Genomic DNA, 141,479 nt, shown 5'->3' with positions numbered 1-141,479 from the left:
GGGGTAAGCACGGAGCAACAAGAGGAATTAATGGGGATCCTAAAAATGCGTACGGTTGATCGGCATAGCAAATATTTGGGTATCCCGACGATTGTTGGGAGATCGAAGAAAGCCATTTTTGGGGCACTACTTGACAGGATTTGGAAAAAGCTGCAGGGGTGGAAAGAGAAGTTGCTTTCGAGGGTCGGGAAAGAGATATTGTTGAAGTCTGTTATTCAGGCAATCCCAACATATTTAATGGGAGTGTATAAATTTCCATCATCAGTAATTCAGAGTATTCGATCGGCTATGGCAAAGTTTTTTTGGGGATCGGGTGCCCGGAGGAAGATCCATTGGAAATCATGGGACGTGATGTGTACGCCAAAATGTGTAGGGGGTATGGGGTTTAAAGACTTGGAGGTGTTCAACATTGCTTTGCTTGGCAAACAAGCTTGGCGACTTGTGTGGAAGGACGAATCCCTCCTTGGTCGAGTAATGAGTGCGAAGTACTACCCTAATAGCTCCTTTTTGGACTCTTATTTGGGAGTGTCTCGTAGTTTTTCATGGAGGAGAATCTGGAGTGCAAAGGCTCTATTGAAGGAAGGACTAATATGGCGAATTGGCAATGGGTCTACGGTAAACATTTGGAAGGATCCTTGGGTCGCGGATGAAAATGGAATGTATATTACAAGTGCGGCAGTGGAGGGTCTAAATAATGTGAATGAACTGGTGGATTTCTCGAAAATGGAGTGGGGGGAGGATTTAATCTCTTCGGTGTTCAATGAAAGGGATACAAAGTGTATCCTTTCGATTCCCTTAGGTGCGCAGACTTCGAAGGATGTGATTACATGGGCCTTCTCGAATGACGTTATGTACTCTACCAAAACATCTTATATGTTAGGAAAAGGGTGCAATTTTGATCTGCTCCATAAAGCTTGGGCAGAATTATGGGGGTTAGAGGCATCACCGAAAGTTAGCCATTTTCTATGGAGGATGTGTTCGCCATCTTTGAGTGTAGGCGAGTGCAGGAGTTATGGTCGGATATGGGCTGCACTGGTGCCAAGTCGCAAAATGCAGAAACGATGTGTGAGCTGCTAGTGAGATGGGGGCTGGCAAAGGGCAAGACTAAGCAGAAGGCTGCAATCCTAGCTTGGGTAATCTGGAAGGAAAGGAATGATAGGGTTTTTGCGGGCACTACTACTCCTAACGAGGTTCTGCTCGCAAGAGTAAGGAAAGCTATGGAAGAGCATGCACGATCTCTACAGCAAGAAAATCTATGCTGTTGCGCCAAGTAAACCGAAGCAGAGCAGTAACAAATGGATTCCACCTCCTGCTGGGATTATTAAACTCAACTCGAATGCATCTTTGTGCGATGAGGGCTGGGTTGGCTTGGGTGTGGTAGCTCGGGATCACGATGGGAAGGTCTTATTTGCTGCAGCTCGTAGGATAAGAGCATGGTGGCCTCCGGAAATTGCAGAAGGGAAAACACTCCTATTAGCAGTGAGACTTGCTAGACGCTATGGCTGCGACAATGTCATTTTAGAATCGGATAGCCAAGTTCTTATCAATCGCCTCTCGAAAGCCTCAGTTTATTTATCTGATTTTGATGTAGTTTTAGAGGATATCTTGTTGTTTAGTAGTGCTTTTTTGTCTTTCACTTGGTCTCATGTCAAAAAAGATGGCAACATTGTAGCCCATCACCTTGCTAGGCTAATGCCATTTGGGACTGAACAGGTTTGGGTGAATCATTGCCTTGAAATGATCTCCCTGTATGTACTCTCGGACACTTTGTCCTCTGATTAATGCATTAGCTCGGCTTTCCCTCAAAAAAAAAAAAATGTACGTACCTAGTCTTAGGATTGAAGAGATAAATCTGATTAAGTCTTAAGAAGTCTTAACATAATTAAAATTAAAATAAATAATTAAATTTAATATAAAATCTGATGTGGAAATTAATTAAAATCTTAAGACTAGACAGGGCTAATCTTGCTCTAACATATTTTAAATTCATCAACCAATTAGACTTACCGAGTTCTAATAATGTAATATTACCTCAATAATTTTTTTTATTTTATTTTATTTTTTTTTGTATTTTTATTTTTATTTTTATAATTCTAATCAACTATATTTATAATTAACTAATTATACTTCAGAAAATATTATAACTTATGATGTCCTGAAAGTTGTATATGTTAAATCACATCGTGTGATTATAAATTTATAAGAGTCTATTTTGTTCACCTTATTTAACTAAGTTTAATAAGTTCGGATTAGTGTAGTTTAAGAAAAATAGGTTCTAATAAAAAGCTGCTCAAGTATAATTTACAACTAATACGTATTATAAGCTTTAATAAAGTCTAACAAATTCAAATAAATCACATCATATTACAAGTATAGATATTTTTACTTAGAAATATGTGTGAAAAAGTCAAATACTTAGACAAACATTATGATATTAAGAATTTTATATAAATCACTTCAGATAATATTCAAAATAAAGCGTGTACGTGATTGATTTAGTCAAAATGTTGCAACTAAAACAAAAAAAGTCAATGAAGTACTACTCATACATATATTTTGCAATCAAATTTAAATAGCATGAGTAAACTAGTTTTTTTTTAGTGTTTAGTGAGCCACAATGGCAGGTGAGAGAATCCTTAAATCAAAATAGAAGTTTTAACCATTTGAATTATCTTTCACTCGCATGATTATACGAAGGAGAATGTGAGAGGATATATTATTTACGACATCCGAGTATCAACGGGAATTGTACGAAGGAGATGATAAGAAGCTCTCGAAAAGGCATCAACTTTGAGACAAAGACATTTTTCTAGAGTAAATATTTATTGAGTGCAATGTGAGCAAATACTTTGCGTACACCAATTAGTTAGAGAAAAGGACATGATATGTTGTTAGTTTATCAAATGGTTGACTTAATTATTTGTTCATCCTTATATATATATATTTTTTTCTCTTTTTATCAAGTTGCTTTGCTTGAAGCAAATATAATTGCCTCCAAAAAAAAAAAGTAATATTGGATAAAGAATTAAAAAGAAAAGTCAACACTATAGTTAAAATTTACAACCGAGATTAGTGGATCGAAGGAAGCAAGATAAATATATAGGGAAACATGCATAGGAGGATGATATGTACTCCATCAGTGTATCTGATTCTTAAATTTTATCATAGTGAAAAATTGTTGATATGTTCTTTTTAATTTTTTTAATCGAGGAAAATAGATAATTGGTATGTTTGATAGACTCAAGTTTTATAATTTAAGTGTGTTAATTATTATATTTGATACTACTCATATTAATTAATCTATAAATGATGATTTAATAATATGAGCTTTAATATGATTAGATTTTTTTTTTAATTGAGCATGCAAAATTGTAGGTGAATAAATCATATTTAGTCCACCTTGTTTTTGCCAGAGTAAAGAATAAATTTAGAGTAGAAAAAATAAATTCATATCAGATCTAAAAAAAATAATAAAATTGATATACTTTATTGTTTTTATTTGTGGTTTTTTAACACTAAATATCTTTATTATGAAAAATTACATTTTAATAAGATACAAATTATTATGAATCTAACCAGAACATCTAGATATATTTATTCTATATAAATTATTGTATACATAAGGTTAAAATTTGATCAGATCAGATCAGACAAATTCATATCGGATTATATAAGCAAACTTAAAGTTCTCATGTCAAGCAAGTAGAAGAGCTAGTTTTGAAAAGAAACCTATAAAGAAGCAAACTGTATGGTTGAAAGAACAACAAGTGGCACATGCATGAAGATGCTTTATGCCTAAAAATTTAAAATAATGAAAAGACATATCTAGTTTAGATCAAGAATTCTTATTTATATAATTAATGTAGCAATGAAGAAAAATAAATCATACATAAATTAACTTTTTATAGAGTACATAATTTAAATTACGCTACTTGTACGTACGAGTCTACCACTCATTTTAGACGTCTAAACTAATACAAAAGCTTGTGACATATCACACATACAAACTATACAAGTGCCATATTAATCAAATGATCTTAATGATGTGTTACGTGTTGAAGCTAATATTTTTGAAAACGACCTTTTGCGTTTGTCTTTAGTATAGTATAAGCTTGTTATCATTGATAATGACGTTTAGCATATGGTAGAGTAGAATAATTAACCTAGTATTTTTAAAAGGATATTAAAAGAAAATTATGAAAAAGGAAAAAAAGGCAAAGAAAGCAAAAACAAAAATGGACAACTTGATTGATAGTGGCAGCCATTATAGAATTAAATAAAACCTTTAAAATTAATTAAAATTATTTATTTATTTTTAATTTAAATGGAGTACAAAGAATTGAAAGGAAGACTATTTTTTTACTCGTGCACCTTATCCCATGGTATAACTTTCCCTTGTTTGGCTAAAATTAAGCATGCATGTCGCTGTCAACTTTGTCAGGTTATATTGAACGATAAATTGAAGATTTAATGAGAATAGAAATTACTCATTATGAATTGTAGATAATGATATAATCATTTTCTCGTATAACTGAGTTTATCATTGAAATCGTGAGAAAATGGTAAATTGAAGTTGTATGAGAAAATTTCAGATTTCTTGTGACTTTGCGTTGTTGGTTTGCTCTAGTCCATTAATTCTTTGTTTTTTTATTTTTTATTTTTTTTTTTTTTTTTGGTGTTCCACCCGGTTCACCCTTTGGGCTAATTTGAATTCGGGGATCAGTTCTGGGTGGTTAGGTTCCAGTCCCCTCCCGATTGTTGTTGCGGGGGATCGAACACGAGTCCTCCCTACCAAGTGTAGTCCCAATCACCACTACACCAACAACCAATTGGTTCCATTAATTCTTTGTTTTTTTTGTTTTTTGTTTTTTTTTTTTTTTTTAGAAATTATAGATTCGTTTTTTCACTTTTTGTGATTTTCATTTCAATATTTTGACTTTTCATCTTTATTACTCCTCAGTACAACTTTATGTAATTTTAGCTTCCACCATTATGAATTTTATTTATTTTAAAGAGGGGCTCAATAATAATGATAGAAATTAGTGATACTTGAAAGTGTGATTTCTATCTTCAAATTTTAATTTTTAAATAGTGTTTATCAAATTTAGTAACACATGAATTATACTCTGTATGGGTGCATTGTGTGGGGCTATGTGATGAATCCAAATCATCTTCCATATTTTGTATGCTAAGTAGCTAACCTAGACTTTTTTCTCAAGTTTTCTAGAGTTTAGATTCGATTATCATATTTTTATCAATACTGTATGTGGGAAAACAAATAAACATGTAAACACAAAAGAAGCTCTCTAGGGAGTAAGAGATTGATGACAATCCAAAATCATTCTATATGAAATGTTATCTCGCTTGTATGCTTGTGTACGGTTTTAGATTTTTATTGATATCGTGTCATCACATGCATTTCATTTCTAGGGCCTTGAAAAGAGATAACAACTAAATATTAAATCAAAGAAAAAATAACATTTATCATAACGTATGTGTATTTAATGCAGCCTGTGAGCTTATGATTGCATACATAAAAATAAAAAAGGAAAAATGATAAATTACTTTAAAAATGGTCGAATTAACATAATTATTCATAACGTACGTTATACTACTTGTTTCATCTACTACATATATGTTTTTATCCATGTATGGTGAGCAATTGAGCATGGTATGAGAGGAAGGAGGTTCACAAGAGAAATAGAGGTAAATCTATTGAAATCGTGAAATTGGTCATGTATCACCAATAAATTGAGATGGGTCCAAATGGTTGCCGACAATCATAGTTCAAAGAAAACAACCGTGATAATGAGACTCAAGCCCTTTTGTCCTTATACTATAAAATGTTTGGGCTTACAAATTTTTGACATAAGGTTTTTGTCTCTAATTTTGAAATCACAAACTCCTAAATAAGGAGAGTACAACGTAAATTTTGTTTGTGATTATTAAATTTTGACACAAGGTTTTCCCTACAAAAGATTTACACATTATACACCACTCAAGTATTTTAATACTTACATACAAGCTATAGAGTGAAAACAATTTAACTTAATGACTTGATTAGTGGTGGTACTCAAGAGCTAGATGTCACCCATGTTAGCGGGGCTGGTCAAGCAGGAGACCCGTTCTAATGACTCCTGATTTGGTAGGTGGTGGGATAAAATTCATACCCGCTATAGATGATAGGACGGGGATGGATTTATCTATGCCTTGCCCTACCCCACTTCATACCTATCCTTATCCACATCCATATATTTTTGAAAATTATATATATATTAATTAAACTAAAGTAGTAGGGAGTAATAAATAAAATACTTTGTAATAGACTTATCATACAATAAAAGGAAAAATAATGTGTAATATTAAGGGCATGTTCTCATACGTTGAAATTCGGTTCAGTTCAGCTCATGTGTAATAATATTACTAATGATATAAAGCCAATTTTCATTCTTTTAAGCTGTTATTACAACGACGATAATAATAATAATAATAATAATAATCAATAAATAATAATAACAATAATAATAATCAATAAATAATAACAATAATAATAATAATCAATAAATAATTATAATAATAATAATCAATAAGTAGTAGTAGTAGTAGTAGTAGTAGTAGTAGTAGTAGTAGTAGTAGTAGTAGTAGTAGTAGTAGTAGTAGTAGTAGTAGTAGTAGCAGTAGCAGTAGCAGTAGCAGTAGCAGTAGCAGTAGCAGCAGCAGCAGCAGCAGCAGCAGGAGCAGCAGCAGCAGCAGCAGCAGCAGCAGCAGCAGCAGCAGCAGTAGCAGTAGCAGTAGCAGCAGCAGTAGCAGTAGTAGTAGAGTTCAGCTCAGCTCAGTTCAGTTCAGCTCAATTCAGTTCAGTTCAGTTCAGCTCAATTCAGTTCAGTTCAGTTCAGCTCAATTCAGTTCAGTTCAGTTCAGTTAAGCTCAATTCAGTTCAGTTCAGTTCAGTTCAGCTGAGTTCGGTCAATGAGAACAAGCCCTAATACTTATTAGGTGATTTTTTTATTGCAATTTATATTATATTTTTTGTAGTATTGTTGCAGTTCGGAGGTGTGAATTAGGTGGGTGAGGATATCTAAGTCGGAGGTGGGGCAGGGATGAGTTTGGAATTGTACTTGCCGAGGTGGGGATGAATTTGGAATTGTATTCATTGGGGCGGGAATGGGATGATTTTTGGACCCACCATGCGGATGAGAATAGGGATGAGGAGAGATTGTTATATACACCTGAGTGCGTGCATGGTGCACCCAAGGGTATTTGTTTGCTCATTAGATGATAAAATGAGCAATAATCATCGAAATGAGCAAACAATACCCATGGGTACTTCTAGGGGATGAGAATGTTAGGGTGGGGAAGAGAAGGTCAACATCCGCCTCGTTTCATTGACATCCCTAGCCGAGTTCAAATTCCATTTATCATTGTGACTCTAAAAAAAATAAGGAAAAGAAGTAATGGAAGGGTGTAGGTAGACTTGCCTAAACAAGCCATTCAATTAAAAGTCCAATACAATCCATCCTCGAAGTTCATATAAGCCCAAATCATAGTTGTTAAATGAATGTAGTCTAAAATCGTCCGTGGGTCACACAGGTCAAAAGCCTACAAGTCAAAGGCCCAAATGTTTATGGCCCATCCGCCCAAAACAGTCAAAATGTAATTTCAAGAAAAAAAACTCAGACCTGGAATTAAAAGATGATTTCACAAAAGATGAAGTTGAGATAAAAAAAAAAAAAAGTTACATATAAAAGTTTGTATATATTAAATAGATTAAAATCTCGTACAATGCACGGTTGATAATTATTTTTGACAATTAAATATTTAAAAATATTTCATTTGGGTATCTATGAAATATGATTGTCAAATTGGAAAGAAAATATCATAAGTATAAATAATTTACTTATTGATTTTGCAAGAAAAAAAAAGCGTAAAAGGCGGAAAAAAAATTTCACAAGGTAATGACAATTGTCATGGAATGATTTGCTTTTAGGCCCCGTTCTTTAGAGTTGCCCTGCTATAAAATAATACTTAATATTGAATTATTATAATAATAAATAATATTTAATAGTAATAATAAATAATTAATTTTAAAAAAAAATAATAATAAATAATTAATATTTAATAATAATATTATTATTAAAAATTAATATTTAATAATAATATTAATTATATAAATAATAATTAATATTTAATAATAATAATAGTAATAATAATGATAATAACAGTAATAATAATAATGATAATAACAGTAATAATAATAATTATAATAATTGTAATAATTGATTTTTTATAATAAAAATTAATATTTAAAGATAATAACTAATATTTAAAGATAATACTATTTATTAATTTTAATAATAAGGAGGTTGTTGCGTTGCTGAAGCGGATTCAGAGGTTCTCGACGACGCAAGACATAGGGGCTCGTGTTGCAGCTCATATATTCACTATGGTAGGCTTTGCTATTGCTAGAGGAGTGGGGGCCCAGATTGTATCTCGGCTTCCCACTAATTTATTGTAGGTTGTATGACTTTTGTTTTTGAGATATAATAATAATAATAATAATAATAATAATAATAATAATAATAATAATATAATATTAATAATAATAATCAATATAATAATAATAATTAATATTTTATAATAAAATTTAATGATTATAATAATAATGCGATAATAATAATAATAATAATAATAATAATAATAATAATAATAATAATAATAATAATAATCTGCTCTACTCTACCCATAAACTAAATAAAACAGGCCCTTAGTATATGTTAATAGATAGATAAATTGGAAAAGAACTAACACCTTTTAAAATTGAAGTAAAATATTTAATATTCCTTCATAATAATAGCTAGCTAGGAGATATAGTTATGTCGGCGGGCATATTAAACATGTCAAACAATAACTTGAAATTTTATAATCCAACTAGATTAAAAAATTAATCCTCTCTTCGCATGCTTAAACATCAATATCGCGAAAAGATTCTGTCCATTAGTCTATTGTATTCTATAAAAATGAAATATACTAGTATAATAAACTAATTATAAAATTTGATACGATCAACTTAAAATGGATCTGTGATGTCTGAAACTATATTTTTATCACTTATGGTTACAAAGCACGCCATTAATATTTTTGATCGTATAATCTCTTATCTTATCGCGATTAATGTTAAACTATTATTTATTGTATTATTTATAATATATAGGTTCTTCTCCTACGTACCAATGCAATATAATATACATAATCATTTGATATGATTTTAATTAGTGGTCTATATGTGTTAAATTGTGTAAAACCTCAAAGCTTGAATTACAATGATGATGGCCATAACCAATAAATAATACATCGTTTTCCTAACCCGATAGAATTAGGAAATAATCAAAAGATCCCAAAAAGATATTATGCTAGGCACAAAATATATACTAGGCATAAATTATGGAAACTAAATATATCCTAATAATTCCCAAAATATATCCTCCAATACCCCCCTCAAGTTGGAGCATGGGGATTGTAAATGCCCAAATTGGAAAGAAGATGATCAAACTGAGACTTCCCAAGCGCCTTAGTGAAAATATCTGCAAGTTGCTCCTTAGTGGAAACATAAGAAGGGGCAATTAAGCCCTCTGTAATAGCATCACGAACAATGTGACAATTAATCTCAATGTTTTCGATTTCTTCAACGAAAAATTGAATATGAGAGTGAAGTATCGAGTAAGAAATAAGAAATGGGAGGGAAAAGGGGAGGGAAGGTATTATGTGGGGCCCACATGACGTCATAAGGTGGTTGAGAGTCAACGAGTCCTTTTGGTCTTTTAAAAAAAAGTTGGTAGTAATTTTTTAAAAAATTAATAGTAGGTGGCAATTGTTAAAATGGAAACAGTTCTAGGTGGTAATTGTCAAAATTTTCATTATATTATATTATAATGATGTGTATACCTCATATGATTTTCAGAATTAAACTTACTCTTAAGTGCTATAATAATTTATTGTGTACTATAAATGTTTGGATCTACCCTATCTTCTTGACCAAATAACACCAACAAATGAAATAAAATAACCCTTCATACTCAATCTTTGATCTTATTATTTGTCCTAGGGAACAATGGAGTCTCTACAATATAATGCTTGTGTATCATCACATAGCTTCGCGTCTTGCACGAAAGATGACCACGACTATGGTGAAATCGGAATCGTCGAAACTCCCCATCTTATTAGTTTTGAGGTTGCTTCTAAGAGACTCAAAAGTAGCAGCTGGAATTTTTCCATATCGGATGCTTTACGTTCTCCAGCGGTGAAGGATGATAATGTTCCTAAAGAGAACGAAAGTCGTGGGTGTAACAAGAGGACTACTAGATCAATGGATTCAAGATCTAAATTGAATCTTCAATACCATGTTATTGCAGAGCGACGCAGAAGAGACATACTTAGTCAAAGATTAATTGCTCTCTCTGCCCTCATTCCTTGTCTTAAAAAGGTAACAAATTTGACCTCATCTATCTAAAGTAGAATGACTAGAATCACCCTACTTTATCGTTTCTTTTAGGCATATTTGCTACTTGAAACTCATAACTTTGATCATTAATAAATCTTTTGCTATTCATTTACGAAAATTGTTATTTTGAAAATAGACACCGAGAAATATCCAACTATAGTATTGACATATCATATATATCAATATATATTAATGAATGCCAGCTAGTTTTAGATTGTTTTTAATTTGTTAATTAATTTATAGATAAACAAAGTATCGGTGCTTGAAGAAGCAGTAAAATATGTGGAACACCTCCAAGAACGCGTTAAAAAGCTAGAAGAGAAAGTGAAACAGCAAAATGTTGAATCAAAGGTGTTTCGGATGAAAACAATCGAATCTCGGAAGATCCTTTTATCTTGAGGGAACTTGGTCTCGGTCCGAACGACGCAGGAGCCGAGGGTTTCCTGCACAACAAATACACGTAAACTAGCCTCGGGGGGGACGCCGAGGAAGGCCCCTCCGATGCTTAAGTCAGTATATTAGAGAGAGAAAGCTGTGCAAGAGTTTAGTTGCTTGAGGCTTTATTGTCTTACCAAGAATTGACCAAATTGTTGGCTTTTATACCTTGGCTAATGAAGGAGGCGGATTGGGCCCGGAAGTCAGTTGGGCTGGGCCAAGCTGATTGGGCCGTTGACTGACCTTGACATGGCTTTGAGGATGTTGATTTTTGACTTTAGCACATTTGGAGAGTTGAACCTTAACCTTGGGCTTTTAATTGGATCATTCAGTGACCAGGCCCAATTGGACTAAATTGGACCCAAACAACTTGCCCCCCAGACCCGATTTGGAAGGATGACGGGTCGGGTTTGATTTAATCAGAAAAGGAGGGAAGTGAATGATTTGTTAATCCAAAAATGTGAATTTAAACCGTAATTAACCCATGATTAATGAGATAACAACAGTTAATGTGGATAATTGCGGAAGTTGGACGGGTAGTGGGCGATTTAACTGCAAGGTCGTGTGTTTAACGGTTACTTAGTGGGGTGCTTGAGAGAAATTGAAACGCAGACTCCTTGAATTCCCATTTCTGGAGATATAAATAGAGGCGCGTCTTCTCTCCCCACTCATTCATCAACACAAACCCAGAATTCTCAAGAACGCTCAAGAGCCCGCATCAAAACTTCGCAAATTCCCCGAGCATTAAGCTTAGAAGCTGAGACTTGTCACTACCAATTCGTAAATCGGCGACTTTTGCTTCAGATCAAGGTAAATTCCTTTGATTTTATTTCATTTTTCTTCGACTTTGCACTCTTTCCCCTTTTTCGACTTTTTCCTTCGAAATTCGTCAATGGTGAGGGGAGTTAGAGGTGGAGCCCGTGCTCCAAGAAGAGCAAGGCTAATCCCCGATCCCAGGGACAGGATTGGGACCTGGAATGGACGAAGGACAGAGTCTGACCCTGCTGAAGGGGTTAGGGCGACTCCCATTTCTTCGGCTCCTCCTCAGAGGGCTGAGGGGGTGAGCGCTTCAGGACGGGATGATGAAGTTCCCGCTGTCCTTTGGGATATCCTCCCAGGGTTTTCAGAGTGGGAGGATGCCGAAGTAGCTTCGGCCATGATAAAGAACCGCCCCTACTCATGGTGGGTGGAGAATGCTGATCAGTACCGGTTTGCCGAGCAAATTGAGTTGCATTACGGCATCCTTGAAGCCGATGGGTATTGGTGCCGAATGCCCACGGCCTCCGATAGAATCCACCGTCCACCCCCGGGGTATGTGGGGGTGTACACAAGACAACTCCAGTACGGGCTGAGGTTCCCTTTGGACGTATTCGTCCGAGACTTGCTGATCCATTACAACATTTCCCTGTGCCAGCTGACCCCCACCAGCATCCGAAGGGTAATGACGTACTTATGGGTCTGCAAATTCTTCAGGTACGTGCCGAACCTGCATTGCTTCAAAAGGCTCCATCGGCTAGTGCCAAACATTCAAAGTGGGCACGGATGCCATGGCTCTGGGTGGTATCGGATTGAGTCTCGGCCCCCGTTCCTAACCATGTGGCCGAACGACTCTTCAGACAAGGACTGGAGAGGTCAATGGATTTGGGTTAGGGCACCCACGGAGCCGAGCCACCCTTACGTTTTCAGCGCTCCCCGGTATCTTGCCGAGCCGGATCCTGATATGGGAAGTTTAGGTCCTCCCGAAGATAGCGGGCCAGACCCGAACCTTAATCAGCAGAACATCTTCGGCAAGCTGCCGAACCGGGGAGGCAGCGGCCGAATGCAGCATATCCCGGAGACTTGGCTCCCCGATACGCACTATGTTTTCCAAGAGAATATGCTGGCAGCTGTCGGCCTCAGCCGAAAGTTTAGGGATGGTAATCTTCTTCGGCTGGGGCCGAGGCCTTTTAATTATCTCTTTTCTTCTTTCATTTTGCTTTCTTGTGATGTGCCGAACTAACTGAATTGACTTCTCCCCTTTTCTTTTTCAGAACGGGACGAGACCAACGTCGGCATTGATTACGCTCGCCTTGGCGTCAACCGAGAACGAGTCGTAACTGATCGGGCTCCCCCTATCACTGAACCAAGGCGCCGAGAGGTTCACCTAGACTCTTCCCACTTCCAAATTGAGGCTGTTGCTCTGTATCAGAGGCAGAAGCCTTGGTGGAAGAAGAGAGATCCCTTGTTTCAGCTGCTGGAAGAAGAAGCTGAAGCTGCCCGTACAGCCGAAGAGGTTGCACGGGTTATTGAAGCTTGTGAAGGTGGAGAAGGGTCCTCCAGAGTTGCTGAAGAAGCTGCGGCTAGGGCAGCTGAAGAAGACGAGGCTTTGCTGAAGACCTCGGTGAGCCTTTAGACTTAACTTTGTCTTTCTTCTTCTTTTTTTTTTTACTCACATTCTTCCCCCTGCCTGCCCTTTACAGTCTGAAGAGAGCAGCAGACACAGGGAAGGGAAAGCCCCTGTTCGTCCCGAAGACCAAGTACAAGAAGAGTCTTCAGACTCGGGTATGGACGAGCAGCCGCTTCAGAAGAGGCGCCGAAGAATGGCCATCATCGGCCCGCATGACTTTCAGCGGAGGCCGATGACCATCGGCGTTGAAATAAGGGAACCCGAGGAAGGCAATGGATCGCCGAGGGTTCCCCGGCCACCGCCTCAATCACCCCCAAGGGCCTCTCCGCCACCCCCCAAGATGGAGGTGGATCAGAGAACTCCCAAACCTAAGGGAGAGGTTCTGGAAGAAGCTCGAGAGAGTGCCGCCGAGGACAAGGATGGAGACGCCGTGATGCCCAGTGCTGAGGGTTTCACGGCGGACATTGCCAGAGAGGTTGGGGCCTTCGTCCTCACACCTGAAGAAGAAGAGGTCACAATAATTGACTCTTCTGAGAAGGAGGAGGACGTTGAGCCACCCAAAGCTAAAGAGGCTCCATCGTCATCCTTCCCTTCCTTCCAGACGCTGCAGTCTGGAGAAATGGGTTTCTCGGCCCCCCGAATTCCAGTCCCAGACCACATCTGGGACCTTATATGGGGTCAGAACCGAGAAGGTGCTGCAGCCTACTTCGGCGATTTTGCTGGCCTGTCCGAAGTAGATAGGGCAAGGATTTGGTCGCTGAAGGCCACTGCTGGGATGGGCGAATCCAGCAGATCAGTTCCTGACCCTGCCAGGTCCAACCAACTGCTGATGATGCAGGTAATTCTCCTTGCCTTGATTTCTTTCTGAACTCAACCTTTCAGCTATTATTTTTTACTTTTTTAACTTGTGCCCCTGTTTTCAGTTCGTGCACAATCAAACTCTCACTGTAGAGCTGATAGATTCCCTACAAGATAGGGTGGACGCTGCCGAGCACGATCAAAGGGTAGCCGAGGAAGAGCTAAAGCTTGCTAAGCTGAAGCAGGCAGCAGCTGAAGAGAAGCAGCAGAAGGCTGAGGAGTACGAGAAAAAGGCTGCTGAAGCCCTCCAGACCTTCTGCGACGCTATGGAGAAGGAAGTTTTTCCCCCACTGATGGAAGGGGAAAAATTCCTCCAAGAGCACCTGGGGGTGGACATCTCCAAGTTCAAGGCTGCTATCGAGAGCCGAATCCAAGAAGGAGCTGCTGCACAGGCTGAAGTGCAGCATCAGCTAGAATCTCTTGAAGCCAGCAGAATGGCTGCTGAAGAGATGCTCCAAGCTAGGGATGTCCAACTCTCAAGGGCTGCTGCTGCTGCTGAAGCTCAAAGAGCTAAGCTACAAGAGGCTGAGGATCAGCTCACTGCCAAGAAGGAAGAAATGGTCCAAGTTCAGGCCGAGGCTTCCCAGGTTCAGCAAGAGTTTACCGAGCTGAAAGGCTCCTCCTCCAAGCTCGTCGATGAGCTGAAGAGATCCGAGGAAGACTTGGAGGAGACGAAGAAGAAGTTGGCCGATGCTGAGGCTCTACTCAAAGTCCGTATCTATACCCAAGAAGAGTATGAAATGGGTTTTAGAAACGGGTTCAGAGTGTGCCGAAGGGTCTGCCTTCATGCTGAGCCGAAGCTGGACTGGTCCAAATGTGCTGAATGGGTCCAAGATCCCGAAGACCCTCACATGAAGTATGCCACTCCAATCGAAGCTGAAATCCTTAAGGCTGAGGAAGCCGAGGAAGAAGCTGAGAGGATGGAGTTGGAGGCTGAGCAGAGGGAAAGGGAGGCTCGGCAGAGTGCAAAGCCTGCTTCTTCTGCTGCTGGAGCTGAGACCACCATTGGGCCCAATGAAGCTGATCAGTCTGATCCTCAGGCTGAAGCATAGGAACTCGGGCAGTCGTCTTCAGAATCTTGCGGTTCATCATGCGCTCAACTTTAGACTTGCCGCTTTCTGAATTTTTGCCTTTTGTTTTTTTTTGCTTCAGCTTGCCTTATCGTACAACAGCTTATTATATTTTTATTTTGCCTGTACGTATTTCGGCAGCTGTTACTTTCCGCTTGTGGGCGGCTGCCGACTATTTTTGTAATTCAACATTTTTATTTCAAAGAAGTTCACTTTCTCAGCTTTCTTGTGTATTTTTTTTTCTTCGCTTTACCAGTCTTCGCACTTTACTGCTTTCTTTGAATGATCTTTCAAATATTTGCTAAGTGCAGAACTTCGGCTAGCGAGAATCATTTCTGCTGAGACTTCTTTTTGCCGTTTGTACTCGGATGTTTTCAACTTGTGAAAAAACTGACATAAGTATCAAACTTCGGCTGAGCTGAAGGGTATTAGATCAGTTGTGCCATTTCTCTATTTCCCTCTGCCCCCCCAGAAATCTGAAGATGAGGTCTTCTGAATTCTGGAATGGCTGATAATTTTTCTCGGCTAAGCCGAGGATCTTTGAACACTTTGCTTTATTTTCTACATCTGTTTTTAAAGTACTGATTTCCCACCTGAGAGTTTTCACTCTAGAGATGGTACTCTTGTGACACTTTCTTCAATTCATCCAAGGGAACAACTATCCGAAACACCATGCCGGGGCAGCAGTTTATCTGAAGTACGAGGCATCATCATGCAATACTTCAGAGTTGCAACTACCACCCGGAACTGATTCATCCGAAGTACAAGGCATCACTATGCAATACTTCGGGGCTTTATCAGTTCCTATTTTTTAGGCTATGTTTCGGATAAGTCTATGGCCTTTTTGCCCAAAGGAACAGATTCTCCGAAGTACAAGGCATCACTATGCAATACTTCGGGCTTGTATCTTTTTTTGGCAGGTTTTACGGCTTGCCGAGGTACAAGGCATCATTATGCAATACCCCGGACAGCGCCGAATGAAACCTTGAATTTTTGAAAAACCGTAGAAAGCATAAAGACTTAAAGAATACACGCAATCTGAATGAATACTGGCTCGATGGCCTTTTTATAAACAAAATCAGTGTACTTACATAGATTGTACTATCCGAAGGATTTACACATAGTATTTTTTGAGCACATCGGCATTCCAATGGTTTTTCAGCTCGGTGCCATCCATTTGTTTGAGTCTGAAGGTACCGGGCTGAAGCTCTTGATAAATTTCATAAGGTCCCTCCCAAGATGCTGAGAGTTTGCCATGAATGCGACTTTTTTGAACAGCTGCAGCATTCCTCAAAACTAAATCCCCAACTCTGAGAGGTCGTTGATAGACTCTTCGGTTGTAGGACTTGCTCATTCTGAGCTTGTGTGCAGCCATCCTTTCTCGGGCTAGATCTCTAATCTCGTCAAGGAAGTCGAGGGACTCTTTCATGAGCTGCTCATTTTCCTCGGCTGAGAAGAGATTCACTCGTAGGCTTTCTGAGCCCACTTCCACTGGAAGCACTGCTTCGGATCCATACACCAGCTGAAAAGGTGAATGCCCCGTTGCCTCCTTCTCGGTTGTCCGGAGTGACCAGAGGGTTCCCGGAAGTTCCTCTACCCACTTGGACTTTTGATCCTCTACTCTTTTTCTGAGAGCGTTAAGGATCTGTTTATTTGCGGCTTCGGCTTGGCCATTACTCTGAGGGTGGCAAACCGCGGAGTAAGCCAATTTTATCCCGAATTGATCAGTGTATCGGCGCAAGGGCAGGTTGTCAAACTGTCTGCCGTGGTCGAACACAAAAACTTTTGGGATGCCGAACCGAGTTATTATGTTCTGCCAGATGAACTGTCTGACAGTTTGCTCAGATATGCTTGAAGCAGCTTCCGCTTCGATCCATTTGCTGAAATAGTCGATTCCGACTATCAGCCACTTTCTTTTGTATGGGGCCTCGGGAAAGGGTCCCAGAATATCCAACCCCCATTGTGCAAATGGAAGAGGATTAAGAATTGGCTGGAGATCTAGGCATGGCCGATGGATTACCGGTGCAAATTTTTGGCATTTCTCGCATTTTCTGACCATGTTCTTTGCATCCGAGATCATTGTAGGCCAAAAATACCCTGCCCTGAGAGCTTTGTGGGCTAAGGTTCTCCCTCCTATGTGGTTTCCGCAGATGCCGAGGTGAATCTCTCGGAGAATATAGTCGGCATCCGTTGGACCCACGCATTTCAACAATGGAGCGGAGAAGGATTTTCTGAGGAGTTGGCCGCCGAAGACGAGGAATCGTGAACTGATCCGCTTTATCTTGGAGGCCGAATTCCTATCCTCGGGGAGCTCGTCCCTGAGTTTATAAGCCAGGATGTCATCCATCCAGCTCGGCTCGAGTGCAGCGCAGCAGATTGATATTGCTTCGGCTACACTCTTTTCTCGGCGCACCTCCACATAGACAGAACGGCTTAACTCAGTCAGAGTTGAGCTTGCAAGTTTGGAGAGTGCGTCCGCTTGAGCATTTTGACCCCTTGGGATCAGCTCTACTTCGAAAGATCTCAGCTTCGCAATTGTCGATTTGATCCTTGTGAGGTAAGCTGCCATTGAAGGCTCTTTAGCCTCATACTCCCCCCGGATCTGATTGGCGACCAGCTGAGAATCTGTCTTGAGGTAGACATGCTCGGCTTCCAACGATATGCACAGGTCTAAGCCAGCAATGGCTGCTTCATATTCGGCCTCGTTGTTAGAGGCTTTGAATGAAAATTTTAGTGCATACTCGAAGGTTTTGCCTTCGGGAGAGGTGATGACGACCCCTGCCCCCGAACCGTTCACGGTGGAGGACCCATCCGTGAAGACGGTCCAGATTTTCCTCCTTGCATCCAGAGTCTCCTGATAGGAGCACTCGGCCAAGAAGTCTGCCAAGGCTTGCGCCTTGATGGCTGTTCTCGGCTGATAACCGATACTGAACTCGGTGAGCTCGAAAGCCCACTTTGCTAGTCTACCGGATTTTTCAACCTTGCCGAGGACTTTCTCTAACGGCTGATCAGTTAGAACCGCTATTTGATGAGAATCAAAATAGGGTCGCAACTTCCGAGCAGCCACCACCACTGCATAAGCCACTTTTTCTAACAATGGGTAGCGCGTCTCGGCATCCGTCAGGGTGTGGCTGACGAAATAGATCGGCTGTTGAACTTTTTCTTCTTCCCTTAGCAGCACCGCGCTTACCGTGGCTGGACTGACCGCAACGTATAAGTATAGGATGTCTCCTACGACTGGCCTTGCCAGTGTTGGGAGTTGAGCCAGGTGTTCACGGAGCTGCTGAAAGGCTGACTTTTGTTCGTCTCCCCATTCAATGCCTTTTGAATTTTGGAGCTTCAGCGCCTTGAAGAAAGGGAGCCCTTTGTCTGAGGCTCGTGAGATGAACCTGGACAAGGCAGCCATTCTCCCGGCTAGACGCTGAATATCCCTTTTTGTCTTCGGCTCGGGGAGGTCTAAAGCAGCTTGTACTTTGGCGGGGTTTGCATCAATCCCCCTCTTGCTGACCATGAAGCCGAGGAACTTGCCTGACTTCACGCCGAAGACACATTTCTTCGGATTCAGCTTCATTTTGTATTTTCTGAGGGTGGCGAAGGTTTCGGCTAGGTCCGTGACATGATCTTTTTCTTTTATGCTTTTGACGATTGAGTCGTCAACATAAACCTCCATGTTTCGGCCTTTTTGCTCGGCGAAAACCTGATCAACCAACCTCTGATATGTTGCCCCCGCATTTTTCAATCCGAAGGGCATCATTCTGTAATTGTACAACCCGGAACTTGTTATGAACGCTGTTTTAGCTCGGTCCTCGGGGTGCATGAAGATCTGATGGTATCCCGAGAATGCGTCCATGAAACTGAGCAGAGCATGCCCGCTTGTCGAGTCGACCAGTTGGTCGATCCTCGGCAGCGGATAGGAGTCCTTGGGACATGCCCTATTCAGGTCCGTGAAGTCAACGCACATCCTCCAGTTACCATTTGCCTTCTGAACCATTACAACATTGGCCAGCCACTCCGGATACTGACAGGGTTCAATGAACCCAGCATCTAGGAGCTTATCGACCTCAGCTGCGATGTTCTGGTTCTTTTCGGCGGAGTAGTTCCGCTTTTTCTGCTTAATGGGTCGACTGGAGGGGTCGACATTAAGCCTATGGGAGACGAAGTCCGGATCAATCCCGGGCATTTCTGCGGCTGAGAAGGCGAACACGTCTCCACTGGCCCGTAGGAGTTGGACGAGTGCCGCACGGGTGTTTGGCTCCAGTGACGACCCGATGCTAACACATCTGTTCGGATCTCCTACGGTCAGTTCTATTGACTCGGTCAGGTCATCCGTCTCCATGCTCTTAGAGTTGGATTCCTCGAATTCCGGCCTGCTATCAATATTAGCAGACTTTCCTGACCGCGGCTGGCCATCAGAGTCGTTCGGCTCTGAGGCGGAGTCAGCCTTTTGGCCCCCATCAGATTTCTCGTTGTCTGGGGCTTCATTAGCCGAAACGTCTGAGCCTCTCGGCTTTTTGGCGTTTCGGTCCCGGTGCTTTTCCTCCCCATCGCCACGGTCGCCTCGGCGAGACGTGGATGGCTTGAGGTGATTGCATCGGCGGGCTTCTTTTTGACTGCCCTTTATTTTCTCGGAGCGTCCCTCGTCTGAAACGTATATCATGATTTGATGATACGTGGAGACGACTCCTTGAATGCCGTGAATGAGGGGTCTCCCCATGATCACGTTGTATGCAGATGGAGCATCTACGACCAAAAATTCGGCCATGATATTCCTAGCTGCTCGGCCTTCGCCGATGGTGACAGGAAGTGTAATCTTCCCGTCAGGATACGAGGAAGAGCCGTTGAATCCAGACACCGGGTAGGGTGCGGGGGCCAGGTGCTCGGCTCCCATCCTCAGCTGGTCGAACGCTCCTCGGAAGAGGATGTTCGCCCCGCTACCGCCGTCGACGAGGGTCCGCCAGACGTTGCGGTTGGCGATGCCCAGAATGATTACTAGTGGGTCATCGTGGGGGTATACCACCCCCTCACAGTCTTCGGCTGTGAACAGGATGTTCGGCGCCGGTGACTGGGACTGCCGAAGCTCAGCCTGATGAATCTGATGGGTTAGACCCCTCAGTTGGCGTTTGGCTGTGCCTCGCGAGATTCCCCCGGAAATAACCAGGATGTCGAGGGACTCCTTGCCCTGAGGTCCCTTATCCTTCTTCCGAGCGAAGTTGAGGTCCTGCCGAGAATCTTTTTCAGCTTTTTTCTCCTCGCGCCTGTCCGCGAGGTATTGGCTCAGGTACCCCTTGCGGACCAGATCCTCAATCTGGTCCTTCAGCTGGACGCAGTCCTCGGTGCGATGTCCGGGTGAGTCATGGAACTCGCACCACTGGTCCTTTCCCCTCGTCTGATGCCAGGGAGGCAACGGACGAGGTTTTTTGAATCTCCCCTCGTCCTTCGTCGTGCTGAAAATCTTAGCACGGGGAAGGGAGAGTGGAGTGTATGAATCGTACCTTCCCGTGTAGGGAAAGTGTCTTTCCTTCTTCGGCTCGGCAGCAGAGGACGGTTCTGAGGCCTTAGCCTTCCCTTTCCTCTGCGCCGAGACTTCGGGCTGCTGCCCTTTCGGCTTGTCAATTCTCGGACGAGACTGAGACCTGGATCTGTTCCACTCCTCGGCTCGGATGAACCTATCCGATGCTTCCAAGGCTTCCTCCAGGGTCTGCGGGGGATGCATGACCATGAAGTCCAGGAACTTTCCAGCTTGGAGGCCGTTCCGTAGCGCGAACACGGCCAGGCCTTGATCCAGGCTTGTGATTCCGGATGACTCGTTGCTGAAGCGAGTCAGATAGTCGCGGAGGCTCTCGTCCTCCGCCTGCTGCAGACTCATTAGCTCTGCAGTGGTCTTCTCTCGGCGGTTGGCCGTAGAGAATTTGCTCTTGAACTTGTTGGAGAGGTCGTTCCAACCGGTTATGGAGCCTTCCTTGAGCCCTTTGGTGATCCAGGATTGGGCAACACCTTTGAGGGTCGTAGGAAAGTATTTACACCAGGTAGCCTCAGACCTCGGGTTCAGATACATGTGCCCCTCGTAAGAGGCAATGTGATCCTTAGGATCTGAGGTACCATCGTAAGTAATATGTGCCGGGATTTTGACCGTTGGCACATGCTCTTCCAGAATCCACTTCTGGAAGGGCGAGTTCGATGGAACCATGACCGCCTTCCCCTTGTACCCGGCCTCAGGGACCTCGCTCCCTCCTCTCTCAGAGGTGGAAGTGGTTTTCGTCCCCGGCTGAGACAAGGTTGGGTGGGGTCCGGTATCCTCTGGGAAGGTGAGGCGGCTATGCACACTCACCTCCCTCGAACCCAAGCGTTCGTGAACGCTTTGGCGGGCGAATTCCGGGTCCTTGTAGGGCCCCATGGAATTCTGAGCTTCAGAGTGGTCAGAGGGTTGAGGGTTCCTCCTCCTCTCCTTACTGGAGTTTCGGGTGTCCCCTCGCCACCTCTGGCCGAGTTGTCTATGTGGTGGAACTTGTCCACCATCATCCTGACCGATCCTCCTTTTCAGGTTTCTCGGCTGGTGATCATCAGGCATCTGGATTGGAGCCCCTTGAGCTTTAAGGAACTCCATGCAGATGGCCACTGCTCTGGCCACTTCCTCGGTGGAGGGTCCGGAGGGAGGAGTCTCCCGCGGATGTGACCTGGATTGCACGCTATGGCGCGGCGGGGAGTTCCTCGCACCTGAGCCACTCGGTCTCGGGGATGGCCCCGGCTGCCGAGTGTGGTGCGAGGTGTTCTCCTCCTGGAGGCTAGGACCTCTTGAGGCTTCCCTTTCCGGAGAAATGGGGGCCTCCGATTCGGAAGAGGCTTGCTCCGGGGAGGGATAAACCGGCTGGCGTTCCCTCACCGTGATCTGGCCTCCTCCCTTCTTAGCCTTCTTGGAACTCTTTCCACTCTTAGTCATGGCGACTGCCGGAGTGTTTGATGACTGACGCGAAATTTAGTAGCGCTCCCCACAGACGGCGCCAAATTGTTTCGGATGAAAACAATTTAATCTCGGAAGATCCTTTTATCTTGAGGGAACTTGGTCTCGGTCCGAACGACGCAGGAGCCGAGGGTTTCCTGCACAACAAATACACGTAAACTAGCCTCGGGGGGGACGCCGAGGAAGGCCCCTCCGATGCTTAAGTCAGTATATTAGAGAGAGAAAGCTGTGCAAGAGTTTAGTTGCTTGAGGCTTTTTTGTCTTACCAAGAATTGGCCAAATTGTTGGCTTTTATACCTTGGCTAATGAAGGAGGCGGATTGGGCCCGAAAGTCAGTTGGGCTGGGCCAAGCTGATTGGGCCGTTGACTGACCTTGACATGGCTTTGAGGATGTTTGATTTTTGACTTTAGCACATTTGGAGAGTTGAACCTTAACCTTGGGCTTTTAATTGGATCATTCAGTGACCAGGCCCAATTGGACTAAATTGGACCCAAACAACATGCTTAGAGACATGATCAAGGGCCGGAATAAGTCCATCTTCCACTTTTTCCCATGTTTTATTTACCAAAAATTGATTAAACTTAGGGTTACTAAGGAAAGACTGAGCCATCTTTCGATGGTATTGCCATACCTCAAAATCCGAGGTTGAGATCGAATCTCCAAGGACGTTCGAGCTTCTCACGAAACTCGGCCCCCTTGGGATAATTCCCAAAGTTCTTGCTCGTTATATGGTGAACATTGGCAGGATCGACGGTGGCTAGTACGTGCATGTTGGTGAACCAAAGGCCTTCAAAATGGAAAGTCATATGAGATTTTTCCATGACATCAATGAAAAGATAATGAATATTGTTTATATGTTTAAAGACTGGTGGAAGCATTCCAAAAAAAGGACAATTAGTTGGGAGCCCTTTTTGGTCATAAAAGAAGTAACAAATAAAAGAAAATAAGGAATAAGATGATCATGAAAAATTCAAAATAATACATTATTGTAGGCTAATTTAAAATGAATTAATGATGAGAAATATTATTATGAAACTTAGCTTATAGTGTTATTAGCAAGTAAGTATGATTTATGTCTTTAATATGGTTTATAAATATAATAAGTCCATTTATATAGAAAGAATTTTGAGAAAGCACTTAATTATATGAATTGATAGCTTTCATGTTCACCTAACTTAACCTAAGCTAGTAGCATATTACATAATTAATTAACTATGATATGGGTTTATCTTAATCCTGACAAACAGCAATGTACTATGTTTAAACAGTTCACATGTCAAATTAATGTAGATATGAATGCAATCCCTACACCGCTATATGGTTCAACCTTATCAAGAATTTATATAGCTTCGAATTTTATTTATCCTTAGCTTAGCAATGTATATTTTTGACCAATAGTATATATTTTTAATTGTCATTAATTAAAAGTATTAATATTTTTAAAATATGAATGGAGATGAATCTCGTTTATTTCATGTTTTGCTCACCAATAGAAATCAAATCATATTACACCAAGCAAGGTTTGGCTTGTTGAGCTTATATCCTACATATAGAGGTATGTGTCTCAAACATTATAGAGTAATTGGAAGTGTATGTACGATCATGGAGTTACACGTTCTCCCTATTTCCAAATGTTTGGCTTGTGATTATCAAAAACTAAAAAGCTATAAGGTTTGAGCTTTGATCAAGGTCCTTCCTAGTCCCTCATCTCCATCAGTTTTTTAATGTGAAACATGCTAAACTAGCTTTCATAACATGATAGTAATATACTACGTATTATGAAACTAGGGTTTATTAAATTATATAATTAATTAAATATTGGAAGACTATTCAGTAGCTACAAAGAAGAAATGCCAAATGTCGATCCAATGTCTTGTGGCCTGACTGCGAGATGGGCTTTAGTTATTAGTGATATGATATGATCTTAGAATTTTTTTTTTCCCTCTCTTTGTGCACATTGAGCAAGATTACTTTTCTACTTAAGATAATGAAATTGATGATGTAGTAATACGCTTTCAAAACTTGAAGACTCGTCAAGTTTAATTGTTATATTCCATCCTGTCCAAAAAAGAAAAAAAGTTTAATTGTTATATTTCTTTTTACATGTATGAGTACACTTGAATTATATTAGTTATATATCCTTATACGCCCTCCGTGTTTTAATAAGTGTTACAGCTTGACTAAATACGCAGGCTGAGACACAACTTTGACCATTAATTTATCTAATCATATATTAGTAAAATTATAGGAAAATTGATATTATAAAAGTATACATTATAACGAATCTAATGATGTATTATACAATAACATTTGTTTTTTATATATTAGTGAATTAATCAAGTCAAAACCACTATGTGAATAGTGAAAAAAGTCAAACTGTAACACTTATTAAAACACGAAGGGAGTAATTGGTATTTTGGATCATGCTATTTGATGTGAAAAATCTATCTAGTGATTCTGAACCTATCATAAAAGATCTAAAAAAAAATAACGGGGTCATTGTTTAAAGCCTTGAATAGGGGTGATATTTGATGTATTTTGGAATAATATAGGTTTGACAAATACAATTGTTAAGTAATTTTGAATCTTGATATTAAGAACATTATTTTACAATTGTTATGCGGCACGTAAATGTGTCTTAATTTTGTTTTTTTTTTTTAAGATTTAAAGCCTTGATCGATAAAAGGGTTCCAGAAGGTACAGCCGGTGCCCTACCATTGGTAAAAATCCTGGCTCCGCCACTGTTTTAATTGTCCTTGGTTTGTCTAAAAATATCATTTAAAACATTCTTTTTATTGGAAAAAACCTTTTAAATTTTTTTTGGCAATCTAAAACCTGATTCTAAATTTTTTTTGTTGAAGACAACCAAAAACTCTAATTATCCTCTAATTTTTCCTAATTACCCTTTAACTCTCAATTAATTAATTATATTAATTAAAAAAAACATAAAACACCCTAACCTCCACCCCACCCACCCCCTCCCCTACAGCAGCCGCAGTGGCCAGAATAGGGGCGCCGCTCCTACCACTTGCCGTCAACCTCCCCCTTCCCTTACCCCGCGCCGGCGCCGATGCCGCCCCTACCCCGGGTTCGCCGGTAAATTTCACCCTCCAAAAGAAATCACACAAACAAATCACAAATTTTGCCGGCAAGTTATCAAAACAAATCGCACAAACTTCGGACCCTTTGAATCTCAATTTCGGTTCTAGAATCCCAGATGACGAATCCCTATTTCCTGAAATGGGTCGCCGTTGATTGGTGGCGGTGTCGGTGGCCACTCTATTGGGTGGAATTTATGGGTTAAGGTTTAGGAGGGTAATCGCGGCGAGTGTTTCCTAAATATACAAAATTTCCTAAAAAAATTATTTACAAAAATATATTACCTCCGTTTCATATTATTTGCAACGATTATACTTTTCAGTCACATTTTATATCAAATCGTTGCAAATAATATGAAACGGATGTAGTATTAAACTTGGCACAATTATTTTGGTATAGACGATGCAAATCTGTATATTAGTTTCTGAATGCAACTTCTGAGATGGATGGCGAACAAGTTTCAAAACTTTGAAGTGGTGATTGGTTAGTCTTTTGTACGTGTGAAGCCACCGCGTTGGTGGTTTGGTCAAATGGTCAGTTCACCAGTTTTGGCTAGTGAGTGGAGAGAAATACAGAGGCTAAGGTTTGGGATCTTGGACTTTAATTTCACCATCGGCTTAAATTTTTGGTTAAGTTGATATTTTAACAGGTTATCAGAACTATGTCAATTCTCCTTATAAACAGATTATCCTAAACTTTCTTTATACTTTTTTAATTTAAAAAAAAAAAAAAAAAAAAAAAAAAAAAAAAAAGGTAAGCATAACATATATGGACCTCTCGAAGCCTTCCATGCCGGATACGCAAATATAAGCCATGACAAATCTAGTGCCTTTGAGGGTCTGCAATTACTTTGTATGGAAAATATCGAATGTAGTCACCTTTTAAAGGTTTGCTTTCATGGAGATATATAATCTCTGGTTAGTTTCGTTCATATATCAGTTAAATGTACTCATCGATCGTGCTTGGCCTTTTGAGGATAGCCATAAATTTCAATAAATTTGTAAAACCATAATTTGGAAATTTGTTAAAGGAAAAAAACTTGATTTATGGTGACTATTTTATTGTAGAGACTAGAGGTAACCTACTCTGTATTATTTTATTATAGAAATATATGACCTCTAGTATTTTCGTTATTAATTAGTGTCATATGGAACGATTTTACATGAAACTAAATTGTTTTCGGATTTTAATGAACATGTTTGAACAATTTGAAAACATAATAAGGGTTTTTCTTTTTATGATTTCTTGTGTATTGGTATAATAATGAGTTTTTGGTTTTCTAATTCGTTTGTAAGAATGAATCATAGAGATGACACGCAAAATCAGATTTCACAATGAAGATGGGAATGCGGATGTTGATCTCTTCATCGCAATTCCTCTAATTTAAACCTTCACCCTTTGTACCTTATAGTAAGAATAGTGCGAGGCAGTCTATAAAACCTGCCTCACTAATCAACATTGTCCATAGTTCAATTTTTAAATTTATACTTAGATTTTAATTATAATGACACTACTATCTCTTTTTCAAATCTAATATATATAAATAAAGTAGGCATTTTTGGAGAGCATTCGGCAAGCCACGTAAGAAAAGGTATTGTTTCGACCAATAAGAAGAAAGATTTGTATTTTATTTTTGAATTAAAAAATTATGTCGCCACCTAGACAAAAGTAACGAATTAGATTTGATATATCTAAAATTTTAATGCCACGTAGATTATAATCCACGAATTAAATTATTTTAATGAAAAAAATAAAGTAAAAATATAGGAAAATATAAATTTATTAATTCAATACTACGAGTATAATCCAAAAAAAAATATACTAAGAAATATTTAAATGATAAACGCTTATAATAAAATTTGATACCTATCATTACAAGATAAATTTTGATAGTATTTATGATAAGAAATACAAATTGTTCGTTAATTATAATTAAATTAAAATTTGTAAATTAACACATCATATGACACAAACAAAATTTCGTATCAATAAAAAACCCCATCAAGCGAATTTTGTGTTAGATTTTGGTCATCAATGGCCGGGTAATTTTTAGATTAATTTTTGAAATCCTATGTTTAAATTAGTATTTCTAATTATTACTTACATTGTATTAATTTGGGATACTCAACGATTATAGGTTTATGTTTTATTTACTAAATGTTTTTTTACATGCAGATCTAACACATCATACGACACAAATAAAATTTTGTATCAATAAAAAACCCCATCAAGCGAATTTTGTGTTAGTAATTTTGTGTTAGTTTTAGGTTATCAATGTCCGGGTAATTTTTAAAATTTATGTTTAAATTTATATTTGTAATTATTAGTTACATTGTATTTATTTAGGATACTTAAAGATTATTTGTTTATGTAATGACATATGATTAGATGTTGTATACTTAATATATGGATGACTTTGGTTATTTTGGAGATGATGAAAAAATTCCAATGCATAGATTTTATTTTATATCGCAGCAATTTTTCATTTATTGGTCAGTTTGGCTAACATTGCACGGTTCAATTTATCCATTGATGTAGTAGGTTGGTTGTGGACGAAGTTGGTGATTCTATCGAAATAAAAGATATGGTTAAACAATGAATAATAATTTAGGATTTAAATTATTAAAAATTTATCATTTCACATTAAAGATTTCATATAACGGAAAAAATATCATATTTACAATTTATTTATATTTAATAAATTCATTATAAATTATAGTAAAAAAAAAATTATTAAACTTTTGTAATTTTGTCTGAAATTATTGAATACAATAAATTAAATAATTAAAAATCTTAGATGAAAAAACCGTGCATCGCACGGGCTTCCATCTAGTTCCTAATTAATAGCTGCATGTCCATGTAAGTTACATCTTTAGACAGTACAGTTGACACATAACACAAAAGTTGAAGATAATTATTTCAAACATGTCACAAATCACAATTCATTTAATTAATTATTTTCTTCATTGTTTGTTTTCACTGAAGCTGACAGACATCGACACGGCATGTGCCATTGCACAAACAAGCTAGGCCATCATCAAGGAGCTTCAAAAAAGTGATTTTAGGGACCTCCAAAATTTCTTAAAAAAATAAACACCAAACCTCATAAATATTTTGTCTCCAAATTTTTGTTTTAAGCCTTTTAAATAGACATTTCACATTCTTGTCAAAAAACAAATAAAAATAAAATAAAATAAAATAAAATAAAAGAAAGAAAGAAAAAAATTAGACATTTCACATTTGGCCTAGCAGTCTAGCATGAATCACATTTTAGATTTTAGAGTTATTTTTCAATTTTACATACTTGATTATTATATTTTCATAGTGTCACCATTTGTATTATTTAATTAGACAATCTTGCTAGGAAATAGCTTTTTCGACTTGTGAATTGTAGCATATATAAAAGCAACAGGATATGGTACGCCCATGCAAAGTAAATTTTGCATATATCCCAGCATGGGTGTATGTTTTTAATTCTTTTACTATTTAATGGTCAAAGTTATGCATTGACATGTGTGTCAGTTAAAATATTACGATTATTATGAAACAGAAAGAATATGTAACATATTTTACAATTTATATAATAATTATTATTGTTTTTTTTCCGATCAATGTACCATTGTGGTATATTTGTTTTGTGCTATACAGCAAACACGTTATTCACAGTTAGGACATCAACTTCTAGCAATCTTATCTCAATTATCTCATACTTTTGTTCATAATACCAAATATCAATTACCACCCAAATCAGCATCTATTGTACTTATAGTTCGTCATGCCTTCAATTTTAATTACCATTAAATTCCATAGTACTTACAACTACAACACTCCAAATTGGGAAGTATAGTGAGTCGTCTCCATCGTAGGTGATGGGGTAGTGCACTACCAATTTATTGATGTTGTACAAAGGAAATTGATAGTGCACAATGGATGATTAGCCTTAATTAATTAGTCGTACATTTGTAAAAGTGTGCCATTTAGTGACACAACTTTTGCTATCATGACCTCTTACGAAATAATTATTAATCAAAATGAGGTACGCTCAATGTGCTAGTGATGAAAACGAATTGAAGGATTTTGCGGGTCTTAGGCGGGGATTAGGTGGATGGTGGGGTGGGTGGGGAAGGTGGGGCTTAACTAGGTTTGTGGGTGTTGATTTCCAAGAGGGGGGTGGGGGTAGAGATGGTTTTAGATTTTGTACAGGCTGTGGCGGCCTAGCGGGGATAGGATAGATTTTGGACCCTCTATAAGGATGGGGATGGGGATGAAATTGTTAGGCAAGGAAGGGGATGAGGATGGGGATAGGAGGCCAACTTCCACCTCGCTCTACCCCATTGACATCTCTAATTCTTTGTTGATTTTATTAAATCACGGGATATATACCCTAATTTAATTGACACACAGTATATCTATATCTGCCGTTATACGATAGGAACATCAATGAAACTGATAGGCGCAATAATACAACTGTATATTGATTGGATTGTAAAGTTTGGAACTGTATCATATCATCCAGAGTGTTCTATGCTATGTCGTAGTAGTCTATGATGAGTCTATCCAACTTATTGGGCATGCAATTCAATATCCTTTCCAAGTTAATTAAAGTGTGTATAGAAATCAAATAGGCTGAAAAGTGGTTTTTTTTTTTTTTTTTTTTTCCTTCTTCTTCCTCCTTTTTTGATAAGGAAAAGTGGTGATTTTTCAAAATAAAATCCAATTATAATTCCCAATTCCTCTGTTTAATTTACAAAACTTTTTAACCAGACACCTCCTCTGACGTTAACCTCCAATTCTAAATAATACTGATATAAATAAGGATAAGTTTTATGATCTATGGTTACTTTTATACAACATTACTATATTAGTGATTTTTATAAGTAAAAAATAGGTAAATTTTATATTATATCAGGGAATTGTTGATTTAAAGGTAAATTTACTTTCGATGTACAATCTTTATTGTACAAACGATTTTTTTCATCTGCATTTGTTTTTCCCAAATTAAGCGTCACATATTGATTATAAAAAAAAAATAAAGTGTCATCTCGTGTCAAAAATAAAATACTCCATATGCTGAAAAGTTTCAGTTTGATTAGATGCATGTGATGGTAAAATTATATATAATGTACAACTAACCACTAAAAATTGATCCCAAATTCAGATTATCCCAAATAATGAAACGGGTAGAACACCCAAAAAAAAAATACAATGTACAAGGCAATTACGACAACACCCAATACAATCTTTATGATTCATATCATATATATGAATCAAAACATATACATAAGTGCGTGATTACAAAAGATAATGTCGAAGATACTAACATAACAGTATTTGATATGATTTGAAATTAATTATTAAGAAGATACCAAGAGATGTATTGATGATATATCTAATATAACATTTCTATATTTGAAATGTGGATCGATCAAATATAAAAAATAAAATTAATACCTCTATTGATTGTACATTTCCGGCCATTTAATCCTACCAAAATATCCTTAAAGTGTGTTCTTTTCACCTATTTTTCACTAATCTGAACTTGTGAAACTTATTTGATTTTATCTTAATCAACATGAACTTTTTTGAGCAATTAAACTTATTAGTTGTATATTGAACTTTGGTAACCCTTGTGATTGTACATTTCCAGCCATTTAATCCTACCAAAATATCTTTAAAGTGTGTTCTTTTCACCTATTTTTCACTAATCTGAACTTGTGAAACTTATTTGATTTTATCTTAATCAACATGAACTTTTTTGAGCAATTAAACTTATTAGTTGTATATTGAACTTTGGTAACCCTTGTTAACTCTAATCTAAGCTAAACTTATATGAAGTTTTCAATCTAAATATATCAAAACTTATTTTTCCTTCATTTCGTAATTCCCCTCTTTGTGTCTAAGAAATGTGTGTTAAGAAAAAAAATCTTTCCATTATTAGATCTTTTGTACACTGTATGTATATCTTCTCTTCACATCTTGCACAAGGATTTCCTAATTAGGGTGCATCCATTATTCATTATCTTTCTTGCACAATTTTATATCACTAGTGTTCTTTAGCTCCTTTCTATATAAAAAGGAACAATCACTATAGTCCATCCATATACACAATAAACAACAACAATAATAATTCTCCTAGAAAAAATACACCATATATATATTCTCATCTTTTCTTGCTTAAGCTCATAACATTACTCCTTTTTGCCAACAATGGAGTACCTTGAAATCTTTCTAGTACTCCTCTCCTTACTTCTCTTTGGCTACTCCTTTCGTAACAACATCGGGCTCCCGACGAATTGGCCTATAGTTGGGATGCTTCCGGCGCTCCTTATAAACGCACATCGAATTCACGACTATTTCATTGAAGTCATGCTAAAATCACAATTGACCTTTTTTCTTAAGGGTCCTTGGTTCACCAACATGTACTTGCTCGCTACCGTTGATCCGGCCAACGTTCACTATATAATGAGCAAGAACTTTGGGAATTATCCAAAGGGTCCTAAGTTAAATGCAATTCTTGATGTACTAGGAGATGGAATTTTTAACACGGATTCTATTGTTTGGCAATATCATCGAAAAATGGCTCATTCTTTCCTTGGTCATCCAAAGTTCCATCATTTTTTGGTCAAGAAAACATGGGATAAGGTGGAAAATGGACTTATCCCGGTCCTTGATCATGTGTTAGAGCATTCTATCGAGGTCGATTTGCAAGATTTGTTTGCAAGGTTCACGTTTGATACAATATGTACCATCATTATGGATTATGATCCGAGGTCTCTATCCGTCGATTTGCCTAGGGTTCCATCCTCAAAGGCCTTGGACGATGTTGAGGAAGTGATTTTCTATCGCCATGTTGTGCCATCTTGTGTTTGGAAGTTCCTAAGGTGGTTGGATGTAGGAGAAGAGAAGAAGCATAGGAAGGCTTGGGAAACACTTGATGATTTCATCTATAAATGTATAGCTATGAAAAGAGAAGAATTGAGTAAGGAACAATTATCTAAGCAAAAGGAAGACAATGATGAGATGAGTAACGATCTATTAACGTTATATATTAAACAGGATGAGAATCATGAGACTCCACTTGGTAATCTAGGCGATAAATTCTTAAGGGATACAATTTTGAACTTTTTTGTAGCAGGACGTGACACAACTAGTGTCACGTTGACTTGGTTCTTTTACCTCCTTTCACAGCACCCACATGTCGTTTCTAAGATTAAAAAAGAACTAGACGGTATAATAATAAATAGGACAAACTTTAAGGAGGTGAGTAGCAAGTTAGTGTATCTTCATAGCGCATTATGTGAAACTTTACGATTATACCCTCCAGTTGTGTTTGAGGCCAAGTCCCCTCTTGAGCAGGACATACTGCCAAGCGGCTACCATGTGAATCCGAACATGGAAATTATATTCAACATGTACGCGATGGGAAGGATGAAATCTATATGGGGAGACGATTGTTATGAGTTTAAGCCAGAAAGATGGATAACGGAACAAGGGAAGGTTAGACATGAGCCATCGTACAAGTTCTTAGCCTTCAACGCCGGGCCAAGAACTTGCCTAGGGAAAGAAATGGCCTTCACACAAATGAAGATTATTGCGGCTACCATAATCCAAAACTATGACATTGAACCGGTAAAAGAACATCTTGTTGTTCCTAATCTCTCTATAATTCTTCACATGAAGTATGGGTTTAAGGTTAAGGTACTTCGTTCTCAGTGATTATTAAACCTAATATAATTACTGAATCATGTATAGTTTCCGTTGTTAATTTAATGATTTTTGAGTGTTTGTGGTTGTGCTTGAATAATGTTACGTATGTAATTCAACAAGCTACATTGATGAGAAGTTGCACCAGTACTACTGCATTATCCGTCTTATTGTAGAATTTATTGCGTTATATGGTATCACGAAGTCGTTTGGTACTTTCTTTCCTATGATAGCATTTAAGCATTATCCTTAATATTTCATGTATCTTAATGTCTCAACTCTCAACCATAATAATCTTTAAAATTAGAATTTTAATTTTTAACATAAATCTCTAGACTTATATACCATAAAAGAGCTTAAATTTTAAATTAAATATTAATTACACCAATTGATACATAAATTTGTCATACATTTCTAATTAATTTCCACAAAGAGAAAGTTAGGAAGAAGGGGTCTCCTCGGAGTACCTACAAATGTAAATTGATCAATAAAACGCGACATATTTTACGTTGCATTAAATGCCGCATATAATTATTACTCTAAAAATTAATAATAAGGTAATTTCTGATATGATGTCACAAGACTCACAACTCACAAGCGCCATAAGTTCGACCATTATTAACACAAGTCCCCAAACTTTTCATAAGTGTACACATAATTATTGGAAGTTTAAAAGGTTGACAGAAATCAAAAATTTTGTGTAAGGCTCTGTTTTATGATAGCGTTTGAGGTAGCGATTAGTGTTTTGACTAGTCAAAACACTACTAAGAAAAATTTGAGAGTGTTTGGCAAGGTAGCGTTTAGAAGTAGCGGGTAGCATTTGACAAATTTTTATTACTTTTTAATTAATATTTATATGAATTTTGATATATTTTAGTATTGCAACCGCTACTTTTGCCAAACACTCATACTATCAACCGTTACTTTGACAGCTAACCTCTACTCACTACTAATTGACAGCTACTCGCTAACTTAACAGTACCCGCTACTCGACCGCTAAAAGCTACTCGTTACCGCTACTTTTGTCGAACAGGACCTAAGTGTATATTATGACTTATGAGCCAAACATTCTTGACAAAAGGGTAGAGCCCATTAACATCTTATCTGAATATCCTCATTTAAAGTCATGTACAAGTATGTTTTTGTCTTTAACTAGTAGAAATCTTGATGATTGATGGGAATTGAATAGCTTGTATAGACGTCAAACTGTTTTATTGCAACCATTTGGTCGATATAGGAGGTGAACATTAGAACTTATTTTACGTTGATGATAAAATTTGTAATTTTTATGCATTTTGCTTAATAATTACTCTATTTTCAGGTTGAATCCAACCGTTGAATTTATATGCTTGTCAATCTACACCTTTTATCATTAATATTTTTGATTAAAAATTACAATTATGAAAATTGGTTTGAAAATATACATTGAGATCAATACAAAAAGAAAAAAAATCGTTTTATCTTTTTTTTTTTTAAATTTTTTTTTAATTAGAATCACAAATGTAAAGAAAAAACAACTTTTCAATTGTTTATAAGCTTGACATTGATGTATATAACTATGTAAATTAGTATATATCAACTATTTTATATAATTTCACATATATAATGATATAATACTATATTAAAATTAAACTTGTGTGTTGGTAAATACATCCGATCAAACCAAGTTAGTTATTCTAAAGCCAAAAGAAATAAATATGGACAACCAAATGATGGAAATTAGAGTTGGGCATGAGTCAGGTCGGCACGAGGATCAATTAGGCACTACACGAAAATGATCCAACCCAACACAAGAGGTACATCTATGTGGCAGTGTGTCACGGCTCATGGGTTATTCATCGACAATCTTTTTAATTCTAGCATAACTAAGATGGACCAATGTGCAGGTAAACTCGCTTATTTATGATATTTAAGGGTTCGCTGATACAACATGAGCCCAACATAACCCGATTTTTTTCGATAACTCAATTAAAGTACAACCCATTTAAATATGAGATATGCTGACATAACACGTGAAGTTACATAATTATATGGATTGGCTCGTGGCCAATTGAGAATATTAGACCAAATGAAGCAAACGTGGTTAGTTAAGAGCTATAGAAATCATAAGGCCAAAAGGAAACAATTGGATCAAATTCCACCCAAAAAAAACTCCTATCTTTGTCTCTCTCTCTTCATTTCTACCTTTGCTGCATAACATTCAGCAGCCTGTTGCAAAATTCATGCTAATATTTCAGCTTTAATGGCATTTTCTGGTATTTCAATCCTCCCCAAATTCCATCATCTCCCATCTTCAACTAAGTTTTTCCCTCCAAATTCTCAATCAAATTCAAATAAATCTTCAATTTTGGCGCGATTTTCCAACGGTCAGCCACCTTCTGCCACCAACGGTCTCCCTCCTTCCATTTCAGGTATTTCTCAAATCTCTATTTCTTTTAGTTGATTCAATTCGTAATTTTCATTTGCTATTTCTTGATTTTGGTTTAATTGATCATAATTTATGCATTACAGTTGTGGTACCTAATTCCGGCCAAATTATGGTTTACATTCATATTATTGTTCATTTGATGAATTATTTCCAGTTCCAAAGTAGTAACCCTTAATTTCGATGGAAATTTGGGATTAGGGTTTCGATTATATTGCTTTTTTAAATGGTGCATTGTCTAGTAGAATTATAAACATTGACATTAAATTAGGGATGTTAAATTGTGAAGTTGCTATAAAACTGTTGTAATTTGGTATCAGATTAGGTCTGGCAATATGTTATCCGAGGCAATCTAATGAATATGTAAACTATGAGGGTGGTTTTGGCAAAGGTATGTTGGATCCTAAGAGGTGAAATTAGGTCTTAGCGTTGTCATTCGAGCTATATGCAATGAGCTTGTCATCTTAGGCAACCTTTTCTTTGCTCTACGGAGTATGGACTATGCCACTGTACTAGAATGCTTGGGCATTAGGTGTTGTGGGAAGATTTTTGGTACTCAAGAAGGTAGCCATTCTGTTTCTCTTGTGTTTTGACATAAGCTTTCATAAAAAATTAGGACATGAGTTATAATCTTAGTGATGGGATGTCGTGGAAGGCATCCGATTAGATTTCATGTAAACATGAGTACATGACGTTATGTTAGGAACAAACGATCAGGTTAACAATAGGCATAACTTTTCCTTGCATTGCTTCTTGTCTTATGTGTAAAGGCACAATGAAATTATTGGAAATACCTTAATTTCCCTACATTCATCCCTATGTTTGAAACTATATATATGATGAGGTGGACAGGTGGTTGTGTCAACCCTTAAACAAAAGAAATCATATTAGTTTTCCTCTTGTGAATTAATTTCCTGATTTCCTTCAATTGTTTGTTTGTTTTTTTTTTTTTTTTTTTAATGCTTCGAAATTTTTTTACTCTTAACTGATTTATACTTTGATAAAGTTTACTAAGTGGAGGTAAGATTGTGAAAAAGCTAAGGTAGCTTACTAAGTGTGAGAACAAAATCCAGCCCTAGGAAGAGTACTCTTGAAAAGTTATCTAGGGTGTGCTCGTGTACATGAGTGAGGACAAAGTGCGCTGAAAGGATATGTCTAGATCTATGGTCTAGTCATTGGTCAAGGACTTCACAAGGGAAATTTAAGATGGTCTTCTATCCTCCTTAAGGTTGTCGTATAAGGATTTCTCATCCTTGATAACCTTTGGATTGCTCTATGTTAGGTTTTGTAATAAATTATACTACAGTTGTTTGGGTGCATAAATATCATGAACCCCTTCAGAAAGACATGCTTTAGGATCGCAATTCAATGTAGAGGAAATTTGAATTGCATTTTCCTACTTGCCCATCATGCAGGCAGATCTGAAGCTGATGTAGTAGTCATTGGGAGTGGCATCGGAGGACTATGTTGTGCCGGACTTCTAGCAAGATATGAGCAAGATGTTCTCGTGTTAGAAAGTCATGATCAACCTGGGGGTGCTGCACATGCATTTGAAGTTAAAGACTATAAGTTTGACTCTGGACCTTCTCTGTTTTCTGGATTTGAATCAAGAGGTCCTCAGGCAAATCCACTTGCGCAAGTAATCTCCTTTCTTCAGTCTCTTTAACTTTCGACTTATGTTTTCTGTAAATGTTTCTAGATCCTTGATCTTAGTATTATACTTTGTTTGGCAAGATAATACTAGCATGATAGATCCAAGTGAATCACAAAAATGGTAATTTCGGTAACAACTATACTTAATCCAGAAATGAACAAAAATAATGAAGAGTGAGGTAAGCGAAAAACCTATCTTTTATTAGGACCACTAGAAGTGAATGAGCAATACATATTTGTCAACGATGTTTACTACCATACCTTCATATCAAAGAATAATTTGAACCTATATGCAGAATATCTTATAGCTTCCTTGAACTCTATTATTTTCCTTCTTGCAGGTGTTGGATGCCCTTGGTGAAACAATACCCTGTGCAAAGTATGATTCATGGATGGTTTATTTACCTGAAGCAGATTTCTTGTCACGAATTGGACCCACAGAATTTTTGAAGGTGATTCCATAATTGCTAGTGTGTTCTTTTTATTATTCTAATATTGTACTCTGTAATAGTTTTAATAATTTTGTGAGGGAGGGAATTAGAGTACATCATGAAATGGAAAATTTTAGTGTTATTAATGGGGAGGAAAGAGTGAATCTGCTCTGTTTGTTGCACTTACTCTATGAATATTGTAGCCAGGTTATAGCTACAAAGCCTTTCGCTGCCAAATTATTAATTCATAAAGGCATAGTATTATTTCTTAAGAATTGTACTAATTTGTTTTGACCTATAAAGAAGTATGGTACTCCCTCAGTTTCCAAAATATGTACCTATTAACTGTTGTCTTGGTTAAAGATCTCAAAATTAGATCACGAATTTTAACCAATATGCAAGGGAAAAACAACAGTCATTTGGGGTCTTGTTAAAATCGCCTTGAGTTGTAGTTTTTTCTCAAAAAGTATCTTTTTGTTATTGTTGGTGATACGGAATTAAAGTATTGACGATTAAAGAAGAAAATCGAAAAGTGTGAAAAATTAGATGGGTACATCAAACGAAAAAATTAGATGGGTACATCAAATGCCAACATTAGGAGATATTAGCAAATTATTATTTGCTGACTAGATAGACAAATGACTTTGGCACATCCATTCTTTAGATAGATAATTAGGCATTCATCCAAGGATAGAGTGTAAAAAGTATCTCTTGGCATATACGAAGTATTGTTTGACATTTAGGTGTTATTATATTTTAGCTTTAATTATATCAATTGCCCTTATTCCAGTTCTAATACAACCAAGTAGATTTACAGGATCTTGAGAAGTACGCAAGTGCAAATGCAGTGCAAGAGTGGAAAAAGCTTCTTGTGAGTACCACTGCCCTCTCTTTTCTGATATTAGAACATTTAGGGGGGGCGTCAAGATCCAAAGGGTCTCTGTTATGTCTTGAAGTATGTTATTTTTCTCAGTTTTTGTGTCCCAAACTAAATGTGGTAAATTGATACTGAAGAAGGTTTCACTCATGTCAAAACTGCTATCTCCTATCTGGTATTTATAGCTGTCATAAGAAATGATCACCTATGCTTCATATAGTGATATAGGAGTGATGATGAACCCAACTTCATGAGCTTATTAAGCTTGGCTCAGTCCTTAACAACTTGAGCTCAATTTTGATGAAAGTCATAAATAATAGATAGCAGTTTTATTTTGTGCAATAGTCAAAATGGGTAAATAAAATTGAAAAAGTAGGGATTCTTCAACTTTTATGTACAACTTATAAAGACATTTTTTTTATTGCAGTAGCATGAATTTCACAAAAGTCTTGTAAGAGTTTCAAGTAGAAAAATAATTTGCTTTGAAATATGACCTAAAGTAGCATTTTGTTTGATTCCAAATTGAGCTGTGAATTTTGAGCTTGCCATTCTCTGCTAAGCTCAGCTCCTTATTACCACAAGCTTGGGAACTGGTAGGGCATGAAGGCATGATACTTTTGTGAGCGCTATTTGCAAAGACATCTATAAAGTTATAACAGGCTTCTTTTATAACTCATGGCTATGAGGAACTCTAGTGTAATGCGGTACATGGAAGTCTATAGTAGGGGAATAGATGAACTAATCGTATTGATCTCTTAACAAACTGCTACTTGTAACAGGATGCCATACTGCCTCTCTCTACTGCAGCAATGGCTCTCCCTCCTTTGTCTATTAGAGGTGATCTGGGTGTCATTTCAACTGCTGGAGCTAGGTATGCTCCTTCTCTATTGAAGTCTTTTGCTGCGATGGGACCTCAAGGAGCTTTAGGTGCAACAAAGCTTCTCCGACCTTTTTCTGAAATAGTTGATTCGCTGGGACTAAAAGATCCTTTTGTACGGAACTGGGTGGATCTTCTGGCTTTCCTTCTGGCTGGTGTCAAATCTAATGGTATTCTCTCAGCAGAGATGGTAACTATTACCCCTATGTGACCAGCTCACATCTTTAGCTGCATGAAATATTATGAAATTATTCTCATTTCTCACATTATAATGGATGTTTGTTAAATACTTTGGTTGCATTTTCAAAATTTGGCATTGGCTCTATAAAAAATGAAGACCAAAAATCTGTCTTTGTACTACATTTCTGGATAACAGCAAATTTGATGTGTTGAACTTAACTCAGTAAGGTACTGGAAAAGTTATATATTCTTCCTTTTCTTGTATTTGAAGACAATTACTGAACCAAGGAAATGAGCAATTACAGTCTGGAAAGTGCCAAGAGCATAGTCTCCTATGTTTCTAATTTACAGTCGAAGATGACTTGCCTAGTAAGATATCTAATTCCAGTGGATTGAGTACTGAAGTGCTTATTGTCTTAGATACACGACTCTATAACAATTAGTACATTGGAATTGTATAATACGTAGTACATTGATCCTCTTAGGTGAATTACATGTTCACCTTTTTAAATCCTTTAATGATTTAGTCCTTGCATTGTGAAGATGTTGTGACAAATAATCACTCACTTTATTTGTTCCTATTCTGCAGATTTACATGTTTGCTGAGTGGTACAAGCCAGGATGTGTTCTTGAGTACCCCTTACATGGAAGTGGAGCAATTGTTGAGGCCTTGGTTCGTGGAATTCAAAAGTTTGGTGGAAGGATCTCCCTTCGCTCTCATGTTGAGAAAATTGTTGTTGAAAATGGAAGAGCAGTTGGTGTTAGACTCAGAAGTGGTCAAGTAAGTGGATAAAGAGAACGAGATGGCAGATAGATACATCTGCTGTGTAGAATCTTATGTTTATCTGCTCTCCCACAGTTTATACGCGCAAAGAAGGCTGTTGTCAGTAATGCATCAATGTGGGACACCGTGAATCTGTTACCGGAAGAATCTGTACCCAAGACATTTCAAGAGAGAGTTAACTCAACCCCACAATGTGAATCTTTTATGCATCTTCATTTGGGTTTTGATGCAGAGGTGAGCTATCTTCAGTTCTATAGTCTGCTTATTTCTGGTTGGCTTTATGTTGTGCCAAAATTCTGTTCACGTTGTTGCTCTTCAGTTTTCATGATAATGTTATGTTGAATATGCATGTTTCTGCAATTTTCTCTTCCTGTCATCTTCCATCATACTTGTCCCTTAGCATGATTATGGTACAGAATGTTTGTACCATTACTTAAGGCTTGAGCTTTCAGGGTTTACGTGAAGACCTGGGTATTCATCATATTGTTGTGAATGATTGGACGAGAGGAGTTGATGCAGATCAGAATGTTGTTTTGATATCAGTCCCCAGTGTTTTGAGTCCAGATTTAGCACCTCCTGGTAAGCATGTACTACATGCATACACACCAGGAACAGAACCTTTTGAAATATGGGAAGGGCTTGATCGTAGAAGTGATGAATACAAAAAACTCAAAGCAGAAAGAGCCGAGGTGAATCTCCTTATTCTCGCTGTTCATCATCTTGTTGCATTTCTAACTGATCTTTTTTTATCTGGTCACAACATATGTGTTAGTTGCCTTGGCTGTTTTTCCCTCACTGGGCTCTAAAGAACTGTAGAACCCCCAACAACCCATTATGAGTTGCTTCTTGTTCATGCACTAGTTTGCAAATCCCCCCCCCCCCCCCCCCTCCTCAATTCGGAAAGAAAATTATGGAGCCACCCTCTCGTCTCTATACTATAACACCCTGATATTTGAGGTTGATATGGTATGTACGAATTACTTATTGATAACTTGTGGTTGACCATTATCTTGGAAAACAAATGGTGTTCACTCCCTACATTTACTTGGTATTTGATGAAAAAGATCATTTGTGAACACACACAGGTAATGTGGGGAGCAGTAGAGCGAGCACTTGGTCCAGGTTTCAACAGGGATAAATGTGAGGTAAAGATGATTGGTACACCATTAACACATCAAAGGTTTCTTCGAAGAAATAGGGGAACTTACGGTCCAGCAATTGAAGCTGGCAAAGGCACTTTTCCTGGGCATGCAACTTCTATTCCACAACTATACTGCTGTGGAGATTCTACATTTCCAGGCATTGGAGTTCCTGCTGTTGCTGCAAGTGGAGCCATTGTTGCTAATTCCCTCGTTTCTGTATCTCAACACTCTCAGCTTCTTGATGCGATTGGCATCTAATATTATTAGTCGAATACGTGTATACTGTTTTAGCTGGTATATAAATCTATTCCTCATTGCATACTAGAATTTTCAGCATTCTGGATTGGTTAAACAAATCCTGTATATCAAATGTATAATTCTATTTTATTGACTCCGAATTGAGATGTAAATGATCAGTTTCTCTTGAAAAACTTCATCCTCAGGAAATGATCTAGTGCAACACAAACAAATTCATTCATAACTTGTTCATTAGGGAAAAAAAAAAATCTAGTGCATATGAATTTCGAAATTGACTACAGTATCGCATTGGTCAAGTTTTGTAACATAGCATACAAGTAGAACATACATTTATGATAAAATGGTAACTTTTTAAAAATATACGCTAGTTCTGAATAAGAGGTTGGAGGTTTAAAACTTTAAATAACCTACAAATTACAATGTACAAATGCTACATCAACATTTATACTTAAAAATCTTAATATTCGCCATCCTTGAGAAAAAGAACAAGAACTCCAATTCCATATCTTATACTTTGTATATGATGATTTTTGCCTCAATGTGTATTTGAGGTAAAGATGTTCATGTTTCAACCAGAAATAATTAATAGGAAAGTTGTTGAATTATCTATGTCATCAATTTCATTTTCATCTTGAATATAGCAATAGTTCTTGAAGCGAGAACGAGCTAAACTTAAGTTAGAGCAGTAGTTGGGCCTTAACCAATGAATTTGAAACAATCAACTCACTTTGTTGTTTATTTGGAAATTTGAACTAACACTTTCATCAGTTGGAACCTTCTTTTAGAGTAGGCCACTTACCAAAATTAATAATAAATCCCCCTAAATTAGAAAAAATTCGTAAGATGACTTTATTAATGGTAATTGAAGATGAGTTTTGATCCACGTGAGTTCAATTAATATCTAGTAGTACTCCGTAATATATTAACGTGCACATACTCTAAAGTGAACTAGGTTGATTTGATCTACTCGATATGTAGGACATTTATTTAGAATATATATTATGCACAATTATAAGGTGCTCCTTTTTACAACTTTTGCTTGTAGAATATGTATTCTTAAAAACCTTAATGGTTAAAATTTAATCTCACAAAAGTAACCTAAATAAATTACAACCAATGATTTTACATAAATTGCGTCAATAGAACTATAAACATACATGTTCAGGTATACACTTGTATACCCTTGTTGAGTTGTTGGCTTGCATAGTTGCATGCATGCTGAAGTTGCCCATGGCACTATCCATAAGGTGCATCATCATCTTTCTGAATTCCATTTACTTGAACTATATATTGTACACATTAACTTATTTAAAACTAGTATTAATTTTCATGAACTTAAATCTAGTTAATTTGGAGTAATTATAGTTATGAATTGTCTTATCTTTTATTGTTCCGTAACTTATCTTATCTGAACTTATTAACTTTTATAGATTACAGGTATTTTCCTTTAAAAAGGTGAGGTGAACAATCATTTTGACTTAAAGGGTGGTATCCAAGACCTACAAATCTCATCTACATCATTTGTTTTTATGTGTCTTACTATCTGTCTACATCCAAAAAATACAAATATATGAGTTGGTTTAATTTTAAGTTTCTATATGAGAATATGGAAAGGTAAGCCAAATAAACCTAAAATAGGGAGTATTGCCCTAATATACATCTCTATACTTTCCCACCTAACTAACTATGCTTGTTTAGTGGGCACTTGAATTCACTTCTAATTTCTCCATCATTTATGGGCGGTTAAATTAATAGATGAGACTGAAGCTCAGAAAACTGGGGGCAGAATTTGCTCAACGTATAGAAGATGGGTGAAGATTAGGGAGAAAATTAAGGTTATTTTTTTTTCTTAATCTAAAATATTAGATGGGAAGATCGTAACATTATCAAACATTGCTGCTTGAGTTAAGTAGTGTTTTGACTTGGTGACAGTGATGAAATTAGGATATTAAAAACAGGATATCAACATTATGTTTGAGGTATTAGAGACTATGAGACTGTAAATTACATAGTATTCCATACAAATAGTATAAGTATTGTATATTTTTAAGAGAAAAAAATGTACACGTATCATGAATCCATAATATGAAGAGTCGACTGATGCCTCATCGTGACTTTTCCAATGCTTAGTGACAATAGTACAACTCTAAAACTCATACACTCATCCGTCAAAAGTTGTTGTCAAGCATCCCCTTACTTAGCCTATGATTAAACCATAACATCGATGCTAATACAACTTAATTGATTATCTATAAATACTGACAGGTTTACATTGACATTGGCGTTACTCCTCTATTAAGTCATCAAAATTTGCCATTTCATTTGGCATCAAAACGTACTAGCAGTGAATTAGTGACACATTAGTGATAGTTAATCTAAACACAACAAGTTAGAAACTTGTTTAAGAAATAAATTACTATCTAATTAAGAGACGTAATTTATCAGTGGATAGTATGGTAGTTGGGCTACAGTACTAGGTTTCATACTTTGAATTGTATCACTATTCCCTTTCCTCTCCCTATGATAAGGAGGCCCTTCTTTACTTTACCCTAACATTATGGAATGTCACTATAGAACATGTCAGTATTATGAAAACACATAATATTATAACTATAAAAGTATTGTCCTTGTAAATAAAAAATAAATAAATAAAATATAAAAAAAAAAAATTTACTCTAAGAAAATTAAACATAAAAAAAAAAGTATAACCCAAACCACTTTTTTTTTTTTTTTTTTTTTGGTATTTAAAGAGCCACGAGGGCGAGTGATTAGAATTGATCTCAGGATCACCTAAAATCTGAAAGGAAGCTTTAACCACTTGAATTATCTCTCACTCTCAAACTAGTCTTATGATTTTATAATTAAATGCTTTAATTTCATTTATTTAAACTCTCAAGTCACAAAACTCGATTCCATGACTATGTATTATGTGATTTACGTCATAAGTTATACAAATTAAAGTAATATTTAACCATTGTCCACATAAGTTAACAGAAGGGCCATACGAGTAGCATACTAAGCGTATGGCTTTTAAAACAAGAATATATCCAAGTAGTAAAAAAATCAATTTGGTATGTATGTAATATTGTAATGCTTGTAGGGTTGTAGCAGTAGGTGATAAACTGCTGAATGAACTAGATTAAGTTGCACCAACTTATTTGGTCCCACAACTATCAACACCTTAAAAGTTATTTAGATCAACAATAATTTCCACTTGCTAACCAAAAGCTTGAGTTGATTTAATTAAATGATGTAGGGGAAAATTCAGCGTCATTTCACTGTCTCTGAAGAGCTACTTTAACTAGCAACAGTCCATTTATTAAGAACAAAAAAAGCTTTACACACTTTTTAAAATCTAGCCATTTAAGGGACCAAATAGCAAATTCTACTATGTACAGTTACAAAAGGAAAATGGATATAAATTACTCCGTACTTCTTAATTGTTACTCCGTATGCGTATGCTTAGATAATGACATTCATATTATTCGAGACAACCCAAATTATAATGGTCTAATTTGAAATGAACCAAAATTGATCAAATGCAGATGGACAAGGCCCAAAATTTTACAAGACTATTGTTGATTCATCTATAAGCAATATGACAATAGAATTGAATATGATCAACTAGCTTAACTTGAATCAATATGATCAAAACAAGTTTGAATCAAACATATACGATTTGACTCCTGTTTGCCATCTTAATTTAGTAAAATGCTTCAAGTTAAGGCTTAGATTATCAAAAAAATAAAAAATAAAATATCTAAACTTACTAATTATGAAAAGACGTAAAAAATAAATATCTTTAACACTCTTCAAATCTTCAGCAACCAGAGCTAACTCGTGCCCTTATTAATATTGGATCCTTATGAAATATCTTTTCATTACAACGACCACGCATACAGGCTATTAAGCAAATTAATCCAATATTGCTACTATCAGTAAAATTACAACTTTTTTCATTAGTATACAAACACTAGACATACACCACTATTCATGCTTATATAAGCACTTTTAGGTGAATCTGTTGAATCGTAGCATTGGGTACTCTTATGGTAGATAGGTCATCCAATCCTAACACACCATTATACTAATTAACCAAATGTGAATTAACATTAAAACATTCAATTAAATTTTTCCACCTAAATTATAATACTTGCACGTTCAAGCAAAAGTCCCCTTCATCAAGCAAGTAAATTTTGGCCCCACCAACTTCATTAAATAATGCCTGAAATTTCTAATTAAATGAAGTCCTTCTATAAATAGGGTTCATATTTTCTCAATTACTTGCATCCAATCACCAAAACATTGTCTTTTTTACTTAAAAGAAAATTTTGTCAAATGAGTTCAATCCAATATCCTGAAATATTTCTTGCAATTGTATGTTTTTTTTTCACTTGTTTTTTAACAAGACATGGCATTCCATGGAATTGGCCTATTGTTGGAATGTTACCAAGTCTTTTAATTCACCTTAATAGGGTTCACCACCGATGTGTTGATCTTTTGCAACAAACAAATTGCAACTTTCTACTCATAGGTCCATGGTTTGCTAACATGGACGCCTTGATCACGGCCGATCCCGCCAATATCCAATATATTATGAGCACCAACTTCACGAATTATCCGAAAGGAGAAGAATTCCTTAAGATATTCGATATCTTAGGGGATGGTATCTTTAATTCCGATGGGGAATTGTGGAAGTTCCAAAGGAAGATTACGCGGTCTTTGATTAATCATCGGAGGTTTATTCGATTTTTAGTTAAGGTTACGTATGATAAGGTACAAAATGGATTGGTTCCTATACTTCAACATGCATACAAAGATGGTCATGTTGTAGACTTGCAAGATGTGTTTCAAAGGCTTACCTTTGATTCTACATGCTTGCTAGTCACGGGCCATGACCCGGGTTGTTTATCACTCGAATTCCCGGATGTTCCCTTCTCGAAAGCCCTAGATGATGCGGAGGAAGCAATAGTCCATCGACATGTTCTCCCCGAAAACTTTTGGAAGTTACAAAAGTGGCTTGGATTAGGGCAAGCGGAGAAGCTAAGCCGAGCTTGGAAAGTCCTTGATCACTTCATTGATTGCATTATAACAATGAAGCGCGAAGAACAAAAGAGTGGGAAAATACCAGCCTTAAAGGGAGGAAACGAAGAAGAAGGAGTCGATCTCTTAACATCGTTCCTAAGAGAAGAAGTCGAAACAAGTGCAATCGATATAACCGAAGACAAGTTCCTAAGAGATACGATCCTAAACCTTATGCTAGCAGGACGTGACACAACCGGTTCCGCTCTTACATGGTTCTTTTGGCTAATAACACAAAACCCTAAAGTCGAAGAAAAAGTAAGAGACGAACTAAAAAGCATGATTATACCAAAAGAGGAAGCAAATCAATGGCATGTTTTCCAAATAGAAGAAACCAACAAGCTAACCTATCTTCATGCAGCAATATGCGAGTCATTACGATTATACCCTCCTGTACCATTCCAACACAAATCTCCAATTCAACCCGATACCCTACCAAGCGGCCACCACGTAACCCCAAAGACCAAAATTTTGTTTTCTTTGTACGCCATGGCGCGTATGAAGGGCATATGGGGCGAAGATTGTTTCGAGTTCAAGCCCGAGAGATGGATCACTAAGGAAGGCAAGATTAAGTACGAGCCACCTTATAAGTTCTTATCGTTCAACGCCGGTCCTCGGACTTGTCTAGGGAAAGAAGTGGCTCTTACACAAATGAAGATGGTTGGTGCAACTTTGATACATAACTACAAGTTTCATGTTGTTGATGGACTCCATGCAGAACCAGATTTATCAGTTATTCTTCATATCAAGCATGGATTAAAGGTTAATGTTAGTAACAGATGGAGTATTGCTTGTAATTAATCTTAGAAATTTGATGTTCTTATATTATTTTATTTTTATAATTATATATTATATATTTTGTGTGAGTCGACAATTGTATGGGAAGCCATGTTATTAAGTTCTGAACAGCAAACAGTTAATGCAAAAGATGATAGAATTCTGTAATATCAGATTTTATGTATCCTTTATATGATGTAGTATGTACTTTATATATGAAATATAGTATCAGAATTTATGTTAACTATATAAACCGTCAGACAAAAAAAAAAAAAAAAAAATACAGTATGTTTATTTATTACAGTATAAAAAATTAAGGGGAGTTTATTTACTACAGTATCTTCGACTTCTTTTCTCAACTCCTAACTGTCTAGATTTATAAGGAATACCATGTTTGTGAAGAACTGAAGGATATCAAGGGCCCTAACAATCGAGGAAAGAATTTTGACCAAGGGCGTGTTCTATGATTCTATCTACCACTTTTTCACTTATGTAGACTTATGTAAACTTATTCAAACCTAACTTAACTTTTCAAAATTGAACCTATTAAAACTTATTTTAGTTATAAGTTGAATAAACTTCTCCAAATCTAGCTTAACTCTTCAAAACTGAACTAGTTTCTTATTAGAACTTATTTTAGTTATAAGTTGAATAACCCTTATTAATCTAATCAAAACTTATTTTTCCTTAACTCGTAAGATGTCTAAGAGCTTAGAGTGGAAAGTTAGGAAAGGTAGTTGTCTTAGAGTCATTGTCTGATTAGGGACCACTAGGTAAGAGAGGGCCAATTCTGAATCAAGCAACGGTCTTCAGCAAAATGCTCAACTAACCTCTAGGCTTCCTAGAATGGTGCATAAATCTGTGAACTGTCACTCTAGGAGTCAGATTATTTACTACTCAAGTGTTGTTTCTTCTTCAAACTAAAGTACCAGTAGCATTGAAAGTTTGAAATTACTCAATAGCTCCCTTTGTTATGTGGGGCTGTGTTTGCGCACAAGTTTCAAGAAGATTACAAATAGGTAAAAATGAGTTCGGGTATCTTTTAAGAACTTATTCCCTCTGTCTTTAAAAAATCACCCACTTAAAAAATACGCCTCATTTTTAATAGAATAAGACAATAGAGGTAAGGTGGTCAATAGGGTATATGAAAAAATGAGTCCGAGTATCATCTAAGAATGTATTCCCTCCGTCTTTAAAAAATTACCCCACTTAAAAAACACACCTCACTGTTAATAAAATAAGACAACAGAGCAATCAAAAGGGTATGTTGAATGAGTATATTATACGTAGTATTTACTTCTTTAGTTCTACGTAGTATTTACTTCTTTAATTCAATGTGATATTCAATTTTGGATTTGGAGCTCATAGTATTGTAATTTAGGAGATTATTCTCACAGTTCGGAAAGAAAAAAGGGGTTATGAAGCAGTTTCCCAGTACATCAAGTTTCATATGAGGCGACACGACTCCCTTATGCCTGAGTGGCTACGTTTATACTTAAGTATCATACATGTTTCTTGGTGCTAAGTTAGTGTCATTACGTGTTATTATCCTTGTTTATAGTTATATCTGATGTTTGTTGCGCATATTGTGAAGGTTAGTCTAGATCAAGTCTTGGGGCTTCGGACGCCCTACGTGCAAGCTGCACCCGCCCTGTGACAACCTGCTACATTAAACCTCACTTTAGCAATTTAGCCTACTTTCCCTCAATAAGGACCACACTTTAAAGCTTTTTTGTTGATAGGCCTTCAAACTCATACTTTTTTTTATTTCTCCTAGTCCAGCCAATTTGTATCAAAATAGTAAAGCCCAAATGATATCATAACATCGGTCCAAAGTGTATAACTTCTAACTATTATACTGAAAATAGGCCCAAATCATGCCTCCCGTGATTTCTCCATCTTAATTTTTATGAAAGCTTAGGTAAACCATAAACCAAAAAAATAAACCTTTTTTATATAGCACCAAGGAAAATTTCAACCCTATACGGAGCGTTTGAAATGTGGGAATGGGAGTTTGGGGATTAAAAGGTGGAAATGGAATGGGAATTAATTGATGGTAATACATGAAAATATGCTAATACCTTGTTTGGATAGTGGGTGGGAATATATATGAAATAAATAACAATTTTACAAAAATACTCTTACTAACATTTCTTTTTCATTCATTTCATTAATGGCAAAAATGTCATTTTATACCTATTCCCATTCCCATCTATTTACTACCATTCCCATTCCCATCAAATAAACAAGGCTTTTTTCTTCAATTGGGATTAAAACTCCCAATCCCCCCTCAATTCCCACATACCAAACACCACCACAGGGTGCTCTCATTTGCTTACTTTTTGCTTGTGAAAGGCAAAGACTGCAGCGGAGTTGGCCACTCCTCCACAGACTACCAAAGGTAATCTTCAGTTCGAGCGGGTTTCACAATTCACTTTCAGTCGAAATTTTGGAGCAAACTAATTTTTCCTTGCTCAAATGCCCTCGGTTTGCTAATATGGACATAATGGTCAGCCTTAATGATTGCCAATCAACTACATCATGATATCCAACAAATCTAACTCCCCAGAAAAATCTCAGCTTTGAAAGATACTCCGTATTCAACATCTTGGGTTACAGATCTTCAACTGTGACTGAGATTTGTGGAGACACCACAGACAACTCAGTATTTTATAACAAATTTAATGATTGTGCTCTCCACAATGAAGGCTACACAGGCTAAGGTGGAACAAAGGCTAGACGGTAGACATAGATAAATAGGGCAAAAACATGACCTTATTAGATGCGTTTCAGAGGTTAATGTTCGAAGCTACCTACATACTTGTTAGTTGTTATGGACCATGATCCAGGTTTTAAGAAGAGACAAGATCTAAGCAGCAAAATTATAATATGAACTTCAGAAAACTGAGAAGGTAGGTCGACCTCTTGACATCAAACTTTGGTGCAAAGAAACTATACTAAAGAAATGTTACCAAAGCAATATCGTAAAAGGAACAAAGTTGTGCAAAAGAAACAAAGTAATTCTCAAGTGAGATTAATGATGCCAGTGGGAGTTGTAAGACTAGATGGGTGCTGGAACAGCTAAAGCCACATGGCTATGTCCTATTTTGTATGTGATCTAAAGTGAGAGGAAAGTGAATAACTAGCCAAATAGTAAGCATAAGGTATGCGATCAAATTCTGAGCTAACTTCAAGTGTTTACCTACTCGTGCCATTATTTTTGCCCTCTTTCATCAAATTGCTAACCTTTACAAGTTCATGTGTATATCTTTAAGACACAAGGGTGGAAATGATGATGTGTATACTAACTCTCATGAGTCTCATCACTCTTTTTTCAGAATAACAATGTTGAAAACATAGATGGGTTCCAAGCAAGTACTAGTGCAGCTGTGACATTGCTTGATATACATATTGCTAGGAGACAATAAAGAAAGACATTTGGGGTAAATGGACTATGGTCACTATTGATTGACAAACAACAATAACAAATTTACAAGTTCAGATTCCAAAACTATGAAAATCAAAAAATAGGGAAAAATGAGAAATGAAAGTATTCTATAAATTAAGAGAGATAACCTAGGCGAGATGATTCAGTCAAAGGCTTCTCAAACTGTGCTATAACAGTCTCCTCTGCCACAGTCCACCCATCCCAATTGGGCATTTCAGAATCCACCCTCTGAAAGCAGCACTGTGAATACCATACAGCATACACACCAATACACCATAAGAACACTAGAATAAAACACTCCAAAGCAGGCAATGCATCTTGCAATTAGCAAAACAATAAAAGAGTAACACAGAACTAGGAACAGTGGCTGCACACACGGTGAAAGGAAGTTGTTGCTGATGAACAAATTAAGCTATCATAAATAAACTAGTAGCAGCCATAACAGGTCCACTAGATAGCATACGATGATGAAAGAAACACAGCTCAGTGACTACCTAAGGGCATGCTTGGATTGGGGATAATGAGTTGAGAGGGTAACAGTACAAACAAGACACAAACAAAGGAAAATGAAAAAGAGTAGAGGTGGAGGTCCATGGGCTGAGAATCATGAGATATTGTAGTATGAGGGAGGAATGAGGGAAATTTAACCCCATTTTAGGGTTATTGTTACCCGATACCCACCATCCCTAAAATGGAGGTACAAACTTCTCAGCCATGGCTTATAGTGGACTGGATACTATGCCTGATTTAAAAATGAACAAGATGCTATGGCTCTGCAACTCGCTGGAGTGAGGTAAGCCCAAGTTCATATCAAAGCAGAAGAAAAAATGACTGGTGGATAATTTCTCAGCCATCGCTTACAGTGGACAAACGATGTTTTGCTTTAAACTTCCCTCTACATCTTGCTTGTTTTGGAGTAGTATGAAGGCAATGTGTATTAAATCTAGGTTCTCAAAGAAACAAACTCTCTGCTCTTATAGAGGTAAGGCTTCATGCATTTTAGATGACCCACTCAAATTGGAATGATTTTAAGGTGTATTTCTGCGGCAATTATAAAGCAAGCAGCAGCTTGATTGCTTTCTAGTATGCTAAGAACAGATAAAACAAAATTTACAGTATTAACATTCTTACCTTTGAACATGTATATACAATAAGTGTCATCCAATTCCAATTCTCCAACAAATCTTTTTGTCCCCCAGTAGCTCCTTCTTGTAGAAAATAAACTAACGGAGACATAAACTGCAACTCATGATGTCTTGGTTCACCACAAAGGCCACATGTAGTAGGCTCAGTCACATCTCCACTAGCCAACAGTGGTTTTCCTCCAAAGGAATATCTAAAACAAAGCATTGTCAGAAAACAACTTTTACATGCAAGAAAGGAAAGGAGAAGAAAAGAATAGTAATATGTAATTAGTCTACTATATCACAAGTCACTAGATCTAGAACATAATATCCTGCCGCTAGCAAACTTTCTCAACACTCCCCCCCCCCCCACGCACACACACACTTCCCTTCTCTTTAGGGACATGGGTGTGCATACAGCAAACTTCGCACTGCTCTGACTTTGTTATAGCTTATGATGTTTCATTATCTTTTGTCCTCTGTAGAATAGCTCAACCAGGAATCTCTGATAATTGAAGATTAAGAATAGGCATCTATAATATACACGTAATGTAAGATTGAGCCATTATTATTATCAAGATCAGACCAATTCTCCACATCTTTCTGGAGATTAATACCTGAAACATTGCTCAGGGCATTTGTCCAGTCTTTTCTTGAACTTCAGGTAGATCCTATCTGCATTTAAAGCTCGGTCATACTCATAGCCTTCCTCTTCCCAGGTTTCTTCCTGTATTGGATCAGTATAGTCCTTATAATCTTGTGCCTCCTTGACTGAAAGTGAAGGATAATTTGAACTAACAGCTGATGGATTTTGAGATGATTTATCCTCTTGACTGTATATATAGAAGCAAGGCAGCACTGCAATCAATCCAGAAATTATTCATCCTCGGAGAAGAAACAAATTAATTTGTAATGACAGAAATAAGTACAGAAAGAGTCGGAAACAGGAGTCCAACAAAATAAAAAATGACAAAGCAGGGAAATAAGTAGAAAAGGATGAAAAGAACTGCTAAAACTTAAAAGTGCTCCAAATAAGCACGAAGTAAGACTTATGCCATGTTTAGTTCACCTTATTTCAGGACCTTATTGTTTATTTCAGGTCAGAAAAAATATTGTTTTATGTAAAAAATTTATCGCTAAATATCCACATATTATTACGAATCTGACAAGACTCCACTTGATACATTTTTTCTTTATAGATTAGCATATATATATAAGGTCAAAGTTTGATCAAATCACACAATCAAAGATTTATAAGCATCACGAAAGGGTCTGCTACTTATAACTCCACTAACAAACCTTGTCAAAAATGATCTAAAAGGGAAGTTGGACAGGACAATCTTTCCATAGTATAGGGAAGTATGTGCCATAAACAAGAAGCAGAAAAAGAAAAAAAAAAAAAAAAAAAACACCTCTACAACAGTAGCAAAAACAATACGCAAGGTAGGAAACTCCATAGAAACTATGTTTATCCATAATCACAGGACCTTCTTTGAAACCTTAGGTATCCAAAGAATCTGAATAAAAATTTAAGGGCCTTTACTACCAGCCAATTACTTTGTAACTTCCATCCTCTTTTCCTTCATCACTGCTACACCATGATCTACCAATATTATCACCCTTTTACAGGCAGCATATCTTTTTTGGGTAAAGGTAAATTCTTAAGACCATAAACAAAGTGAAACCCTTGTCCCTAAACTCCTTGCTGGAAAAGAGTTCAGGTTTATTTATTCATCATTTAAGCAACTACTACCCTTTTTAAGAATGGAATTACAGATCCTTAAACTACCAATTACTTTATTAGATTATCATTTTTTGAACCTTTTGATTTTATAAAGTTCTAACTCTAGCATTAGAAATTAAGTAGGGATTCCAGACTGGTCCACTATTCCAATTACAGGACAAGATATACCATCAAGTCCTAAAGAATTTGCACACTTTAGAGTGTGTCAATATTTGATAACTTGTAGTTTTTTAACCAAGTGCAAAAGAAAGGTTAAGGAAGTAAGGAACCACCAAATGAGTCAATAAAATCCAAATCAAGCTCAAGTTCATTTTTTATACATGTCAAACTTACGCAGGAAATTAAACAAAGAAAATTTTCCACAACAGCCATTGATTTACCTATTGTTCGGTACTTCGGTTATGAGACCAATGCTAGGAAAAGGAGGAGGTACAAACTTTAGGTACAACCCTAGTTGTGGTAATCAATATGTCACCATCTGTCATGCAAGAAAGATTAGATGCTAACAACTATTTGATGCTCAAGTCTAGACAGAGTTTAAGAAATTATTTCTGCCTTCAACCGCCTTCTTAAAAAATAATGTGTTGTTCAAGTTTCTCAGCATTGAGTTCAAATCACTCTACAGCAACTTAAAGTCGTATAGACAATATGTTACCTAAACATAATTCTGAGTTATGCATTCAAAACTCTAAAGACCTGAAAGAGTTGTTCTGGAAAAAGTGAAAATCTTACCAATAGTACCGGAGTCAACTTTTCTATGATCCAGCTTTAATGAAAGAGGTCTTGAATTAGTCTTGGTTTTTCTTTTTCCTTTTTGTTTAGTTCGCTTTGAAGCAAGGCTTGCAGCTTCAAAAAGAACCTTACTCAATTCCTCCAGGCTTATATCATCATCTGAATCCTTAATTTCAGAAGCTGGAGATGATACAATGGAAGGACCTGCTTCTGAGCCAACAAGTTCTGGTTCCCCACAACTGCCAGGCTTCTGAACACGAATAGCACGCCAGCTATAAGGTCATCAAACTCATGAGGAAACAAGCAATAGAACACTCAACTGTAACCATAAACACTCAAAAAAAATTACAAACACGGAAATACCTTCCACAGGGTGAATTCAGGCAGCCAAATACATATATTACGCGCTCTTCAATCTTCAGAGCTGAATCATGAATTGGTGCATATACCTATAATTTTAAAAAATGACTATTATCTCGGTATTCAGATGTTTTAAAGAACACACATTATCCATCTCTTAGAACAATTACCTGTGAAATTAGGCACATTTTTCTGTTACACAAACCACACTCGAGGAAATCCGATCCTAACAATGACTCAGGGAAAGGCCAGTCCTACAACAGATGCAGTAAGATTAACTAATACTCGTACTCTCCGTAATTCGTATTAAATCCGAAATTAAAGGGTGCCGAGCAATCGAAAATTTAGTGTAAGCAATAATTCTTACAGGATAACCTCCAATTTTTGTAGTATAATGATCAGCAATCCCTAGATTATCATCAGCCCAAGGTCCAGGTAAACCAAGTATCACCTCCTTCATAGCTTTATCTACTAGAAAGGTAAATACAGCAATCAAATACTTAAATTAAAGTTGCATAAAAGTTATTAAACTTCATTCCCAAAAGATTATACTATAAACATTACAAATTATCACATAAACTCAATTCACAATAATATCTCATTTTATTAAAAATAAATGAATAAAATCCCAGCAGAAGAACAATTCTTTCCATACTAACCTTACAAGATTGAAGCAATAATCTGCAAATTAACAAAAAGTTTGTTAATTGAATTATACGTAACTTTTTTTGTATATGTATATTGATTGGTCTGCGTTGGCTACTACTGTTGGATTCGAAGAAACGATGAAGAATTAGAGAAAATAATTTAAGTTGAGAATGAAAAAAAAAAAAAAAAAAAAAAAAAAAAAAAGAGGGTTTAGGGTTTAACATTTGAGTTACCTGCTGCTGCTTTTCAAGTTTCCTACTTTAGGCTACTTACATACAGTCTTCTTCTCCTTAATTTGGGTATGTATTTCTCTCGGAAAAAATACAAGCTTGTAATTAAATGCCATAATTTTGCACCATTTCATGATACCCTAAAAGTCAAAAACTATTGTTGTACTTTTGCTCTGCTCTAGTGAAATCTGCTTTTGGATTAAAAATAATTAATAATAATAATAATAATAATAATTAATATTTAATAATCAAGTAATTAATATTTAATAATCATAATAATAATTAATAATTCACAATAAAAATAATTAATATTTAATAATAATATCAATTAATAAATAATAATTTATAACAATTTCTAATATTTAACGATCATAATAATAACACTTAATTTTTTATTTTTTTTTTGAGGGAATCATAATACTTAATATTTATTAATAATACTAAATATATAATATTATTTTATAATAATAACAAATGATATAAAATAGATATGTGCTTGTAATAATTTAAAGATGTTAAACTATTGTCTTTTATCTTCTACTATTAAGACATGTTAAAAATGGTACACATCTGTTTATGTTTTCATTCACCTAAACCAATGGTATGCGCTTCTTAATAATAATAATAATAATAATAATAATAATAATAATAATAATAAAAAAAAAAAAAAAAAAAAAAAATCTGCTCTGCTCTGCTGAATCTGCTATGCCCAGAAGCTCAAAAGGATAGGGTCTTACCTTAAAATATTACTATAAATTTGGCTCCCTCATTTCTTTTACCTGGCCTTTCCATGATTTATCCTTACAATTTTGGCGGTTAATTTGAGTATTCACATCGGGTCTTAACTCATATCGTGACAATTTGATATCTAATTTAGTTTAGGTTATGTTAATTCATGTTATATCGATTCATTTAATATTGTAGATGTAGGTCGGGGTTGGTTCGAGTCAAAATGGTTAGTATGTGGCAAATGGTTCTGCTCGCAACAAAATTCATTTGGCACTAGATTAAGGCAAGTAAATGTACATAATTAACTCTTTTCTTTCATTTTAAATTATTTATACGAAGTATATTTTATCATCACACCAATCATATTTTTATAGCATTCTCACTTTCTTACACCTACTTATTAATTTAGAAACAATATTTGATAACAAATGAATTTAAGCAACCGAAGGGAGGTGAGAGCAAGTTATTTATATTAGTGTATTTTGGTGCGAATGGTTTATACTATTAACGTATACAAGTATTGAAAAAAAAATGGTTGAAAGCACAACAACATTAGTTTTGCTGCATAAGTACATATATTGCATAGTTTATGTAAATTATTTTTGTCCATGCCATATATTGTATCAAATCTCGTATACATTATTTATATTTTAATGTAATATATCCAGACTTCTATCAAACAAATTAAAACAATAACTACCCTTTATGTTGTTTTGTCTATATGAGTCACCAAATTATGACCTTGTAAATATATGCTCTACAAATATAAAGGTACTGCCACCCAAAAAATAATCTAGTCACACATATGTCACAAACGAAGTATATGACATAAGATACATTCAAACGTGAATTATAACATCTAATATATTTGGGTTGGATTGCATTTATTCTTTTGTTTTAAAAAAAATAATACATATAAACATCAATTAATAATTCTCACATTACTTAGATATCTACACAATTCGATCATACACTAATATTTTTCCATATAAGACAAACCAAATTTCAATCATATTTTTGTAAATTTAATTTGGTGGTAAGATATATTTGCGTCTACCTATATAATAAAACATTAAAACTACATGCTAGATTATCAAGATTTTTATAGTATAACTTTTTATCTATATTTATATCTTTGTCAATATATATATATATATATATATATATATATATATATATATATATATATATATATATATATATATATATATAAGTATTTGAAAAATAACAGAATAAAATACTGTACTATATAAATCATACCAATTTTTTATTTAATAGTTTAAGCTGTGGAGGAGTGGACAATCTGGGCATTGTTGTTTTGTTAGTGACAGAATAGTTTTGTAGTTTTGTACGAGCATTATTGTATTACAAAATATGAAAGATATTAAAAGTTTCTTTAAAATAGAGATTGTACAAGAATAAAATAGGTTTGAGGACGGCAAAACCCAACCATGAAAAGAGGAAAGAAAGGAATTAAGGAAAGCTTAAAAAGGAATTGGCAGAATAAACCACTTAATTAAACTATGAAGCCAACTACCATGGGCGGCACCGAAAATCATCGATTATCACAGCTCTCATTGAAACACTGCTTCACATTTAAAAATGTATACTGCCCCTGTCACATAATTCCTTATCCAAATTCTGTCAACCCACGAGTTTAATACTCCCTTCGTTTTTTAAGTGTCCCGTTAAAGCTTAACATACATGCCGATATAAAATTTTAACCAACAATATCTTTAGTTTTACTCTTTGTGTTTTTATGAGTGTTACACTTTGACCAAACACGCATTCGAGACATAACTTTGACCATCAATTTGTTTAATTATATGTTAGTAAAACAAATTATTGGAAAATCTTATATATATATATATATATATATATATATATATATATATATATATATATATAAAGTAGGCATTTTTTAAGAGCATTCAGAACGCCACGTAAGAAATATACGTATTTCGACCAATAAGAAGAAAGATTTGTATTTTATTTTTGAAATAAAAAATTATGTCGCCACCTAGATAAAAGTAACGAATTAGATTTGATATATCTAAAATTTTAATGCCACGTAGATTATAATCCACGAATTAAATTATTTTAATGAAAAAAATAAAGTAAAAATATAGGAAAAGATAAATTTATTAATTCAATACTACGTATATAAGAAATCCAAAAAAATATACTAAAATATATTTAAATGATAAATGCTTATAATAAAGTTTGATACCTATCATTATAAGATAAATTTTGATAGTATTTATGATAAGTAATACAATTTGTTCGTTAATTATAATTAAATTAAAATTTGTGATACCTACCATTATAAATTGACACATCATACGACACAAACAAAATTTCGTATCAATAAAAAACCCCATCAAGCGAATTTTGTGTTAGTAATTTTGTGTTAATTTTTTGTCATCAATGGCCAGGTAATTTTTAGCTTAATTTTTAAAATCCTATGTTTAAATTAGTATTTCTAATTATTACTTTCATTGTATTAATTTGGGATACTCAGCGATTTATATGTTTATGTTTTATTTACTAAATGTTTTTTACATGCAGATCTAACACATCATACGACACAAATAAAATTTTGCATGAATACAAAACCCCATCAAGCGAATTTTGTGTTAGTTTTAGGTCATCAATGTTCGGGTAATTTTTAAAATCTTATGTTTAAATTTATATTTGTAATTATTAGTTACATTGTATTTATTTAGGATACATAACTATTATTTGTTTATGTAATGGCATACGATTAGATGTTGTATACTTAATATATGGATGGCTTTGGTTATTTTTGGAGATAGATGATGAAAAAATTACAATGCATACATCTGATTTTATATCGCAACAATTTTTCATTTATTGGTAAATATATTGATTTATTTTATATAAATGTAAAGATTTAATTTATATCAATTTCAATTTAGCTGACAATTTAAGGTTCAATTTATCCATTGATGTAGTAGGTTAGTTGTGGACGGGGTTGGTGATTCTATCGAAATAAAAGATATGGTAAAACAATGAATAATGATTTAGGATTTAAATTATTAAAAATCTATCATTTCATATTAAAGATTTTATATAATGGAAAAAATATCATATTTACAATTTATTTATATTTAATAAATTCATTATAAATTATAGTAAAAAAAAAGAAATATTAAACTTTTATAATTTTGTCTGAATTATTAAATACAATAAATCAAATAATTAAAAATCTTAGGTGAAAAAACTGTGCATCGCACGGGTTTCCATCTAGTTGATATTATGAAAGTATATACTCCATATTATATAACGAACCTGACAATATATTATACAATAATATTCGTTTTTTATATCAATAATTATTACGTGAATAGTGAAAAAAGTCCAAGTGTAACACAAAAAAAAAAAAAATAAATAAATAAATAAAACACGAAGAAAATATCAATAAGTATAAATTATAACAATTGAATGTTATTGCTACCACTTACTATTTCCATCTATTGAAAATTTTCACTTTTGCTACCACTCAAACACCCCTATTTCACTTTTGCTACAACTCTAAATTTTTATTTTATTTTATTACCACCTAAAAGTAAAAATCATATGTTTTGCTACCACTTACTATTTCCGTTAGTGGGGTCCAACCACCGTCCAGCCACCCCTCGCTCCTTCCAGCCACCCTTGCTCCCTGCTCACACCGATCCCCTTCCCTGGTCCCCCAACCACGCTGCCCCCACTCACGCACTAATTCACCAACCCAAAGGCAACCTCCAGCCCACATCAATCTCCCCTCCTCCCCGCAGCAATCCACGCCACAAACAACAAGCATTGTCAACCACAACCCCGATTAAGTTGTTGCCGCACATCCTCCAGTCCCTCAGTCACCGCAGCAGCCGTACGGACCTCAGCAATTCCAGCCACCTCAGGCCGCTACAAACTACAACCACTCCAACATCGAAACCACCACAATCACTGCCCAAGTCAGCGCCCAGCAACTTTCCCCTGTTTTACTACCTCACGCAACAACACCTTGCCCCACCATCAATCACCAACAGCCTACACTCCCCTACAACGAACACCCAGCAGCCGTAATTGCTTCGGTACCCCCAAAATAGAATAAAATCAGAGCAAATTGCATATTCGACAAAGTTCGGGGGCGAACGGACCAGAAGTTTAATTTGGTCGAACCTAAACAATCAAAATTCCCCTTTCCTACTCTCGGCGCCGGAACTTGCTCAATCTCAGGTGGAAAGTGGGGGCAGCGTGGGTGGGGGAGAGAGAGGGGGGTCGCGTTGTCGGGGAATCAATCCGTTTAGGGTGGTTTTAAGGGTGGTGTTTAGGGTAAGGGGTGCTGGTTTTGGGTGGGGGAAACGGGGTCGCCGGCATCGAGAAATCGTTTGGGCGCCGGCAGCCGACACGGAGGGGAAGGGGTGGCTGACGGGCTGGAATGGCTGAGATTTTGTTTAAGTTTTTATTTGTTTTTTAATAAATTAAATTATTATTTAATGAGATAATGAGTCTCACTTAACGGAACCCAAATGGTTTCTGTTAAGTGGTAGCTAAAGTTATATGTTGTAACTTTTGGTGGTAGCAAAATAAAATAAAATTTTAGATGGGTAGAAAAAGTGAAATAGGAGTGTTTGAGTGGTAGCAAAAGTGAAAATTTCCTAATTTATTTATTGAGACAATTTCAATAAGTACCCACCAGAATAAAAAAATTTCTTAGTTATAATGCACAAACATTGATCAAAGTGGGACAAATACCGTTTTTCTGGTCCAGTATTTGCAGATCAGATACTTTGAGAGTGAGGGGGAAAGCCGGGAAGGGTAAGAGATCCCCCACCCTCAAAATATCTCTAATAGTGATTGAAGTATTGAACTCCTAATCTCAAAGGTGAAAGGTGCAATTTTTCCTACTAAATCAAGGCTACCAAGCTTAACTTGGTACATTCGTAATTTGAATTAGAGAAAATACGGAGTAGAAAGAAATACTTGTACTAATACTAGGGAGAAAGTAAAGAGTAGAAAGATGGAAAGTACGTGAATGGTGAAACACGTAAACAACACGAAGAAGGAAATGGCGGTTACGTAAATAATATCAACATAAGGTGTATAAGTGTATTGTAGTACATATAAAACCCCGTAGGTAAAATTTATAAAAAAAAAAATAAAAAATAAAAATGGATATCCGTAGAAAGCAGACGCGATATCCGTAGATTTATAACGTCAGACATCCCAGCGCCTTTATTTATCTTCCTTCTGTCACTCTGCTGTCTTACTTTCTCTCTCTTCTCTTCAAAACATAACTTCTCTTCTTCTTCTTCTTTCTACTTCCCCCTTACTTTCAACTTTCTACTTCCGCCTTACTTTTTCCTTAATTTGCTTCAATTATTCATTTTAATGGAAGATCGCAAAGATAAAGAGGTACCTTTTGCTAATTTCTCTTGAATTTCAGCTAATTTTAGTTTAATTTATACAGGTTGATCGTTATTTAACTGTTAATTACTTCGATTTTTATTGTGTTCTACGTAAACTGATTGTGTTTCTCCTCATTATCTGAATGAATTTGTTGATGCTACTTGTTTTATCAATCCCTCTGTCTCTAAAAGTTCACACAGAAAAGTCAAAACAGGAACAACTTTTTGAGACGGAACGATCATCGACGCTTTCACACACTCGAGCTGAGTTTTAATTTAAAATTTGTGTTTTAATTTTAAAATTTGAACATTCATCGTACCGACGCTTAATTTGACACACTCGAGCTGATTTTGCAAGTTATTTCGATTTTTACTCGTAATATTGCTGATGGTTTAAAAATTCATTTTACCGACGCTTTGAGATACGAGATACTCGAACTGATTTTGTATTCACTATTTCAATTTTTTTTACTGATTGTTGTTGATTTGAACATCCGTTATATCGACGCTTTGACTGATTGACACACTATAGCTGATTTTGCATGTCGATTTATTATTATTATTATTTTTAATTTGTTAATTTTCTGGTTGGTGATGATTTTGTGACAATGAAATTTCGAGGAATCCAACAAAATTAGCTTAGCTGTGTAACAGTATACATGACTGTGCTAATAGTTCGAAAATTTTGACTTTTCTTTTTGAAAGGATAAAAAATCTGAACTCCTATAATGGGTGGTTGTCACAAAATTTTGAATTCAAAGTCTAGAATGGCGAACTCGATGAGTTGATAATAATTGTATCATTATATGTACGTAGTATAATATTTGATTAGGAAGGCGTATATTAGTCGCGTAAAATTACTTCACTAACATCAAGAATAAACGCGCTGATGTTGCTTAGTTAAATAAATAAATTTGTGGATTATTGTTGAAAAGATCGCCGTAATAGGGTGTTAGATTCTGAATAGTTTATAGATTTTGAATAGTTTATAGCTTGACTGGTTCGAAGATTATGCAAGTTTGTGTTGTTTCTTAATTTTATCGCTTTAATCGAATATTGTTTCTTGTATTAGCTGGGAAAAATGGTTTGTTTAATTAGGAGGTTAAGGTGACAGCTTTTTAGGATATATCATGGTCTTCATGAGGATATGTTATGGTTTTGATGAGTCGTGTTATGTTTTTCTTTCGGCTATTGAGAATCTGTTACTTCAACCACTTCCACTTTAATAATACCAAGTATCGTAGCTGTGTTTGGCAATTAATTGTTGGCTAGTTCAGCTATTTGTATTGGCTATCTTGCCTATCTATATTGGTTCTTTAAGTTAACTTGTAGTGTTGGCCGTTTATAAAGATATTTGGTAAAGTTAGTTGTTAGGTGTTAGTGTAATATGGAGTACAAAATGACTAACTTTTTGGATAAAATGTCACTACAATAAGCTATTCTCTCTCTATACTCTTGTCGAGTTTGTCAGCTTGCTGAAAAATCATTTGCTTAAATTTGTTTGTTGTTTGCCCAAATGTAATAGCTAAAAAGCGAAAACCATTTACCTAACATGATCATTGTATATTTGTATGCTATTTGTCACTCGTGATTTTATTGCAACAAGTAAAATGTTAATGAACTATGAAACATTGAAATTTGCTTTGATACTATGAAACAAAGTTATACTTTGTACACCATAATATCAATGTATCATAGGGATATGTTATTATTGCGCCTTTCCAAGTTTTTTTCTCCATAAAATCATTAAAATTTGTACTGTACTTGTGAGTCTTGTTTCTTCTGTCTCCCTTTGTATTTATTTATATGGAGCACTGATGTTTGTGGGTTGCTGGGACATGTTGGCTAAATTGCTGAAACTTCTTTTTATGCTTTTAAGGTTTCTTGAGGATTTAAAAACATAGGGTTCATCACTGCTGAAATTTCGTTTTGAATTTAATTATTCATTGGAAGCTGATTATAGTCTTGATCATTGCAAATTTTGACATTGGAAATTATTTTCTTGATCAGAGAAATGCACCATGGTTATCTGTGCCACAATTCGGAGAATGGGACCAGAAGGGACCATTGCCAGATTACTCTCTTGATTTCTCAAAAATTAGAGAAATGAGGAAACAAAATAAAAGAGATCCTTCAAGGGCTAGTCTGGGTAATGAAGAAGATTTCATTAATCCAACTGCTCCTGCTAACAACAAAGTAAACGATGACGAACAGCAGCATTTCAATCAAAACCACTCTCCAACTGTAAGATTTTGCTCAAATGGCTTTATCTAGTCGTTTTAACATGCACCTGTCCGGGTTGTTTAGACTTGCTAGATCATACTTTTTGGCATTAATGTTTTGTTTATCTACTTTTATATTACAAAAAGCTGCTTAATTTTAATATATTTTGATGTGGCTTCTAGCACGGGATTGGTCAGTTAAGAGGACAGTTCCATCATTAGATAAAGAAACTAAGCATGAAAATGGCATTCATATGGTTGGATGCTTAATGGCCTTAATCAATAACTGTAAAACAGTACAAGCATGTGGGCCTTGTGTTTGTTGTGTATGCAACTTGGAGCAATATAAAAGAAAATACTTTGGCATTATATTGAATGTAGCAATTCATATCTTGCAGCAAAAAAAGCTAGTCATTAATTCATTATGTATGCATGTATTAATGTTTCCCAATTTGCTGTTTGATATGCTTCATTCTTTTTTACGTGACAATCTGTAGTTTAACTTTACTTTTGATGTCAAGGTTAATATGTTTGCTTGGGTATAATAACTGTGTAACCGCAGGTAATACCGTAATGGGGGCCTCCAATAATTAATAAAGGCAATGTATAAATGGTGGGTTTGGGCCGTGGGGATTAGTGGTGCGCCAAAATCTAATCCTTTTCTGTGACAGATTTTCTTAAGGGCTGGTTGGTATATTAACTACAAAAGCATATCCTTATGGTCAGTGACCCAATTGTCATGTGACTGTACCCGATAAATGAGGGAATTGCAGTTTTACAACAGAAACATGTTACTTCATGTGTTTTGTATTTGCAAGATGGCAACTATTATCTCACATGATTTGTACTAGTTAATTGGGTATCTTCCCCAGCATATGGGGATTCAGAAGTCTCATGCAGTCATGCTATGCATAAATTTGATTAAAGTATATGTGGCTCTTGCTTGTTACTGTATGATGTTTTCGCATCGCTTGAATGAGATTTTGCACCACCTGGGCAATCTTATGTTCAATTGGACTATGTTAATAATCGTCTATATCAAATTAACAATTGCTAGTGCTGCACCTAGATCAGCTATTTTGTCATCTTTAATGAGATCGGATCTGGTACAAGATTTTTTAAGGGTTCTTGCATTAAAAATTCATGTGTGATAGAGTGGGAAACTGTGTTATCCGTCGTAGATAAACCCAAATCTATGTTGAGTTCTGCTAGTTTGAAATTGTTTATGTACAAGAAAGGAAAGATCCAGACCGCAGACTGTTTTGATGTTTATTATAATGTTCGTGTTCGTGGTGCTAGAATTGGTTCTTAAAAATCAACTTCTACATCTATTGCTTTACCAATCATTTATTTACATTTTTTCTTATTGTTTGCAGCCGAGAAAGAGCTTCCTCAGCTACTTCAATTGCTGCGTAAGAGCCTAAGTGTCGGAGACAAAATCTAAGTGCTACAATGCTGATGTATGCAGACCCTGTATCTAAATCTTCTTATTATCCAGCAGCTTCCTGATCCTCTACTTTTCTTTGGCTTTTCACACGGCAATGGCCTGTTTTTCAGTTGTATTTTGTACTATCCTTTTGGCCAAATGAACTGTCTTCAAGAGTTCACTTCAAAGCAAGAAGTGGAATTTGCCCTTCATAAAAATATTTGTTTCTGACCTTAAGTAGTCTTATCTTATTTGTTCAAGCCAAAAACCGGAAACAATAACAATTTGTCAAATATCAGTCTGAATGTATTTATGGAGTGTAGACGCGATTGTGAGTTCAAGGAGTATAATGTGTTAAATTTGTCAAGTAATTCATAAAATCACGGGTTGTCTTATTGCCCTTTTGTAAGTTGCTGTTGTTGTCACCTTCAACTTGTTGTCTAACATCTGAGGGTGAGGCCATTAAAGTTCGAAAAATTTACTATCGATCAAGTTTGGTTGGCTTGACAATTTTGGCACATATCTTGTGATACTGAGACTTTCCCTAATGAATATGATATTTCCCAGACTTTTTAATTGGCTTGACATTTTTGGCAATTATTTTGTGATGGTAAGTCTTTGCCCCCATAAGTCAAGTAGCAACATTAAACAATCACAGTTAATGTCATTTAAATTGTCCATTATTTGCCAAGAAATATCAGTCACAACTCACAACTGGTCCTTATTTAGTCAATTGTACAAGACACAAAATTTCAAAAATAAAAATAAAAATAAAAATAAGAAAATAAAAAACCACCAATTGCTCGTTCGAAATGAATGCAGGGTATATATATAATCTTCTCAACTATTCACGGTATACAATCTATACATAGTACTATTTGAATTGAAGATTTGGTGTACTATGATACGAATTTTTATATTATGTGAACGATATAAAATAATTGATAGCTAGAAACTACAGTTTTATGAGAATGTATTCATTATGATGTGATTCCAAATCTTCAAAAGTGATATGGATTTTAATGGATATAACCTTCAATTGCAGTTGAAAGGTTTGGAATCTTGAGTCTCGGTCAAGAAACACTAAGCAACAAGAGCTTAAAACCTAAACTAGGCTAAGAATACACAAACACAGGCTTACATAAAACTTTATAAATTTCAAATCAATCATACTTTTCGTTAAACACCATCACGTATTTATAAGCTAAATAGTTAGCCTAAAAATCGTGTTGAACAAATTCTAATCTAACTAGGAAACTTACCCTAACTTGTAAAGATAATATTTTGCAAATATAATCTTTAAAGTTAAGCTTATCTTCTACTAACCGAATTAAACCAAGAAAAATATCCTAATAAATTCGGTCACCTAATAATAAAATTAAAAATAACATAAAATTAATTAAAATAACAATATTGATGCCTTGGAACCACATCATACTCCCCCTCTTGAAAAAACTTGTCCCAAGTTTTAGCAAAGCATGGAACCAAGATATCATCCAAATTAATCAAACATGAACTAAAAGAATATGTCTCCATCCAACCACGTCATGCTTATAACTTACACCATTGAATGCACCACAAACTTCAATCGAATGCTCCAAATTTTTTATTAATGACACATCTTTGTCAATGCCATCAATATAATGGAAATAATACGTGAAAATATTTGTATCCCAATTATCACCGTAAAAGGAAGTTGTAGAAATTTGACTTTTTGATTCCAACTAGATACCACAAATGTAACCTCATCGTCAATGAAACTAGACAGATATACACTTTTGTGCTCCATAATTTCTTTTTCTTCTACTAGTTGTTCATGAGATTGCTCTAAAATTGGATTTGTAAAATTATCACTTGGTAAAGATACAATCTTTTCCTCGTATATAGCCTCAACAATAGGTTGCTCTACTTTCTCCTTCTCACAAGACATATCTTGTAAGCTACATCTCACATCACATATTTGAAAACGTGCATCAATTCTATCCAAACATGCATTCATTTTCTTGATTTCCTCCATAAGTGCTTCAAACAAACTTTGATTCTCCATGTTTAAGTGGATGAGAAAACACACAAAATCAGTCCAGAAATTGAACGTCTGAAATTTTGTATGATGATAGCCCTATATGTCTAAAAATACTCGACCAAAAAAATCAGCAAAAAATTCCAAGCCAAGTGGTCGCAGTTTATTTTATCCCCAACACTGTCAGCTTAGTTCGATTTTTGACCAGTTGTTAAAAACGAACCTAGTTTAATAGCTATGCTCCTCGAAAAATTCTCAAATTTTACAGGTGAAAGCTAGACAAAAATTTAACCAATTAGAAAAAGAATCAACTCAAAATCTTTAGAAACGAAGGAGAACCTAGTCGATCAATATGACCTTCGGAACTGAGGTTTTTGACACGATTTGTCAAACTCACCCCTCGTCAAATAGTAGCCACACCAATTTGATATGGATTTTAATGGATATAACCTTCCATCGCAGTTGAAAGGTTTGGAATCTTGAGTCTCGGTCAAGAAACACTAAGCAACACGAGCTTAAAATCTAAACTAGGCCAAGAATACACAAGCACGAGCTTATGTAAAATTTTATAAATTTCAAATCAATCATACTTTTCGTTAAACACTCTCACGTATTTATAAGCTAAATAATTAGCCTAAAAATCGTGTAGAAAAAATTCTAATCTAACTAGGAAACTTACCCTAAATTGTAAAGATAATATTTTGCAAATATGATCTTTAAAGTTAAGCTTATATTCTATTAACCGAATTAAACTAACAAAAATATCCTAATAAATTCGGTCACCTAATAATAAAATTAAAAATAATATAAAAATAATTAAAATAACAATATTGATGCCTTGTAACCACATCAAAAAGAACATTATTTCTACACCCATTGATTTTAGGTAAAGGAGAAATTTTCTTAAGCTATCTTGTAGATATAACACGGCTAAGGATGACGACTAACATGCTCTTGAAAGAACACACTATTCAAAATAAAAGAACGTATCTCACATGATGTACTCACTACTCAATCCATTAAGCATAAATCAAAAGAATATGGAGTAAATTTTACGAGTGTTAATAATGTATTTAGGCGCATGGAGCACAATTGATTAAGGGATTGTAAATATATATATTTATAAAGTCTATCAAGAAATGGTAGAATTTTGATATCGAAAAAAGAAAGAGAGAGGAAAGTGATCCATGAGTAATTATTAAAAAACACTTAGGATTCTTGATTCTCCATATCATAACTTGATATAGTACTGAACTTTTTCTTTTTTTTTCATAAAGTAATGTAGTAAAATGGCTAGTGGGAGCACAATCAATCCAGCTACATTACAATTAAGTACAGTATATAATTGCACAGTCTTCAAATATGTTATAAGGAATGTAACGATAGTGATTGTTTTGTTGGCTGTGGAATGCGTAGGATATGGAATTACTGTACTACGATTACTTGAGTCACTGCCTCATTGGGTTTACCAAAATCAAACCTTATCATACAGTATGCTCAATCTGTCTAGAATTGATAAAGGTACGTCCAAATTATTCACCGATTTAGACAAAGTTGTCACATTTCCTAAGTATGGAATGAAATAAACAGGAGGGAGAGAAAACAAACCAATTATAAAGAGAGGAAGGGTAGTACAAGGAGTTGATACTCGGTAAAAAAAAAAAAAAAAAAGTATGTATTGACACATAGGCCAAATCAACGAATACAAAACAACAAGTCTTGTAAAATTGCTGCTGTTATTACAAGCACTTCTCCCTGGTAACGTTTACAAGGCAATAGCACCAAATACTGCAATCTATGAAGATTGGTTACACCCTTGTCAGAACAACGAGAGAGAACAAAAAAAAAAAACTATTACATCAAGTAAGAAATATGATAAGTGCATTTTTCTAACCGCTCATGACGTTCCTAAAATTATAAGGAACAAACAATATCACAACCAGATGAACAAAGATTATGTTAAAAGTTCTTAGTCTAATTATCATCGTGGTACTCTATATACAGCATTATAAGAAAGAAAAACACCATCACCACCACCCATGGAACAAAAATTCCAGTTATCCACTGGCAGGGCCTTGACCTTTGCTTTGATATACTGCTTCTAGACACTCCTTTGCTCGATGGACCTTCGATTGGAGGTAAAAGCTCCCTTGTTTGGCATTCCTCTCAAACAAAACATCATATTTCTGCACAAATGAATGATAATCATTTACACATAATCACAAAAGATATTAGAAAATTAAACAAAGATAATCAAGAGGTGGGGACATACTTTCAAAATATCTTCCCAGGCTGCATTCTCAGGAACACCAAGAATTTGCCTTGCTTCTTGCTCTGTGATGGCTTTACTTGCTTTACGTACAGTATTCTGCATTGCTTCTTGAGCAGCACCAGTTTTCGAGGCATCTGCAATACAGGAGCTAGTGAGTGATAGAATAGAAGCAGCTAGTATCTTTACCTTATTGGCCTGTACATACATACACATATGTTGCAAGAATAGTAGGCATTGTAGCACATAATTATCAAATAAAAATGCAGGTGTTTGATGTTTAATGTTCCAAATTACAATTTTTTATTTCTTCTGAAATCTATTTAAGGCCCTTAAGCCTTACATCTACACCATATCTTGTTAATTTTATATTAATTAGTCCCTAATGCAACGCACATACACACTCTTCATCCAATCTAGGTACATCCTTGCATATTGAATATAATAAAAGTGGTATCAAAACCTTGGCAGTGTCAAGGGCCAAAAAAAGAAGGCAAGATGAACAATTGACATTCAAATGAAACCAGAGAAAGATGAAAATAAGGATGGTGTAGTAGACTAATAAGAAAATTTGGAGAGAGAGCTAAAGTAGCCTATGTGATAAAAACACCAAGCCACCAACAGAAGATCAAATCAAAAGTTTTTGTTCCATAGGATGATTGCTGATATGGGCACCAAAATAAGTAGACAAAAAAAATAGCAGACTTGGTGATGGCAAAATACACATCGACAAAATGAGCAAATAACCCATCTAAATGAGTAAAGAACTTGGGTCCCACTAAATTTTATTGTTAAGATCAAGACTTCTAGCCCAGCAACTTCAAAAAAGAGAAAAGACATAAAAATGCATCTCAAGTCATAAGGGGTAGGGCAAAACCTAGCACATATCAAAATCAAGAAATAGGCATAAACCCTAAGAAAGAAAGAAAAAAATACAGATTGAAGCACCAAATATCACCACTCAATTTATTTAAGGATTTCAGGAACACCATGCATTAAATAATAATGCCAAGAGGTAAAACAAGGCAGAAATACTATGAAAGGAGGAGCAACAAGAGTGAATAGAAAATATGTTGCAAGCAAGGACTAGAGAATGTGAAATAAACAAGGAATTGATATTTAAGACTCCGAGGCTCAAATACCTCAAATAAACTTGGGGGATCATTATGTGATCTCTCAAGGTTACTGCCTAATCTTCCTTTAAAAACAGAGCTTAAGTGATGTATGAGAGAAAATTCTTTCATTTTACAATTTACACAGTAGTTCTTTCATTTTACAATTTACACAACAGTGAAAAGTATTGACAAAAAAAATTAATGTCTTATATGGCCCTACACAACCTTTCAATATTTCCTGAAGTCTATCTATATAATATGAAACACAAATACACAGAGCATGTGGACTCAAACATTTCCATTTCAAAGGTAACAACTTACATGGATATTAATCAGTCAATTCCATTTCAAAGGTTACAACTTACATGGATCTTATTAGTAACAACTTAAAATGGTAATTGGTAAAGCCATATGGGTCTAGAGGTAAATTATTACAATAAAAAATCACGAGAACTATTATTTACTGTCTCGATAAAAAGCCACTATTACACGTAAAAGACTAATCAAGCCAAAATTCTAGTGAGCTTTGAACACTACAAAGCAACCTTTTAAAATCCAATGTTGGAATTAGAATCATAAATGACAAAAAACACATATGGCCTTCACAAACCCATATCCAATAATGAGACTCAAATTACTAAGGCCTTTCAAGCTCAAGAATAGCCAGAAAAGAAAAGAAAATAATGATAATAAAATGATAAAAAGTCTTAAAAAGTCACCAAGGATAGTAAAATCCTAATGACACTCTGGATTTCAGATGATAATAAACATTAAGGTTTTATGAAATTTGAGTGTAGCTCATAAAGTTGCATAAGGAATAAGGGTAACCTGAAAGCTGACTAAAAAAACTAGGTTATTACAAATTTTGTGAGAGACCCAAATTTGTCTGCTGAACAAACTGATAAATTTTAAGACCAAATCTGTCCCAACCTGACCGAACCAAAACCAATTAAATTTGAATCGTAATATGAGATTTCATCTTGACAATATACCTTCAACTACTACTATTGTGAGATATCTCTTCGTTTTTATTGGACTCTCATTTATATGGTTGAATTTCTATACATGACTGCATAAAATGACTAGCTATTTAATGTAGTTGAGGTTAGGTCAGAAATATTATACAAAGGGCATCTCAAAATAACATAATCTGAAATTATAAATTCTGACCAAATCGGACACACCCATTTGCGGATTCCACGTAAAACCTAAGGATAGTGTCAGACTATCAACAAATTTAGAACAAGGTTAAAACTCAAGCATAATTAAGATTTTGTTCAATAATACAAGATTTGTCAATATTTTAACCCAAAAATCTATCATCTTCAAAGAGTCGATTAGGATTGTGAAACTATATCAGCCCATTTAAAACACAAAGCAAAAATTGCTGACAAAATGTGTTGGAAAGTAAACAAATGTTCTTGTGGAACTCACAGCTAGAAGCAAATAATATGAAAATTGTAAGGGTTCCTTATTAGCCAAATAAAATAAATATGACAACAACTCAAAACATACCCCTTTAACAAGTTAGCAACATACGCATAGGAACCCATTTGAAGACTGACAGCAAACTCATGAAAAATTAAGTGACCCAATTAATATAAGTTTTGTTCATATTTTGTATCCAATGTCTATCATCATCAAAGAGACACTTAATCTTGTTTAAGAAAATATATTAGCCCATCCAAATAAACAAGGTGAAAAACTGTCAACAAAAATGGGAGAAAAGCTAAACAAGTGCCCAAGTACTCAGGTAGAACTTACATCTAAGAAGTAGATGATACTATCCATACATGATCTTGGTAAATCCTATGACTCCTGTAGTACTATGAGGCCCTCCCAATTTGTACAGATATATTTTAATCATAACATGGACAAAAGACAAATGCTATATGGCCAATTCATAAAACTTGTCAAAAATTAAACATAAATTGTGGTTCAAAACAAATTTTCATATGACCTTTATGATATTGTATTACATAAACTATACAACAGCTGCTACTGCTAAATTGTTTCAACGGCATAATATTCCATTATCATGTTTGCATGAGACAGTAAAAATACCAATCAAATTTTAGAAGAAATCTCAACAATAGGCGGTTATAGAAAATTTTGGGTAATGACCACTGCTCTTACAATTTATGTGGATCAGAGCATTTCTCTATCCATTGCTCCCATCATTTACTTCATTTTGTTTTATAATGCTATATACCAACAACAAAAGAAATTTTTTTTTTCTTTTTTTCTTTTGTCAGGGAGAGGGAAAAAGGGGTGAAATAAGAAATATGAGATTATCTATAAGTCCTCAAATATGGTAGAGTTGGCTTGAAAAAATATCAATTAGTCAAAAGGTCCATAGCTGATCCAATTAGAATGTAAAAGCTTGATTAGTCATGCTAAATAACTTTTACAGATACACACTTTGAGAGGGGGCAGGGGGGCGGGGGGGGGGGGGGGTGGGTGTTTAAGTACAACAATTGTAGAATCCATGGACTGAAATGCACAAGCTTTACCATTTATTACAGTTTGTTACACATAGGCTCCATTTGGTTCAACGGAAAACAATGTTCAAGGTAAAACACAGCTGTAATATTTGTTCTTCCCTATTTGATCCCTTGAAAAGATAAAAAGAACAGGAAATTAGAGTTGGAAAGGGGATAATAGATGGGAGCAGAGAAAAGGAAGGTAACAAGTACGGAGGAATGACTTCCCTTCCTTACAAATGGACAATGGTTTCTATATTTACGAGAACTATTTTTCACCCCTTTCCTGTTTTCCACCCAAACAAACAATCTAAGGTTCAAGACCTTGAAACATATTCACATTACCCTTCTTCACCCACATTAAACCCCTTAAGACAATTAAATTCCTCATTATTTCCTGCGCCTTCTCTTCCTAATGAGCTTATCCAAAGAAATCACTAAGAGGATAGCTAAGAAACCAAACACAAAGTTCAGCCCTACGGTTGCCACAGTCAAAGTTTAAGACTTCAGAGATTCATCCCATCAAATTTCATGGACTACAATACTACATGATCCAAACAACTAGTTACAAGAAAAATTATCATTTAATAATAACCGCAAAATAACTAATACAAATATAACCCCAATTAATTCGCCCTCTAAAAATCAATACCCATTTGCCCTATAGAACTCCTAACTAATAGCACCCAAAATTTGCCACATAATTGTATTTCATCAATTCAAATAAAACCCCAATAAAATCAATAATAATAATAATTACAAAAAAAAAAAAAGTTAACATATGATCAAACAGCTGGGATTTGATAATAATCGGATAAATTCTAAATAAATTAATTTGTTTAAAAAAAAATAAAAAATAAAAAAATTGAAGAAACATACTAGCAATAGCTTGTCGATAAGCTTGGGCAACAGCCCTAACTAATATCCCAGAACCCATTACAAGAATTTGGGCGAGAATTCTTGAAGCCTGCATTCAAACATTCAAATTAATCGTAATCAGATTACAAAACAATTAAACCCACAAAAAAATTAGTAATGAAATTGGGATATTAACCTACCATTGCAAGTTTTCTGTAAATGATACTTGAAAGTTCTTATCTTGTAATATTATTCCGCTTGATTGAGTTTCAGAGATTGAAGAAAGTGGAAAATGGAAAGGTGAGCTGATTTTAGGAGAGAGAACGGAGGCGGAGAACAAAGATGGCAAATACAGAGACGCGACGAAAGGACCAATCGAACCTTCTCGATACTCTTTCTTTCTCTTTTCATTCTCTTATTTATTTTCTTTCTTATTTAAAATGATACGTGCCCAACTCTACATAAGAGTATTCAAAATTACCCTTCCCGACTACATGATAGACAAAATCGAGTGCTAAATTATTTTATTTCATATTTCAAGTTTGAATTGCAATCGATGTTTTTATTGGAATGTTGGGGTCCAAAGGTGTGATTTAAAACAAATTTTCCTGAAATGTTGGGCATGTTAAACTTTATTCATCAAGAAACCCTGAAAAGCTTATAAGAGAGAATAAATATACCATACAAATCGAAAACAATCAAAGCTTGGTATGTTTAGTTGGAGATTGATTTTATAACCTTAAGGTCAAAGCCAAATTCTTCAAACTACAAGTGCTTGGGATGAGGATCATTTACCCTAATATCAAGGGTACATAGTGAGTCGTTTATGACATGGATACATGATGACTTCAATAAACCCCAAGTCCCCAAGTTATAAGTTGAAGTTTACCGGTAGTTTATGGGAATAACGTCCACACACACTATAAGGCTTTTCAGCTTGTGAAAAAGCCTGATAGTCCTGTATCATGTATGCTTATGTTGTCTGTTGCTACACTACGAATCAAAGCCATCAAGGCATGCCTTTCACCTTGGAATTAATACTGATAAGTTATCAAAAAGGACAACATAACAGGCACCATAGTAGTGCTGAAGAGAGTCTACAACCCTTAAACTCAGAGGCTAGGTCAAACACATGATACAGTACAAATGGAGCAAAAATAATTGCTCCATCTTGAATAAAATCATTTGTTATAATGGTCCAAAACTGTCTGGAAAACGCATTATACAGAACAAACCTAATTTTATTGAATACCAACATTTGATGCCTTCAAATTGGGGGCAAGGAAAAAATCCTTAAGAATATTTATTACATCAGCAAAGAATTTAATCTGCTAACACAAAATTTACCCTTCTACACAACCTCATTGGCAATGGCAACAAATTAAACTTCTCACTGCACTGGGCGATCACAGCAAACATGAATCAAGAATGCGAACAATACGCCACATAGTGCTTCCTGTGTCCCCCCCCCCCCCTCCCTCCCCCCCACTTTCTCCCCACTTCCACCCAAAAAAAACCAAAAAAAAAATCCCTAAAGAAAAAAGAAAATAATATCTATTTCCAGTTAATGTTAAAATTTCTGCTATTTAGCGGAAGTTACCCCGCCTCTTTTGTTGCAAGCATGCAACTTCATTAGAAATGCTGGCAAAGAGCGGCAAATATGCTCTACCAACTGAAGGGGCTGTATTTGTATGTGCTTCTCATATTGTCAAAAACAAACACTTCTAGGAAAGGGCAAATTCCACTTCTTACTTAGAAGTGAACTCTGAGGATCAGGAAGCATCTGGATAATAAGAAGATTTGGGTACAGGGTCTGCATACATCAGCATTGTAGCGCTTGGATTTTGTCTCCAGGGCTTAGGCTCTTACACAGCGTTGAAGTAGCTGAGGAAGATCTTTGTCGGCTGCAATCAACAAGAAAAAAATGTAAATAAATGATTGATAAAGCAATAGATGTAGAAGTTGATTTGTAAAAAACTAAAAACCAAGTCCAGCAAACATGAACATGAATATTATTATAAGCATCAAAATATATGGTCTGCAGTCTGGATACCACAGATTCCAGTTTTGTACTAGCAGATTTCAAACATAGATTTGGGTTTATCTGCGATGGATACCACAGTTTCCCACTCTCACATAAACTTATAATGCAAGAACCCTTGATAAATCTTGTACCAGATCAGATCTTATTAATGATGACAAAATAGCTGATCTACATGCAGCATTAGCAATTGATAATTTGATATAGAGTTAATTATTAACATAGTCCAATTGAACATAAGATTTCCCGGGTGGTGCAACATCTTATTCAAGCAATGTTAATACATCATAAAAAGCAAGAGCCAGATATACTTTGATCAAATTCATGCATAGCATGACTGCATGAGACTTCTGAATCCCCCATATACTGAGGAAGAATCCAATTAACTAATACAAATCAAGTGAGATAATAGTTGCCATTTCGCCAATACAAAACACATGAAGTAACATGTTTGTGTTGTAAAACTGCAATTCCCTCATCCATCGGGTACAGTCACATGACAACCGGATCACTGACCACAAGGACTATGCTTTTATAGTTAATATACCAACCAGTTCTCAAGAATATGTTTCACAAAAAAGGATTAGATTTAGGCACACCACTAATCCCCACGGCCCAAACCCACCATTTGCACATTGCCTTTATTAATTATTGGAGGCCACCTACAGTTTCACGGGGATATACCAAGCAAACATAACATTAACCTTGACATTAGAAGTAAAGTTAAACTACAAGTTGTCACGTAAAAAGAATGAAGCACATCAAACACCAAAGAAGCACCAAATTAGGAAACATTATTGTCAAATAGATGCATACATAATGAATTAATGACTGCCTATTTTGCTGCAAAATGTGAATCATTACAATAAATGTTAACGCCAAAGTATTTTCTTTTATATTGCTCCAAGTTGCAAACTAACTCAAGGCCCACATGCTTGTATTGTATTACAGTCATTGATTAAGGCCATTACGCATCCAACCATATATATGCCATTTTCATGCTTAGTTTCTCTAATGATGGAACTGTCAGTCCTCTTAACTGACCACTCCCGTGCTAGAAGGCTAGAAGCCACATCACATTATATTAAAATTAGGCAGCTTTTTGTAATATAAAAGTAGATAAACGAAACATAAATGCCAGAAAGTATGATCTAGCAAGTCTTAACAACCGGGACAGCTGCATGTTAAAACAACTAGATAAAGCCATTTGAGCAAAATCTTACAGTTGGCGAGTGGTTTTGATTGAAATGCTGCTATTCATCATCGTTTACTTTGTTATTAGCAGGAGCTGTTGGATTGATGAAGTCTTCTTCATTACCCAGACTAGCCCTTGAAGGATCTCTTTTATTTGTTTTGGCCCCTTCTGGTGCCAGTATCCGAATTGTGGCACAGATAACCATGGTGCATTTCTCTGACCAAGAAAATAATTTCCAATGTCAAATTTGCAACGACCAAGAATATAATCATCTTCCAATGAATAATTGAATCCAAAATGAATTTTAGCAGTGATGAACCTCAAGTTTTTAAAACCTCAAGAAACCTTAAAAGCATACAAAGAAGACTAAGCAATTTAGCCAGCATGTCCCAACAACAGACAAACATCAGTGCTCCACATAAATAAATAAAAGGGAGAGAGATGTAACAATGCTCACAGGTACAGTACAAATTTTAACGATTTCTGGAGAAAAAAACTTGGAAAGGCGCAATAATAACATATCCCTATGATACACTGATTTAACTTTGTTTCATAGTACCAAAGCAAATTCCAATGTTTGTTGCAATAGATTCACGAGTGACAAATAGCATACAATAACCTTAAATGGCTTTTGCTTATTAGCTTTTTCATGTGGTCAAACAATCACCGATTAAGATATAGTTTTTCAGGGAGTCGCAAGCTCGATATATATGGAAAAGTAGAGAGATAATAGCTTTTAGAAGTGGCTTTCGGCATTCTAATTTTATCCAAAAACTTAGTCATTTTGTTTAGTGCTGTACTCCATAACACCTAACAACTAACTTTACTAAATATCTATATAAACAGCCAACACTACAAGTAAAATCAAGATTCAAGAAACCAATTCAATATAGTTAGCCAATACATATAGCTGAACTAGGCAACAATTAATTGCCAAACTAAGCTACGATACATAATATTATTAAAGTGGGAGCAGTCGAAGTCATAGATTCTCAATCGCCAAAAGAAAAACATAACATGACTCTTCAAAACCATAACATATCCCCATGAAGGCCATGATACATCTTAAACAGCTGTCACCTTAAGACTTAACCTCCTAATTAAACAAACCATTTTCCCCAGCTAATACAAGAAACAATATTCGATTCAAGCGATAAGATTAAGAAACACCATAAACTTGCATAATCTTTGAACCAGTCAAGCTATAAACTATTCAGAAGCACTAGATGATACAAATACAACTTTTGATACAGAAAGAGTATCGTGATACTGACCTTTGCTTTGAGTTTCTTTTATGCATGGGATGCCACAATATAAAAGGGGACAGTTGACTTCACTGCTTCATACAATCAATGCATGTTCAGCTGCTTCAAATTGACTCACATGCGAACCTCATCTTTAAGACCACAGGAAGCAAGTTAAGTCAGGAGATAAGCCAAAAAAAAACCTTGTCAAAATTTCTCATCAGAAACCAAGTGAAACGCCTGAAGCAGCTAATCATCCATTAAATGTAATTGATGTCCAAGCAAACATCTGGTAGGCACTCATCAAAGGGCCAACTATTTATCTGCAAGAACTTCAAACGTTATAGCCTGAACAGCATATAATTGAGTGCTTGGGCTTGTGCAGTATACAAAATATGGACAATATCCATCCAACTGCTATGATTGACGCACTCAGATGCCTCATTCTAGTTAAGCAGCCACCTGAATATCCATATTTGTACTGGCTGGCAACTTTCTTTTGGAAGGTGATAAACTCACTTCCACCTTTCCTAATGCCATTTGTTTTTTAATCTGTGAGGCTTCGTCTGGCATTCCAGCTTTCACCAAACACGACAGCAAAGATTTTACAGTAATGTCATCTGGGGTACACTTAACTGATAGCATCCTATTAAAAATCCCAATGGCTTCCAGCAATCTCCCCTTCATACAGTGGCCAATGATAAGAATGGTAAATGTATACTTATCATGCTTGCCCCTTCTCTCCTCCATCTCAGATACAACTTGATTTGCCTCATCAACCTTCCCTGCTTTGCAGAGTCCATCAATGACTGGATTGTACATAAAGGGTTGAGGAATAATATCATTTCTAAACTTCAATTGCCTCAAAAGATTACAAGCTTCTTTCACTCTATTTTCCTTGCATAAAGCTATAATAAGAATAGAAAACGTATATTTATTTGGGAACAGCTTCCTATCAACCATTTCCTGCCAAAGCTTCGAGGCCTCATCGACTTGCCCTATCCGACAATAACCATCAATGCGAGAAGTGAAGGTAACAACATCCGGTAGACAACCAAGAAAAAGCATTTTTTCATACATAGCTGACACAGAGGCCATGTTGCCAACCTTCCCAAAGCCATCAATAAGTATATTAAAAGTAACAAGAGTAGGTCTTATTCCAGTACTCGTCATCTCTTGGAAAAGAAAAGATGCCTCATCCGTCATTTTCAACTTACAATAACCCGATATGATGGATGTATAAGTTACAACATCAGGAGATATACCATCTCTAGACCTAACTTCCACAAGTAATTCTCGCGCTTTATCCACCTTGTTAACCCTACACAACCCGTCTATCATAGTGTTATAGGTAATGATATCTGGAGACAACTCAAATTTGACCATCTCCTCGAAAAATTTAAAAGCTTTATCAACTTGCCCCGCCTTGCACAGGCCTCTAATCATAATATTAAAGCTGCAAACATCTAAGCATGATTTCAGTATCATCCGCTCACTAAAGAAACTAACAGCCTCGTCTACTCTATTTTGTTTAACCAGGCCATTCAAAAACTTATTATACACAAAAGGATCTCCATCTTTCTCTCCACAATTCACTTGAGCAAGCAATTTCTGGGCAATGTCAAATCTTCCTGAATCCGAAAACAACCCCACCAAAAAACCCAAAAACGACGAATTCAACGAATGCCCATCAACCACCATCCAATCAAGAACCAAATTAGCCGAATCATATAGACCCATTTGACAAAGTGACCTCAAAATGTAATTATAAGTCCCAAAAGTATGAATCAAATTCAAATTCACCCGACTAAACTCAAAAAACCGCAATGCCAATTCGGTATTCCTACTATTATTATAATCATCCAATCTTCTAACAACTTCAAAAGCAATCAATGGGGTTACACCCTTAACAAGATAATCCGAATGCAAATCCAAACAATGCGATTGAAAACAAAAAAGGGTACAGATCACTTTAACAAACCAACGTTCAGAAGGGTATTGAATTACCTCGCGATAATGAGTACGAGATCCTGCAACAACATAAGAAGATAAACAGTGATAATGGGGAAGAAAGAAGGCAAGCGTCGAGGCTCGAACCCTATGATGAGAAAGAAACGGAAATATCATGGGATTTGGGTTATCGTTGCTAATTTTGTACCCAAGCTCAAAAGCTTAATAGTTCGTCAATGAGCTCAACAATGGAGTTTAATTTGAGGGTTTTTGATGGGTTTTTCCATCGATTTTTGGGGAATCTAAAGATGGGTATTTTGAGATGATTGCGATTTGTATTGGGACATTAGAGGTGGTTGAAGGTGCCGGAGATGGCGGTGACTCCGGCGGCGATGAGAGGAGAGAGAGAGACTGAGTGTTGGTTGAAGTTCGGAAGGGAAGAACTGAGGTAAACGTAGAAGGTGAAAGTTTGAATTCGAGAGTTTGAATGAGTTTGGGTAGGTTTCTTAACCCAAACATGCTAATGGGCTAAGATTGGAGAATTGAGTGAGGCTTGGATTTTGGCTCCTCGTAACTTCAATATTATTCCCTCTATGTCGTATAGTTAGAAATCTTCGAACACTTGGTATTACACAGAGTTTTGCAAAATAAATTATGGTTGGGATTATTAGTTGTTTTAATAGAAGAAAAATTAGATCTGATGGGAGTTGGCTAGGTATTTGTATAGTTATGTTCATGTTAATGGAAGGATCAGTGTGAAACAAGATTATAGGTTAAGATGGATAAATGGTAGGAGTATAACAAAAAAGGGAAGTGTGAAAACTATTTTGGAACAAGTGAAGATGAAAAGTGTTCAAACTAGTATGAGATTGAGGGGGATTGCCTAATTTTAACTGCCATAAATCTCAAAACTTAGTCAAAGTGTAGTTTGTAAATAGTGTAAAAGTCAATTTGTGTGAACTAAAAAATATGGAGGAAGTAATCAATTTGAGTGATTATACATGCTATTAGGGGCTAGACATTATGATTGGTATTTATTACCTCATTTTGGCTTGTGATTTGACATCCTTTATTAGACCGTGAATGCCCAAAGACACAAAATTACCCCTTTATTCATTCTTAGTACATTCAATGGGGCGACTAACACGCGTGATGCGCGCTATAGCTAACCTTGTTTGGGGACCTCTTTTAGTTTGACCTTATGTCACAAATTTGATTGTTGATAGCATTGATGAAGGCAAATATGTAAACAAATGTTTGTAGGAGTATAAATGTTCGTACTATTCTTAAGAGTTTAAAAAAGAAGCAACGAACGTTAATTAGGGCAAATAAGTAAATAAACATTTCAAAGGATATAATTTTCCAAACACTATCCGGTACTTTTTAATATGTAGGGATATTAAATCTGATCTGATAAAATAAAATAAAAAATTCAAACCATGTCTGACGATATTTATGACGGAGTAAAGATAATAATACATTCAAACCATAAATAAAATCAATATGCAAGTTAGAAATTCCACATCAAAATCCAAAATACCTTTAAGAGAGTTTAGTTAGGGTTTTCGAGAAATGAAAAACAATCAATTACCTTGAATCCCTCTTTAATGTTTGTTAGACAAATTCAGTCATTCCTTTTTACCTCACTTTCCTCTACTTCTATTCCCCACCCATCAAAATTCAAAAGGCCCTAATTCACCCCAAAAAAACCCCACCCACACCCAAAACCACCCAACTCCAGTAGGAAATAGCCCCACACCCACCACGTTTACCCCTCCCCCCATCACTCAAAAACCACCCGTAAACAACCCCTAACCACCCCCAAACACCCCAATTAAAAATAATAATAATAATAACCTTTTCCTTTCTCCTTGTTTTCCTTTGTTAAACTCTTTCCTTTTTTCCGAGGGGAGCCCCAGTTGATCTTGAAGATAAACATGGGGCGTTTATTTAATGGCATTATAGTAAATATATTGCGTTGGGATTCGTGTCAGAGTATTAAAGATTTTTTTTTTGAGCTTTAAAATTAAATGGATGGCGTTGACTCCTTCATCCATCTTCTTCTTCCTCCCCAATTCACACTGGTCTGCCATTGAAGGACCCGGAACTTTCCTTCACCTCCCACCTTCTTCTTCTTCATCCTTGATCACCCACCCTCCACCGACATACCGACCACCATTTTCCTCCATTGAAGCTTTCCTTAAACTTGAATTTAGGGAGAAACTAAGGGCAAGGGTAGGGGTGACATATTCCTCCATTGAAGCTTTCCCTCCATTTTCCTCCATACCGACATACCGAACTAAACGAAACCCTAAGGAAAAAGGGAGAAACTAAGGGCAAGGTCAATCCCAAAGGGTAGGGGTGACATATTCCTCCATTGAAGCTTTCCCTAAGCTTGAATTTCTGTAATTGAAGTTTCTGAAATTCTCAGTGAAGCTGTCAAGAAGTGAATTTCCGCCATAAACGGCTTTCCTCAACCTTAACGGTGTTAATTATTGAAATTACTAACTTATCCATACTTAAATATGCGAATGGACAATTATACCCTTAAATAAACGCTACAAGTATATCACGAAAATAAAGTATACCGCGAAAATAAACTTGTATTTTCTCTTTTCCCCTTCACCAACCAAACACCCCGTAGGTCCATTATTTGATTGAATGCTTTGGAATTTTTTTAAAAAGACCAACAACATAGTCCTTATAGTTTTCCACCAACCATGAACAAATGATGGGTCAATTGAACTACAACTCATCTCTACGGCTCTACCAAATTACATTCATACCAATTTTCTTCGCTCCCTCCCCAACACACCAACTCTCTTTTTCAGCTACCTTCACACCCATCTCTCATCTCTGGTAAACTCTCTTTTCAATGCATTTTTTACCATTCAAACATATAATTTATTGGATATGAATTACAATTACTTGAATTTAATCGCTATGTTGATGCAAAAATAATTGTTGGGTATAGTTTATTTTGCTTCAATTGTTTTCATTTGATGCTAGATTAGCTGTTATTAACTTGGGTATTTGTCAATTTTTATATTGAAATTCTTCTAGTCAATTTGTTTGTTTGAAGGTGATCAATTTGCAACTGGGTGTTTGAATTAAGAACTGGTGTTATGGAGGCTAAATTTCTGCAATGTATTCAACCTTGTAAATGGGTGGATACCGAAAAATTGATGAGAAAACCCGGTGGGTTTATCCTGGTTTCTCCGAAAACTATGGATGATTCTGGGGTCCGGATGATGTTCATGAATGTGCAATCAAATAGGAGAACTTCAGTTTATCATAAACCGCTTCGTTGGCAGATTTCGAGTTCTTTGAAGAATTCTCAAGGTGATTCTTTAGCTTTGTTTATTAAGTGTTTGATGAAATTGTTTAGAAAATGAAATTTATTCTCATTGGATATGATACATTATTGATTGTTTTAATTCCTGCATTTTTTGATACTGCAAGATTGAGATCATATGATCGACGGTATTATATTTATAAATTAGTTAGGATTGCGCCTGAAAGATATATTGTATCTTAATTTTAGGTGTAAGATTTAGAATTCAGTGACCCTTCAACCAATGTATAGTCGAATTTGGTTAGGATTGCGCCTGAAAAGAGATATTCTTCCCTCTTTATATGGGAGTAATGTAGAAAAATTAGTGACCCCTTTACTTTATAATTGAATTAAGTTAGAATCGCACCTGAAAAATATATCATTTGCTCTTAATTTTTGAAGTAAGATTGAGAAGTTAGTGACCCTTCACCCTTTAGTTGAATTTAGTAAATCTCAAGGCAAAAATCAAGACTATGCCTTCATCCTCCTCCTTGTCTATAATTTCAACATTTGATGAGCCAATGACTATAAATACATTTACTCTTTGCCACCATTAGTTGTCTCTCTAATAGTCATCTTATCATGGGTGTATCACCTCTTTCTTTCGGTTATGAATTTGTGTTCCTGTTCAGATTCTTTGCTGGAGTCTAGTGGCATTTCTGCTTCGCTTGATGAGTCCTTTGTTTTAAAGGTAATGTTGCCTTTTTTGTCATTACTAAAATTTGTTTCACAGGATGTTAAGACTTAAGACATTTTCCTCAGCTTGCTTGTAAATTTTAATAAATTTGTGAAGATAAGTTGTGGTAGATGGGCCTCAATTGATCGTCTCATCTAAGTGGAAACTCTATCTTAATTACAGAAAAAATCAGCCGAGGTAGAACCAGTTCTAGATGGACGTTGCATTTACCTTGTTGGTTAGTTCCTAACTTGCACTCCATCTTTGGTTACAGAATTTAAACTTACTCTTAGTTTTAATTCACTAAACTTACATGCAGGTATGATGGGCTCTGGAAAAACAACTATTGGCAGAGTTTTATCAGAAGCACTTAATTATTCGTTTTCTGATAGGTCTGTCATCTGTTAGTTTATACAAAGTATATGTAATTTAGATGTCGTACTGTAGTTGCAACTTCTGATAGGCCTGCTATATAATCTGCATCACTTGTTATTAATAGACGGTCTTTGTTACCCTCAAGTACAAGCTAAATGTTTTAAACCCAATTGAGATATGAATTCGTTCAGATTAATTATATGTTATGATATATAGTTCTTGTTTGAATTATGGTTCTGCATGCTTCAGTGACTTATTGCTGGAGGACAAAGTTGGGGGTATGTCTGTTGCAGAAATCTTCAAGCAACATGGAGAGGGCTTCTTTAGAGACAAAGAGGTAAGTAAAAGCTGGTTTTTTTTGCTATGCCTGAATGATATTTGTAATATTAATTAATGTGGATGACTGGGAATGCTTGAAATTGGTTCTTGGCTCAATGTAACCCTATATACAATGGGGTTTGTGCCTATTTAATTTAAGGTGCAATGTTGCGAAGTTTACACCGTCAATCTTCAAACAACTTTCAGCCTTCGCCTCAATTCTCTCTCTAAATTTCACTGTTGTTTCTTTGGTTAAATTTGGTTATCTTCGATATATTTAGTTTCAAGTAGTGTTATAAGGAAATAATAAATCCATCTAAAAAAGGAGGAAAAAAAGATTCAGTTAACTAATAATCTATGGGTATTTGGATTTAGAGTGATGGAAGTCACAAAATAAAGAATCATAAAATTTGAAACAGTCCTCTCCTGAGTATTTAGGATTATTTTATCAAAAAAATAATTTCAGGCATATAATTCTGATTAAATGCAAGAAGTGCTACACATAAGATGTTAGCAGGCTGTTTCAACTGTCCTGTAGATTGAGGGTCTTATCACATATTGTGATGAGTTGAGCATTTACTATCAATTACTCATGGCAGGGATGATCTGAGGCTGTTCATGTAAAAAGAGATGAATCACAGTACATCTGTATTAGGTGAAGATGTATCCTAGCACAATAGCTCTGTTCATGTAATATCGTTGTTCTTCTGTCTTGGGGTGCTGGAAACAATGCTGATTTCTCTTTTTATTGCAGACTGAGGTTTTAAAGGAACTATCTATGATGCATCGGCGTGTTATTTCCACTGGTGGAGGGGCTGTTATAAGGCCCATCAATTGGTATGTGTTTAAGTGTTTTGCATATTTCATTACTGTCATTGAGGGTTATCTTTTCAATTTTTACACCACTGTTTCATGTTAATCTCAATATATGATTTATCTTCCAGGAAACATATGCGAAGCGGTATCAGTGTTTGGTTAGATGTACCAGTGGATTGCTTAGCACGGAGAATTTCAGCTGTTGGGACCGGCTCTCGTCCGCTATTGCATGGCGAATCAGGGGATGCTTACTCTAAGGTTTGTTGCTTGCCTGCCTAGTGGAAAATCTAACACATACTTTTAAGAAAGCCTGTTAAAGTAATTGCTTACATCCCTGCAGGCTTTGACCCGCTTGTCCACCCTATTAGAAGAGAGAGGTGAAGCATATGCTAATGCTAATGCCCGGGTTTCTTTGGAATGTATGGCCTCATTAATGTTTCTCTTCTTTTTATATTTTCTCCCTTAATCGAATATGTGGTGGTATAGATATCATTGTATATTCTGGATGGAACCTACGTTGCACTTGTAGATATCATTGTATATTCTGGATGGAACCTACGTTGCACTTGTAGATATCATTGTATATTCTGGGTAACAATGTGCTCCTTTTTTCTGTATGACAACCTATTTCTGCTGTGGCATTGTATCTTGTTTTAACATCCATACTAATTTGTTTGCAGCTATCGCATCGAAGCTAGGGAATGTAAAGGTAGATAATCTTAGTCCAGTTACTATTGCAATTGAGGTAGGTTCTCTGTTCTCTACTATGACAGGGAAAAAAAAAAAAAAAAAGAAGAAAGTCCTCTTACAAAGTTCATGCCTTCCTTTTAATCTGTTTGTTGGTGGTGGTTGAATTCATTTTTACCATCCTTTTTCATTCATCTTTGAGCTGACACATCTAATATTTGCAGGTGCTTGAACAAATCGAGAGCTTCCTAAAACAATGATGACATTGCCATATCAAACCAACATAGTATGCTTCTGTACGATTGTATACGTCTTTTTAGTGTTGTATGTATCCAGTTCATTGCACAGCAACATTAGTTATGAATTGTGGATACTTAGTAGAATAGGCTTACTGTATTGGTAACTTTTGGAGTTGTGAATTGTTGTCTCTTGTGTGAGCAACATTAGTTATGGAATAATGCTACTCCGTAGAATTAGTGTTGAATTGGTACAAAGATTATGACCTTGTGGCCTCATGAGTTGATGTTATTGTACTCCTTTTCTCCCTAATTGCCGTCGTTGGTATTAATTTGGCCTTTAATGCTATATTGTTAGTTTTGATTGACACGACAAAAATATGACCTTTAATTTTTGATGTTGTTGCTCCTTTCTTTCTTTAATGCTATCGTTAGTCTTGATTTGAAACAAAAAATTACGACCTTGTGTTGTACTTCTGTTCTCCCATTAATGCTATCATTAGTATTGATTAGGTGCAACCGTGCAAAGACGCTAGATAAGTAAGCATCAATGTGAGGTTTGTTTAGTGATATGCCTATAATATGGGCCTTGACCAATCTAGTATTTGTGGGTTAAACACTTGAGGGTAGTGAGGAAAAGACAAGGTAATTCCCAACCCCAAGCACCATCAATGCTTTAATCAAGATTACAATTAAATTCTAGGATGAAAATTAAAACCAAACAAAATAAAAAAATAAATAAAAAATGCTATACATAGCCCTTAGGGCTACATATAAGCATTAAATACACACTAGAAAATTGAATAAGTTTAGAAAATCATAAAAATATAAACACTAACTAGCTTAGGCCCCGTGCTATACACGGTAAGTCTAATATTGTTACAAAAATTAATTATATCTAACAAAAAAAAAAAAAAATTGATAAAACATACAGATCAATTATATAGTAATTATATTGTAATGATCTATATTAAAAGGCAGCAAAAGTTAAATAGATAATAGATATTTATCGAAACTAAACAAAAGACACAGAAGGAGATGTCATTTGTCACTACGACCGATGTGTATTTTAGTATGCAGATTATTTATGAATGTCGAATGTAATAAATTTATCATCCTAATTAAGTGTCTCAGCAAAGATAATAATGTTTTTTTTTTATATTTACTAAGATACTAATTTTTAATTACATAATTTACGAAAAATTGATTAATATTTTACATTTTCCTAGAATTAGACATACGATATATGTTGATCACAACATTTATTTTATAGTCATACGAATACTCTATAAGTCCTTAATTTGTGATATAATATATATATATATATATATATATATATATATAGAGGAAGGCTCATGTAAGAACCCTCCTCTATATAAGAACTCAATCTTATATAAGAACCAATCTCAACCATTTATTAGTTTTGATCCAACCATCTAAAACCATCCTTTAGTAATGGCATTTCTGTAATTCTTTTTTTATGTTTTAAATTTTTTTGCCTACTCTTATGTTCTAAATCTAGTCTACCTATTTTCTAATTTTTTTTTTCTATGTTCCAAATTTAGTCTACTTATATACTAAAGTTTTTTTTTTTTTTTTTTTTTTTTTTTTTTTAAATTTTTCCAACCTATGTTCTAAAGTTTTTTTTCTTCTTCTTATGTTCTAAATATTCTTTTACCTATGTTCTAAATTCTTTTGCCTATGATCTAAATTCAGTCTACTTATGTTCTAAAGTTTTTTTTTCCTAAGTTCTAAATTTTTACTACCTATGTTCTAAAGTTTCTTTTTTTTTCTTTTTTTTTGTTTACGTTCTAAATATTCTTTTACCTATATTCTAAATATTCTTTTATCTATGTTCAAAATTTTTTTTTTTCTATGTTCTAAATTTAGTCTACTTATGTTCTAAAGTTTTTTTTTCCTGTGTTCTAAATTTTTTCAACCTATGTTCTAATTTTTTCCTATATTCTAAATTTTTTCTACCTATGTTCTAACGGTTTTTATTTCCTATGTTTAAAATATTCTTTCCTATGTTCAAAATTCTTTTGCCTATGTTCTAAATTCAGTCTACTTATGTTCTAAAGTTTTTTTTTTTTTTTTTTTTTTATGTTCTAAACTTTTACTACCTATTTTCTAAAGTTTTTCTTATATAGTTATTTATAAATATTGCCTATGTAGGATTCGAACCTATATCAACTATGCATTTGCATAGTGCTCTACCACTTGAGCTAATAGGTTTTTAATATAAATCAACACCCTCCCATAGAAGCCGAGGAAAACAATCACATACAATGTAGAAACTCAAATGCGACAATTTTGCATAAAGAAGATCTATGGACACCCCATTGAACTTAAATCTCATCACCGGGACAAAAGCATCAGGCACAGGGTGCAACTTTGTAACCTCAGGCATCTCAGAAAGCATCTAATGGAGTTCTTCGAAGAAATCTTCCTATATCCAGTAAAATATAACAAGTTAAGGGGCACTAAAGTAGCAAAAAATAATGGAAAAAGTATAGAAGCAGACAAAAGTTATATCTTACCTCTCGCGTAGCATGTCTAGGGACCGACCAAGATCATAATTTAGAAATAATTAGATTTGATAATTAAATCAAGTTAAAATATATAGATAATATCAAAACTAAGATTTGTTGTAATTCATGAGATAATAATTAAGCTAAAGTTGTTAATTATTATTAAGATAAAATCCGGAAAATAAAATTAAAAACGGCGTACAACGTTAATTAATAAAAGTACGGACCGACCAAGATCATAATTTAGAAATATTTAATTATTTCAATTAATTAAAGAAATTACTAATTAAGAAAATATTTTCAAAAATTAGGAGTATTACAGAATTCACCATGAGAATGGGGTTGGATGAGTAGAAAAGAACAATTTTTTGCGAGTAATGTGAACCCAATTTTTTTTTTGGCGAATTAACTTTTTGATTGCATTTTTGGGAGGGTTTGCGGAGGCCGAGGCAAATTTTCCTAAGCATGTTTAATGAAAGATAAGGGTATAAAATTAAGTATTAATCAAGGAATAAAAAAAAAAAACAAATTCAACCCAATTAATCAACCACCACCAACCCAGCCACGACCACCAAACCACCAACCCCAGAAACCCAACGACCCCCAACCCACCAATTCCACCAGCCACGACCACCAGAAACCCACCAACCCCAGAAACCCAACTACCCCCAACCCACCGATTCCACCGGCCACGACCACCAGAAACCCACTAACCCCAGAAACCCAACGACCCCCAAACCCACCGACACCGAAACCACCAACCCAACACATCAGAACCACCAAAACCAAAACACCAACCCCGAAACCCACCGATTTGAAACCCATCAGTTTTGTAATTAGGGTGTTTAAAAAAAAAGTAAGGGTAAAATGGTAATTTTATCACTAAAAAGTTACTAAAAAAGGAAAGAAATGGGAAAGTTGCAAGTAATGTGGACCAGCCCAAAAAGGAAATAGTTGCAACTAAAGTAGACCGGAGGTAGTATAATGTATTTATATATATATATCAAAAAAAAACTTGGTGAGAGCGACAACTAATTGAAGCTTAGAGTAGAAATATCTTTGTGTCGTTTTTGGAGGAGTTGGTGTCTTTAGTGTGACCTCATTCCTTTCCTCTTCCTTCTTCATTGTACGAAAGAAAAACTTAAGCTTATTCCAAATCAGAAATACTTTAGAACATTATAAAAATAATGTTTCAAATCAGGTTAATGTTTCAAATGATATTAATATTCCAAATGATACCCATGTTCAAAATAGTCATCTCCATATTTGTACAAAAAATGTACTATATATTGTTTTAAATATATGTCTAAAGATATAAACTTAAGATTTACACAATCATATATCAATTTTTGTTCAGCTTTGACCACTTTCTAGCCATCTTCATCACTCTTTTCCGTTCTTCATTTACTTCTGATGTTATAATCTTCCCACAATACTCCACTCATAACCTTTTCATTTGCTCAAACTGCAAACAAAAAAAATACAAACACGTTAAAATTAAAATACACATGTAATTCAGAATATAATAAAAAATACTTTAGAACATTCCCATGTAATTTAGAACATAATCAGATTAACTTTAGAACATAGACATCTAACTTACAACATAATCAGAATTACTTTAGAACATAATCAAGTAATTTAGAACATAATCAGATTAACTTTAGAACATAGACATTAAACTTAGAACATAATCATAATTACTTTAGAACATAATCAGATTTATTTTAGAACATAATCTATCTAACTTAGAACATAATCAGAATTACTTTAGAACATTATCAAGTAATTTAGAACATAATCAGATTAACTTTAGAACATAGACATCTAACTTATAACATAATCAGAATTGCTTTAGAACATAATCAAGTAATTTAGAACATAATCAGATTAACTTTAGAACATAGACATTAAACTTAGAACATAATCATAATTACTTTAGAACATAATCAGATTAACTTTAGACCATAGACATCTAACTCATAACATAATCAGAATTACTTTAGAACATAATCAAGTAATTTAGAACATAATCAGATTAACTTTAGAACATAGACATTAAACTTAGAACATAATCATAATTACTTTAGAACATAATCAGATTTACTTTAGAACATAGACATTTAACTTAGAACATAATCAGAATAACTTTAGAACATAGACATTAAACTTAGAACATAATCATAATTACTTTAGAACATAATCAGATTAACTTTAGACCATAGACATCTAACTCATAACATAATCAGAATTACTTTAGAACATAATCAAGTAATTTAGAACATAATCAGATTAACTTTAGAACATAGACATTAAACTTAGAACATAATCATAATTACTTTAGAACATAATCAGATTTACTTTAGAACATAGACATTTAACTTAGAACATAATCAGAATTACTTTAGAACATAATCAGAATATGGAGATGTAATTAGAACCTAATCAATCATATGTCTTGACACGTACATTACCCTTCTCTAGCCCCGAATTTCATTGTTTTTGACATTGTCCTTCATAGGTTTCCATGTGCTTCAACAAAAATACTCCACAATCATGTTTGTTTGCATTGCTCTTCCATTTCATCTCAATGTTTCTTGTTTCGAAAGTGGACAAAACGACACTCTTGTTATCAATTTCTTCATAAAATTCACCAAATGCCTTCAACTACAAAATATATATAAATTAACCTTGAAGAAGATAGGAGGGGCAGTAGGCAGAGTAGAAGAGGCTGTAGTAATAGCCATAGCAGCAACAGATCTATTGTTCGAATACACATACTCAAAAAAAAATTCAAAAATTGACATTAATTTGCAAAAATCGAACTAATTCGAACAAAAAAAAATAATTGACAGATCAAATTTTTCGAACATAAATATTTCACAAAAATCAAACAAAAATAATTCACAAAATTCGAACAAAATAATGAACAAAAATCGAACGAAATAATGAACAAAAATTGATCGAAATAATGAACAAAAATCGAACAAAAATCATTCGCAAAAATCAAACAAAATAATTCGCAAAAATCGAACAAAATAATTCGCAAAGATTCGAACCCTAAATTTGCTAAACTCGAACTCAAAATAATCAAACTCCATACGAAAAATCCAACTCAAAAATCGCACAAAATAATACGCAAAAATCGACTCCTAAAAATCGCAAAAATAGAACCCTAAATCCGAACCCTAAAAATTGCAAAAATCACCAATTAAAACTGCAAATTCACTTGAACATCATGCTAATTTCATGAAAATTTGAACAAAATCGAAAAGAAAAACATACCTGAAGCGAAAATCCTTCAAATTGCAACTTCTATCAGATTTTTGGGGGTTTTAGGAAAGAGAAAATGAGAGAATCGGGAAGAAGGGAAAGAAAGTTAGAGGAGAGAGAAAAGGTTGGGAGGTGGGTAAGGGGTTGAAAAAGTTGGACACGTGTTTTAATCTTAACCGTCTAAAACAACTTGATCCTACGGTTGAGATGGATTCTTATATATCTAGGGTTCTTATATATCTAGGGGTTCTTACCGGATCCCTCCCCTATATATATATATATATATATATATATATATAGAGTAGTAAATTCTCATAAATAAAATTGTCATTAATTTGAATGTATAGTTAATATTTAAACTGAAATAAAATATTAGAGGTATTTGAAAAAATATTTAAGTGGTGTTTTAAAGTAATTTCCTTAATATCAATTACATGAACCAATTTTATTATTACTTTTTTGGCAAAATCCAATAATACTCCATTTATAAGATAATTAAAAGGGAGTTGGAATAATATTTTAGGTAAATGTGTATGAAAGAATTATGAACACCAAATAAAAAGGAATATATTTGTCATAAAGACAATATAAAAGATTTGGAATATTATTATTATAGTTGTATCAAATATTCACAAAAAAAAAAAGAAAGAAAAAAGATTTTGGTTAAAAAGGAAGGAGAGTTTCCGAGGGAAAAAAAACAGCACCAGGATGTGACACGTGTCACTCCCGGTGTCTGTTTTAGTATTAAGTTATTGATTACACTGATTTACGCGTGTTTTTGTCATAAATTCGTAATTTAATACAATTTTTTCATTAAAAAAATCGTGCTTAATAAGATGTTTGAAAAAGATATTCTTTTTTTTTATTATTTTTTTTATTTTTACAAGAGCAAAAAGTACAACCTAAGAATCAAAAGACATACAATTTAATCTATAAAGGTTAGCTAGAACGTGTGCCTTTTCCACCTGCTCTCGTGCCACTTTCCTAATGACACAGACCTGAAAACAGGAGTCGACACTCCGAATACCTTTGAGAGTCCAGACTAGATCCACAACCTGTTCCGGTGGTCTTGATAACAGTTGGACCAACAAAGACGAGTCAGAATACATCACTATTCGTATGTAACCTTTAGCCCTAGCCCATAGAAGGGCTTGAAAGCAGGCTTGGAGCTCTGCGTGTAGGGCAGAGGCTGTTTTAGAGTACGTGCCTCCACCATTATAGTAGATATCCCCGTCCATCGAGTAAGCCCAACCCACCTTAGCATTAGAAGTTTGTTTTTCCCACGATCCGTCAAACTGGATTATCATCTGGGGATCCAGAACTAGGCCTTGAGGGAGCCGAGATTGGCCAATACTAACATGCAAAAACCCCGGAGGTGAATTGTGATCCACCGGAGGGCTAGAAGGAGAGGTCAAGCCCTGCCCTTCTAGGTTTTGAAAGCGACGAAGAAAGTTCAAAGCCCCCTCAAGATTCCTGAAAATGGTGGCCAGATATTTGTAGTCGTCCCTAAAGACCCTACCATTCCTAGTAACCCACAAACTCCAAAGCATTCAAAGAAAAACTTCAATCTTGGGACTATGCTTGCCATCCTTGCTATAAAAGAGCAGGATATAGTTTTGAACCCATTGTGTGAAACAAATGGATTCATCTAATTCAGAAGAAACAGACAACGAATAGTTGCTCCAGGCACATCGTGCCTAAAAGCAGAACCTGAAAATATGCTGGAAATCCTCCATTTCCGCCCCACAATAATCACAGTGTGGAGAGATAAGGACCCCCCTCCTTACTAGATTGGCCTTAACCGTAAGGCCATTCATGACCAGTTTCCAGAGGAACAGGCTCCATTTCAGGGGGATGTTGAGGTGCCAAATCAATTTGAAAAAACGCCTATCCCTATCAGTGAAGTGAGAAGACACCTAGTCCTGCAGTAAAAAAAGTATCCTGTCTTTACCGTGAAAATACCCGAAACATGAAATTTCCAATAGAGAAAGTCATCCTCCTCTGAGGTCGGTAACTTGATCCTTAAATTTTCTGGGCAATGTGCCACTCAAACTATTGCCTAATTAAGTCCACATTCCAACAGTTAGATCCTTGTAGAATTAGGTCCCAAACTCGAATTCGGCCAACATCCCTAATTGGCATATCACTTCAGAAGATCGGGATTTCTCCCTCCACCCAGCTCATTGTGGCTGCTCTAACTTTCTCACCTGACCCGACTTTCCAAGAGTAACCTGAAATAAACTTATTTGCCACATTATGAAGCCCCCGTCTTCCCCAGGAAGTATGTAGAGGAGCATAAGCCCTTGCTAAAAGTAATTGGGGATTACAATGCATCCTCAAAACTTGTTTAAACAGAAGAGCATCATTCACACAGTTCATTGATCTGATGCCCAACCCTCCCCTTCCTTTAGGCTAATGTAGGATCTCTCTCTTCACCCAATGCATACCCTTAGTCCCATTGGAAGCCCAAAAGAACCTTGCAATAAAAGAATCAATCTCCAATGAAATTGAAATCGGAAGCTTAAAGCATTTCATAACATGAGCTGAAATGCTAATATGAATTGAGTTAATTAGGACTAGCTTAGCCGATTGAGAGAGGTGCAGGGACCCCATGCTAAGACTTTCGCTGCCACTTTATCGACCAAAAATCTGAACGCTCGTTTTTTTTTCCTCCAAGAAATTGATCGGAGCTCCCAAGTGTCTATCCATAATCGTTTGTTGGTTAATATTGAGAATGCTCTTTAGAGAGTGACAAGTCTCTGCAGACACCGACAGACCAAATTTCACAAATGACTTGTCTAGGTTTAACTGTTGCCCCGAAATGCTTCCGAACCTGCGAAAAATCTCCACTACTATGGTATAAGACTCCTCTGTAGCTTGAAAAAAAAAAAGCATAACATCATCAGCAAAAAAAAGATGAGAGATAGGATTTGACCTTCTCGTAATCCGAAGCCCTTTAAGAAGGCCAATATCTTCTGCAGAAAGGATCATCTTGGAGAGGATATCCATGCAGAATAAGAAAAGATACGAGGACAGAGGGTCCCCCTGCCGAAGACCACAGTCTGGTTTAAAAGCCTCAGAAGTCTGGCCATTAACCAAGGTCTTATAAGACACCGTACTTATACATTGGGAGATCCACTGTATCCATTTTTCTGGAAACCCATAAGCATAAAGCACTTTTAGCATAATGAACCAATTAACCCTATCGTAAGCTTTGGACATATCAACCTTAATTGCCGCCATTGCTACCCGACCTCTCCTCGTATTAATCAAATGTAGCAAATCATTACTTAATAAAATATTATCCTCCACATATCTACCCGGAATAAAGGCATGTTGGAACTCTGTGATCAGCCCCGATAGTAACGTTTTCATCCTGTTCACTAAGCACTTGGCAATACATTTATAAATAGTATTGCAAAGACTTATCAGCCGAAAATAAGTGGCCAACTCCGGATATCAATCTTTGGAATCATAACTAGCAGAGAGGCATTTAGCTCCTTCAATAGGAAACCAGTGTCAAAGAAATTTTTACCCCCGAGTTGACCACAGAAATGCCAACTAAATCCCAGTGTATGTGGAAAAACTCCGCAATAAAACTATTCGATCCCGGTGATTTTTGCTTACCAATTGAGAGCATAGCATTCTCGATCTCATTATGTGAAAACGGTTTCACAAGGTCATTTCTCTGTAAGTCGGATAAATGAGGTAAGGTGAGCTCTTGTAAAACCATATCAATGGACTCACCCAACTCCTCATTTGGGATCGAAGGAGGGTTAAAAACCCCTTTCAGAGAGGAAGTTAAAAGCTCCTTGATATTTCTTTGCCCCGTAACCCACTCATCATCACCATTTCTCAAAGAGAGGATTTCCCTTCTCTTTTGTCATTGCTTCACCCTACTAAACATAAGGCTAGAAGAGATATCCCCTTCCCTAATCTACTTGTCCTTCATTCGTTGTTGCCAATACTTGAATTCCAATTCACATTTCGGCAAAAAAATGTTTATCTCATCTTGGTACCTATTTCCATCGTGAACAGTCGCAACATTGATCCCCAAGGAGGCGAGATCAGTAGACATACTTCTCCAATTTATCCCCCAACATTTTTTATTGTCCAAGAACCAATATTGCATCTTACTTCGCAGCCACCTGAACCTTGAAACAAATTGGAACATTTTTGAACCATGATAAACCATCCCGAGTGCCTCCTCTATGAATTCCCTTTTTGTTGGGAAATTCAAGCACCAGTTTTCAATTTGGTACGGCCTATTCAAACGCAAGGTAGTCGGGTTCAAATCAAAGAGGATAACCGCATGATCCGAAACAGTTCTCGGTTCATGGAACACCCTACTTTCCGGGAAGTCTTACTTGCAATGACGCATAGGCTTTGTTAAGTCTTACCAAAATTAGCTCAGAACCTAACCTCTTGTTAGACCAAGTAAACCGTGGTCCTACAAAAGGTAATTCAAAAAAACCAGATTGGAGTCTCCAATCCAAGTAGGCATCCAAACCTTTGATGCTCAAAGAGCCCCCTAGTTTATCACTTAAGAGCTCAACTTGATTTACATCCCCTATTATCAAACAATTCGGGGTAGAAACGATCAGAGAAAGGATCGAGTCCCAAACTTGTGGACGATCCTACTTTCGACGCACTGTACAAAAACATAATATTTCTACTACTTCCATTAGCATCTTCCAACTTACAAAAGATAAAGTTTTGAGTTGAAGCAACACAAGTAACATCACCTAAAAACCAACTAAACAAAGCTAAACCCCCCTTAGTACCATCCGAGTTCATCCCACAAGAAAAATTTGGGTTGAACTTTTGAAACAAACTAGCAACATTAGTAAAACACATCTTAGTTTCCGACAAGAACACCAAAGTAGGACATTTAGTATCCATTAACCACACTAGATAGGGATGTGTAGGGGATAGTGGGTCATTTAAACAGATTTTTTTTTACAAAAGTAAGCTTAATTGATAAACTATTTACTAATCTAGTTGCGTGGCCAAACTATTTACGAAACTGAGTTTCTGAGGTAAAACGCTGACTCGGTCAGCGTTTTAACCCTTTCATTATTATTTATTTTTAAATTTCGTATTTTGTGAAATACAGATTTTCTTTTTAAAAAACTGGAAATACATAAAAACACTGCCTCAGTCAGCGTTTTTTGTGTAAGGCTAATATGTCAAGGACAGCAAAAAAACGTTGACTGAGGCAGCGTTTTATTCCTTAGTATAAAACGCTGCCTCAGTTAGCGTTTTATCTGCTGGCTGAAGCCAGAAACAGCAGCCCCAACAGCAGCAACAACAGCCCCAATAGCAGCAGCCCCAAGAGCCACCCTCCTCCACATCCACCACCACCACCACCCTCCTCCTCCACATCCACCACCTCCACCACCCACCTCCACCACCCTCCTCCTCCACATCCCCCACCTCCACCACCCTCCTCCTCCACATCTACCACCTCCACCACCCTCTTCCTCCACATCCACCACCCTCCTCCTCCACATCTACCACCTCCACCACCCTCTTCCTCCACATCCACCACCTCCACCACCCTCCACCTCCACATCCACCACCACCACTACCCTCCTCCACCACCACCACCCTCCTCCTCCACCACCACAATCAACCACCACCTCCCATCCCCATCGGCTTCCACCATTACCACTTCACCATCCACACCGCCCTCCAACGCCTCTCGACACCACCACCACACCACCGCCCATCGACCAACACCCTCCACCGGCGATTTCAATCTTCCGTAGCCACTTCAAAGCACCCAACGACTTACAAACCAGGCCATAACAATTTATTTTGAACGAAATGAGTCAAATATGCACAAATAAGGAATTTGAAGTTCAAACAAGACATAAATTCATTCAAAACCCAATTATTAAAATAATAATGTAATGTACAACAAACTAGAGAAGGTCATTACAACAAATAAATTAGATAATTTTATCCTATTCTGACTCATCGATTTGGTGTAACGGTTCTATATCCTGTATGTTGCCTCTCAGCCTGAGACGACGGCTGTAGTGACGGACCGTGGTAAATAGGTTCGGGCGTACTGGCGGAGTCAGCTGGCTGGACGATGGGTCATCAGGATGACGTAGGGGCGTGGAACTGCGGATGACGTACTCCTCTGCGCTCGTGAATGACGCAGGATCACCCCCACAGCTACTCTGGCCAGCCTCGAACTGTGAGTGACTAGAGTGGCCGCCATGATCATCCCGGGGGTCAACCATCGCCGTCATATCCAACGCCTGCAGTAATTATGGATGAGTTAGTTGAATGATATACAAATTAAAAATTGATGAAAATAAGTAAATCAAATACACTTACATATCCCCTGATCACGTCAAAGGATGGATGGTAATGTGCGGATGGCGGCGTGTAGCTGGGGTTAATGAAACGTCGTGTAATCTGCATGTACAACTCCATGTATGGATCGTATGGATCCATAACGCCGGGGATGGGGTCACCAGTGACGACGAACTCTAACCGTCGATGCCACAAGTCAATGTACTGGGCATGCTCCATCCACCAGTTCCTGTCGCTCTTTCCCCGACGGTCAATGCGGTGCAGCCGGGCACTAGTGTCACACTGCTGGGGGACAGGCTGGCGTAGTCCAAACTGTCGCATGACTCGATCCGGTAGGTGACTCTCCACAACCTCAAAACAGATCAGGGGGACCCTAGAACGCCACTGCGCCTGATGATCTAGCAGATGTGGAGGCATGGCAGCAACTAAATCAGCTTCATACGGGTCCCATGTCATCTGCGATAACACATACAAAGTAATATAGTAAACAGGTTAGTGCATATTAAATATGTTAAGAGTATACATAATAAATAACTGTTTACAAAATAAATTAAAGTTATCACCTGATACTCGGCGAGTCGGTCAAGGGCGTCTCGGTAGTACGGAAGGCCCCTCGCCGCATGCGCATATATTAGTCTGGGGACCGCCCATCTGCAACCGTACGCCTCGTCAGCGGAAGGGCGTGGTGGAGGAATGTACCTCTCATACTGCTGGTCCTGATCCTGCTGCCCCTGACGATGTATAGCAGGCCTACCTGGCCTGCCTACATGGATGTGCTCCCAAGACCAATACTGGACATCAAACACACAAAACTTGGTTAATTGTAAACTAATTATAAGAACTTTCCAAATTAAATTGTTAACAGATAGGTAGGTTACCTGAAGCAAAAATAACGGACCGCTGATCTCACGAGAACCCCGACGGGATGCTCTACACAGATGGCGATACAACATCGCCAGACAAGCACTGCCCCAGCTGTAGCCACGGATATGCTCCCAGTCGTGGTCTAATAGCTGCAGGTAAATGATCTGTAAATGGCTGCCATTCTTGCCACCGAACAACACACCCGAGATGAGCAGAAAAAGGTACGCTCGAGCTTGTCTCTCAACAGTGGCCTCATCAGCACATCTGGCAACACACGAAAAGTGTCGCGTATCCAGCCGGTCCTCAATCCGCCGCCCTGATATCGTCCGGACCTGGCTGAACCCTGAGAACCTGAGCAACATAACCGGGGGGATCGGCCAACGCAGATCCAGACACCAGACTCCCATGAATGGGAAGCCGTGTGAGTATCGCCACGTCTCGCAACGTCACGGTCGCCTCCCCAACAGGTAGATGGAAGGAGTGCGTCTCCTGTCTCCATCTCTCCACAAGCGCAGTAACAAGCGCTGGGTCGACATCTCTGAACGCCATCCGATGTATACCCATGAAGACAGTGTATTCCACGAAAGGCAGAATGCGGGGATCGATAACCCAATCCCCAAGGAACGCGACAGTGTAGTGCCTGCATGTCAGTATGCCCGCCGGATCAACCGACTGAGTCCAAATGTCAACGCTACGATGTGTGTTCTGTAGTGTAAGGACAGAAGGGTCGGTGGGTCCGGGTGTGCTATCTCGGGTGTCCATGGTATCTGTTCATTAACAGCGTTATAATCCAACAATTAAAAAGTAACAATTACAGACAATCGATAACAAAATACAAAATTTCAAATCTCATACTTCAATCTAAAAATACTCCAACTGTTACAATCATTTGAAATGCAGAAATACAATCAACGTACTATTCTACTACATCATTCTAGATAAAAAAAAAACTTAGTGCCCGGTCGATCTAGATGGACACGATCTCTTGTTGTGACCCTGCTGGTGACAGAGGCTGCATTTGCTTGCGGGACGGTTGGTCTCATCCATTTTATTGCGTATGCGCCTTGACTTAGGGCGACCTGCTCCTCGTACCATGCTGTTGTCGGGAATGAGTTTAAGGCCTCTATACTCTCTCCATGTCGTCTCACAAGGGATAGGCCAGAATTGGGGAGCGTATGTGTTTGCGTAGGCCTCTGATTGCAGTACCCGGTGAATAACTTTGGAGTTGCATGGGAGAAGATATAAATGTGTTCGATGTCGAAGGCCCAGATTGGCCAAACATTGTCGTAGATGGTCCACCATATACAGGTGAAGCTATATGTGAACTCAACGGCATCTGGAACCGATCGTCATGAAGCAGTCTACTGAAGGACCCCATCCCATATCCAGTTGATGGAATGTCTTGTGAGGGCATTCGAAAGGACTCTGTGTATCCGGAAAAAAAGGTAGCTTGTTGATCTGGTTGAGTACTTTGTTGCGTACATGTAGACACTATTTCTACATATATCTCATGTGGATAACCCCTCATTAAAACAACGCTCCTCAAAGCTTTCAAATGTCTATCGTTAGAACAAGGTAACACTTGAACCGCATTATTAGTCTCAAACCTCATTTGAATGTTAAGTTGTACATTCATTGGGTTTAAGCCAATAATGCTATGAACCTCGTTCATCAGATCGTTGAAAGTCATGTCCGGTCCAAGTGGCAATGGTTCCATATTTCCACCACTATACTGGACATTCGGTCCATCAGACACAAATTCACCCCCCATCGGCATAACAAAGCTGCGTTTTGTGTAGCCATATTCTATACAACAACCAAAAACACATCTTAATACCAATCTCCACCAATTCGCACTATAACAACCAAGATATTCACACTATAAACATAATTAACCAACACTATTCCAATTCACATAACAACCAAAACAAAGTACACAACAAACATATTCACACTATGACAACCAACATATTCTACATAACATATTTTTCGTAATTAAACAACAATGTAGACTACTTTATCAAATTAAAACAAGAATTTCATCAACATTATCAACAATTTCATCGACATTTTCAACAATTTTATCAAACATTTCCACAATTTCATCAAAAACTTTCATACTAAACTAACATCAATTTAGGGCTTTTATACTAAACTATTATCAAATTACAACAAACTATCTTAGAATTATCAACATAATTATCAATTTACATCAAACTAACTTAGAATAATCAACAACATTATCAAATTAAAACAATGTTATATATAATTATCAAACTAACCTAGGTTTTTAGATTTTAAAAACAAATGAGTGAGAAGTACCAACAATGTGATTAAAAAGAAGAGGAGAGGCGTGGCGGCGGCGACAGCGACGGCGACGGCAGATTGGGTAGACAGTTGATGAAGAGTGAGAGAGTGAATTTGAGTTTTGAGGAAGAGTGAATGTGTCGCGTGTTCCTGGAACAATATACCAGTGAAAACCGCTGACTGAGGCAGCGTGTTTCTAGTATTAATGAAACGATGCCTCAGTCAGCGTTTTAAGGCCTATTATAGCCTTACACAAAAACGCTGACTGAGGCAGCGGTTTTGTGTATTTTCAGTTTTTTTATTTTTATTTTGTATTTCACAAAATACGTAATTCAAAAAAAAAATGAGGAAAAACGCTGACCAAGTCAGCGTTATACTTCAGAAGCTTAATTTCGTAAATAGTTTGGCCACGCGTCTATATTCGTAAATTGTTTACTAATAAGGCTTAGTTTCGTAAAAAATCCCATTTAAACCCCTACAATTCCAACTGACCCATTTGTGTGTCTTCAAGTGAACCCAGAATAGCTTGTTGCACTTCGAAATCATCACAATTTTTAGAAGTGACCTCTTCGCTGCACCGTCTCTTAGCCGGACCAGAATCCGAAGATGAAGTTGTTGGAGAGCGCTTCTTCCCTGACATTTTCAGCTTTGAAATCCTTACTTTCACACCCCAAACTCTAGCCATGTCAACATCAGTAATCGCTTTCGATTTGAATTCGAACTTATCATCTTTGTCACCTTTCTTGAATTCGGATTTGAAAAAGATATCACCTTTCTTGAAAATTTTATGGTGATTGATGATTGGATTTCTAATACAGAGTTACTTACAGCAAGCACAACTACAAAGGTCATTTCTGAAAAAAACAAGATCATATCCAAGAATTGAGAGGTTGAAATAATGACAGGCTAACAACTGAATGAGCGAATTATGAATATATATTTGAAAATGATGAGAAATCCTTGGTAAGCATTGTTCACATTTTCTTCAATATTTGCTCTACTCTGGACAAACCTGGGTAATTGATCCCCCGGCTACGCATTTTTCGTGCAGTTTGTTCTCAATGCTGAGACAGATAGTACATACGCAATAACAGATCCCGGATTCTACCTAGGGGTAGCACTATGCCTTAAATAACTTAAGAAATTGTAAATGACTAGAAACTCATAATAAACTATTTAGATTGTCGCAAACTAATTGGGTTAACTTTATTATATAATGCGACGTCTTTTCATATACCTATCAATATTTAATTTTATTAAGTGCGTGCCCAATTTTAACTATATTCATATAAAAATAAAAAGCTAATATTGGTGCTTTATCCATACAAGTAAACATAATTATCTGAATACTTGTTATAATCGTATTAATTAATGTATACTTTTCATCATATATGCCAATCATACTGAATTATTCAAAATGGTGGGAGTAATAGTTAACCATTTCTAAACATTTATTTACATTTTTTAAAATTTGTTTTACAAATAATTAATATTCTAGTTTTTAGTATACTACAATCATATTCAAATTAAAAGTACTCCAATCCATATGTTCCATGAATTATCGGTCAAAGTTTTATATGGTAAGAGTTGGATATAAGAAAAAAAAATTATCAACTATGCTTTTCTTTCTTTTCTTTTCTTTTTTATTTTTATTTTTATTTTTATTTTTATTTTTTATTTTATATATACATTTCATTGTAAATTTTCATAAATATTATTACTAATATATATAAAACTAAATAAATTATAATGGTCAAACACGAGCATTGGAAATCAAGCTATGCATGAAAATGGGAAGAACTTCTATTTAAAAATGTAGATTAAAGAGCTAGTTTTCTTTTTAAAGAGCTAGTTTTTAAAGAGGGAGTATTCTAGATTAAAGAGCTAGTTTTCTTTTTAAAAATGTAAAAATGATGAATACTACGTGTAAAAAAAAAAAAAAAAAAAAAAAAGCCTAAATTTGTTGCCAAGAGGAATCGATCACATCACACTTACCGCACCACCAGAGCAACGCTGATTACAATGAATAATTAATTATACAAGGTATAATATTTATATAAAAATATTTCTGCAGCATTTTTTAGTCTCTTTTTTTTTTTTTTTTTTTGGGTAGCATGTGCTACCCCTTGCTCCAACGTAGGTCCGCCACTGAACATACGCACCATGCTTCATAGTAGAAATAAAGGAGGAAACCAATTTCTGGGAGGAACTGGCTGCTTCCGTGCTTGGACAAGTTTGCACAATGAACATTGCTGATTCCGACTCTTTGCCTTGAACAGTGGCGATCATTGGGAGCAACCAGTGAGACACAATGATCATTTACAAGCCATAAAGCCTAGAAGGGATTCAAGGGAATCTCCTTTTGCCAATTGCAACCCTGCTTGGAAAAGTGAAAGAAAAAACTGGCTAGCACATATGATAATGATCATTGAACTACTCTGTATTTTTCAGGGTTAAGCAAATGGAGTAATTAGCAGAGTGACATTAATTGCTGAACATACAAATTATATTATTTTACAATTGCAACGCTAGCTGGATGTCTTCATATTATTCAGAAGACAGCTATATTATCTGAGGGTGAACTCTATGAGCTCTTAATACAAGTTTGAAGAGAACCAGAGCAGGAAAATGTAGAGACTTACACAGGCTCTGGAAATTTTGCTTCAGATGTGAATGAAGGCATGGCCAAATGCTTATGCTTCAGCCTCATTTGACCTTCACTGATACCATTATCAATGACACAGCCTAAGCGGGGACAAGTACTGTAGAAAAGAAATTTTGAGATCAGTTACACACTTACACTTTATACCAACTTATCAGATACATTAAAGTATTAAACTAAGAATTGTGCCTGTCAATGAATTCTACATGGAAACTCCAGCAGATCAATTCACAAGAGCTTGAAAGAGGACATCACAACTTCAGAACAAAACGCTCTTATTCAGTTTTTTTTTTTTTTTTTTTTTTTTTTTTTTTTTTTTTTTTTTTTTTTTTGGGAGTGCCTGAATGTGGTTAAAAAAAAATAGCAAAAAAGATGTATTGGGGGTTGACAAGATAAGCTTATAGACCGAGACAGTTCATCTCTCTCTTCATTATACTAGCCAGTTCACTCTTACAGGTTCACAGCATAATAATGCACTTCCCTTGTCAAATAATGGGCCACCAAGACCATATTATAACAATAAACCATGAGCTTCTCTAATCTATAATACTGTAGCAATATACCAAGATTAATCCAAACACAAAACATGCATGATACAGCAATGAGTTCAATTTTAGTCAAGATGATACAACTGAGACTACTATTACTCTGGTAAAAGGTATATTCTATAGATGAGGGGGATCCATTACCAATATCCATTAGCTCGGTATCCGACATAATTTCATATTAAAAACCATTCGATTTAATGGTTTACTACTTTACTTACAATCACCAAACAAACATTATAGGACAATGAAACTAGCTTATAAACAGCTATATACCCAATTAATAGGATCATGCACACACGAACGCACAACCCACACGCACACGCACACCCCCCACCCACACACCAACACACAACACATGCACCCCCCCCCCCCACACCCACACAACCCCCCACCCACCCACCAACACACGCACCCACCCACGCACCCGCCCACACGCAACATAGGTTATGGTCAAACAAAAGCAAAATTCTCCTCAGCATTTCAATAATCAATGGCTCTGTCTACAAAAGCAAAAATAGAAAATTTGTTCCTTAACTGAAGTATAAAACTTTTAAGGTTTATTCTATGCATTCCATCACCATCAATGACATTCAAGTTATCTTAAAAGCCTAGTTCATCTCATCTTTTATACACAAAAGAAACTAACAAATAACTTCATTTACTAAACCAATGCCACTAAAAGTTACTTTGTTATTACGTAACAATTTGAGAGAAGGGTAACAGAATTTGTATTTATATTAGGCATTTAATTTGAAATGTTCACACATATGTTCATGATAATGCATATCCATCAGCAAACACGTTATTTTTCTTCATTAGAAGTCTTATCACCCGATCATTACCACCACTTTAGGTATGAACAAGCGGTGACAAATATAAATTGATGAAAGTATACAAATGTCTGTAAGTGGAGATGACAAAGGGAGAGCTTGTACTTGGAAATGTTTGCTTGTATTAATTGGTTTGGCTTAAGTTACATCACCCAACTTTAGAGCACTAGGTTGGTGATGTAAGCTAAATTTGTCTATGTAAAAACATTTCCATACTTCTCTTTCACTCACTATCAAATTCTAGCATTATCAATCACATTTAACTCAAAATTACTTCTCCAAACACAAAAAGTTCACTCACGTCTAATACAGTATAAGTTTTAAGCATTCTGAATTCCATGAATCAAAACTGTAGTTCTATTGTGCAGAAGTCTTGCATAATTCAAAGCATGTCATTCTTCTTTTTAGAGAATTCTTAATACCATCTTGCTATCATACTGGAACCTATTGAAGCTTATGACAAAATAATACGACATGACATTAAAAAAAAGAATCAATAAATGTAAAACTAAAGAGCTAAAGGACGATTTAATACATACTGATATTACTCCTGAGAATAGTGAGAAACTCATAAATGAACATCCAAGCAATGCACAACAGAGGACCCTTTGGGAATAACAATGATCACATCCGACCACACAATCGACCCCCATAATTCCCCTAATTCATTCTTCCTCACCAAAATCTCAGCACAAAGCACCTCTATTTCCTGCCCACTCCAGCCCCCATTCCCATTCGCATTCTGGTTCGCTTTCCCTTCCCACACCACAAACAACCTCCCACCCACATTAGCCATAGTAGCACCACACAAGAACTTAGGTAAACTGTTATCCACTCCTTTCAACTCCTTCCACTCATTCTCCCCAACATCAAACCCTCTAATCTTCCCCAAATAATCATAACAATACAACACTCCATCCACCACAGCGGCCCGCCCCCTCCACCCCAAATCGAGCTCTGTTGACACCAATCCCCACTCCTCCAACCCCGGGTCGAAAATCACCCCACCCCTATCAGCCATTGCATACAATCTTCCATCCACTACAGCACTAGCGTGCATCCACTTCTCCTTCACCTCAATCGGACTCCGAACAGGCTTCCACAACCCGCTAATCGGATCAAAAACCTCAGCCCAGTTCATAGACCTAGCCCAATTATCCACAACACAACCCCCCAACACATAAATCTTCCCATCAATCACCCCAGAAGCAGCAAATTCCCTCCCAACCCTCATTTTAGGACCCATTTCCCATTTATTAGACAAACAATCAAGAACCCATAAATTAGGGGAAGGGATATCATTGATAGACCCACCAATCACATACAAATGGCGACCTAATGAAACAAAAGAAGCCCCAATAGGGTGAGATGGGGAGGGATTAATTGGGATTAGGGTTCTTGGGATGTGATTGATTTGAGTTTTGGGGAAAAATGTAGAAGGGTCTAGAGAGTACCATCTGAAAGAGAAGGATGAATCTTTGGAGTTGAAGATGCGAAGGTTGATGAAGAGGAATGATTGGGTGGTGTTGAGTGCACAGCGAGTAGCGTGGAAGAGAGGAGAACGTAGAATGGACCGCCATGATTTGCTGACAAGAGAGAGGAAAGGGTGGTGGGAACGAGGAACTCGAGCTAAGCATTGCAGTGCGACGTCGTTTGAGAGAGCTGGAATCAGGGGTTGTTCATGGTGTTGGCAATGGTGGGTTTCAGAGGGTGAAGGTTGATCGGCCATGGTTGTCGGAGTTTTGAGAACTCTGGTGAGAGGGACTGAGGGAGAGAGAAGGGAAGTTGGGAATTTGGAGGGTCATTTGGAGTTTTGACTGGCTTTGGCTTTCTCATTTTGGTAAGAGGGTTTGAATTGGATCATTGATTAATTGGATTGCTCCAAGTTTATCTTTCAATTGTGTACGCCACTCACACCACTCTTACAAACTTTTACGGACGAGTTGACGACTAGGTACTAAGGTCTCTAATTTAAAATTGATACAATGCACGGATTGTACTTCGTATAAAGTAAAATTGGGTTAAATTATATATATTTATTTAAATTATTAAAATATGGAGAATACGGAAGAAAATCATTCATTACATAGTATAGATTAGCAATAAAATTTTGTAAACAAAAACAAAAAAGATTAAAGATGAGAGTGATACTTGGTGCTTATGATTTGACTTTTAATATATTAAGTATAGATGTCACCTTAAATCCTAAAATAAAACAAAATCGGAAAGGAAATTATATGTATGCAAGGTTGAGCTTGGGCATGACATAATACAAAGACGTGTATGTCAGAATGTGGATTGTGCTTGTGCCACATTTTTGTTAGAGAAACATGAGAAAGATGTTTTTCAACTTGACCCAACACAACAAAGTAAGCAAAATTTGACTTATGTAGTTATGTACAACTTGATATGGCACGATGATCATGCTGATTAATGATTAAGTCCATGTCTAGATAATCTTGATTGACACGACACATAGTTAGTGGGTTGTTACCTATATATCGGGTTGTGAGATAGTTCTAGCTAACCCTAATACACGCGAAAACGGCACAAATAAGCATTATACCCCAAAGCCATCTTTCGAGATTTGAGAATTTGAGGTAGAAAACATATCAAGAATAATATTCTTTAGAAAAATTATCTACCATAGGCTCGACATTTTCCTTAATAAATGACTTATAGATACGTGGGTGATAAACTTACACCTTTTCAATTTCATCATAATCATTAACAATGAATGAGAATATAACTAAACTACCTGTATTGAACTGGTGGCGCGAAAACAGAACCTTATCTGAAAATCTGAGGGTGTTGGAACTCTACTGTGAAAAGGGATGTCAGCAGTTACAGTAAACGGCGTTGCGGCATTATTTCTCAGCAGCAACCACCTTCATCGCAGCAACAATTATTCTGTTAACCCCAATCAATTCAACTCCATCACCAACAAACGCCGCATAATCATCACATGCTCCTCTTCTACTGCTAATGCTCTTCCTTCTGTTGATTTTAACCCTCTTCAATCCGCTCTTGAAAAGGTTCACCCTTATCTCTCGATCTCCTCATGATTGAATTGGATGGATTTTAGGATTACCCAGTATTTGAATTTGTTGAACAATATCTGGGTAATTTTCTGATTTTTCTGGGTGTTTGTATATTTGTTTAAATTTGTCTAGGTTTATAGTCACGTTATCTTTCTGGGCTTGCAATTCTAGTTTGTTTGGGTACTAAAAGTTGCTTTTTGGGGCTTAGTTTGCCTTGAGCTCATTCTAGTTGTTTAAGTGTGTTAATTGGGTTTTCACACTTGATGAAAATCTATGAAATGTGTTGCATTATCATGGATGTTAGGATGATACTTTTTATGCAAGATTACACTTAAATTTATTCCCATAACTGCCGTTTTATTACCCTTACCAAAAGGACTGCTTTTAAAGAGGCAGTGATGTGTGAAGCTGATTTTTGAAGGATTGTTGTTGTGAATTGGTGATAATATCTGTTGGGAAGTTGCTGAAGGCTGAGAACTTTGAGGCTTTGAGCTCCTAGATATTAGAGAAGGAATGTCATTGGTGTCACCAAGTTCCTGAGTTTCAGGCCATCATGATTTATGAAGCGCGTGGTTTTGTTAGTAAAGGTAGTGAAAATTTAATTGATAATAGCTAAAGCTAATGCATCTAGTTGAACTTTGAAGTAAGAACTTTTGGTGGGTGTTATATAGTATATACAGTGTTATATAGTATATACATCTCAATCCTCGAGTACCTTACAACAATTCCTTTCCAAAGTATGGACTAAATTTGTGTGCACAAGGAACATCCAAATCAAATGTGATTTAACAATTCATTATATTTCTTCCACTCATGACATTCTATGAAGACCTTAGACCCTCTCGTGATGGTAAAGTATTTATGGTGAAGATTTATGCTTGTCAGAATGTGATGCTTAATAATTCCTTTCCAAAGTATGGACTAAATTTGTGTGCACAAGGAACATCCAAATCAAATGTGATTAATCATTTCACAATATTTCTTCAACCCATGACATTCTATGAAGACCTTAGACACTCTTGTAATGGTGAAGTATTTATGTTGAAGATTTTATGCTTGTCAGAATGTGATGCTTAATAATTCTAAACGAAATTTCTGAGGATGTAAGCATTTTTATGGTGCAGAATGATAGTGATGCTGTCAAGGACGCACTTGATCAGTTAAGCGAAGTTGGTTGGGCCAAAAGGTGGAGTTCGCAGCCATATATCTCTCGTCGTACTGTACGTAGCCATTATTAGCATGTACTTGTTAAGTTTTCAGCTTAAGTATTGGCTAATCTAAGAAATGTTGCTTGAAGAAAAGTCAATATTTGCATTTCTAATGTACAGACATCACTTCGGGAGCTGACAACTCTTGGAATCAAGAATGCTGAGAATCTTGCTATACCAAGCGTCAGAAATGATGTAAGTAAACTAGTTCAGTCATAGAGGATTAGCATATATAAGCAGATATTCTTTCACCATTGCCTTGAGGAGGGTATTTTGGGGTTCATCTCCTATCGTAGAGGACTTCAGCATCATGACTTGAGTTTCTTGCTTTCCATTGGCTGGCTCCTGCTCTAAGCTTAAAGTTTATATTTATTGGCACATTGTTATGTATGCACATTATGTTAGATGATTCTGTTATTGAATGAACTCTAGTGATGGGGGATTTGAAATTTTACTCTGGATACTGCATCAACATGATAATTTTCAGTCATGCAGGCAGCTTTTCTAGCTACGGTGGTTGGCACAACAGGATTTTTGGCTGTTCTTGCTGGCCAGCTTCCAGGGGTAAACAGCATCCTCTTATCTCCATTATATACAAGCCAGCTTACTTTCCAGTCAAATGTATTGCAAGACTGAACTGTATGCCAGAATGAATATAAATAACTCCTTCGATGTCAACGTCAGTCTTGTGAGTCACAAGTACCAAGGTTGACTACTTTTTGTAGACAGTATTAGTAAAAATATGAAAATTTTGGTCTAAGGTCTTTTAACGTAATGACACATTCTTGCTGTTCTTTCAACATGGAAGTATGATTCGCAGACTTATGTTAGTTTTTATTTTTTTGTTTTTAAAAGAAAATTACACTTAGCACAACTATTCACAAAGTCAGGCAACTTTGGTATCATAAAATTGCCTGAAAAGGATTTGAACATTATCTGCTTTGCAGAAGAGTAGGAAGAGGGAGGGGGGGGGGGAGAGGGTTATTCTGTCTTAAATTCCACTTTGGCTAGTGTGATATTTTACGGTAATATATTATGGAGATGTCAGTTTGTAAATTTAGGAATTAATCACAAATTATTAAAAATGTGGGCAGCTGTGGCGCTGTGCACATTTCCTTGTGATTGTTTTCTGAAACTGTGGCTCTATGATTGTTTCTGTCTTTTGAGATTTATAACTATGCTTGTATTATAGGACTGGGGCTTCTTCGTGCCATACTTGGTCGGAAGCATCTCTTTAGTGGTTTTGGCTGTGGGTAGCGTTGCACCTGGGTAAGGAACTAAGGACTTGTATACATCTCCATGCAGATATCTCATATTTTTCTTTCCTATCCTCATCTTATTCTTTTCTAGAGGGTGAGACATCTTTTACTCCAGGGAACTGAAAGCACCCTAAATTGACGTACCATAATATCTATCAATGCAGACTTCTCCAGGCAGCCATTGGTGGATTCTCTGTGGTTTTTCCTGATTATCAAGAGCGGATTTCTAGGCATGAAGCGGCTCATTTTCTAGGTAATATGTCAGCAATAGGTTTACTCTTTAGTCAACATATATGTTCATCTTATCATAAACACTCAGCTGATACTATTATCGGATAAATAATGACCAGTAGCCCGACTTGCAACAATATAGGCATACAGCTTTTTGGCAATGAAAGCATGCATAAAGAAATTTTACCCCATTCCCTTTTATTTTTTATTTTTTTATTTTTTTTATTTTTTTTATTTTTTTTTTCTGGGGTGGTGGGGGTGTGGCTGAACTTCAGGAACGTTATACTACGTAGTTATATTGAAATGATATGTCATAGATAAGCTAATCATTTACAATTACCTCACTTATCATTATCAACGATCAGCATCATCTAATATCATGCCCAAAGTCTACTCTCCACTGGCTACCTGTGCTAGTTATTACTCTTTCAAACATGGCTTGACACTGTTACTATTCCTTACAGTTGCATATTTGCTTGGCCTACCAATTTTGAGTTATTCCCTGGATATTGGTAAAGAACATGTGAACCTCGTCAATGACGAGTTGGAGAAGCTTATATACAGTGGACAGCTTGATTCCAAGGAACTTGACAGGTAATACGTTTACTAGGCCTTTATGGTTTATGGTTCAGAAAACACATTTTCTAGAGGCTATTCAGAAATGACATTATATACCCCATAGAAGTCTATCTTCTGCTTTTAACATTTCTATTTTCGCTCCTTTCATGTCTCCAAACATATTTTGTCCAATAGTCAATTGACAATTGTTGAAACACCTGATACACATATATTTGAGATTGAATTATAGAGGCTTTTTGGAGTATGGAGCACTTTCTTGAGAGTAAAGGTTGAGATTGAACTCCTGAATCCACTCTCAGAGATGGGTTAATCTTATATTAAGTTTTTGAGGCATCTGTTGGTAGTTATGGCTAAAAAAATGAGTTTCTTTGTTGCTCCAGGTTGGCTGTTGTGTCAATGGCTGGGCTGGCTGCCGAAGGGCTAACATACGACAAGGTTATTGGTCAATCTGCAGATCTATTCAGTCTACAGGTCTGTAGTAATTTTTCTTTTGCCATTTGTTGCTTGAATTTGGGGCAAAAGGTTTAGTGTTTTTTGTTGTTTCCCGTACACAGAGATTTATAAATAGGAGTACACCACAAATCAGCAAGGACCAGCAACAGAACCTCACTAGATGGGCTGTAAGGATAAGCTCCTCTTTCTCTTCCCTCTCACACGCAGGGCAGGGCCTTATATATTGTGTGCTATGTTTGTTCAGGTTCTGTTTGCAGCATCTCTTTTGAAGAACAATAAAGCGGCTCATGAAGCTCTGATGGCTGAAATGTCAAAGAAAGCAACTGTACTGGATTGCATCAAAGCAATTGAAACGGCCTCATAAATTCAAGAGGCAAAACAGTCCTCACATAATTTTTTTCACAGATTTTTTTGGTACAAAGTTTAAACAGCTCAAGCCTAATATGAAATATAGAGTAATCTATAATTGTAATACTGTATTTTATATTGATGAGAATCTGAGAAAGACTGGATGATTACAAATTACACTTGCTTCAAATTTGCTGATGATAGCCCCTGTATTTTGTAACAGACAAGGTGCAATTTGTGCTCGTCTCTCGTACACATTAGTCTCAAATTCGAATATATTTGGTGTCAAATGATCCCTATATGAGACTGGGCAAACATGTTTTATCTTACAATTGACCCAAATTCCTAAAACGCGAGTCACTCCGGTACTTGCTTTACATTAACTTAGCCAATTACTTTGTTGTTTGATCAGCTAATGAAAGATTGATATTGGATATAACTTATGGAGGATAGAGACTAAAACTAAAAGAAATAAAACGAAGGAAGCATAGTGAAAAATTGATTTATTTTGCATTTACGTGAGATTCAAACAATCTCAATGGAGATACAAATTCTCTTCTAACAATCTGAATATTACTGCAGAAGAGCTTAGGTAATTGCAGTAGTATCTTCAGCATCAACTGATGAAAAACTGCAGAAGTTAGGTAAGATACAAAGCTTTATTACAGTTCACACATCAACATTTACAGCCGGCCATACATTGACAGCAAGTCTCGCAATTTTGTTGCCTCAGCGTCCAAGCTCTCAAAACTCAAAGAAGACGGTATTCTCCAGCTCCAGTTACCAAACTGTATAACATTACATGAATTAGAAGAAAGCACAAAGGTGCATGGAAAAGATAAAAGACAGAACTTTCAGACACAAGTCACACAACAGGTTAAAAATAACGCATGCAAGAATGATGACAAACTATAATATCAGCATGGTGATATAATCACTTCTATATCTAGTCAATGAACTTCTCTTGTTGACAAAGTTCCAGCCGAACTAGTACCATAACTTAATAGTAGTATTATACTGTAATTACTTGCATAATTGCTACAGTGGCCACAAATTACCTGAGTAGCTGGAATATTCATCCTAGCAGAATTATCAAGTCCAAGAACATCTTGCATTGGTATGATTGCAGTTTTAGCTACTGACGATAATGCACCTTGGATGAGTCCCCATGAAATATCATTCCCTTCATTGAGGGAAAGGTAACTTAGCACCTGTATCAATAATAAGACGGAACTAAATCACAGCCAGAAAAAAAATCACACTAGAAAGATACAAAATCAATCCAAAAGTGTTATTCGAATTAACTTCAAGTTGCCTGATTACTCTATAGAAAACTTACATGATGTCTCTCTTCTTGCTTCAAGTTGTCCCACCAGCCCAGAACCTATCAAATATGAACACACACATTGAAAAGGTAACTCAGACCAAGGAAAGTACTAACTGTATTCTATAACCATGATAGTAGCATGCAGATTACAAGAATGGAATGGATCAGCCATGGTGTTGGAAGCCATATGCTTAGATAACAGATTTACCATGAAAAATAGTGAAGCAGGAGCTTTACCGTGTCATTATCATGAGTGCCAGTGTATACTACTTGATTGCGTTCATGATTATGAGGAAGATGAGGGTTTTCTGCATCACTTCCAAAACCTACACCAAGATTTATTGACCAAACATACTCATAAATCATCCAAACCTTTCCATCACATTAAAGAAATAGAAAATTTGAAAAACATATCATGAAGGAGGGAAATAGGGCAGGAGAGGGAGTTTTGATGGCAGACAGAAATCAGAAGGCAAAAAAAGGTGAATACCAAATTGCAGGACAGCCATCCCAGGTGCTCCAATGGATTTCCTCAGCTGAACTACATCCTCTGTGATTACACCCTGTTACAAGAAAATTATAGCATAATTAAGGAAACATAAATAATATAAACAACATTCTTCTACTTTTCTGCCAAAACAATGGAAAACGGACAAGGCATTACTGATATTTCCCAATTGAACATGTCATCATGTTGATATTACTTTCCACCACAAATGCACATTTCGAATACTTGACACTCATAAAAAGCTTCCTTGTGAGAGAATTACCTCACGTCTCAGAACTTCAAACTAAGCAGCAAATTGATTATCATGAGAAAATTTAATAAACAGGCATCCTGATAAGGATAACAAAATACACTACCAATTAAGCCGAGCTTTACTCTTTTTTTCTTTTACCATTTCCTTGGGGGGGGGGAGCTATTGTGATCAAAAGTTGCCACAACCAAATAATCAATAAAATATTAAATGACAGGCATCCTGACAAAGGTTTAACACCCAACATCATCTCTTAAACATCAGGCGTCATTGAAGCAAACAGAGCAACAAATCAAAGGAAATAGGAGGGGAAAAAAAGAACAAAATCTAATGACTTACCAGATCTTCAGCAATAACGGTGTTATTGAAGCAAACAGAGCAACAAATCAAAGGAAATAGGAGGGAAAAAAAAGAACAAAATCTAATGACTTACCAGATCTTCAGCAATAATGTCAATCTCCCCAACAGTCTTAAATATTGCATCAAACAAGGACTTTCCAGGCCCAGCCTACTGTCATCAAACAGCATTAGAAATAAGTGAACAAGTAAGGAACCCACAATTTGAGCTTTACAAAGTAATTTAAACCAGAGAAACTGACCTTCCATCGCCCAACCGTTGCAATTTTTGCTTCTGCAAAGGAATCACGACCGACAGTTATGACACAGGTGGTGGAGAATACTACTGGTAAAAAACATTACAGAACCTGATTACGTACACTACATACCTGATGGAACAGCCCAGAATCCAGCAAAACCTCGAAAATGGTCAATTCTGAACTCATCATACAAATCCATAGCTCGTCGAATTCGACATATCCACCATGAAAACCCATCTTTCTCCGTAGCAGTCCAATCATACAAGGGACTTCAATCAAATTGACGAGCATTAGCTGGTTCACATTGTTAAACAACTGGAAGATACTACAGTAGTCCAAAAAACTATTTTGTAACTTGAATAAGAGGCTCAAATCAATACAAGAAACTACAGAGTACCAGTAATAAGGCAGAATAAACATTTTCAAACTATAAAACAAGATGGGAACTAGAATGCAGTAAAACAAAATTGTACTATCCAGATTACCCACACCATTTTTTTTAGCCTTTTTCCATCAAAGGCCAAGTATGCCTTTCCTCTGTTGGCCATGTTTGGTGGTGAGTGGAGCATGATCATCCAAAAATAAATTTTTATCCATCTCTTCCTCAACTTTCTTGTCCAATAATGCCCACCAAGCCACTATCCTTCTCACAAGGTGGCAGTAGGCAGTGAGAGGCCTGAGATCCCACACCCTTTCCCATAGATCTTACCTTCTCTATCACTCCACTCCGGTCTCTTTCTCCAACCATCAAGGACTTGGGGGTCAGCAGAAATGACAAAAACAGGAGTAACACCTCTTACAGAGTTACAGCCCATTTGTTAGGAGGTAGATGATGATATTAATAATGAAATTACAGCGTCATTTGGTGAGGAGATCCTCATGCCAATGTCTATATCAATGTTTCCACCCCCAAAGCTCTCTCAATCATCAGAAATTCCATTACTATCCTTGGAAAAGTGTGATAATGAAAATTTATGAAGTAAAACACATGCTTGGGAGGTTCAATTCCATGGAACTTATCTTAAAATTACATATACATTACCAATACTTTACTGCCACATAACAAACAGGTCACTGGAACATTGATCCTCATCAATTAATGCATCCATTTACAGATCTATGTATATCCAAAATGAGCTAAAACTGACAGACTTTTAGCCAATTGGCGATGGTACGATGCATAAAGGCGGAAGTATAAGCACCAAATAGTTCTCCCCAAATTCTGACTCTACGATAGGTTGTATACTGCATCAGATCGTTGGTAGCTTGATACACAAAATCCCCACCTCCTCCCCCCCTCCTTTTTTTATTTTTTATTTTTTATTTTTATTTACTTTTGACGTGTCAGAGAACATCGTTACACAGGGCCTTAAGGAAAGACTGATAATATTAATCCTGGATTCACATAAACTCTCTCAATATACCCAGCTTTACCAGACAAAGCCAAGGAATCCATCACCAAATCACCACACCTAAGTTAACCAATAAAAAAAGCACAAAAAATAGAGGAAGTCTGTAAAAATAGACCATCCTCAGCAGCATCCCAAGTTTCGGAGGGAGGGATACATCAGTTTAATTAATAACTTATACAAAATTGTGAAAAATGAATGAATCAAACATGAAGAATTTAAGATCCCGAAATTCTCAGGTGTAGAGTCACCAACCTGTCCCATAACTGACCAGTTTCACTAAATGCATCAGGCGGAACTCCACTGACTAACAGAGGGAAGCCCTTCCTGTTCTGCAGAAAAAACAAATAACAACACCAAATGCTGAAACAAACACTTTGTACAATATGCAGAATCAACATACCATTTAATCAAATTGAAGCTCACCAGCAAAAAGTGTTTTTTGTTAGCCCAAACATCTGCATTGTGATAGCCAACATAGATTGGCATATCCCCCATGATCTTGATGCCCTTCAGCAGTGCATAATTACGAACTTTCTTCCATTGTCTTTGAAACAGAAACTGCTGCGCGATGAATAATTCAATCTGTCCAACTGAAAGTATGAGTACTTTATCAATGAATAATACGTCACATACATTTTAACAAAAGAGTATAACTTGTATCAATCTTACAAAGTGTTTTTCGCTCTCATAGATTTTCACAAGTGCGGAGAGATGGCGATTTTTTAAAGGTTCAGGCCAATCATACCAAGAAAATGTGTTACAAACTCGGTCAATTGCAGTAAAACATGCTGCATCCTCAAGCCAGCCTGTGTAGTAGTGGAAAGGTGAACATTATCAACAGAGATTTCAACAAAATTAGCATTGCACACACTGTATCCAGGATAATGGATGGAGAATATATTTGTTAGCTAATTCACAACTCTATCTCGGAAATGAAAATACAACAGACCCTGATTCAGCCAGTCAGCCTACATATTTTAGAACACAGCAAGAATAAAAAAATAAAATGTGCAAATTTGTGGGCATAACTTACTTGATATATCAGGATCCCTTCGAAAATTTTGAAGCTGCCTTTTGAGTCCCCCTTCACTCATAATAAGTCGCTCTGCAGCCTAGCAAAGAAGGTGCTATTAACCGATATTAATCCAAAGTTGAAACCCAGAATATTTACTCCTCAAAACAGAGTAGAATAACATACGCAACAGCTAAGGTCAAGCATTTAATGTAAAAAGTGATGGCCGGAACAAGTTCTAATATGAAGTATTAAACTAGTCTTTGCCTCTTTGGGCCTGGGCATTACATGGAATTAACATTATACGTTTAATTCATGACTCAATCTACACTTAGTTCATGATTCAATCTTTTCTTAATCAAATTTTACTTTTCGTATTATTCACTACACTTTGATCTTTTGTTTACAAAAGAATACATGAAAAGTGACATAGCTTACAGGTTTCAGAGAAGACGCCATGTATCGGATGGTGAGAAGGCCTTGGTGAGAATCTTGTAAAACTAGTGACAAAGCTTACAGGTTAAAATCCCAAACCCTATGCAACAACCCTCAAAAGTATAAACGTCATTTTCATTTTCTTACCAACAATTACAAGTGTTTCAGAAGAAAGCGAAAGCAAAAGCATCTAATCTAGAAAAAATGACAGCATCTATACGAAGAAAGTTGAGAACCGATAACACACACTTAATTGAGAGGTCTACCAAGCTAATTCCCATATTAACCCCCAAAGTCTTTGAATGAATACTCAAGATATAAAAACTCTGAAACTTATTTATAGGAGACTAGGGAAAGCCATTAAATCTTACCAAAAAAAAGACCCTCACATGTTCAAGTTCTCCACGAGTAGAAAACTACTCCCTCTGTCTCATAATACAATGCCTCTTTTCCTTTTTGGGTAAACCAATATACAATGCCTCTTTCTATTTAAAGGTTGTACTTTTTTGACATTATTATCCTCTTTTGATGAGTTATCATCTTTTTTCCTTTTCTTTTTCGTACTTTTAACATCAATTTCCAACACTTTCTCTCTCCGTCTCTTTAATTATTCCCAACTATTTTTCTTTCTCTCTATCTCTCTCTAACCCCACATGCGCATATGTACTTCTAATCATTAATTTTAAAGAATTTACAACTTTCTTACTTCCCGCGTAAAACCCAAAGAGGCATTGTATTAAGAGACGGAGGGAGTACTGTGGATGAGCATTGTGAAACATAGAAAGAAGAATATTTTACGAAATTAAAGGTGCATTGAGGCTTTGATTGATTGAAAGGTGCATGACCTTTGCTGAAATCGGAAAGAAAGTGGATATGAGGTCAGTCAAATGTTTCAATCTGAAAAACAATCTAAACCATCACACAATGCACCTTTTGATTTAATGGTTCACAAGAATCTTCGAACTTGAATTTGCACCCACCACAACAGCATTTTGTAGCCATCATATAAGAAGAACCACCAGCAAATCTAGAGAGATTATTTGATTCTGATGTAAAAAGTGATGGTGCTTGAAATATAAACACAGTAAGGCGTATGCTGAGATATAAGGCTACAGCATTATGATTATGAGTTATTAACAGTCTTGAACCTCATGTCAGGTACAAAGAATTAATCACACACAAGACAACCTATAAAACAGTCTCTCTTTAAAAGAACACAAGTGAATAAAGTAAAGATAGAAACAAAGTTCAAATTACAAAGAGGAGAGATTCACCTTTGCCACCAAAGGATCCTTTATCTGAGCAATAGTATCATAATTTACCCTCTCTGCATCTCTACAATTTAAGAAATGACTTAATTAAAAAAGATACAGGATATAAGTGCAGCTAATATAAACTAGGACAAGAAGCAGTGATTTATGAGTGGTGTAATGAGGCTTACACAGGTTCAGGGAGCTCTTCGCTATACAATGAGCCATCCTTAACCAGCTCTTCAAGAGAAATCAGAAGAGTATTTCCACAATTGGCATCCTGAATTCGAGCATTCTAATATTAAATAAATGTCTTTTATATTTTGACTAGAAGCTTGGAAGGCCAAATGAGCCTTAAGAATATGAAAGTGATGCCCTACTTTTTCATGCTTCTGCACAGCGATTACAATAAAATCTAATTTTGAATGTAATTTACACCCAAATAAACATTGAGCCACACAGTTTGACTAATGAATAATGGTTAATAAATTTATGTATTACAGAGTACAATATAGGCACTATATTGATTAATGATTAAATAATCAAACTTTATTTTTTGCAGTTTGAACTAGGCCACAATCTTGAACCTCCAAGGCTCCAACATAAATTATTTGGCAACCACAAACACAAAATTTCGCTTTATTTGTTGCAGAGTATCGAGTTTGTAACAATGGTCACAAACATGTCCAAGTTTATGTCTTCTTAGGCAATGTACAAAAATTATGAAAGTAAGAAACAATGTGAATATAATTTGGTCAGTGAGAAAGTATGACAAGTTCACAACAACAATATAGCATTCAGCAATTTGATCCTTAATACCAAATCAGAAATTGAACATTGACATCTATCTTTCCCAGGGACAGCCTTAAAATTATCTCTTCAGGATGTTTAGACAAAAGTCCAATATCTATCCTTACTGATCCTTTATACCAAATCAAAACTTGTAAGTTTTTGGGTTCTAATTTTTAAAAACCAAGACTCTTAAGGGTTAGTTTGGCATCGATGTGGTTTTCTGTTTTCTGGTTTTTTGTTTTTTTTAAAATCATATGATATATGTCACATATTGAATCAAAAATTAATAAAATTTATTAAAATCATGATAATTTTGAAAACTGACAACAGAAAAGTGAAAACGTCTTTTTCTTAACAGGAAACTGAAAACATGCCAAACAAGCTAATTATACTTGTAGAATAATCATCTGATTCCTAACAATATCTGGCCTCCAAGGCTCCAACCAATAAGTATCATTTGGCAACTATTACATACAAAAGTTTGTCATTCATTGCGGAGTGTCAAGTTTGCGTCAATGGTAGAAAACATGTCCAAGTTTATGTCATCCTAAGCAATGTAGCCGACTTTTGAAAGGACAAAACAATGTAATTATAATTTGGTGATTATGATTTATGAAAATAGAATCGTTTCACAAGAATGTCATATCAAAAATCAATCAGAGAAACAAAAAGGAAAGCGATAGACCTGGCCGGAATATGGCGAGCCTTCTTCATTAGCCTTTCTACCAGGAGGAACCAGAGGTAAAACCTGCCACCAAATTTCCAGCAATTAATTCAAAAAATCACCAAATTAAAACAGCAATTTTATCCCAAAAAACTACAAAATCATCAAATATTAAAACCACCTGCCAAAGAGAGCAACCAGCAGAATGAAGCCAATCGATGAACCGAAAAGCTTCGTCTCCGAGATCGCCAATGCCGTGAGGTCCAGGCAACGACGTCGGATGCAGTAGAATTCCAGCTCTTCGCCGGTCCGACGGAGACGACTCCGGAAAAAACTCATCGTAATTAACCGGAAGATCCTCGCCGACCCCGGTGGCGGTGACGGCGGCGTTAGATACGGCGGTGACGGAGGTAAGGTGTGTGAAGGTGACGGCGGAGGAGAGAGAAAGTGAGGAGGTGAAAATGAGGTTAGGTTTGGAAGGAATGAATGAAGATGGAAAGAAAGAGAGAGAGTTGAGAGACGCCATTGTTATAGGTATCGCCATTGTTAGGGAGGAATTGGAGGAGGAGAGAGAATTTGTATGGAAGTGTAATCTTGATCAGTCACAGTAGTGAGTGACTACTGAGTCACACAAATCGAGTCACAACTGAGTAAATTGTTGAAGAGAAAAATGTTTGTTAGAGCATACACAATGGTTGCCCAACCTCATCTTGGTTATTGATTATTTTATTATTTTATCCATCTTCCACCTCACTTATAACCACTCTTATAACCATTTAATAACCAATGTATGCCAATAGTTAACCATAATATTTTGGTTATACATTTTCTCTCTCCTACTTTTACCCAACCCCACCACACAATTTATTACTTAAATTCTATTATTATTAAATAATGCATTTGGTAATAATCATTCAAAATTAATAATTATTTATTAGCATACATTAATTAGATAAAATCTCAAAAATTTAAAAATAATGCAATTTTGATATTAATTAGTACGTAATTAGTCGTTAATTAAGACACAAACAATAATTGTAACCCTACTACATTCCACAATAATAAAAATCATACATATATATTCTATCAAATGACAAAAGTCTTTGAAAGATAATAACGAACCGCGAACAAGTACAAACACAATGATATAATATTGCGATTACACATCTATTAATGCATATTATTGTCCCTACTTTGAACACCGAATTTGAGCCACATATGTTCAACTAAGTCTTTCTTCAATGCTTTATGCATAGCTTCATCACGAACACGTGCTCTATTAGACATGTAAGTTTCCAAACTTGCAATTCGGTTGTTGCTATTTTGGAACTGAAAAGGCTCTTCATTATTTTCATTACTTGAAGACGCATTTGTAGCTTGATCATATTCATTTGGATCGTAATACGTTTTATAAGTATCTCTTTCATCCTCAACAATCATATTGTGCATAATAATACACGCTATCATTATTTTTCCTAACATTGATGCGTCACGAGCTAGCGCTGGATTCCGTATTATTGCAAAACGAGCTTGTAATACTCCAAAAGCACGCTCAACGTCCTTTCGTTTAGCTTCTTGTACTTTGGCAAATAGACCTTCTTTTTCATTTTGTGGTAGTGATATTGTAGGAATGAATGCCGCCCATTTAGGATATATACCATCAGTGAGATAATATCCCATATTGTATGTGCGACCATTCACAACATAGTTAATAGAGGGTGCACAACCTTCAAAAACATCATTAAACAATGGGGATCTACCAAGAACATTAATATCATTACGACTACATGGTGTCCCAAAAAAGGCATGCCAGATCCAAAGATCATATGATGCCACAGCTTCCAAGATTAATGTGGGTTTACCTGGTCTTCCAGAAAACATACCTTTTAATCGAAATGGACAGTTTTTCCACCTCCAATGCATACAATCAATAGAACCTAACATGCCAGGAAATCCACGACGTTCACCAATCCTTAGTAGTCTTACTATATCTTCTTCATTGGGCTTTCGAAGGTATTCATCACTAAAGTAAGAGACTATTCCTTCCACAAAATGCTGAAGTGAATCTCTTGCAAGAGATGCACTAATCCGAATGTAGTCATCCACAGAATCAGTGGAGGTGCCATAAGCTATTAGTCTCATAGCCGCGGTGCATTTTTGTAATGCAGAGGCACCAAATCTTCCTGTAGCATCTTGTCTTTGCTGGAAGAAGGGATGACGTTCTTCTAAAGTTTGCTTAATTCGGAGAAATATATGTTTGTTCATGCGAAATCTCCGACGGAATAATTGTGGAGGGAACACAGGATGGTCGGTAAAGTAGTCATTCCATAAACGACTGTGTCCATCCTCACGATCCCTTGGAACGGGAACCCTTGGTGGCCTTGGCACTTGATTAAACATTTGATATACTTCAACTGGATTGGACATAAAAACTTCATCCATCATTCGATCGAACTGGCGATTGGCTTGCCTTCGTCTTTCATATTGTTGGGTTTGGCTATTTTCTGAATTGGAAGAGGAATTAGAAGAGTTGGAGCTATCGTCAGATGACATGTTTTTAAAACCAAATTTGATATGAGAATGGAAGGTAGAAGTATAATAGGGGGAAATGGATGGTTGTTCAAGGGAATCCCACTCTGATGTATCCATCTTATAGAACAAGTGTGTATGATATGTAGTAATTTTTTTGTCTTATATGGTAAATTTGAAGTCTTGCATGCATGCAATGATTCATAAAGTAGTTAATAATTTTTAAAAGTAATGGAGATGCATGCCTTTGCATTGTCACTATCACCTTAACATTGTTATGTACGTCAAAGCAAGTGATGCATGCTACTATTTCCTTTTCAGTGTTAAGTACATCAGTGAACAAAATTCACTATTACCTTTTCAGTATTAAGTACATCAATGTCTAGTATTTAATATTTGCTTTTCAGTGTTGGGTACATCAAATACTTTACAGTGTAATGTAAATCAATGTACATCTTTTGCAGTGATATATCAAAGTGAATCAATAGGTTTAGTCAGATCAATAATAATTATATGTTATTATATACAAACTTTAATGTATTGAATAATATTATTAAGCTTATAATACGATTATAAGAAGAGACATGTAATTTAACTTAATTTTTTTTATTAATAATGACATTATAATATAAAATTCATTCACATCCTCAAACAACAACTTATTAAAAATATTCAAACTACAAATCAGACCTTAAGTACATAAAAAAGAACAATAAAAAAGGAATTATTTGAAATCAACCAACATTACGACAATAATCAACCATACACTAATACATTAGTCTGAGGGGAACAACTTCTTCAACAAAGTGCTCCTTAATTCTTGATCTTCCGAAGATAAGTTTGGCTTTGAATCGAGGTGTTTAAATAACTCCATATTAATTTTCTTTGCTTCCTTGCTTCTTTCTCCCTTTCTAGTTGCAACCTTGTAAGTTCAACTTCATTTTCTGATTGCCTTATAAGGTTCATGTTCTGGGCAGTGTCCAACCATTGTTGCCATGCTCCACTTGGCATGTTTGGCACCTTGCTCTTTCCTTTATTTTTACTAGATTCGTTGCTAGAAGGAAAGCCTGAATACCCAATATCACCACTGGTTGGTGTTTCTGGGTTTGATGAAGAGGAGTAGTTTCCAGCTTCATTGATACGAGATCTCTTTGAGTCACTTCCTTGAGTGGATGTCTTTTCCTTGCATTTTTTAACAACATCTTCACTTGGTTTCCATGCTTCATGTTGTTTTAAGATGTCCCAAACATGCTTGTCTTGAAAGGTTTTAGAGCATAATGAAGACTTTGTTTTGTCGTTAGCATATATACTATATGCTAATTTCATAACATCTTCATCATTCATACCACTTCCCTTTTTTGATTCAGCATGAGCATGTGAGCCACAAAATTTAGAACATGAAGCATTAATCCTTCTCCAACGGTTTCTAAGTTGCTCCGTACCCCTCATTTTCAACAAATCTTCTCGTGTTACCCGATCAGTACCTTCTTCGAAACACCTTTGTTTGTATAGTCTAACATTATTATACATTTCTTCAATTTTCCTCCAAAAAACATCCCCCTTTTGGTTAGTGTTAGTTTTTTTATTTTGACTAACCTCAAGCCAAGCCTTCACAAGAACCACTTCTTCAGCTTTTGACCAAAAAAATTTCCTTCCATCTTGATTGCCTCCTTCATTACCTCTTTCATTACCTTCGCCTTCTTCAACTTCTGGTTCATTTTCGTCATCTGATGCATTCGATGTGTATGAACAATCGAAACTTGGAAATGCACCATCACCTTGTGACATAGAAAAATGTTGAGACATGGGAAATGTTGAATCAATTTGAGAGATTTGAATATTTTCAAAAGATGGGATAACATTTGGAGAATTTGAATAATTAGGATTTTGTGGTGGTTGAAAAGGAAACGGAGTGAAAGTACTTGGATTTGAGAAATTGAGATTTTGTGAACCGTAATTCGGAAAATTTTGAAAATTTGTATCTAAATCTGAGTTGAGATCAATTGGAAGATTAGAATAGTAAGGTTGAGGATTTGGATTATTTTGGGGATGTGATGAGTTATGAGATTTTGTGGATTTTTTTTTTCTGTTAGATTTTGGAATGTTCATCTTAACACAATTTGCCAATAAGAAGAGTAATTTTCACTTAAAAAAAAGTTGTTTCAAAATACTTCAATATTGGGCTCATTTTATAGAGAAAAATAAAATAGAGCCGTTGGTGTATTTTTTTTTTTTCAGAATTGTATTTTAAAAATTATGGCCGTTACAAAAATTACAACGGTTATAAATTCAGAGCAAATCTCAACCATTGATATTTGTATTACGTGTCAAAATCTTAGCCATCCATGTCAACCAAAAAGCAAAAAAAAAAATTGCATGACCATATACATAACCGGTTATTTGAATAACCTGGTTATTCAATTGATACCCCAATAATTTCTCTCTCCTCAATATTTTATTAATATTTTCATTTTCTCTCTCTTAATAACCACCCAAATAGTTAATGGCTGTGGGTACTCTTAGTGTAACCGTAAAGGAAGTGTTTGTGCGGTGGATCTTCCCGCTATGGCATCCCTACCCTACCTAGATTGGAAATTATATCGTTTAAAAATTAAGTTTTTTTTTTCTATTGTAGTGTAGAGAGAGTCACAAAAGGTACGTAAATGTTTTAGATGAGATTTGATCTTATATCTTGAGTATCACTTCTAAAAGAAGGTTATAATTTTGGGGGGTAAGAAATGCGCTATTAACTTGTGAATAAATTAGAACCTAAATGAGCAAAAGGTTGATTTGGTTTAGTCTTATTACATTAATGGCTCAAGTTTGGACTTTATATTACATTTCGAAGTGATGATGACTCTATGTCTCTATACTAAAGAAATCGTACTCAAAATTAGTTGAATTTAGCATTTTGGCAAATAAAATAAATGAAAATTACAAGTTTAATGCTCCATACATATCTTAGCCAAATTGCTCAAGCTCAACTCTACCTTAAGGCAAGCAACAGCACTAACCATAATTCCATAATGTTCAATCGCATGTTTTTGTTTACTTGAAATGGCTTAACTAGCTAGCAGCCTAGCACCACCCTTCTAAGGGCTCTAGCCATTTACCTATTACTACTACTAGGGTGTAAATAACATTAACAATAGTGATCGATCGATTAGATTTACTTTAAATGTGTTAGTAATTGCCAAAAGGGATGCAAGATCAGAGTAATTTGTATGAAATATAGAAGTTCATGATTATAGACTTCTAACACATATTACATATATACATTACATTACACTTACATCACATTCCTAACTTAGTAACTTTTATATTTTGGTCAACTATAATCCACATATTTACTACTCTTTATATATAAGACGGACTAGACGGTTCTACTACGTATATAACTATACTATACTAGGTATGATTCCTATATATACATTCATACTAGTTACTTACACGTATAATTGTATAAATCTATATACGACTATACATACATTTAAAGTAACATATTCTTATATAGCTATGATTGATATTCGTCAAAAAAAAAACTTGAGGCTCATTGCACATTCTTTGTTCATAGGTTGTTGTCATTGGATTGTTCAACTTCATCGTTCTCATAGAACAAGCCATCGATGATGTTGTCTATAAGAGCATCGATGAAGGCGTTGCAGCTGATGCTGAAGATACGGCCTACCCTCTTCCGCGCATTGTAGGAATAAGCAAAAGCCGCTGCGCAACCCACTGCTGCCATACACGCCCCTAAGCCTTCAGTTATCCCTTCCACGTCCATTTTCTTGAAGACTGAGTTGCCTGTTGCTAACTCAACACCAATTGTTGCAGCAAACACTATCTGAAAAAAAAAAAAAAAAGACAACTCTAATTAATGTCCCTAAATAATAAGTCACGTTCATTTCTTATTTTATATGTCTCAATAATTTCATCCCTAGCCTAAATAAGAGAATTAATATAAACCCGAACTTAAACTGAAATACATTGAAAACACTTCAATTATTTCTAATAATAAACACTTCTTTCCGTAAAAAGCACCCCGATCTCCTATCTTTATCTCACCTTTGAATGTCATTTCGTGTTCAATGGACCACATATATGCAAGTATATGCACCTTTTGTCAATTAGCTAGGCATTTTTTTTTGGTTATTTGTCTAAATTTTCATCACTTTTAAACGATAACTATCAGATTGGAAGCCATCCTTTCATAATGCGTAAGCATCTCAAATGGTCCCCTTGATTTATCCCTTTAATCATCCTCCTTATTTTCCTTTTCTACACCCGGATAACAATCAAGTAGGGTTATTAGTTGATTTTTTTTCTTTATCCGTAAAATCTAACACCACATTAAATATTAATTACTTCAGTGCTCTTTTCGTCCAGAAATAATTTTCCTATTCGCTTTGTGTATGGTCAATATAAATGACTACTCTTAGTCAAGAAATGTTATTGGAAATGTGTACATGAGAAGACAAATAGGCTACGAGGAGTAATATGTTGGGACGGACTACGGAGTCATAAAGTGTTATTTCATAAAACTCTTGCTGATTGCTCAGGAAGATCGTTAAACAACTAGTTTTAAACTTTTAACCTTGTCTAATTATACCAAGACCTACTAACCTTACAAAGTAACAAATATACTACGTATTGATTAGTTTTACTACATCTTGCTTTGATTTTTGCATGTTCTGTTTCGTTTTTAAAAAAACGCATACTTAATTACTTTATGAGCTAAGCTGAGATCAATCCAACAACATTCATGTGAAAAGAAAAGAATTATAAGAACATCAAAATAAGTATGTACCATAGCAAGTCGACCGGTGATGATCTCAAAGTCTTGACTCTTCTTACTACTTTCAATATACTCATACAAATTCGCCAAAAACGGAGACAACAACTCCTCCTCCCCTTGGTCAATCCCATCAACACCAAAACCACCACTAGCGTCCTTCGATTTAGTGACAATCGTCTTGATCACCCCGCTACCTCGGTCAGAAGCATACGATCTAAGGGTACACAACCGTGGTTGTAGAACAATCTTTGCCTGGTCAGGACTGCTCGTCGAGTCAAGCCCCAACCTTACTGGGGCCTGCCTCGGCGTCTGCAGCTCGCAGTGCACCACACGCGTCGAGGCCATAGAAGCCATCATTTAGAGGAGAGCTTGAGAAAACAAAGCCAAAAACAAAAAAGAGGAATCTTTATTTTTAGAAGAATGTAGTGAAGCTAGATTGTATTAGGTTGTTTTATTTTGTTTGTTTTAATTGGGTAATATGAAGGTATTTTGGGAGGAATAGAAAGTATACACGTAAGGGTAAGAAGTATGAGGGGTTAAGATTGGCTACGTGCTTACTATTAGTGGGGTCTAAAGTTGCTTTCAAAGGTTGTGGAATAATTATGGTGGGACAACGTTTTTTTAAAGGGGTGGCATAGGACAAGAGAAAAGTAATTAAGGTAGGTTTTATTAGTGTACTAAAACTCTTTAGTATGTTCTTCTAATATTAGTATTTATGTGATGGTTTAATTTATTTGTAGCTTGGGAGGAAAAGGTCAAATTAAATGTGGCTATGTGAGATTGGTAGGTTGGAAAATATGATTTGATGTAGAGGAAGGGTGGTTGGAATGAAAATTCATTTTAATTGGTGTAGTATCGATCGATGGATCATTACTTCATATTGTCCTCTCAACTTGTTAAATTTAGGGTCCGTATTTGAAGCCTTTAAGGGATATTGGTTGATTTTTTTGTTTATGGTTCTATAATTAATCAATCATATGTTTATTTTAATAATTAGAGTTGTTTGATGAGCACCTTATACAAAACAGAATTTGAGGTCTTGAAATGACTTAAATTGAGATGTTACTTTAATTGTTATCTAAAAACAAAGACCTTCATTTTTTCTATAGTTTTATTCAACCCGATTATAATTCAAAATTTATACTACATAGAAGTATTATTTAACAAATTTCAACTACTTAAGCAACTGTTTTATCAAACAAGTCATTTGATTATCTTATCAACTTCAACTAATACTACCTTTTCAATTTTTGTTAACTTAAATTATCAGTTCATCTCCTTTTCACATGTCATTGCCAAACGTATATAGCCGGACAGAAAATCGGAAAATACATTTCTTGTTTCCAAAATTTATAATTTTAGTCTTTTTTTCCTTGTAAAAAAAATCAATTGATTTGAATTTTCTTGCACGTAGCACACGAGGCAAGCATTTTTTGTAGTGCTAAAGGAGATGATAGTCCTAAACTAAATGGTCCAGCAAAGAATACATCCAAATAGCTTGGTCATGAGGTTAGCTTTCAATCAAGTTCTTCCTAATTTCATCACAGCATAAGTCACCCATTATATGCTCCATACATCTATGCATTAGGTATGTAGATGAAGTGTTACTTAAGTGCACCTCAACTACATAATAATACATCAAGAAACTAAATGACTGTTATTAATGACTGCAAGAAATAGTACAAGGTGCCCACAAGAATGGTTACACGATTTCATAATTGGAACAAGAAATTTTGGACAAAACCGCTAATTCACTAGTGACTCATTAGACTTACCTCTAAATGTATTTGAAAAGTTACACGACGACCCCTATATAGAATAAAGTTATCAATACAATTAGTTACCGACTAACAATAAAACCATCTCATACAAGAAATGGATGTCAAAATAAATGCTTATTCTTTTATGATGAAGTAAATTGAGTTTTTCATGACAAAAGAGAATATCGAATCATTTGGTTATTGTGATCCACCCACCCAACTAGATCAACAAATTCAATCAAGCAAGGTAATCTAATCCAAAAACTACTTCTCCAAATTAGATTGGTTTATCGTCACATAGAATGACAGAAAGGAGACAAACTTATAATTTTGTCTTTTAAGGTTTATTGAGGAAGCATACAATAGGCAAATTGATGATCTGGTATTTCATGGATGGGCTGATTAATACAATCATGATATTATATTCAATTTACAGGAGATTTTGTCAGGCCAAGATTTCAAAGCTATTCAATGATAATTCTTACTTGCTAGATGGCGTCTCACACTCTCAAATACAACCTTTTGCAACCAATTTGTTTTTGAAACTTGATAGCTTAAAATTGACCCGAACTCTAGCCAACTCAACTCAGCTCGAAATATGACTTGATTTATTTAATTGACAATAGAGTAACCCAACTTGAATTGCTTTGCCACACATGAACCTTAACGTAGTAACCTTACACATATACAATCCTACTTGAATTGACCTAACCAAACCCAAACCAGATAGAACAACTTATTTGCCACATCTAGTTGGTTTCTTGTACGTAATATAGGTACATATGTATCTTACCCTCAAATTAATTGGTAAAAGGGGAAACATTGCTCACTGTATGCACTCGAGAGCACAAAAATGGTTAATGTTCCTAGTCGGTGCACGTTACGATCTTAAGGACCTCCTTCGCGTGCGCACATTGCAATCGCCAACGGAGAACATAATACTCAATGCTCGGAATTGTATCTAATATCTCCCGAATGACCTCTAATTTGTAACATGATCCTCCCTAATAACCAACATTATATGTAAATACAATGCAACCTCAAATCCTTACAAAGAATATACTAAGATCAAGAACAATATTTCCTTCCGGACACAACATATATAAGGTCTCCGAATCCTTCGACCCTACAACATAATCAAAGTTAGCTCGAATATAGGCCAATTCGTCGTCTGGATCATCACCATCACAAAACTCGGACGAAGGCAAGACACCCACGCCCATTGTAATAACCTTAAGAACCTCCATAATACTCAAATCCATCTCATTAGCATCCCTCTTAACCGCGTAACCAAACTTCTTCCCATTACAAAACATGTCCCAAATAGGCTCTTCTAACAAACCCTTCCTCTCCTTTTCATCCTTTTTTTCACATTCTAGCGCGATCCTAACCATTCCTACGCTCATATCCTTTTGAAGAACGTGAGTTTGTATAGGTAGATCCAATACCAACGTAGGCAAACACTTGGTAGATTGTTGTAGGGAAAAATTCATCTTCCCCTTCTTATACCCGAACAACGTGCCCGTGACACGATTACTCGTGCCATTGCTAAGGAAGTTTATATCAGGTAACCTACAATGTTTCGGAGATATAATGGGGAATGATCGGATCATGGACCGGAGAACCCGAACCGTTTTCGCTTCTTTATGTTGTTTGTGCTTACTAGGAGATGGTTCTACTAGGGAAAAGGAGGATTGTCCATCTTGTAAAAGAGGTGGTTTTGTTGTTGATTCTTCTTCTAATAAATCTTCTTGACAAATTTTGATTTCTATATGGTGTTTTTGTTTTCCCATTTATAATTTTTATTTAAAATTATGATGGGTTTTCTTCTTCCTTATTTTTGTGTGGTGGTGAAATTAAATTTGATTGCATGCATTAAAATGCAATGGAGAGGCTCTCCTAGTTAGGAAGGAAGTATTAGTTGATTGATTAGTATGCTAATTTTAGATTAAGAGATTTTGCTAATTAAGCTGTAATTTTTGAAGGATTATGTACAGCTAATGAAATTTTAATTTTGCAAAAATATAAGGCTTTGAATTCAAATTTTTGACGTTGAGTTCATTAGCTATATAAATTTCATATTAAGTTTTTGATTTAAATTTTTTTTTAATTATATTGTACGAAGATTTTTGCCATTTATTCAAATTTTATAGTCGAGATTCTTATTATCTGTTTTGTTTTTTATTTTGTTTCAATCTTGTCACAAGTATTTGAAGTTATGTACAAATGAGATAAATTATTTCAAGTCTATGATATTTGATGAACAATTTACAGCTATTTATGTAAAAGAATGCCTATTTTGGGGAATAGGTTTGACAGTTTGATGCTGATAATCATGATATGTTGATATGGGTTAATAATAGAAGATGAAGTTAAACATCAAAAGTATAGCTTTGCTAATATAGATGTATATGATGGGATTATGGGAATGTATTAGAACTTATTAGTCTAAAATATGTAAAATAATTTTAACATAATAATATTCTAGTAAGGGATTTGAGGTGGGAATGATACGACTACAGATCATGGGCAAAGGAAAATTATATTACTACTACATGTACAGAACTACAGATCATGTTCAAAAGTGATGAATTCAAATCAACACTAGATTGTCAAAAAAAAAAAAAAAAAAAAAAAAAAAAAAAAAAAAAAAAAATCAACATTAACCTCAATCAAAATACTGTAAAAGGGAAAACCAGCAGGGAATAATTTAGAGCTGTAGCAAACAAAATTATGGGAAATTAATTAGATATTCACAGTTTCCAACATTTTTACATTCCTATTTTCACAGAAAAAAAAAATACTAAACCTGAACTAATTCTTTGTGAAATTACAAAATCAATAATCTGAGATTTGGTCAGATTACTCAGATATGAATTCTCTGACACATCCTGTGACCTTGTCAAAACTCCAACTATAATTCTATAAATAGATGTTAAGACACCAATTTTATACATTTTGTCAATACCGCACTCGTCTTCTCCCTCCGATCTGTACAGCTAAGTTGCTATGCAAAGGAGCAATTTCCACCAGAATAATTGGAATTGTTAAAAGATCCTTCCCTGATTTTCATCTTGAACATCTATAGAATTAATGAGAGACTACATGAACATCAAAAGAGGTCGTGACAGATCTACATGCATCAGTCGTCATGTTCATCTTCTTCGTCAAGAGACTTGTGAGATCCTGAACCCAAACCTAGACATTTCAGGAGAGCTTCTTTTGCAAAATCAAAATAACGGCATGGGTGGAAGAAATGTTTTGAAACTGTGGAAGAAGGTAAATCCTTCACAGAAGAATCCCTTTCCCCAACACACCTCACTCTGTTGCTAGGCGTGGTAGTTATTTCCCTCCTGGAATCATGATTCCCAGCTACCTGCTGATATAATAATTTTTTTTAATATTTATTACATAGATTCAGAAATCTAAAGCAAACAAGGATTGTGATTCCTATTAAACCTTATATAGAGAGACTAAATGTATCTGTGCGATTGTTCCTAGCATTTTTTCTCCCCAAAAAAATGTGATAAACCTCACTGTCAACTCCCCCACCCCCACCACTCGCCTTCATGTCATCTCTTAAAGGAGAGATTGGAGAAGAAAAAAAATACAAAATCGATCTATACAGAATAATTGAGTTTTTAGACATATGGATATATTATCATTCACCCAACCAACTTTCAGAACATGTCGACCAATTACTCTCTACTGAAGATAAGCACCAGAAATAAGCTCTCTTTACCAATAAGAGTTTTCCCAAAATTGATCTTTTGCAGTGAAAATCATCCATATGTCTCACTAATCATCTCAGGAGAAATCTGTTTGGTGAGGTGGGTAACAACTTCATTGTTCATATAATGAATTCTTACAAGGGATGTAGGCTATGTTCCTTCACCTGAAAACCTCTTATAGGAACAAATTACATCTTATCTAAATTTATTAGACCTAACCTGAACTTATCTTTTGCTGTCAAATGAAACTGGTAACCCTTTATTCAAACTTATCACAGCTTACCTGATTATCTTTAAGTCAATTGAAATTTTGGATCATCATATAACAACCCCAATGCCACTACAAAAATTCCCGACCAAAGGAATAATTGTCTTATTGTACACAGTCTTACCCCTACAATAGCAAAGAGGCTCTAGACTAACCCAACACTCGTGAAAAGAATTTCCTAGAACTCTCGGTTTGAAGGTGACTGAATGACTTAGTACTTTAGTACTTCCACAGAAATATAGAGTACTTCAAAGGAGAGTTCAGAGCGTGAATCATGATATCCATAAAGCAGCTCACTTTGATTGGACCAAAGTACTGGTTCAAGTTGAACTTTCTAGGTTAACATTCAGGATACTTCCAAGAAATTTTAACGAATATATTCTAGCAAGGACGAAGTGGGAGAATTTGTCTCCACACAGCACACAGCAACCATGTCCATGAATTCACATGGAAGAGCACAATGGAAACAATAATGTGCTTTATCAGAATTATCACAATCACAACTAAGAATTCAGCCTATTTCATAAGTCATTTTTAAGAGGGCACGTGACATTTAGGATTAGATCCAGATGGTGATAAATGCATATATTTCCAAAACACTTTGTCAACCCTGGTGACAAAATCTGTTATGGCCAATATCAGCCTAGCCAAAACAAAATCCATATAGAGAAGCTCTTTTGGGGATCTATATTTAGTTGTATCATATGATATGTTCATCCCTGTTAAGATAGTATATGGAATTCCTTCATAAAAAGTATAGGTGTCGGCGGCAAAGCCAAAGTTGAATCCTACAAGTTTCTCCATTGACCCCCACCTCCCCTTCCAAAAGAAGTTAGAAACATAGGGGGGAAGTTTGGTCTCTAGCTTGGGTTCAAAATAGAGAGTTAGAAACATAGAGGGGAAGTTCAGTTACTAGCTATGATTCAAGATAAAATATAAAGGGAAAATTTCGCTCACTAGCTTTGATTCAGAGGAGTTTGAAGACTAGAAGTATGTGTACTACAGTATTCTACATAAACCTAGTAATCACAGTCCAGAGCTCAATTTGAACATTAGTAAATGGACAATTAGCCATCCTAGTAATTTGACGAAAGAACAGGCAGCCAAGAGGATTACTTCCATGGCAATCAGGTTGATTATCTCATTTTTTTCGGTTCTACTTTTTATATCCCAGGGGGGCAAACGAAGGATTTGGATGACTTTAGATCCATATTTGGCATGTCGGGATCATCACGAAATTGTACTGAATCTTATAACACTCTAGGTTTAGCTGTATCAAATGTGCAACCAGAGCTTATGTCTTCTATATGATATCCTCCAATCTACACCATTTAACAATTAAGAAAGCTCCTATCTCATCCCATTAATCCTGAAGGACAAATCATATACAATTTTTCTAAACTGCCTTCTCTATCAGTTTATACCAATCTTCGAGATCACGAAAATGAAGCCCATATCAATACAGCAGTAAATTTTTGTTAGTGAAATATTGCAAATTCTAGAAGTCCACATCTTCATCTTCCTCCTATATATCCCAACAAAATCCAACATTTCCACAAAAACTCAGTTTAGAAATTAAGGGTCAGCATTGGATTAGGTTCAATCACAACGTCACAATTCATTCCACAACTTTCCTAATACCCTGATTATTCTCACCTAATTAAATTAGCTAATCTCATCTCAACAACTTATAATCAACCAAAAAAAAAAAAAAAAAAACCCAGAAAATTAGATGATTTCAGCATATAAAAATCTCAAATTCAATTCAAAAAAATGCATATTAATCAGCAAATCATAAACTTTTTTTAATCTCAAGAACTAAACCATACAAAATTTAATCACACAAATATAGAGGGAATGCAGATGAAATTCGCACCTGGGTACATGGAGAACAGCTGGAAGAAACCTTCAAATCCGAATAATTGCTTGTAGAAGAAGAATCAAGAACAAAGATATCAAAGTAAGAGAGCAAAATTGTGAGGGTTAGAAGAAACATAACCAAAATTTGAATCCAAATAAGCCATGGAATTTGGAAGTTTTCTAGTACAAAATCATCCCCTAAATCAAACATATTTTTTTACTTCAAATCCCAGAAAATTTGGGGAAATTTTGGTGGGAATTGAAGATTAAAAATAAGAGAGCAAAAGGGGGGAAAAGGGTGGGCAACTAACTAGCTGGTGCTTGGTGGGGTGGTGGGTGAGGAGAGAGAAAATGTAAATTAGTGGGGTTTATTTTAGAGGAATTTTGTTTTGTTTAAGGAGAAAGTTCATGTGATTATGAAGTCAAAACCCAGAAATTATTAGTGCTTTTGGTGTTGTTAATCACTTTGAGTTGATAAAGAAGATAAGTGGTGATGATGTTGATAGATCTTGTAGATGGTTCGATTGTAGCCCAACACTCCCACTTGATCACGTACTTGGTACTTGTAGATGGTTCAAGTCTAAGAGTCTTGGATTCTATAGGTTATGATTTGTTTTGAAAAATGTGTTAGAGGGTTATGAGGGATATACTTATAATTATTATGAAACTAAAAATTATTTTGGTTAGAGGACGAAGTTATTTAAAGATGAGTTACATTGACTATTCATGTGATTGTAAAGTCGGATATTTAAAAAAAAAACATTTAAAAAATGAAAAAATAAGGTTAGGGTAGGGTTGCTAATCTGGATGATAATAATGGGGTTGTTTGTATGTGCAGATGTGCTTGTTCAAATTCAATGATAGTCCAACTCATTTAAGTAGCCTTAAAATTACGGCTAGAATTCCCAACATAGTCGTTGCTCCCACGTCACGCTTTTTTTTATGCTTTAAAATTGGTACATTTTATATTTGTCATTATGGGCTTCGTTTGTTTGCTACAAGCTTTATTTAATCATGCAACAATTATTATGGGCTAATAAGGCCAATAAGAGTCCAACTTCATTATGTGTTATGCTTGGTCCAATTCTAATTCTCTTTTAAATTCTATGGTTAGTATGGACGTATGGTGGGTAGATCTTGAAGAGAAATTCTGCTTGCGTGGTATTACCCTAATACCAAAATACTTATTCACTGGTATCAACAAATGCGAAATTGTTAATTTTATTGGTCGTTATAGAATTTTTTGTTGGTATTAAGATGATACCATCAATATGCAATATATAACAAAATTAAAATTATTAATGGCTCAAGTTATTAGAGGCAGAGAAGAACATCCAAGCTTATACAAAAAATATATGAATTGCTTTCTAAGAGTTAGGTTTATTCATAGGTTCGATTTTTAATCTATTTGACTAAAGTAGATCTTACTGCTCTTTAGTGAAAATTCTTAAATCCCAAGATTCCCAACCACTAGGATACATTTCTACATCTAGAGTTAGTGCATTTAAGTTTGTGTGTGTGTGTTTTTTTTTTTTTTCCTCAAATGATATATTTGGCTCTTTCTTTTTTTTTTTTTTAAGGAAATATATTTGGCTCATTTTAGACTCTGCTAATGAGCAAAAAAAAAATTACTCATTGCAATTAATGAGCAACTCCTTATACTTTGGAGACGTTCTCATTTTCTGTTCTTTAAATATGCAAAATTACAGATCATTTCTGTACATATAATATCCTTTACAATTGTCATTTTCTTCTTGTTATCTCTAATAATATTCTAGACTAATGATTGAAAATTACTTTTCAATGAAAAATTAAGAAAAATCTAGAATGGATAATCATATTTGTGGATCACAATCAGCTAAAAAAAAAGACATAAACATAAAGAGAAAAGAAAAACAATAGTAGAAAGACATGATTGGGAAATAAAGAGCACTATATAGATTGTGCAAAAAGATGGACACAACTCACACAACACAAGTACCATCAAATCCAACCACGACTACCTTATTATTTACAGAAAATTACTATTACGTACTTTACCTTGACATGTAATAATTATGTGATTATGCGAGTTAATAATCATTTTAAAATCATCACTTTCATAGGTTAAAGTAAGGTAATCAGCAAATACATATATATATATATATATATATATATATATATATATATATATATATATATATATATATATATATATATAAGGTTTGAAGTAAGGTAAAGTCAATTAATTTGTATTTTCTAAAATGTTTCATAAATTTTGTCATTTTTTATTTTTTGATGAAATACTTTTACGGTTTATTAGTGAGATTAGATTACAATCTTCTCAAAGTGAAACAAAACAACGCTTAAAATATTAGTAATTTAGTATAATACTTTTAACAGTTTCATCCTTATCAGAGTAGTCAATAGAAATTATCGGCCATAGCATGTGCATGTGCTTCACGAATTAAAGATATGAACAACTTTATTAAATACAAAGAGTAGATAAGATTTTTGTACATTGCTTTATGTGAAAGATAGACACGATTACAATCTTTTGCATGGAGATTTGTGGACATTAGCTATTGCTGAAACACAGTAGTTTCTAATCAAAAAGATTTATAACTAGTTAATGGAGTAAAGTTGAGTGAAACGATCAAGATTGTAGAAGAAGATGCTCATGTTGTAAAGTGTGAACTATGTTGGAAAACTCTCTCCACAATGTCAAGATGGTTGTTCCATAACTACCTACCTTCCACACCACGAGTACTCAACAAATAAATTTAACAATGACTTCTAATAACTTGTCACGCTAGTCAATTTAATTAGAAGGTTAAGCAGATTGTTAAAAATTTGAACATAAGGTAAAAATCTGGTCTAATCAGATAATTCAAATGAGTTCAGGTGAGAAAACGCACCCTAAGCAATTTAAATTACCAAATAGTCAATTATATCTTTTATCAAAATAAAGTAATCATTTTTAATTTATGTACACTAATTTTTAGTATTGTAAAATGACAGTCAACTCCAGCCAGCTTACAAACCATACAAATAAAGTAGTAGCATTACAATTATTACTTTAGCCCTCGACATAATTATGTGTGTTGGCAATGAAATAAAACACCAAAAATCCAAAATAAATCTGAGTATACATATATTATATATAGCTCAACAGAGAAGTTAAAGCACCAACCCTTCTAGTTCACAAAAATATACAAGTACTGTGATAATCTTTCTAAAAAACAGAATGAAAATCTACATGAAACCTAACATGAAACCATTACTTAGGTTTCTTGACTTTGGTTGTTTTTCATCTCCATCATCCACTCCAAACAAAACTGTTGCAGGAAACACCGATGTCAAGATGACTACGGTTAGTAATTCAATTCGTAAATGGTTTCATCTAATATTGTCAAATAACTATATATCCTCTAATATAACCTACTTTGTATTAATTAAACTTATAATAAAGTTGTTATATATATATATATATATATATATATATATATATATATATATATATATATATATATATATATATATATATATATATATATATATTATGTGATTTTTGTTTAATGATGTATGTATTACAGGAAAAGCTTGAGGTGAATAGCAGAGCAATAAGGATGAAACGTCCCTTAAGACAGCCACCAAAGCCACGACCTGATGCAGGAAATGGTGGACAGATCCACGCTGCTGCTTAATCATATTGTACACACTTCTACTGCTACACTAATTAAGCTAGTATTAACAACTCCGTAGCTCTGTTCGATATTAGATGTCACGTTGATGCATGATATAATTTAAACGAGTGGTAAACTGGTAAGGTGACAACTAAATTTAGACGGAGGTAGTGTAATTTTATCCCGTCTGCCTTTTTCTTTTTATGTAAGAGGGTGAAGTTGGAATGTTGGATTTTGTTTGCAGCTTGCAGTTTTTGATAGCTACGAGTAGTTAATAAGAAATTTTCGTTTTTAGGCAATAATGTAAATATGTTATTGTTTCTGTTTAGATGAGATTTATCATTTATGCAATTAAATAGCTTTGAATATGAATTTTTAGAAAATCTTCCTACAATTGTATTCCCTCCTTGTATCACCTGAAGCTACATGTTTGATGTATCTTATAATTAAGCAAAGAATGTGTCTATGTATGAGAAAATTAGAGGGAGCTTAATTTCATTTAATTTTTTGAGATTTCAGAATAGTTTTTGAATCAGTATGCACCGACAAATCTGCAAGCCCAAAAAAAAACAGGAAAAAAAAAAAAATTGCTCGCAATCATTGAGCGTATACTTCTATTGCTAATGTGACTGTGTGAGACGTGAGTCATCTCAATATAGTCATTTCATGAAATTGCTTCCTAGTTTTTTTTTTTTCCTTTTATTATTCCTTCTTACCTAAAAATAATAATAAAAAAATCAAAGATGAAATATACGAAATACTAAATTTATCAGTTATGCTTACAAGTGAAATACTTCGTAATAACTTTGTTAAACCTCATACGAGTAATTATTAATCACACAATTAGTCGCGTGTGTATATGGACTATGGAGTCACTTCTTGCAATGACGATTACTGTTGAAAAAATCTGTTGATCTTATGCAAGTCAAGAAGTGAAATCTATGCTAGATGTTCATGGAGTAGTTTCAAATC

The 141,479-nt window shown here is 35.6% G+C and overlaps 18 protein-coding genes and 1 long non-coding RNA gene across 26 annotated transcripts in view; 9 read left to right on the top strand and 10 right to left on the bottom strand.

The window, feature by feature from the left end:
• Nucleotides 1-1,077, top strand: part of LOC110703057 — a 5,270-nt gene extending 4,193 nt beyond the window's left edge. Inside the window, exon 6 of the mRNA XM_021880817.1 lies at nt 1-1,077. This exon is cut by the window's left edge and continues 230 nt beyond it. Coding sequence (XP_021736509.1) covers nt 1-1,077 — 1,077 coding nt within the window.
• Nucleotides 1,078-1,227: 150 nt separating this feature from the next.
• On the top strand, nt 1,228-1,782 carry LOC110703056. Its single transcript, XM_021880816.1, has one exon. It carries the CDS (start codon nt 1,228-1,230, stop codon nt 1,780-1,782), a length of 555 nt encoding a protein of 184 aa, XP_021736508.1.
• An 8,326-nt stretch (nt 1,783-10,108) lies between these two features.
• LOC110703055 (transcription factor bHLH25-like) lies at nt 10,109-12,505 on the top strand. The gene is made up of 3 exons (XM_021880815.1): nt 10,109-10,480; nt 10,742-10,849; nt 12,407-12,505. Exons 1-3 carry the CDS (start codon nt 10,109-10,111, stop codon nt 12,503-12,505), a joined length of 579 nt encoding a protein of 192 aa, XP_021736507.1.
• Nucleotides 12,506-31,199: 18,694 nt separating this feature from the next.
• LOC110703207 (alkane hydroxylase MAH1-like) lies at nt 31,200-33,236 on the top strand. The gene has a single exon (XM_021880963.1). It carries the CDS (start codon nt 31,513-31,515, stop codon nt 33,019-33,021), a length of 1,509 nt encoding a protein of 502 aa, XP_021736655.1. The 5' UTR covers nt 31,200-31,512; the 3' UTR covers nt 33,022-33,236.
• Nucleotides 33,237-35,082: 1,846 nt separating this feature from the next.
• Nucleotides 35,083-41,821, top strand: LOC110703206 (prolycopene isomerase, chloroplastic-like). Its single transcript, XM_021880961.1, has 9 exons — nt 35,083-35,420; nt 36,850-37,073; nt 37,429-37,539; nt 38,336-38,389; nt 39,175-39,462; nt 40,042-40,233; nt 40,312-40,470; nt 40,689-40,925; nt 41,322-41,821. The coding sequence occupies exons 1-9, from the start codon at nt 35,252-35,254 to the stop codon at nt 41,634-41,636; spliced, it is 1,749 nt and encodes a 582-aa protein (XP_021736653.1). The 5' UTR covers nt 35,083-35,251; the 3' UTR covers nt 41,637-41,821.
• Nucleotides 41,822-45,937: 4,116 nt separating this feature from the next.
• On the top strand, nt 45,938-47,716 carry LOC110703205 (alkane hydroxylase MAH1-like). The gene has a single exon (XM_021880960.1). It carries the CDS (start codon nt 45,975-45,977, stop codon nt 47,517-47,519), a length of 1,545 nt encoding a protein of 514 aa, XP_021736652.1. The 5' UTR covers nt 45,938-45,974; the 3' UTR covers nt 47,520-47,716.
• Nucleotides 47,717-50,939: 3,223 nt separating this feature from the next.
• Nucleotides 50,940-55,880, bottom strand: LOC110703204 (probable 20S rRNA accumulation protein 4). 5 transcript variants are annotated; one of them, XM_021880956.1, is made up of 9 exons: nt 55,785-55,880; nt 55,563-55,668; nt 55,271-55,371; nt 55,074-55,157; nt 54,907-54,992; nt 54,544-54,815; nt 52,685-52,925; nt 52,075-52,279; nt 50,940-51,183 (listed from the first exon to the last, which is right to left on the bottom strand). In XM_021880956.1, exons 3-9 carry the CDS (start codon nt 55,361-55,363, stop codon nt 51,058-51,060), a joined length of 1,107 nt encoding a protein of 368 aa, XP_021736648.1. In that variant the 5' UTR covers nt 55,364-55,371; nt 55,563-55,668; nt 55,785-55,880; the 3' UTR covers nt 50,940-51,057. The 5 variants fall into 5 exon arrangements, with proteins under 5 accessions (XP_021736648.1, XP_021736651.1, XP_021736650.1 ...); XM_021880959.1 differs by having other exon boundaries at nt 55,271-55,374; nt 55,563-55,584; XM_021880958.1 differs by having other exon boundaries at nt 55,563-55,584.
• Nucleotides 55,881-61,676: 5,796 nt separating this feature from the next.
• Nucleotides 61,677-66,140, top strand: LOC110703202. Its single transcript, XM_021880954.1, has 3 exons — nt 61,677-61,931; nt 63,935-64,168; nt 65,523-66,140. The coding sequence occupies exons 1-3, from the start codon at nt 61,908-61,910 to the stop codon at nt 65,568-65,570; spliced, it is 306 nt and encodes a 101-aa protein (XP_021736646.1). The 5' UTR covers nt 61,677-61,907; the 3' UTR covers nt 65,571-66,140.
• Nucleotides 66,141-69,295: 3,155 nt separating this feature from the next.
• On the bottom strand, nt 69,296-74,762 carry LOC110703201 (mitochondrial import inner membrane translocase subunit PAM16 like 2-like). Its single transcript, XM_021880953.1, has 4 exons — nt 74,518-74,762; nt 74,339-74,426; nt 69,865-69,998; nt 69,296-69,778 (listed from the first exon to the last, which is right to left on the bottom strand). The coding sequence occupies exons 1-4, from the start codon at nt 74,518-74,520 to the stop codon at nt 69,650-69,652; spliced, it is 354 nt and encodes a 117-aa protein (XP_021736645.1). The 5' UTR covers nt 74,521-74,762; the 3' UTR covers nt 69,296-69,649.
• A 1,063-nt stretch (nt 74,763-75,825) lies between these two features.
• On the bottom strand, nt 75,826-81,594 carry LOC110703200 (pentatricopeptide repeat-containing protein At2g06000-like). Its single transcript, XM_021880952.1, has 3 exons — nt 78,828-81,594; nt 77,582-77,769; nt 75,826-76,221 (listed from the first exon to the last, which is right to left on the bottom strand). The coding sequence occupies exon 1, from the start codon at nt 80,922-80,924 to the stop codon at nt 79,248-79,250; it is 1,677 nt and encodes a 558-aa protein (XP_021736644.1). The 5' UTR covers nt 80,925-81,594; the 3' UTR covers nt 75,826-76,221; nt 77,582-77,769; nt 78,828-79,247.
• A 1,809-nt stretch (nt 81,595-83,403) lies between these two features.
• LOC110703199 (shikimate kinase, chloroplastic-like) lies at nt 83,404-87,546 on the top strand. 2 transcript variants are annotated; one of them, XM_021880950.1, is made up of 11 exons: nt 83,404-83,606; nt 83,830-84,089; nt 84,714-84,772; nt 84,941-84,995; nt 85,077-85,149; nt 85,382-85,469; nt 86,205-86,287; nt 86,395-86,524; nt 86,607-86,685; nt 86,947-87,011; nt 87,178-87,546. In XM_021880950.1, exons 2-11 carry the CDS (start codon nt 83,873-83,875, stop codon nt 87,211-87,213), a joined length of 885 nt encoding a protein of 294 aa, XP_021736642.1. In that variant the 5' UTR covers nt 83,404-83,606; nt 83,830-83,872; the 3' UTR covers nt 87,214-87,546. The 2 variants fall into 2 exon arrangements, with proteins under 2 accessions (XP_021736642.1, XP_021736643.1); XM_021880951.1 differs by having other exon boundaries at nt 83,811-84,089.
• Nucleotides 87,547-90,822: 3,276 nt separating this feature from the next.
• Nucleotides 90,823-92,621, bottom strand: LOC110703198. The gene is made up of 2 exons (XR_002507655.1): nt 92,190-92,621; nt 90,823-91,185 (listed from the first exon to the last, which is right to left on the bottom strand). It is a non-coding gene; the product is annotated as an uncharacterized LOC110703198 (long non-coding RNA).
• Nucleotides 92,622-105,122: 12,501 nt separating this feature from the next.
• On the bottom strand, nt 105,123-108,448 carry LOC110703196 (F-box/kelch-repeat protein SKIP6-like). The gene is made up of 2 exons (XM_021880946.1): nt 107,074-108,448; nt 105,123-105,256 (listed from the first exon to the last, which is right to left on the bottom strand). The coding sequence occupies exon 1, from the start codon at nt 108,261-108,263 to the stop codon at nt 107,103-107,105; it is 1,161 nt and encodes a 386-aa protein (XP_021736638.1). The 5' UTR covers nt 108,264-108,448; the 3' UTR covers nt 105,123-105,256; nt 107,074-107,102.
• Nucleotides 108,449-109,254: 806 nt separating this feature from the next.
• On the top strand, nt 109,255-113,957 carry LOC110703197. Of its 2 annotated transcripts, none has more exons than XM_021880948.1 (10): nt 109,255-109,569; nt 110,700-110,795; nt 110,904-110,978; nt 111,279-111,347; nt 111,976-112,052; nt 112,207-112,295; nt 112,738-112,867; nt 113,233-113,323; nt 113,407-113,472; nt 113,550-113,956. In XM_021880948.1, the coding sequence occupies exons 1-10, from the start codon at nt 109,369-109,371 to the stop codon at nt 113,667-113,669; spliced, it is 1,014 nt and encodes a 337-aa protein (XP_021736640.1). In that variant the 5' UTR covers nt 109,255-109,368; the 3' UTR covers nt 113,670-113,956. The 2 variants fall into 2 exon arrangements, with proteins under 2 accessions (XP_021736640.1, XP_021736641.1); XM_021880949.1 differs by lacking the exon at nt 109,255-109,569 and adding an exon at nt 109,589-110,162 and having other exon boundaries at nt 113,550-113,957.
• Nucleotides 113,958-114,144: 187 nt separating this feature from the next.
• Nucleotides 114,145-122,579, bottom strand: LOC110703195 (4-alpha-glucanotransferase, chloroplastic/amyloplastic-like). The gene is made up of 16 exons (XM_021880945.1): nt 122,081-122,579; nt 121,921-121,983; nt 120,635-120,723; nt 120,468-120,528; nt 118,780-118,858; nt 118,416-118,552; nt 118,170-118,328; nt 117,999-118,075; nt 116,464-116,603; nt 116,338-116,369; nt 116,172-116,246; nt 115,471-115,543; nt 115,218-115,306; nt 114,993-115,037; nt 114,712-114,864; nt 114,145-114,441 (listed from the first exon to the last, which is right to left on the bottom strand). The coding sequence occupies exons 1-16, from the start codon at nt 122,441-122,443 to the stop codon at nt 114,337-114,339; spliced, it is 1,740 nt and encodes a 579-aa protein (XP_021736637.1). The 5' UTR covers nt 122,444-122,579; the 3' UTR covers nt 114,145-114,336.
• A 490-nt stretch (nt 122,580-123,069) lies between these two features.
• LOC110703054 lies at nt 123,070-124,548 on the bottom strand. The gene has a single exon (XM_021880814.1). The coding sequence runs from the start codon at nt 124,546-124,548 to the stop codon at nt 123,070-123,072; it is 1,479 nt and encodes a 492-aa protein (XP_021736506.1).
• A 693-nt stretch (nt 124,549-125,241) lies between these two features.
• On the bottom strand, nt 125,242-126,234 carry LOC110703053 (glutathione S-transferase T2-like). Its single transcript, XM_021880813.1, has one exon. The coding sequence runs from the start codon at nt 126,232-126,234 to the stop codon at nt 125,242-125,244; it is 993 nt and encodes a 330-aa protein (XP_021736505.1).
• A 1,413-nt stretch (nt 126,235-127,647) lies between these two features.
• Nucleotides 127,648-129,865, bottom strand: LOC110703194 (stress enhanced protein 2, chloroplastic-like). Its single transcript, XM_021880944.1, has 2 exons — nt 129,236-129,865; nt 127,648-128,272 (listed from the first exon to the last, which is right to left on the bottom strand). The coding sequence occupies exons 1-2, from the start codon at nt 129,578-129,580 to the stop codon at nt 127,997-127,999; spliced, it is 621 nt and encodes a 206-aa protein (XP_021736636.1). The 5' UTR covers nt 129,581-129,865; the 3' UTR covers nt 127,648-127,996.
• Nucleotides 129,866-130,902: 1,037 nt separating this feature from the next.
• LOC110703192 (protein MIZU-KUSSEI 1-like) lies at nt 130,903-137,757 on the bottom strand. 2 transcript variants are annotated; one of them, XM_021880942.1, is made up of 2 exons: nt 136,859-137,757; nt 130,903-134,362 (listed from the first exon to the last, which is right to left on the bottom strand). In XM_021880942.1, the coding sequence occupies exon 2, from the start codon at nt 132,774-132,776 to the stop codon at nt 132,024-132,026; it is 753 nt and encodes a 250-aa protein (XP_021736634.1). In that variant the 5' UTR covers nt 132,777-134,362; nt 136,859-137,757; the 3' UTR covers nt 130,903-132,023. The 2 variants fall into 2 exon arrangements, with proteins under 2 accessions (XP_021736634.1, XP_021736635.1); XM_021880943.1 differs by having other exon boundaries at nt 130,903-134,359.
• Nucleotides 137,758-141,479: the final 3,722 nt, after the last annotated feature.

The sequence above is a fragment of the Chenopodium quinoa genome, unplaced genomic scaffold (assembly GCF_001683475.1).
Source record: "Chenopodium quinoa cultivar QQ74 unplaced genomic scaffold, ASM168347v1, whole genome shotgun sequence".
NCBI lineage: Eukaryota > Viridiplantae > Streptophyta > Magnoliopsida > Caryophyllales > Amaranthaceae > Chenopodium > Chenopodium quinoa.
This window is presented reverse-complemented; position numbering and strand designations above follow the sequence as displayed.

What these genes read in the sequence shown, in the direction of transcription:
- LOC110703197 (XM_021880948.1), top strand. Translation starts at nt 109,369, where the DNA reads ATGTCAGCAGTTACAGTAAACGGCGTTGCGGCATTATTTCTCAGCAGC. An exon ending in TGAAGCGGCTCATTTTCTAG is followed by an intron (nt 112,296 to 112,737) that starts GTAATATGTCAG and finishes TATTCCTTACAG; the next exon opens with TTGCATATTTGCTTGGCCTA. An exon ending in AGAACCTCACTAGATGGGCT is followed by an intron (nt 113,473 to 113,549) that starts GTAAGGATAAGC and finishes ATGTTTGTTCAG; the next exon opens with GTTCTGTTTGCAGCATCTCT.
- LOC110703054 (XM_021880814.1), bottom strand. Translation starts at nt 124,548, where the DNA reads ATGGATACATCAGAGTGGGATTCCCTTGAACAACCATCCATTTCCCCC.
- LOC110703053 (XM_021880813.1), bottom strand. Translation starts at nt 126,234, where the DNA reads ATGTCTCAACATTTTTCTATGTCACAAGGTGATGGTGCATTTCCAAGT.
- LOC110703204 (XM_021880956.1), bottom strand. Translation starts at nt 55,363, where the DNA reads ATGAAGGAGGTGATACTTGGTTTACCTGGACCTTGGGCTGATGATAAT. An exon ending in CAAAAATTGGAGGTTATCCT is followed by an intron (nt 55,158 to 55,270) that starts GTAAGAATTATT and finishes CATCTGTTGTAG; the next exon opens with GACTGGCCTTTCCCTGAGTC. An exon ending in TGCCCTGAGCAATGTTTCAG is followed by an intron (nt 52,280 to 52,684) that starts GTATTAATCTCC and finishes GCTTTGTTTTAG; the next exon opens with ATATTCCTTTGGAGGAAAAC.
- LOC110703205 (XM_021880960.1), top strand. Translation starts at nt 45,975, where the DNA reads ATGAGTTCAATCCAATATCCTGAAATATTTCTTGCAATTGTATGTTTT.
- LOC110703199 (XM_021880950.1), top strand. Translation starts at nt 83,873, where the DNA reads ATGGAGGCTAAATTTCTGCAATGTATTCAACCTTGTAAATGGGTGGAT. An exon ending in GTTATAAGGCCCATCAATTG is followed by an intron (nt 86,288 to 86,394) that starts GTATGTGTTTAA and finishes TTTATCTTCCAG; the next exon opens with GAAACATATGCGAAGCGGTA. An exon ending in TGCCCGGGTTTCTTTGGAAT is followed by an intron (nt 86,686 to 86,946) that starts GTATGGCCTCAT and finishes ATTTGTTTGCAG; the next exon opens with CTATCGCATCGAAGCTAGGG.
- LOC110703200 (XM_021880952.1), bottom strand. Translation starts at nt 80,924, where the DNA reads ATGATATTTCCGTTTCTTTCTCATCATAGGGTTCGAGCCTCGACGCTT.
- LOC110703202 (XM_021880954.1), top strand. Translation starts at nt 61,908, where the DNA reads ATGGAAGATCGCAAAGATAAAGAG. An exon ending in AAGATCGCAAAGATAAAGAG is followed by an intron (nt 61,932 to 63,934) that starts GTACCTTTTGCT and finishes TTTCTTGATCAG; the next exon opens with AGAAATGCACCATGGTTATC. An exon ending in ATCAAAACCACTCTCCAACT is followed by an intron (nt 64,169 to 65,522) that starts GTAAGATTTTGC and finishes TATTGTTTGCAG; the next exon opens with CCGAGAAAGAGCTTCCTCAG.
- LOC110703196 (XM_021880946.1), bottom strand. Translation starts at nt 108,263, where the DNA reads ATGGCCGATCAACCTTCACCCTCTGAAACCCACCATTGCCAACACCAT.
- LOC110703055 (XM_021880815.1), top strand. Translation starts at nt 10,109, where the DNA reads ATGGAGTCTCTACAATATAATGCTTGTGTATCATCACATAGCTTCGCG. An exon ending in TCATTCCTTGTCTTAAAAAG is followed by an intron (nt 10,481 to 10,741) that starts GTAACAAATTTG and finishes ATTAATTTATAG; the next exon opens with ATAAACAAAGTATCGGTGCT. An exon ending in AGCAAAATGTTGAATCAAAG is followed by an intron (nt 10,850 to 12,406) that starts GTGTTTCGGATG and finishes CAAATTCTTCAG; the next exon opens with GTACGTGCCGAACCTGCATT.
- LOC110703195 (XM_021880945.1), bottom strand. Translation starts at nt 122,443, where the DNA reads ATGGCGATACCTATAACAATGGCGTCTCTCAACTCTCTCTCTTTCTTT. An exon ending in ATGAGAGCGAAAAACACTTT is followed by an intron (nt 118,329 to 118,415) that starts GTAAGATTGATA and finishes TCAGTTGGACAG; the next exon opens with ATTGAATTATTCATCGCGCA. An exon ending in AGCAAGAAGAGAGACATCAT is followed by an intron (nt 114,865 to 114,992) that starts GTAAGTTTTCTA and finishes TTATTGATACAG; the next exon opens with GTGCTAAGTTACCTTTCCCT.
- LOC110703194 (XM_021880944.1), bottom strand. Translation starts at nt 129,580, where the DNA reads ATGATGGCTTCTATGGCCTCGACGCGTGTGGTGCACTGCGAGCTGCAG. An exon ending in TCACCGGTCGACTTGCTATG is followed by an intron (nt 128,273 to 129,235) that starts GTACATACTTAT and finishes TTTTTTTTTCAG; the next exon opens with ATAGTGTTTGCTGCAACAAT.
- LOC110703201 (XM_021880953.1), bottom strand. An exon ending in TTATCGACAAGCTATTGCTA is followed by an intron (nt 69,999 to 74,338) that starts GTATGTTTCTTC and finishes CCTGTATTGCAG; the next exon opens with ATGCCTCGAAAACTGGTGCT. An exon ending in CCTGGGAAGATATTTTGAAA is followed by an intron (nt 69,779 to 69,864) that starts GTATGTCCCCAC and finishes TCATTTGTGCAG; the next exon opens with AAATATGATGTTTTGTTTGA.
- LOC110703206 (XM_021880961.1), top strand. Translation starts at nt 35,252, where the DNA reads ATGGCATTTTCTGGTATTTCAATCCTCCCCAAATTCCATCATCTCCCA. An exon ending in GTATTCTCTCAGCAGAGATG is followed by an intron (nt 39,463 to 40,041) that starts GTAACTATTACC and finishes CCTATTCTGCAG; the next exon opens with ATTTACATGTTTGCTGAGTG. An exon ending in TTAGACTCAGAAGTGGTCAA is followed by an intron (nt 40,234 to 40,311) that starts GTAAGTGGATAA and finishes GCTCTCCCACAG; the next exon opens with TTTATACGCGCAAAGAAGGC.
- LOC110703192 (XM_021880942.1), bottom strand. Translation starts at nt 132,776, where the DNA reads ATGGGAAAACAAAAACACCATATAGAAATCAAAATTTGTCAAGAAGAT.
- LOC110703207 (XM_021880963.1), top strand. Translation starts at nt 31,513, where the DNA reads ATGGAGTACCTTGAAATCTTTCTAGTACTCCTCTCCTTACTTCTCTTT.
- LOC110703056 (XM_021880816.1), top strand. Translation starts at nt 1,228, where the DNA reads ATGCACGATCTCTACAGCAAGAAAATCTATGCTGTTGCGCCAAGTAAA.